At 43.3% G+C, this 112103-nt stretch overlaps 3 protein-coding genes across 3 annotated transcripts; all 3 read left to right on the top strand.

The window, feature by feature from the left end:
- Positions 1–5408: 5408 nt before the first annotated feature.
- On the top strand, positions 5409–26787 carry muc2.1 (mucin 2.1). The gene is made up of 41 exons (XM_029251929.1): positions 5409–5686; positions 5875–5989; positions 6230–6320; positions 6582–6715; positions 6809–7025; positions 7294–7419; positions 7642–7756; positions 7899–8037; positions 8148–8261; positions 8431–8497; positions 8668–8805; positions 8981–9145; positions 9463–9557; positions 9645–9771; positions 9894–10149; positions 10299–10351; positions 10484–10584; positions 10710–10861; positions 10958–11096; positions 11289–11399; positions 11507–11686; positions 11866–12105; positions 12379–12535; positions 13925–14069; positions 20643–20830; positions 20928–21175; positions 21931–22114; positions 22446–22653; positions 22857–23032; positions 23609–23675; positions 23852–23952; positions 24248–24279; positions 24369–24546; positions 24758–24862; positions 24985–25025; positions 25125–25247; positions 25439–25537; positions 25627–25755; positions 25911–25950; positions 26253–26376; positions 26583–26787. The coding sequence occupies exons 1-41, from the start codon at positions 5409–5411 to the stop codon at positions 26785–26787; spliced, it is 5703 nt and encodes a 1900-aa protein (XP_029107762.1).
- An 11930-nt stretch (positions 26788–38717) lies between these two features.
- LOC108942165 (mucin-5AC-like) lies at positions 38718–77695 on the top strand. The gene is made up of 49 exons (XM_029251928.1): positions 38718–38744; positions 38816–38903; positions 39380–39448; positions 40257–40518; positions 40756–40870; positions 42796–42886; positions 42998–43101; positions 43267–43480; positions 43649–43774; positions 43992–44109; positions 44227–44365; positions 46198–46308; positions 46506–46575; positions 46747–46884; positions 47002–47166; positions 47300–47394; positions 47751–47877; positions 47976–48231; positions 48350–48402; positions 48521–48621; positions 48855–49006; positions 49130–49268; positions 49383–49487; positions 49577–49756; positions 49894–50133; positions 50340–50496; positions 50606–50734; positions 52202–52349; positions 53093–53136; positions 53252–53386; positions 53589–53604; positions 53801–53893; positions 69830–69954; positions 70016–70188; positions 71377–71545; positions 72223–72470; positions 72965–73148; positions 73434–73611; positions 73781–73959; positions 74056–74125; positions 74218–74348; positions 74581–74615; positions 74908–75076; positions 75212–75307; positions 75458–75498; positions 75751–75876; positions 76137–76235; positions 76384–76512; positions 77531–77695. Exons 1-49 carry the CDS (start codon positions 38718–38720, stop codon positions 77693–77695), a joined length of 6324 nt encoding a protein of 2107 aa, XP_029107761.1.
- A 2620-nt stretch (positions 77696–80315) lies between these two features.
- On the top strand, positions 80316–110267 carry LOC108942167 (mucin-5AC-like). The gene is made up of 47 exons (XM_029251926.1): positions 80316–80518; positions 80679–80732; positions 80836–81097; positions 81496–81610; positions 82175–82265; positions 82365–82468; positions 82646–82859; positions 83028–83153; positions 83372–83489; positions 83607–83751; positions 87973–88083; positions 88958–89027; positions 89220–89357; positions 89479–89643; positions 89786–89880; positions 90176–90302; positions 90403–90658; positions 90924–90980; positions 91336–91429; positions 91680–91831; positions 91955–92093; positions 92208–92312; positions 92402–92581; positions 92719–92958; positions 93165–93321; positions 93426–93554; positions 94467–94617; positions 94717–94760; positions 94866–94989; positions 95849–97073; positions 97637–97859; positions 100479–100722; positions 100849–100934; positions 101149–101426; positions 101546–101717; positions 102108–102352; positions 102779–102962; positions 103310–103529; positions 103984–104162; positions 104396–104465; positions 104696–104826; positions 105020–105051; positions 105129–105251; positions 108939–109067; positions 109381–109420; positions 109840–109960; positions 110096–110267. The coding sequence occupies exons 1-47, from the start codon at positions 80362–80364 to the stop codon at positions 110265–110267; spliced, it is 7794 nt and encodes a 2597-aa protein (XP_029107759.1). The 5' UTR covers positions 80316–80361.
- The last annotated feature ends 1836 nt before the right edge of the window (positions 110268–112103 follow it).

Here is a 112103-nt window from a genome sequence, read left to right as displayed (position 1 = left end):
GCTTCCATTTTACCACAAGTATTGCAGGGAAACATTTTGTTTTCTTCTTCGCTCCCTCCCTCGAGCCTCGACCGTCGTGACGTTTCATGTATTTCTGGGACTCGGCACGGGACTCATAAAAAAGACACTAACAGCCCCAAACCAGCAGGCGTGTGATCTAGTCGGTGAGGCGAGGCTCTGGGTGTCCTAGGGAATCCTCCCTTTACCAACAGAGCTGGAGAGCAAACGGGAGGGGTGCGGAGGAGGCCGGAGAGCAGCTGTCTCCTGGGTGAGCCTCAGGTCAATGCCAAGGCCCTGACGAACACCTCTGTTTGTTCATATAACAGGGCATCGTCATGGAAACGGCACTCGCAGCATCACACTAACAGGGTCCACTATCTAACTGTGCTCATTTTCCATAAAATCACCAGAGAAGCCAACACCTGGGAGGTGATGCCTTTCCAGAACAATCTAGAATACGCACATAACCACCTTTATAGTATTTACAAGTATTTTGAAAGACGGCTATGAATTCATCCTTTCTCCACTGCGAGTGTCGGGGCTCTTTGTTATTATGAAGTTTTTTTTTTCTATTAAAATGGATCCTCCGGCAAGGATAGTGTCAGCGATGAGGTAGAAAGGGACCGACTGTGTCGACTACATGCGTACTGTAGGCGTCTAGTCTGTTTACTCAGTTTATCTGAGAACACACATCAAGCCCTGCCTCTGTTTGCTTAGCATGTGCTGAGTGTATGCAGGAATGTAGCCCAACACAGTACGGTAAATAGCGCAGTAAATAGTATTTACGCCACCAGTGCTGCTCACGGTGTGGCATCGCCAACGCCAGTCGCCCCGGTTGGGTTTCATACCTGAGCTGGTGAACAGCTGCCGATGGTAGAACCGGTAAATGAGTTAATTTTTGTAGCACCTGACAGCATAATACTTATGAATACGAATGCGGTTCCGGTGCTTTGGCATTTTAAAACGACAGCATCAAGAACAAAATAAGGATGCTGGAGGAAACGGTCACGTTATCGGAGAAGCGGGCGGAATGGCCAAATCGCACGTGCATGGAAGCAAAAGGTAGAATAAAATCTGCGTGTAGAAAAACAAATTCTTTATTCTCTTTCGTTCCCACGCAGAAGCTTCTAGAACAGCTCACTGATCACTCGTTAATTATGTGAGAAATTTCTTGGTTCCTAGGAAGGGAGTCAAAATGGGCGCTGCCAGGATGCCAGGTGCTTGGGCGGGTGACCGAGGCTGACGCAGGGGACAGGTGGCCAGCAGGACGGGTAGCGTCCACACACGGATTCCGACCGAGCCGCATCCCTCTCCGCCTCCTCTCTGGCGCCTGCGCACACACCGGCGGATGCTCAGCGGTCCGAGTAAAACGGTTCACGCACAGCACAGCAACTCCTTTTGCGCAGAAGTACCTATAACATACTGCTGAATATGTTACGTGTATTCGTCGGTCAACTGCCATGAGTGTTATGAGTAATATGAATACACGCTGACTCTTCCTTCAGGATGGAGCGCTCCGTATATAGGTGTCGTATGCAGATTATTGCTCTATCGCTGCCTTATCAAATGTCACTAATGAGCCAGCGAGATGGACGTTCTTACCCCAGTGCATCTTCACAGAATATTCCGGAACATCTCACTTGTGTTTTAAATGCGAAGCCGTTCCCCGGGCACTTTGACTCATTTATTTCGGTAATGTGCCACGGCACAAGTTCGCTGTACGAAACATCCTTAATATAAATCTACTTTTGTGTTAAACCACAACCCAAATTCTGCTTTTGATCAAGATATGGTTGATTGCGCTTACACATTCGACGAGGAAATGTCTTTTGTTACTATGATATACAGCTGAAATCCCCTCTGTAAATACACGTTTGACTCAAGCACGGAGCTTTCTTCCTCTCGAAAAGTTAACATTTCCTTCTGCATCCTAATTCCAATGATTCATAATAATCATGATTTATCCTAATTCAGTTTCCACAAGTTTAACTCACTCATTTTGCCTACCTCCTCGGCTAAGAGCCTGGGAATAATGACTGACTCAAGTCTGTGTTTCTCTCAACGCATCGAAGCCGCAACCCGGACCTGCTGATACATCCTGCATAACATCTGCAGGATCCGCCCTTATTCACACACACACTTTCTGAACTGCTTGTCCCATATGAGGTCGCAGGGAACTGGAACCTAACCCCGCAACTCAGGGCGTAAGGCCGGAGGGGGAGGGGACACACCCAGGACGGGACGCCAGTCCGCCGCAAGGCACCCCAAGCGGGACTCGAACCCCAGACCCACCGGAGAGCAGGACTGTGGTCCAACCCACTGCGCCACCGCTGCCCTTATTCAGTTCAGCTCAATTTATTTTTAAAGAGCGCTTTTCTCTCACGGTGGCACCCGATCTTACAGCAGACTCTACGCAACTCCTGGTTCAGGCCATGGTGATACTACGGCAACTCTCTCCTTTCTGGCCTTCCAGCCTCTGCCATCAGACCTCGAGAGCTGTTGCAGAATGCTGCTGCACGAGTTCTATTTGGCCTGCCGAAGCGCTCCTACGTACCTCCCCTCCTCGTCTCTCTGCGCTGGCTTCTTATACCTGCCCGGACCAAATTTAATACCCTGCTTATGACCTACAAAACCATCAATGGAAGTACAACACCTGATCATCCACTACACCCCATTCAGACTGCTACGCTCCTCCACCTCCGGCCGCTTGCTGGACCCATGCACGAAAGCTTCAAAAGCAAAAGCACAAAGGTTCTCGGTTCTGGCTCCGATGTGGTGGAATGACCTCCCCTGCTCACTCAGAACTGCTGAATCTCTGTCTACAGTTAAAAAGGGTCTTAGAACTCACCTCTTATGGACTCATGTCTCCCATGATCTCTTAAGTTCATGCAATGTGTAATAATGGATAAACTGATAAATTTATTTATAATGGATAAATTAATAATAATGGCTAATAATGGATAAATGTGCTGTATATGCAGCTAATTATATGATGTATACTGGTTCATATAGCGGAATGTGATAAATTAACTACTCTAGAATCACGCGTCTGCATTCAGATCTCTTCTCCTGATGATGTAATGCACTCAGTATTTTTCTCTGATATGTTCGTCGCTTTGGAGAGAAGCATCTGCTAAATGAATGAATGTACATGTAAATATAATTTACTCTGGAAGATTAAATAATGTTTTTGAACTTTCTTAGTACTACAGGACCACCTTTACTTGCGTTTAGATGTGTTTGTTTATTCTTAACATAATGATTCTGTCCCTTTGCTGCTGTGACCCAGTTACTTTCTGTTTTCAAATAGAAAATAAAAAACTATGCAAGTTTTGGGATGAGCAGCAGGACTTACAAGCTGTTAAAGCACGACACGCAGACCTACTATAGGAAACATTGGAGCTTATTCACGCAATGCTCCTTCCAGTCCGCTTTCTTTTTCTAGAAACTACACGGAGTCAAGTGCAGGACAAACGTGCAGCCAACATCCAAAGAGTTCAGAATCTAGAGTGAAGATGCACCATCCTTTTTTTTTTTTTCCTGACTCTCTCAGCAATCGCCTTTAATCGGAGGCTTCCAGTCGGGTAACATTTGCACAAGTTTAATTGCCCAATACTTTGCTGCTTTCTTAAATAACAGTAAATTTAAGTTTAGCCAATTACACTGTAACTATGTTCTGTTTGGATCCGTGCTCATTTCTCCACATACCACTATCTTTGTGTTCTTGACAGATGTTATTCAATTCCGTATCCGGAGAATTTTTTTAAAATGTTTCTTTGACACTTTGAAATTATACTTCTGTCAAGGGAGGCAGTCACTGGACACTAATGCAGATTATGCGAACAATCATCCATCCATCCATCCATCCATCCATCCATCCATCCATCCATCCATCCATCCATCAGGTTATAAATTTTTACCATGCAGCCAAGGCCTTGACCATAAAACATGATAACCATATGGCTTGTCCGCAAAAAGTCAATGACTCCTTTCTTCATCTTCTCATTATCGCAGATTAAATAACCATTAATTATCTCTGTTTATTCAAGCCTCTGCTGTGTGTGGTGTTTATATTACCTCCTATCATTTTTATGAATCATTCAGCAACTGAAATGCCATAACCTCTTTATAGGTGTATAAAGACCAAACCTTCTGTTACCAAGATTTATGTTTTACAACAACAGCTTGATGTTCGGTTCTTCGTTGTACAGAAGGTCTTCCTAGACTCATATGTTTTTGTGGTCAAGCCTCCTCCTGCTTCAGTGAGTACACACCTGCACAGGTGATTCGCACCTCTTAAAGATGTAGTTTGTAGTGTCCCATAGCTCCCACACTGAGAATATAGGACTCGTATCCTGTTTACACCACTGTTCCAGGTTCAAGTGCGTGACAGGTGTCCCATGTACTACCCGGCCCTGTTGTAGAGCTACTGGGACCTTCTGGGTTTCTATGTGAGAACATGTCCCTGAAAAAGTTCAGAAGCTCAAGGTCAAGGTGTTTCACTCATTAATATATAAAGTGGAATGACTGGCAAATGATGCCCAATAAGATCACCATTAACATTTCCCATTAGTTGGTATCACCATTTTGATTTGCTCCAAGCCACTATGACATTCCATCCGTAACAGATGTTTTAATTCCATGTCACATACAGAGCCTCACAATACAGCAGCGTGTGCATCATGCTGAGTGACCCCAGACCACCATGGCAGGTTCATGGAGAGGAGAGAAGGAAGGAGTGCCTCACCTGAAGCACAGCCAGCCATCACCCATGAGCGCCAGGGTGGAGGCAGTGTGTGCACCCTTCCCACAGCTCCGCTTTGCCGTCTGTTTGCTGAGACTCAATAAAGTGACCTCGCTCAATAAGGACATCGTAATTAGGCGTGAGCCGGAACTGGATGCGATGCATATAAAGGGACCCTTCGACCAAACCTGGACATTTCCTGCCCTGCCACTTCAAGCCCGCACCTGTCTACCATGGAGGGGACAGCAATGTGGATCTGCACCTGGGCTCTCCTGCTTGTCTTGGGAATCCCGATGGAAGCCATGAGCGGTAAGAGCAGTAATACTCACCAGGTTTATGGGCACACACACTGGATTCAGCCAGAAGGAGAACACTGTCAGGCAAATGTCACATCGTGTTGTCCGATGGCATGATTTCAAGACCTTGACGAAGGATAATCAGGTCCACGAGTTTCCCCTGGAGACGCCAAAGTTAAAACTCGGGTTAAGGTAGAGGTCGTATAAACTAATAATGCGTAAATGACAATGATCAACATGTTGAAATCTAGTTGAGGTTTGCAAAGTTGGTACTTTGAACTCAATAAAATTCACACCTAATGCAGTCATTCTGCTTTCCTCTCCTGTGCTGCCTCTGTGTTGTTTTCTCCCCAACTTAACAAGAACAAATGGCATTTTTTACAGCACCTGATCACAACCACATCAACAGCATCTGCAGTACATGGGGAAAAGACCACTTCAAGACCTTCGATGGGGATGTATACCAGTACCCAGGAATGTGCGAGTACAACCTGGCCTCGGACTGTCACGAGTCCTTCCTGGAGTTTTCCGTGCACATGAAGAGGGCCCCTGTGGACGGTCACCCGACTGTCAGCAGAGTGGTGGTCACCATCAAGGACCTGATCATCACGCTCACCAAGAACCTGGTCACGGTCAATGGAGAAAAGTAGGCGGAAATGAGTACTTCTGAAAAATACTGGTCATGAACAAAGTGAAAATCTGTTTTCTGTATGCTTTGAGAAAAATGGTGTGAATTAAATATGTGATTAACTTTTTTGTCAGATGTGTGTATTGCGAGTAAAACTCCTGGAGGTTCGGATTCTGGAGGCTCACGGCTGTGACTGGTTCTTTTAGGGTCGTGATGCCATACTATGGCTCTGGAGTCTTTCTGGAGCGGAACCCGACCTACACGAGACTCAGCGCCAAACTGGGGCTCACTGTCATGTGGAACGAAGAAGATGCCATAATGGTGAGCTCCTCTCTTCGTACCACTTCAGCTGAAAGTGTATTTGTACTCATACCTTGTTGTAGCAAAGGCTCTTCACTGAAATCTGGCTTTATTACATATAAATTATCTTGCAATGAAACACCATGCACCTCCCATTGTTGAGAAGGCTGCTTTGAACTTCTGCTGGTTCCATCGAGGAAACCAGACTGATAAACTGCGATACATTAGCGACATGCAGCCCTCCTGTTCTTTCTCCTGCAGGTGGAACTGGAGTCCAAATACGCGAATCGCACCTGCGGCCTGTGTGGGGACTTCAACGGCATTCCGGTGTATGACGAGTTCGTCCAGGGAGGTGAGTGGTTACTTTTCACCATTTGTGGTTGGAGTCAAGAATAACAAAAAGTACATGCGTGGAAGTGCAGTCAGGACACCAGACACACCTAGACACTGAATTCATATTTATTTTACTACACTAATTCTGGTCAAATACCTTTACTCAGGGATTCGATAGCAGGCACCTTCAACTTTCCAGTACGTGCTCTTCAACACCAGGCTACCTCTGTGGTTCCTAGTGTGGCGGTTCAGCTGCTTTCCTCATCCCACCTCTCTGCAGATCGACACATCAGTGCCATTGAGTTTGGCAACCAGCAGAAGGTGCACCTGTCCACAGAATACTGCGAGAATCCATCTGAGGAGGAGGAGGAGGAGCAGGAGGAAGGGAGCATCACTGATGCCTGTGCCAGCTTTGTCAGTAACACATCTGCTTGGCGTCACCTTGCTTTGTCTGGACCGCTGCACTTATTGCTAACGGTCAACTGCTCTCTGCCTCTTCCTCACAAGGTGGAGCGCTGTGCCCAGCTCTTCCATTCAGACTCCTGGAGCTCCTGTGCAGCAACCTTGAACCCGGAGCCCTACATTCAGGCCTGTGCCCAGGACATGTGCAGCTGTGGAGACAACCTGGATGACTTCTGTCTGTGCAGCACCCTTGCCGAGTACTCGCGACAGTGCTCCCATGCTGGGGGCGCTCCTCCAAACTGGCGGACACCCTCATTCTGCGGTACGACCCTCCTTTGTGACCACACTCCTGGATTCCCTCCATCTTCCTGGCCTTTACAGTTTGATGTTGTAATACGCATGCTATTTCTGAGGCTCTTAGAGTTTTAGGTCTTAGGGGCATCCTTCCTTGTCTTTTTTGAGGTTCTTTAGATAACTCAAAGGGGCCTGTGACTTAGACACCAGTGACATTTGTCTGACTGCTTTGTCGATTCATCGTATTGAATACCGCCAATGGACGGAGGACTTTGTGTTTGCTTGTGTCTCCGCAGTGAAGACATGTCCTTACAACATGGTGTACTCTGAAAGCGGCTCGCCCTGTCTCAACACCTGCACTCACAGAGACACCAGCTCGCGGTGCGAGGAGCACACCATGGACGGCTGTTTCTGCCCTGAAGGTCAGTGCTCACTAACCATCCCTGCTAATAAGTGCAGCCATATTAAGCGTTTCCAGAGGAGCACAACATTCCCATCAATGAACCATGTACGTTTAACTAGCTGATGCTTTTCTCCAAAGGGACTTACTGTACCACGTGAAACTCTAGAAGTAATTTTACTGGTTGATGAACTACTTAACTCTGCCCGGGCTGCGAGACTCATACTCGTGCCGGTTGCTGCAGGAACGGTGCTGGATGACATTTCGGAGAGAGGCTGTATCCCGCAGGACCAGTGTCAGTGTTTCCATGGCAGGGCCTATGACTCTGGAGAGGTGCTGCGCCTAGAGCGTGAAGAATGGTACGCAGCACGCCCTTCTCCCCCTCACGTGGAGTTCAGAGAGTTGTCTTCTCCTAAAGCAGCTTTTCCGTGGCTCCTCCTCACTTTCACATTCTTCTGCACCTGTGGTTTGGTTTACGTGCGACTGCCTTGTGTCTTCCAGCGCGTGTCACCATGGGATGTGGTCCTGTGAGAGTCTGAGCATACCAGGCATGTGTGCCATTGAAGAAGGTTCACACATCACCACCTACGATGGGAAAGCCTACACCTTCCACGGAGATTGCTACTACGTCTTTTCCAAGGTGCCCGGCTCATTGTGTAAAACCGTGTCTTTCTCTTTTCAAAGGGGGGTCTTCCATTTGTAGTGACTCATGATCATCGAGGTGTCCCATGTGTCCTCCTCTGTTTGCAGGATTGTGACAGTTCAAAGTTTACCGTGCTGGGCCGGCTGGTGCCCTGTGGCATCCAAGAGACAGACACCTGTCTCAAGTCTGTTGTGGTGCTGCTCAACAATGATAAGAGTAATGTGAGTACTGTTTCCTGAAAGGTGTCGCCCCATAAAGCCAGTGGGATGCATCGGCTGTACGATGGTGTCATTGACAGCCAAAGTCACCGCCCCTCCATACTGTGCGCTGTGGGCCTACAGCTTTCTCTCAAGGAGCTCTGAAAAGATCTCTCTCGCTCTCTCATGCTAGGCTCTGGTCTTCAAATCTGACGGTAAAGTGAGCCACAATGCGGAGATCAGTCTGCCTTACAGCACAGGTGAGAGTTTAAACATACAAACACATAAATGACACTAATAAATACAGTATAATGTGCTTTATATCTTCAGAACCTCATATGATTGGTAAAAAAAAAACAGTAAAAGGTAGCATAAATACACACGTACATCAGTTTAATTCACATGAGGTTTTTTTCCCTCTTGCTTCTAGCTGACCTGACAGTCTTCAGGCCTTCCTCCTTCCACATCCTGATGCAGACCAACTTTGGGTTACAGCTGCAGGTGCAACTTGTTCCTGTCATGCAGCTTTATGTGACAACGGACCAGGCCTACCAGGGAAAGATGTGTGGTGAGTCACTGCAGTGAATACCAGAGCAAGCTGACAACTTCTAGCTCGCAGAATAAAGGTAGTCGTTTGACCAGGGTTTGAATTCATGTACCAGCACCGTACAGTCTTCCTGCATGAAACCAAGAATTCATTTTACTGGAAGCAGGATAAGGCAGCAGGATTACTTGTTGTGTAGGCCTATGTGGGAACTTCAATATGGCCCTGCACGATGACCTGAAGACCCCTCAAGGTCTTGTGGAAGGCACGGCCTCGTCCTTCGCCAACTCCTGGAAGGCCCAGGGCAGCTGTCCCGACAAGACAGATCGGCTGGATGACCCCTGTTCCCTCAGCATGGAGAACGGTGAGCTCTCTGCTCTTACTGGTGCTCCTCAAAGCCACTTACATTTACATTACATTCCATTACACTTGTGGATGTTGGTATTTTCTACTTACACCACCCTGTGCAATAATCTGGACAACCTATCCACCACATGGAATCCAGCAAATACCTTGACTGCTGGGACAAGTGATCAGAGCCCAGTCAGTGCCAAGATTTGTCATGACAAAGGGACAAGCATTAAGAGGAATGCTCTGTGGTGTAAAAGAATGAAGTTGTGGCTAGCAGGAGTCAACTGAGATGGATTAGAGCTAAAGGATAATCTCTTTTTTCCTTCTCAGAGAACTACGCCGAGCACTGGTGCTCGTTGCTCAGGAACAAGGACAGCAAGTTCGCGGCATGCCATGCTATGGTAGACCCCGAAAGCTACTACAAGGTATGTGCACTTTCTCCATATCCAGTGAGGTCCATTGTGACAACAGCCAGGGTGGGTGCCTGCTTCTGAAACCGGCTCTGTGCGCAGAGGTGCAAGTACTCCAGCTGTAACTGTGAGAGAAGCCAGGACTGCCTGTGTGCAGTGTTCTCCTCCTACGTGCGGGCGTGCACAGCCAAGAACATCACCCTTCAGGACTGGAGGACCAACATCTGTGGTAAGAACAGCTGATCCTTCCCAGAGTTCTTCTTGTAGCTACTTGTGCGTCTTTCTGTCCCTGCTCAGCATGGCTCAACTTGTATTCAAAGCTCCTAATTTTTCAATTGTTATGGTGGACAGACACGTACACAGAGAGCTGCCCAGCATCCCAGACCTTCTCCGATTACCTGCAAGGGTGCCAGCGCACCTGCCGCTCCCTGAGCTCTGAGCGCCAGAGCTGCTCCACGGATTTCCTTCCGGTAGATGGCTGCTCCTGCCCGGAGGGCCTCTATCAGGACCACACAGGCCACTGTGTACAAATGGCCAAGTGTCCCTGCTATCACAATGGTGAACATGTCAAACCTGGAAAGTCCATCAACATAAAAGATGAACACTGGTTAGTAATATAGCTGGTGCAAACGAACCTCTCACATTAATATCGCTTTGGTCTACTTACACACTCAAAATTCAGGGATTCAGGCAGCAACCACCAAAAATTTATGTTGCAAAAGGTACAGATTCCTGATTGATGTTCCGTGTTTTTAGCGTGTGCACCAATGGAAGACTGCACTGCCATTCTTGGAAGCCTGGTGTAGGAGGTAAGTAGAGTGGTGGTATTCGTGGGAAGGGAGACATAGTGGTGCTTCCTGTGTGTATGGAAACAAAAATTTCAGGATTTTTACATAGGTTGCTCTGCTTACAATGGTTGACATATGGTTTCTGCATTACAGCCTGTCCAGAGCCAAAGGTGTTCTTCAACTGCTCCACAGCCAGCCCAGCTGAGATGGGCCTAGCGTGCGCAAGGAGCTGCAGGAACCTGGGCTTAGAATGTGTAAGTATCCCCGAGATTGGGCGAAGAAGGTGCATTAAAGAAATTACTTCTGCCATTGCCTTTCCAGGTATGTGCTGGACTAGTGAAGGAAGTTGTCTGATGTCAGGCGTGTTTTATTCCCATAGTTCTCCGATGAGTGTGAGTCAGGTTGTCTTTGCCCCAGTGGTTTTCTGAATGATGGAAATGGACAGTGTGTCAGGGAGGAGGACTGCCCATGCTCCCATGATGGAAAGATCTATGCCTCTGGCACAAGCCTTTCGTCCAAGTGCAACTTGTGGTAGGCGCTCAAGATCAGCAGAGAACTTGTAGCTCTAGATGCACCTGAGATGACACCCACTGGTGCCCTCAAGTGATTGCTTGTGTGTTTCTCCAGCATTTGCAAGAGGGGGAAATGGGACTGCACTGAGAACAAGTGTCCAGCAACCTGTACCATCTACGGCAGCGGCCACCACAGCACCTTTGATGAAATGAACTTTGGCTTCCGTGGCCAATGCGGCTATGTGGCTGTCCAGGTGAACACGAACGTGCCGTGACAAAGCAAAATAAACCATCGCGTTTGCACCTTTTTTCACTCCTACATGTAAAACCCTACTAAACAAAATACAAAACACACCCAAATACTTACACGCATACATCTTGAGATATAAATTTTTCTCAATTACCTTCATTTCAAAATAGTTTAAATGTTCCCCTCTGTTTCATAGGACAAGTGTGGAAATAAGACAGGCAAAGGCAGTTTCGGCATCATCACAGAGAACATTCCATGTGGAACTACTGGAACAACCTGCTCAAAATCAGTCAGGATTTTCCTTGGGGTAAGAGTTACCCGAACACCATTTCATTTCCTCCACCGTGGTAGCAACATATTTTAATAAGAGTAGACGGTACCTTGCAGTAAAGGTCTGGAGTTTTGCCCTCACAGAGAACAGAAGTGAAGCTGGCAGAGGGCACCTATGAGGAAATCGCCCTCAAGGAAGGCCCAGTTGTCGAGTACAAAATCAGGACTGCTGGGTTGTACTTGGTGGTGGAGTCCAGCGTGGGGCTCACAGTGCTGTGGGACCGCAAAACTACTGTGCGCATTATCCTGCAGCCAGAGCATATGGTTAGTGGGAGCACCTTTTACTACACAACACTATATTTCGTCCATTGACAGCTTTTTATTCGGTACGGTCACACCTTGCACGGCTACTCTCAACTGAACAGCAAATCTAGCATGACTGCTCAGCAGACCAGACTTCTGTGTTGAACCAGGGTAAATCTAAGATTCTGATGTGATCACAGGGAGAAGTGTGTGGACTTTGTGGAGACTACGATGGGGACGGCGTGAATGACTTCAAGACCCAGAGCCTGCTGCCCGTTAGCAGTCAGCTGGAATTTGCCAACAGCTGGAAGGTTTCTTCGACCTGTCCCGACGCAGGAGCTGACCTTGAGCCCTGCAGCCTGAAACCCCACAGACACAACTGGGCCAAGCTCCAGTGCAGCATCATCAAGGGCGAGACCTTCAAGGAATGCCATGCGAAGGTACAGAGCACATCCATGTAGAGAGTGAGAACTGAATGGCGTTTACCAAATCCAGCTGAAGATCCAAAATGAGAAAAAAGTAAGAATTCATGGAAAACCCAAGGATAACAATCCCACATTTTTACCAAAGTCTCTGTCTAGGGAGCATTTTTATCCCAAGTTTAAGCAGCAGGAAGGGAACTACACGGCACAGACGGAGCAGTTTCTCAGTGGACTCCTCGGAATGCAGGGGGTTCGAGACCGCTAGTCTTTGACAGTTTCTTCTGCATACAGGTGGATCCGCAGCCGTACTACGACAACTGCGTGACGGACTCCTGCGCCTGTGACACAGGGGGCGACTGCGAGTGCTTCTGTACGGCCGTGGCCTTCTACGCACAGGCCTGCAACGAGGCCGGCGTCTGTGTGGCCTGGAGGACCCCAGACATTTGTCGTGAGTGGATGTTCAGTTTTACTCAAACTCATTAAGAGTTTATTAGTTTTCAAAGTGTTACAAAGTGGGGGGCGCAGTGGGTTGGACCGGGTCCTGCTTTCTGGTGGGTCTGGGGTTCGAGTCCCACTGGGGGTGCCTTGCGGCGGACTGGCGTCCCGCCCTGGGTGTGTCCCCTCCCCCTCCGGCCTTACGCCCTGTGTTGCCGGGTTGGCTCCGGTTCCCCGTGACCCCGTATGGGACAAGCGGTTCTGAAAGTGTGTGTGTGTGTGTGTGTGTGTGTGTGTTACAAAGTTAATTAAGATACTATTTAAAATAAGTGTTAATGCGACTTTACTGTTAGTTGGCTGAACGCACATCAGTGTAGCCAGATTGCTTTTTTCAAAAATTGTTATAAGAAATGTGGCCCAGAGGTGTTTATGTTGGGATGCCCAAATTCAAGTATGAAGAGTCTGTGTGCAGTTTGAATCTTCTTCCCATTGCTTGCGTAGGGTTCCTCCCACAGGCGAAAGACACGTGCAGAAGTAGGCAATGGTCAGCCTTATCAGGACCATGCCTTACAGTGAAAACCATGCTAGTGGTTGCTATGAGTTGAATTTAGCCTGGTGGCACTTCACTTAATGGAAATAACCACGTCTCTCCTACAATGATTTTGTCAGTTTTTCCAGCTTTTCTGCAGATTCTGGCCACGAATTTACAGAATTTATACATATATATTAAATTATGGGGGGGTGCGGTGGCGCAGCGGGCTTGGCCGGGTCCCGCTCTCCGGTGGGTCTAGGGTTCGAGTCCCGCTTGGGGTGCCTTGCGGCGGACTGGCGTCCCATCCGTGGTGTGTCTCCTTCCCCTCCAGTCCTGCACCCTGTGTTGCCGGGTTAGGCTCCGGTTTGCTGCGACCCCGCTTGGGACGAGTGGTTTCTGACAATGTGTGTGTGTGTGTGTGTATTAAATTATGCCAGTTATCTTTGAAAAATGTCTGTTTTTTTCAGACCTACTCCAACATGTGACTAGACAAAATTCAGTGTAAATATTTACTCTTTTCCAAAGCTACTGTGAGACGTGCAAATTACAAACTGTTACAAACGAGTACTTTCTGTCGCTCGCAGCTGTTTTCTGTGACTACTACAACAAACCCGAAGAGTGCAAGTGGCATTACAGCCCCTGCCACAAGCCCTGCTATAAGACCTGCTACAACCCAGATGGCATCTGCACCAACCCCATTCCCAATCTTGAGGGTACGTGATCAGCACACCTGGGCACCTGGTCTCACTTTGTCTGTCCCACTGTACATAGAACATAACTCACATTTTACCATTAAATTACTGAACGAGCTAGAATCCGTCTGCTGTCTGGAATGAGAGTAAAATAAAAGCGCCTGTGATGCTTCGCCAGGCTGTTTCCCGGTGTGTCCGCCCGACAAGCCGATATTTGATAACAACACCAACACTTGTGTGGTGGACTGTCCTGGGTGCTACATCAACGGGACAAACTATCAACCTGGGGCCGAGGTCTCCACGGGGGAGAAGTGCACATCATGGTGAGATGCTCACAGAGGTCAAGGAAATATTTTTTGTAATATTTTTTAATTCACACATTTTGGAGTATTAAAAATCCTCTGGCTAACCATCAATGTCTATTCCAACACTGATGAATGAAATGTTTTTGATTGCGTTTCTTTAGCATCGCAGTGCTGTTAAGGAAATGTGCTAGGACAGCATGGTGTCTGCTTTGCAGTCATTTGTAATAATTAATCTTAATTTTATTGTAGTTTATGTCATGGAAATGGAAGTGTCATTTGCAGCCCAAAACCTGGTAATATTTCTATATTTTCCATACCATCAATAACTTTATACATGTGCCAAGTATTAAAAATATTTTTCTGATTTATATATATGTTTTACTCACAGGCTGCTGTGTCTACAATGGCACGGAATACAAGGAAAACGATGTTATTTACGATGTTTCTGACAACATGGGGATGTGCTACAAAGCCATTTGCAAAAACGGAAGTGTGGAACATAGCAATCAAAGCTGTTCAACAACAAGCCCAAGTCCTTCTTCACCTTCCACAACAACACCGACAACCACAACCACAACAACCACAACTACAGAACCACCAACACCATCAACAACCACAACTACAGAACCACCAACACCATCAACAACCACAACTACAGAACCACCAACACCATCAACAACCACAACCACCACAGAACCACCAACACCATCAACAACCACAACCACCACAACAACCACAACTACAGAACCACCAACACCATCAACCACTACAACCACCACAACAACAGAAGCACCAACACCATCAACAACCACAACCACCACAGAACCACCAACACCATCAACAACCACAACTACAGAACCACCAACACCATCAACAACAACCACAACCACAACTACAGAACCACCAACACCATCAACAACCACAACCACCACAACAACCACAACTACAGAACCACCAACACCATCAACAACCACAACCACCACAGAACCACCAACACCATCAACAACCACAACTACAGAACCACCAACACCATCAACAACCACAACCACCACAACAACCACAACTACAGAACCACCAACACCATCAACAACCACAACCACCACAGAACCACCAACACCATCAACAACCACAACTACAGAACCACCAATACCATCAACAACCACAACCACCACAGAACCACCAACACCACCAACAACCACAACTACAGCACCACCAACACCATCAACAACCACAATCACCACTACAACCACAACTACAGAACCACCAACACCATCATCCACGACAACCACAACCCCATTCCCAACAACACAGTGCATTCCAGAATGCGAGTGGTCAGACTGGTATGATGAAGATAAGCCTTCGAGTAAAAAGGGTGACTGGGAGACATATGAAAATATCACAGCAAGTGGGAAACATATTTGTGTGAATCCAGAGGACATTGACTGCAGGTCAACAGATGAGCCAAACATGAGTTTAGAGGAGTTTGTGAGCATTACGGGGCAGAAGGTTCACTGTAATGTCTCCTTTGGATTAATATGCAAGAAAGAAGAGCAAACTGAAAGACCATATAAATGTTTAAACTACAAGATTAGCGTTCTGTGCTGCACGTGTCTCCAAACAACCACAACTACAGAACCACCAACACCATCAACAACCATAACCACCACTCCAACCACGACTACAGAATCACCAACACCATCAACAACCACAACTACAGAACCACCAACACCATCAACAACCACAACCACCACAACAACCACAACTACAGAACCACCAACACCATCAACAACCACAACTACAGAACCATCAACACTATCAACAACCACAACCACCACAACAACCACAACTACAGAACCACCAACACCATCAACAAGCTCAACAACCACAGAACCACCAACACCATCAAACACTACAACCACCACTCCAACTACGACTACAGAATCACCAACACCATCAACAACCACAACTACAGAACCATCAACACCATCAACAACCACAACCACCACAACCACAACTACAAAACCACCATCAACAACCACAACTACAGAACCACCAACACCATCAACAACCACAACCACCACAACTACAGAATCACCAGCACCATCAACAACAACCACAACCACCACTCCAACCACAACTACAGAACCACCAACACCATCAACAACAACCACAACTACAACTACAGAACTACCAACACCATCAACCACTACAACCACCACAACAACCACAACTACAGAACCACCAACACCATCAACCACAACAACTACAGAACCACCAACACCATCAACCACTACAACCACCACTCCAACCACGACTACAGAATCACCAACACCATCAACAACCACAACTACAGAACCATCAACACCATCAACAACCACAACAACCACAACTACAGAACCACCAACACCATCAACCACTACAACCACCACTCCAACCACGACTACAGAATCACCAACACCATCAACACCCACAACTACAGAACCATCAACACCATCAACAACCACAACCACCACAACAACCACAACTACAGAACCACCAACACCATCAACCACCACAACTACAGAACCACCAACACCATCAACAACCACAACTACAGAACCACCAACACCATCAACAACCACAACAACAGAACCACCAACACCATCAACCACTACAACCACCACTCCAACCACGACTACAGAATCACCAACACCACCAACACCATCAACCACCACAACCACAACTACAGAACCACCAACACCATCAACCACTACAACCACCACTCCAACCACGACTACAGAATCACCAACACCATCAACAACCACAACTACAGAACCATCAACACCATCAACATCAACCACAACAACAGAACCACCAACACCATCAACAACCACAACCACCACAACAACCACAACTACAGAACCACCAACACCATCAACCACTACAACCACCACTCCAACCACGACTACAGAATCACCAACACCATCAACAACCACAACTACAGAACCATCAACAACCACAACCACCACAACTACAGAATCACCAACACCATCAACCACTACAACCACAACTACAGAACCATCAACACCATCAACAACCACAACCACCACAACTACAGAATCACCAGCACCATCAACAACAACCACAACCACCACTCCAACCACAATTACAGAACCACCAACACCCTCAACAACCACAACAACCACAACTACAGAACTACCAACACCATCAACCACTACAACCACCACAACTACAGAATCACCAACACCATCAACCACTACAACCACAACTACAGAACCATCAACACCATCAACAACCACAACCACCACAACTACAGAATCACCAGCACCATCAACAACAACCACAACCACCACTCCAACCACAATTACAGAACCACCAACACCATCAACAACCACAACAACCACAACTACAGAACCACCAACACCATCAACCACAACAACTACAGAACCACCAACACCATCAACAACCACAACTACAGAACCACCAACACCATCAACAACCACAACCACCACAACAACCACAACTACAGAACCACCAACACCATCAACCACTACAACCACCACTCCAACCACGACTACAGAATCACCAACACCATCAACAACCACAACTACAGAACCATCAACACCATCAACAACCACAACCACCACAACAACCACAACTACAGAACTACCAACACCATCAACAACCACAACCACCACAACAACCACAACTACAGAACCACCAACACCATCAACCACAACAACTACAGAACCACCAACACCATCAACCACCACAACTACAGAATCACCAACACCATCAACAACCACAACTACAGAACCATCAACACCATCAACAACCACAACAACCACAACTACAGAACCATCAACACCATCAACAACCACAACTACAGAACCACCAACACCATCAACAACCACAACAACCACAACTACAGAACCATCAACACCATCAACAACCACAACTACAGAACCACCAACACCATCAACAACCACAACCACCACAACAACCACAACTACAGAACCACCAACACCATCAACAACCACAACTACAACTACAGAACCACCAACACCATCAACAACCACAACCACCACAACAACCACAACTAGCACAGAACCTCCAACACCATCAACCACAACTACAGAATCACCAACACCATCAACAACAACCACAACCACCACAACAACCACAACTACAGAAACACCAACACCATCAACAACCACAACTACAACTACAGAACCTCCAACACCATCAACCACAACTACAGAAACACCAACACCATCAACAACAACCACAACTACAACTTCAGAACCACCAACACTATCAACTACCACAACAAGCACAGAACCACCAACACCATCAACATCAACCACAACTACAGAAGCACCAACACCATCAACAACCACAACAAGCACAGAACCTCCAACACCGTCAACCACAACTACAGAACCACCAACACCATCAACATCAACCACAACTACAAAACCACCAACACCATCAACAACCACAACCACCACTCCAACCACAACTACAAAACCACCAACACCATCAACAACAACCACAACCACCACTGCAACCACAACTACAGAACCACCAACACCATCAACTACCACAACAAGCACAGAACCTCCAACACCGTCAACAACAACCACAACCACAACCACAACTACAGAACAACCAACACCATCAACAACCACAACCACCACTGCAACCACAACTACAGAACCACCAACACCATCAACATCAACCACAACTACAAAACCACCAACACCATCAACAACCACAACCACCACTCCAACCACAACTACAAAACCACCAACACCATCAACAACCACAACAAGCACAGAATCACCAACACCATCAACAACAACCACAACCACCACTACAACCACAACTACAGAACAACCAACACCATCAACAACCACAACCACTACTACAACCACAACTACAGAACCACCAACACCGTCAACAACCACAACCACAACTACAGAACCACCATCACCATCAACAACCACCATAGTAACACCCATGGAAGTAATAACTGGATCCACGCCCACAATCCCCCCAACAGGAGAGAATGTGGTAGAGACCTCTCCTACAAGCTCTACTACTCCATCATGTTTCTGTGAATTTTCAGGAAAACACTACAAACCTGGTATGTTTACAATTCTTGTGTCTTTTTAAATACAACTTTCACACAACATTACCACATTAAAATTAATCAGAGGTAATAATGATAACTCACATATAAACACAGATTATTCAGAGACTATTCATAAACCACTAAAAGTAGTTTTCACATAGTTTTATAGTCTTCCCTGTTTGTTCAAGCACACAGCCAGTTTACATTATGCTGCATGACTATATAAGCGTGCTTGTGTTTGTATATATGAACACACTTCCACTTTGATCAGTAGATAGATCTGCTTCATGAAGTTTGCTTTCTGCTGCTTTCTTTTTTATTTGAAATAAGTGAAAGGTTTGTTTCCTTTTCCAGGGGACACAATACTGAATATGACAGATATCGGGGCAGGGATGTGCCTGACTATAAAGTGTTCTGGTACGTGTAAAATTGACAATAGTACAACACTCTGTTACTCGACCACGACTCCAATGATCCCAACCACAACTCCAATGATCCCAACCACGACTCTGACCCCAGCACCCGATTGCCCTGAGTGGAACAAAATGGTGAGTTGTCTGACCTTACACCTGAATGAATGGAAACACTGAAAACAGAGGTTCCCCTGCAAATGGTTTTGTTACTCCTGAGGTGTTAAATAATCGTATTTGAATATGCAGCTTTAAATAAAAATATTTCTGCATTAATATGAGAATAAATTGGCCTGAGTATAAGAAAACTATTGGAGGTGTACCAAAGCAACTTTTCAGATAGTAGGTCATTCTTGATAATAAACAAAAACTGAATGAGTTAGTTACACCTTTACTGTACTGTTTAACCTACAGTATATGTGTAACAATCAACCCTTTAATTGTTTTAAGTGTATCTAACATGAGGGGAGGGCGCAGTGGCGCAGTGGGTTGGACCAGGTCTTGCTCTCCGGTGGGTCTGGGGTTCAAGTCCCCCTTGGGGTGCCTTGTGAAGGACTGGTGTCCCGTCCTGGGTGTGTCCTCTCCCCCTCCAGCCTTATGCCCTGTGTTGCCGGATTAGGCTCCGGCTCCTCGTGACCCCGTATGGGACAAGCAGTTCAGACACCGTGTATCTAACATGTATGTAACAAATTGGTTATAACATCAGCACCTGGATTGAAAACCAGTAAGGTTTTCAATGAGCAGTAAAAAATCACGCACAACCAATTCCTTCCCCGAAAAAGTAACATGTAGGCACCAATGTTAAAAATTATTTTCTGATTCTTGATATTCTTGAGACATACTGATGACTCAATAACACAGCAGCTAGAGCTAGTGCTTCGCAGCTTCTGGGCTTCTGCACCTACTCTCCACGTTTGTGTGGGTTTCCTCCCACAGTCCAAAGATGTGTTTCAGGTGCACTGGAGACTTTAAATCGCTTGCAGTGTAGGACTGTGTACTACTTCGCTCTGCAACACTAAAGAAATTGTTCTTTTCGTGATTTCCTCCTAAATTTCAGAAAAATGAGACGTTCTTAATCTGCAACTGCACGCTGGCCAGGTGCATTGAGAACAACACGATTGAAATAATCCCGTACGAATGCCCCCCCCTAGAGGAAATCACTTGTGCCAATAAGAAGAAGCCAGTTTTGGTGTACGACGAACACTACTGCTGTCAGCATTATGCGTGCGACTGTGAGTAGTACAAGCTACACGAGTGGCCGAGGCACCATTTCAACAGGCTTCAGTGGTGGTTTAGGCAGCAGTTCAAGGTCTTGCTGTTCCTCTGCAGGCTACTGTGAAGGCTGGGGCGATCCTCACTACATCACCTTCGACGGGCTCTTCTATAGCTTCCAAGGGAACTGCACATATGTGCTGATGGAGGAAAAAACACCCAAGTACCATGTGAAAATTTACGTAGATAATGTCAACTGTGACCCAGAGGAGGAAGTCTCCTGCCCAAGATCCATCATTGTGTCCTACGGCATACAGGTCATCACACTCAAGAACCACAATCTCATTGGCGCTGCCAAGATGGAGGTCAGTTCCGTCAGCAGTATTCTTCATTGTTCTAATCTTGAGGTCAAAGGCTTGGAGTCCTTGGTCTCCCTTAGATAAATGTCTTCACCTCCATCAGTCAGAGTGATACTATGAAAATATCAACAAATCAATATTTAGTTCAAAAGTCTGAACGATAACTAATTACCAGATTTGTCATAGGTAAAGTTACATCTTATAATGTTGGGAAAAGGCTTCCACAGAGTTACTTTTAACAACCAAACCTGAGCTGTATAAGTTTAGCAGTGTGACTTATTAAAATGAGAGAAATAATGTAGCCTTTTCTTTTGGCTCTTGGCAAAATACACATCCTTGTATGATACTGTACTGCACCTTTTCAAAATCAGAGACTTCATTTGGTGTATTCTGATACTTGGTGTATCTGCTAGGTTGTCACTATCTGTTAGGCTGTTAGGTTGCTGAGATCTATTCATAAATCTTTTGCATTTTCATAACGTACAAGTTACACCAGGACTATCCTGGAAAACAGCGTTCTCTCTGACCAGATGTCACGTGATCCACCAGCGTTGACCAAACCCACTGAACTCTCTGAGCTCACAGTGGTTTGCAGAAAGCTGGAAGATTGACTGTACCTGGCCACCCATGGCCATCAGCTGAACGGTCCCATGCAGCGTTAAAAAGACTCCACAATAAAGTGACACAAGGTTTTGCACTGTTGTTCGAAAAGAAAAAAGGTAATAAGATTACCACAGTAACATTGTTTTTGCTTCTTCCAGGCTATTGTGGACAGTGTGCCTGTTAAACTGCCCTACACCCACAAAGGAGTGAAGGTCCTGCATACGGGCCTCAGTCTGGTCCTGGAGATCCCCTCTGTGCAAGTGGTGGTGACATTTGGTGTCACTGGCTTTAGCATCAACCTGCCTTTCAGGTTCTTTGGAAATAACACACAGGGACAGTGTGGTAAGCAGCTTGCAGATACACAGATCTTCTGAGTATGGTGTTTAGCAAGGTATTTCTAATCAGGGAGTACTTCTTAGCATAAGCAGGAGCCTGTGTTAAACTTTATGCTCTTTACTTCCTGGGATGCTTTGAGCCACCAATCCCATAAATATACCAGCAGTTGCTAGAAGGTTATCGTTTGTTTTCACATTTTTTACATCTATTTGTGTAACTGAAATCATCTCATGCAGAGACCTTTGGGTATTTTAACCTGAAAGGAAAATCTAGAGCAAAGGCTTTATCTTTGAGGCACGGGAAGGCAGCAGGCTGAGTATATGGGTCCTTCTTACAGGCACATGCAACAACAACCAGGCGGACGACTGCATGCTTCCCAGTGGCCAGCTGGTGGAGAGCTGTGCCGTGATGGGAGACTACTGGCCCGTCTCCGACTTCCACAGGCCCGACTGCACTGTACCTCCCACTGTTCCCAGCCTTCCAGTCCCTGAAGTCACATCCAAACCATGCACCTCTGACTCCATCTGTGAAATGCTGAAGAGCAGGTAGGCAGCCCTGTGGCACTCCTCGATTCGAAAATCCTGCAACTAGATGGCTTGCTCTCACACCGTCTTATTATTTCAAAGTCTATGAGCACCTAAATGCTCAAACCTCCTCTTGGGGAAATGACCAGATGACTCACGTAGAGGTAAGGAAGCCACACCCTGACTCGTGATTCACTCCTGGACCTTTAATTTTGCATCTGCAGCGTGTTTGCCAAGTGCCACGACCTGATCTCCCCTGAAAACTTCCACAAGGGCTGTGTGTTTGACAGCTGCCACATGTCCAACCCCACAGTGGAGTGCACCAGCCTCCAGAGCTACGCTGCTGCCTGTGCCCAAGTTGGGGTCTGTGTCTACTGGAGGAACTACACCACCAACTGCGGTAGGCAAGCCTCTCTGACAAGAGCAACACATTGCTGGACGCCCCACAGACCTCTGAAAAGTCACTCTATAGCATATAAATCATGTTACAAAACTCCAGAGGCTGTTATGAATATTGATGAAAGTGAACTGATTAGGCACATCAGAGTGTTTTGAATAAAAGGGCGTGATGTTGAGCACTGCACACTCTTGAAGGGGACTACATTTACATAATGCAAAGGCTGGACATCAAGTCACTTAAGCAGTAGATGCTCTTCCTCAATCCTATACATTCCAGTCTGAGTAAATGTGATTCACTATGAGCTGTGAGCTACTATATTAGTTATGAGCGCTGCACTATGTCATCCTGCCCAGTACTTAGGGGTAGCTACTAAGAGCGTGGTCCCTGTCCCGAACCCTAATCCGGTGGTACTCCTGTTTTCTTCACATGAGCAGGGTACTGAAGTATAGTTTAATTAGGCAGAGTTGGAGGCGTCTAAACGAAACGATTATGAACACGAGCACTTCGAAAGCAGTGCCTTGGTGTCCACTCAAGTTGAAGATAAATTCTCAGTGGAGGTCCTGCTTTCTTTTTCAGCTGCAAATTGCCCGGTGGGCAAGGTCTACAACCCATGTGGACCTGTGGAGCAACCAACATGCAACGAGTATGTCTTTGTAAAGATGAGCATGGCTAAAAAGTATTTTACAGCCATTCTTGCAGTTTGTATTAACTCACAGGTGAAACATTTTCATGAACTTGCTAGTATCTGAATGTTGGTGAATAAAGTATTCATTCACATTATTAGCACTAATGGCCCTTTTGGGATCTATTTCCCATTAGGCCTGACGAGCCTGTTTCCAACATTGTGACGGAAGGCTGCTTCTGTCCTGACGGCATGAAGCTCTTCAGCAAGGAGTCTGACATCTGTGTGGAGAAGTGTGGTGTGTGGCCTGAGACTACTGCTTCAACTCAATATCCTGTAGGAATAACAAGTCACCCATAGGCTTGGGAGGCAGAATTTAACTCAGGTCCTACACACAAGGAGATGAGAATATTTATTGAGAACGTGATGGTCAAGAGAGAATTAGATTAATGATCTTATTTTGGAGACATATTAAGTATTAAATGTAATTGGAGATGGAATTTATTTGTAGAGAGTGATAAAATTGCAGCTTCCTGAAGGGGCAGATGATTTTGTTCTCAGCAATGTACTAACCCACATTACTTTCTCCGTAGGATGCCTGGACCCAGACGGCGTGTCTCGAGAGGTGTGTTTGCATCGCTCTCATGCCCTTCATCTCACTGTCTTGGGGAATGTTGGGACAGTATGTTTAAAGACTGCAATTGATCTTTGCAGTTTGACGAGGTGTTTGAGTACAACTGCCAGGACTGCATGTGCGAGAAATCCACCAAGACGGTGAAATGCCGGCCCAAAGAGTGTCCCGCCCCAACCCTGACCAGCTGCAGCGAGCCAGGCTTCATCCTGATCAATGAGACTAACCCCTCAGACCCCTGCTGCCATATCCTCATTTGCCGTAAGACCCACTGACTCTGTGGGATGACTGACAGCAATGAACGTTTCATTATAACATCCATCCACTTAGAAAATCCAAATAACCAAAGGCCTAGATGACGATTTATGAGTAAATAAGTGACAGTTAACGTTTTAGTGTGTCTCACCTGTTTAGTTCTGTTCTTCACTGGACAGGGTGCCAAAGAGTCTGACTTTTCCTGGTTCTGCTCCAGGTTGTGATGGCAGCACTTGCCCTGAAAAGGACATCACCTGTGCTGCCGGTTACACGCCACAGGTCTCCGTGCCCTCTGGGAAGTGTTGTGCTGAGCACACATGCGGTATTACCCTCACCTTTTTCTCCCTTGCTGAGCCTGCCTCCTTGTTGTTTTGTTTTCATTGTCTGCTGCTGACTTCCTCTCTCTGGATCAAGGATGAATTTCTGTTTTTCTTCTGTACTCAGTGCCAAAGCAAGTCTGCGTGTACAAGGAAACAGAATATCAGGTAATCATGGGTTATCACACCTTTATGCTGCAATAAGGAAGCTGTCCTGTGGTGGTGAAACAAAGCTGTGGCACTAACTAACTCCATGTTCCTGGCCAGCCCGACGCCACAGTGATCATGGCTGGCTGTCAGAACTGCACTTGCACTACAATAGTGGACCCCAAAAGCAAGCTCTACAAGATCGAATGTGTCCCGCTAATCTGCAATGATAATTGTGGCCTGGTAAGCATGGGATTGTGGAACTTGAAAGCTCATTACCTGGTGAATGGCAAGGACAATTTCTGAAAGATACCCCACTAGTGAACTACAGTTATGTTCTTCCAGTTATCTTGTGAGAGAAGTCAGAGATGGACGTGCATATTGAGCGTAGACATACTTTCTGTTAAAACAGCTGTCATGTCCCCCCCATCCAGGGCTACAAGTACGTAGAAGTAAGCGAAGACGAGTGCTGTGGCAGGTGCATTCAAACCCACTGCATCATTGACGTCAACGGCACAACACATCAGCTGAAGGTAGGAGCATCTTCACCACCTTGGGTCAGGGATCACCTGAACGCACAGTGAAATTCATTTGTGTGCCCCCCCCCGATCCCACCCCCCAGCATGGAGAGACCTGGTCACCTTCAAGCAACAAGTGCCAGGTGTACGGCTGCATGAGCATCGCTGGCACCTTCGTCAGCACCATCTCCACCATCCAGTGTCCACCATTCTATGAGGACAACTGCAGACCGGTGAGCATGAGCACGTTTAACACTGGGACCCTACACACACTGCCTTGAGCTCAAGGGGCTGACACAGTGTAGTGCGTATGAAATTTTTTGTCAGATTTGTCATCATCCAGTTTGTTATGATCCAGTGACTTTCACTGTGTTTCTGCTCTCTTCAGGGCACAATACAAACGGCTGCTGACGGCTGCTGCAAAGTTTGTAAGTAACACATCCACGAAGGATGTTGAGAAGCTGGCCTGCATCCTGTCTTTTTGATGCCTGTCGTAACACAGGAACCTTGCAATCTTCAGTCTATTCCAATTTCATTCTTCCGCATCATGCAGCTAATGACAAAGAGAAAAAGAAAAAGAATTGTCGTGACATTTCCAGCTTGTTACGGGTGACGGTAACCACTCCACAACGCTTGGGTTTTGTTTTCCTGTGTGGGAGGAGCTTGTTAAAGCTGGTAGCAGTGGCCCCTCTCATCGGCACACCCCTCACAACACTGTCTCCTCTCACAGGTGTGGAGAAGGAGAGGGCATGCAAGGTGGAGAGCCAAACGCTCTATATCGTCCACGAAAAGTGCCAGTCTGCCACCCAGGTGGAAATGACCTACTGCCAGGGAGCATGTAACACCTTCACCAGGTGAGTGCTCACACAAACCGCACACACACAGAAACAGACACAGGCAGATGTAGACAAGGAGGGTCCCTTTTCACGGCTCACAACACTTTATTTTTAGTTTTGCTAAGCTCACGTAACGATGACGTGACAATCATAAGTCACGATACAATGATCACGTCTGCAGTAGAAGTGTGGGACTCCGGTCACCCCGTTACTGCCCCCTGCAGGTACTCCAGTGAAGTGTCTGCCATGATGCATACGTGCACCTGCTGCCAGGAGTCTCGCACCAGCAACCGCACCGTCAACCTGCAGTGTCTCAACGGTGACATGGTGCCATATACATATATCCATGTGGAGGAGTGCAGTTGCAACCCCACTCACTGCCTGGATGTGGGCGCAGTACAGCTCTTGCCCCTGATTGACCAGGAGTGATGGATCCTCCCTGGATCCCGGTGTGAAGAAAACTCTACCTTCTCATTTTAGCTACCGCTGCTGCTATCTAATATTATTGTGTATGCTGTGCATTTAGAAACCGAAGAATAATGAGCACCTGAATTTTGCTTACGCTATTAAAGATGCACCTTCAAAACATCACTGTCTGACTTTTTTTAAAACGTGTGTATAAGATGTGTGTGTGTGTGCATCCTTCACCCTGCCACAAGATGGCATCAGCAAAACCTGCTGCATTTCATTCACGCACACACCTGGCCACCTACCTGTCCACCTGTCTACACGGCTCTGAAAAAGACGAAGACAAAGAGCCCGCCAGGGACAAGGGAGTGAAATAGCATATTAATACAGGGCTCACAGAGATGAAGTTCTCCCGAAAGATTTCCATAAACATCAAGTGTTAAGGAACTGGTGCTGAACTTATTCCTTTTTGTTCCACAAACCCACAGTTAATGAAACAGGAAAGTTAAGGTGATGACCCTTAGAGCTCCGTGTTAGAAGAAGTCTAACTACCTAATTAAGTCTATCTATATGGTCACTCAGGTCATGCCAGGCTTCATGGAGCATTAACTACTAGAAGGACCACGAGGAATACACTTGGTTTCCCAACAGATATCGTTCTCTGACTACATCTGCGCAGTAACACACCGCTGTTACACACAGGCACAGGTGTGGAACACACTCTTCCCGCGTCACAATGACCTCGATGGGTGTATCGGCTCTGCCTTGTTTGCTCAGCACTGGCTCCACATTCCTAAAGTGACAGCCAAGAGGCAACACCTCGTCTACACACAGGATGCGGGCTCTTCTGTGCCTCCGGGCTACACTTCAGAAGACCCCTGTAGGCCCATGAAATAGACCTGATCCAGATACGGAAACGCAAACGTCTCCTGCAGGACAGCTGGCTTGATTTGTCCTGGAGGAAAATGCCACGGCATCAGACAGACACGATATTGCACAATGTTTTTTTTCTTGTCACGTACAGGTTTACGATACGCACAGCAGCGGCGCGGTGACGAACTCCCGAAGCTCCTCGTCTTCACGCTGCGTCTCCTCCTTTTGCAACACACCGGGAGGACATTATGACCGTCTGGTCCGTTCCTCACGGAAATTTTACCGGCTATAAAGTGGTACGCACAAGAGCAATACATTTCCAAAAAACCAAATAGAAAAGATTTGTTTATTTTACAGTCATCTGTGGGCAAATATGGACTGTGCTATCGGAGACTTTTTTCTTTAAACTTCCTTAAAGCCAAGTCTTTTACCGAAAAAAATCTACCCTCCAGTAAATTAATATTTAATCCACCCGACCTCAGCTCACCTCTCAGAGCACCCATACACACGCACACACACACACACACACACAATAGGCAGGGAATACTAGGTGTACTGAGTGCGGTAGGTTAAAAGACACATCTGAGGAATTGTATGTCCAGTTAGTCAGAAGATGTATGACCCCGAGATGCTACAAACCTCTTCACATACCTCGGTCTGTCATAATGCACAAAGATCCCTGATGTATCCCACTGTTGGGTTCTTACAGTAAATGAAAAAGAAAGAAAAAGTGAAATAAAATGAGGCAGGAGAGATACTGTCTGCACTGAGCGGACCAGGTCACTCCAGCTTTATCATTAATGGTAAAACAATCAGTACTGAACGGCACCGATTAGATACCCTCCATATGGAATCTGAACGAGCTGAAGTGCGCGTTCAATACGTGATCTTTCAGAAGCTCGAGTGAAAGGTTCCTATAGTGGGACCTGGGTGGTGCAAACTCTACTCTGTACTTTAGATAAACAAGGAAATAATTAAGTTACCAGCAGTTTAAAGATGTGTTTAGGTGAAAGGGGCATTAAAAGGTAGCATTAAGTCAAACGCAGTGGGTTTTACAGAAACAGGGCAATAGGGATAAGTAACTGTTAACTAGATAGACTTCAAACCAATTCCAGAAGGGTCCTGCTGGGATCTTTAATTAAAAGGAATTAATTAATTAATTAATTAATTAATTACACATCTCACTGTATATTTGAGAGTACTGAACATTTCAAATATTGGTATGTTCAGATATTGTATAATTAAAATAAGTTTAGACAACGAAGCTGTGGATAAAACTTAAAAACATCCAGTATTCAAGATTATATAACCAAATATTTGCTTGTTGACAGTGTGCACATAATGCAGAACTCTGAAGTATGTTCAGGAGTTTTCTGTAACAACTGAGTCAATACCACAGCACTGGTGGGTTTTACATTCAGTATTTGGATTATTGTTCAAATATTTACGGTTACTAAAAAAAGGATAAGTCACAGTTTCTGTAATGACATTAAACATATTCAGGGGCATATGTCAAAGCCTGATAAACTCTATGCTGTGTGAAATTACACGGTAATAGATGGGTTTTAGAAATTACGGCGCACCGGGTGCCCAAATAGTGCCTGAAATAGGTTATTATGCAAAACAAGAGTTTGGGAGACGGGATCAACTGCAGAATATAGTTACTAAATAAAATACTAATTCTATTCAAAAAGGTGTAGAAATTAAAACTTCCTTTGAATGAACTTTTTAAACTCTAGTTATGGGACAGTGGCACAGTGAGTAGCGCTGCTGTCTCACAGCACCTGGGTAGTGCGAAAGCCTGTGGGTTCGATCCCTGCTCAGTCTGTGTGGAGTTTGCATTTTTTCCCTGTGTCTGCATGGGTTTCCTCTGGGTGCTCCTGTTTCCTCCCACAGTCCAAAGACATCCTGTTCTGCTTCACCCATAGTGTGTGAGTGACAGAGAGAGAGTGTGTTCCACTGATGTATGGATGAGTGACCCAGTGTAAGTAGTGTATCTAGCAGTGTAAGTCACCTTGGTAAATAAGGTGTGTGGGCTCATAGTAGCGCTACATAGAGTTCATTGGAAGATGCTTTGGAGAAAAGTGTCTGATAGATATTTAAATAAATGTTATTGACAGGGACAGCAGGTGGCATAGTGGTTAGAGCGTTGACCTTATAATTGAAACTTTTGCATTCAAAACCTATTCCTGCTGTAGTACCTTCGATCAAAGCCCTTACCCTGAATCGGAACAGTGAAACTTACTCTGCTCTGTGAATGGGTAAATCGCTAAAAGTAGCTTAGTATACAAACTTCACCCAGAAATATTTTCTAGGAAAATGTCTGATAAATGAATGAACAATAGCATTAATGTTCATATGGCGGACAAACACAGTTTTTCTTTTGCCTGAGAGATAGCAGACTCGGTGAGACCGTTGTCACCTGATGTCACTGGATGCCACTTGTTCACAGATGGTGAGAATTTAATCTCTCACTTCAGGTCAAGCTGTCCTCAGGAAGCCGAGCAAGCGACTCTCACTCGACGGCTATTGAACCATTGATGTGTTTTTCAGGTAAGTAGATCGACTGTGGTTTTGGATTAAAGGATACCTCCTTCACAGATACTGAAACAAACCTGTTCAAAGCATTATGTGTTTCTTTATCATTGTTCATATTTACTTTAGAGGTTGTGTTCCAAATATTTGCTCAAGTAAGGGCAAGATTAATATCTCATTGTTCACGCCCAGACTTGACAAGTGAACCAATGCAGTTGCAATTACAAAAAGGCCTGTGATAGCTCTGCGGCTGCAGCTCCGCGATCCTGAAGTTGAGCTCCACTCCTCTCCGGCGCTGCGCGGCACATCGGCACACACGCTCTGCGTGACGGATGTGCCGAAAACCATTCCTGACCTTTTGCCAGATGCTTAGCACTTTGCTGAAGTTCACATTTCTTGCACTAAAGAGCTAACATTTCACTTTAAAAATTTCTTCATAGTACTTACACAGGTTTTCTAATAAAAAAATACATGTGCACTCATCTATTATTTGTTCTTTTTTTTTACTGGTCTATTATTTGTAATCTATTTATGTGGCTCTTTCCAATATGATGTAATGCAACGTAAAGGCATGTCTGTATCTTACCATACCTCTTAAAAGGGCCTGAAATGTAAGTTCATCAATCATCAAATGTCCTTGGCCCACACGCTGTCATCAGGAGTAATGAAGCAGCCTGTCTCTGGCTCTGTGTGCCTACAACAGATGCCAGAATCATGGCTGGAGCTCAACAACCAAACTACCAGAAGAGTAGTCATTAATGGGCTGCCTTTATTAATCATGTGGTAGCTACATTATTGTAGTTAATTTAAAAATTACCGTCAAGTGATTGCTAATGGGGGGGGAGGTGCGGTGGTGCAGCGGGTTGGACCGAGTCCTGCTCTCCGGTGGGTCTGGGGCTCGAGTCCCGCTTGGGATGCCTTGCGACAGACTGGCGTCCTGTCCTGGGTGTGTTCCCTCCCCCTCCGGCCTTCCGCCCTGTGTTGCCAGGTTAGGCTCTGGCTCCCCGTGACCCCGAATGGGACAAGCGGTTCAGAAAGTGTGTGTGTGTGTGTGTGTGTGTGTGTGTGTGTGTGTGCGTGTGTGATTGCTAACTTTTGTGCTACCCTTTAACGCCATTCTAATATATGCATGCTGACAAAGGCACTCACCCTGCAGAAAAGCCTAAAAAAAGAGAAAAAGAGGGGAAAACAACAATAACAATAATAATAATAGTAATAATGCTACGGTGCTGAGGGGAACATAAATAGCTCCGTGTAAATAGTTATTATTGGTGTTCACGTCTGTACATAATGTAGTGTTCTGTTATAATTGGTTGTCTTATCGTTTACGTGCAGTTCGCCACAACGGGAATTCTGGGGAGTTTTAGAGGTGGTCCCTCGACCGTCGGGCGCAGCAGGGGGCCTGGGAGTGACGTAGGGGGACTCTACTCGGTACTGTCTGTGGTATCTTCATTAAGACTATCAAAAAGACATTGCTGCATTTGAGCGGGTGGACCATACTTTTATGTTTAACATTTTGGACAGGTTGGGATTGGGCCCCATCTTTCTCGGGTGGGTCTGAACACTTTATAATGAGGTTGGTAGCCGGGTTATTATTAACGGCTTTCTTGGGGAGTGGTTGCCCCAGACGAGTGGGGTCAGACAGGGGTGTCCACTGTCTCCCCTCCTCTACGTTTTGTACGTGGAGCCGTTGGTGGCGGCAATTCGGGCCCACCCGGGAATAGATGGGTTGCTCATTCCAGGAGGCGGGGGCAGGACCGTTAAGTTGGCCCAGTATGCAGATGATACAGTCCTGTTTGCATGTTCCGACCGCTCACTCGCCCAGGCGCTGCACCTGACTCAAACGTTCGGTAGGGCCTTGGGTTCGGCGCTCAACCTCGGGAAGACAGAGGTGGAGTACTTTGGATTCTGGAGAGTGCGAAAAGACACCTTTGGTGGTCTCTCGCTTTGTAGTGGTCCCCTCAGAGTGCTGGGTGTGAGTTTTCTTTCTAAAGGAGCAGCCCGGGTCAACTGGGAGGAGCGTCTTGCAATAGCTAGGCGGAAGATGTGGCTGTGGAAGGCAAGGTCTCTGTCCTTCCTGGGCAAAACGCTGATCTTGAAAGTTGACGTCCTCCCGACCTTACTTTATTTGGCTCATGTCTACCCCATGCCTCGCAATTTAAGGAAAGGGTTTGTGAAAGACGTGTTTGACTTGGTATGGGGTGGGAAGCATGAGTTTGTGAGGAGGGAGGTGACGTACCTAGGGAAGGACAGGGGTGGAAGGGGGGTCCCTGATTTCCCCCTAAAATTTGATTGCCTCTTTTTTGCGCAGCACTGTTTCCGTCTGGCAGCTCCCCTGGAATACCCACACCAACATTTTATTCGCCTCTGGCTGTCTTTCCCGTTGCGGCATTTGGTGAGTTTGTGGTCTAATGCTAGACCAAAGGCCGAGTCTCTGCCAGATCACTATAAACAGATGGTGAAATGGAGTAAGATCATTCCAACAGACACTGACGCAAATACCATCCTCAAGCACAAAGTGTTATCCTTGTTGGAGAGGAGGGGAACATGAGTGATGTTAGGCCTTGGGGAAGACATTTGGGCCCGAATTCAGCCAAAGGGGCTTGACAGTAGGCTGCGGGATTTAAACTGGCAGTGCCTACATGAAAGACTACTCGTAATGGAGAAACTTAACAGGTACGGGTTGACCGGACGTCCCGACTGCCCGCGACCCCAGTGTTTGGGCGCGGAAACGATTAAACACGTTTTTTGGGATTGCGGTTATGCCGGGACAGTCTGGTCATTGGTTGAGCCCTTGTGCGGAGAGTTAGACGGCGAGATGGTATTGACTTTTGATAATATCATGAAGGGACTGTCCCCCAAGGTAAACAAAGCAACCTCCGGTAGGATTCGGTTGATTGTGAGTTTGACAAAGAAAGACTTGTGGAATGCATGTATTAACCTTGTCCGAAAGGGGTTAAAAATCGGAGCTTTTGGTGCCTTTTTGAAAATCCAAGCTGAACTGAAGTTCAGAATAAAGCGGGATCTAATTGCCTGGGGCTACCACGAGGCAAAGGACAGATGGAAAGGCCTCGTGGATAAATGTGTCTGAAGCTCTGAGGATGGACGTCTGCTTTATGGAACTGCATTCTTTTAAAACATATTGTACTTTCTTGTATCTTACCCCTTTGTATGTTTATTTTCTTTTATATTTATTTGTGTGGCTTTTATTTGTACAGTATTTTATTCACAGATTTTAGTAGTTTTGTGTTGTTGGGTTTGTGCACTTTTAACTAACTTATTCTTTTAACTTGTGTGGGTTTTATTTGTATAGCGTTTTATTTACAGATTTTAATGGCCTTGTTTTATCAGGTTATTCTGTGCACTTTGAGCCTTTTATATTGATGACTACTCATGTGTATGTCTGTTTTGTATTTATTTGTCTGTTTTTAGGGGTATGATCAAGTTTTATACTGTAATTTAGAAGTATTTTATGTGTTTTGAAGGATGTATGTATATGACATGATGACTTCAGTTGAGCTGCTATTGGGAGACAGTCCTTTTGTGGGTATGTTGGTGTGGGGAAGACATGGGTCAGTTATATTTTTTGAAGCCAGGAAGAGGATTGTTATGGGAAAGACTCTGTCTTGACAATGTATTTTATGTAATGGCTGTTTAGTAATTTTGTTGACCAACTGCAGGAAAATGGTTTTGGGTTCATTTGATTGTGGATTTTTTGATGTTTGTTTTCGGTTGTGTATTTTATTGATAACTTTATTAAATAAAGTTTATTAAAAAAAAAGACATTGTTATGGGAAAGAGCCTTTGTTATTGTCTTGACAATGCATTTTATGTAATGGCTTTTTAGTAAGCTTTGTTGACCAACTATAGGAAATGTGGTTTTGGATTTATTTGGTTGTAAAACTGTTGATGTTTGTTTTAATTGTGTATTGTATTAATAACAGGGGGTGCGGTGGCGCAGTGGGTTGGACCGCAGTCCTGCTCTCCGGTGGGTCTGGGGTTCGAGTCCCGCTTGAGGTGCCTTGCGACGGACTGGCGTCCCGTCCTGGGTGTGTCCTCTTCCCCCTCCGGCCTTGCGCCCTGTGTTGCCGGGTAGGCTCCGGTTTCCCGTGACCCTGTGAGGGACCAGCGGTTCTGAAAATGTGTGTGTGTGTGTGTGTGTGTGTGTGTGTGTGTGTGTGTGTGTGTGTGTGTGTGTGTGTGTGTGTGTGTATTAATAACTTTATTAAATAAAGTTGTATGGTGTTAATAAAGACTCAGTTTCTTTCACCCTAACTCCAGAGCCTTGTTCTAGTAGCTCCATGGGGGGGTTGCTACTGTAGCGTCCGGACAGGAGTCCGACACGGACGCGCGTTGCTGTTACGGACGAGAAGTAAAATGACCCCATGTGCAGAGTGATATTAGAAGTGCACCACGTAAACTGTAAAGCACTCAGTGGAGGTGAAACAAGAAACGCAAGTCAAGGAAACACATACTGTGTTTGCACTAAAGCGAACACACACACACTTTCTGAACCGCTTGTCCCATACGGGGTCGCGGGGAACCGGAGCCTAAACCAGCAACTGAGGGCATAAGGCTGGAGGGGGAGGGGACACACCCAAGACAGGACGCCAGTCTGTTGCAAGGCACCCCAAGTGGGACTTGAACCCCAGGCCCACTGGAAAGCAGGACCTGGGCCAACCCACTGCACCCCTGCACCCCCTCCTAAAGCAAACAGTGAAACACTAATCTGTGAAAAAGAATTGAACCCAGAGACGTGAGAAAATACCGGACTAGAACACTGGACCAGGACTGGAGGACAGGAGGCAGGAGCTGACAGGACGGGCACTCGGGACTGGAACATAAACCCCTATAGAACAAGCTGAGGAAACAAGAGACTACTGATCGCAAGGAAAGTACAAGGGAAACCGCTGATCAAGAATGCGCAATTGGTCCTCCGCCATTCATTCCTTTTATACCTCCACAGACTATGAGATCGTGAACAGATACGTGGGTGTTGACTGGCGGCATTGAGTGGCGCCTCTTCTGGCCAGGAGGGGTATTATCCCCGTGGGTCGTGACAGCTACAATAATAATAACCAGAAGTCAAAATGTAGCTGTCAAAGTCCAGTGGTTTGTATCACTACCAAGGCAATAGCCTCTTCCTTCCACTGAGAAACATCTGAATATGAACAGATTTCTATGACCAGTCAGCCATATAAGACACAGCTGGTGGGCTATGTGTGCCCTCCATGAGCAACGTTCTTATTTTGAATTGTACCAGTAAAAATTGTTCAGCTGCATATAAATGGATAAATAATTGTGATGACACTTTGGAGAGGAGTATTCACTAAATGCATGAGTAATAAACCCACTCCCACTCAAAAAAAACCACGCTAGTTTAAGTTGCTCTTCTCCTACTGAGCAGGTAACTTGCAAAACATTGATGGTCATGCTTTCTTAATCCCTGTGGAGAAATTAACCCAGGCTGCCGCTGTGACAACATCTTCAGATTGTGGGGGGAAACCTGAGTGAATAGAGGGAAAACATGCAAACTCTACACAGACTGAGCCAGATTGAAATCCACAGCCGAATCCACATCCCAGGAACTGTGAGAGGCACCAGTGCTACTTGCTGCTCCACAGTGCTCCAAATAATGTTAACACAGGAACGGCTGATTTGAAAAAGTGTTACACTGTATTACAGAATGCATTAATCTAAAAGTCATATATTCTGACGCTGCTCAATTAAATTCTAATACACTTTCAATCAATCTCCAGTAAACTTAGAAAAAAGTACGTGAATTTAGGTCACTACGATAAGCCCAATCTATAGTCTAATAAATGTAAGAAATAAATATATGTTTAAGATTTTCTGTCTGGCAGTTGTCCATGACCCATATATAACATTTGATGACATCTGAAGTAAAATGTTAATAAAAAGTAGACATGGTCACAATTAACCCAGACACCATACAGTGACACACACGCAGAGAACCACATCCATCCCTGCAGAAAACAACATTTAAACTGAATACTGGACACAACTAACATTCATAATGTGGTATTTTGTAAATCAAAGACTTCCTGTTTAAAAAAATCAACAAAATTGCTTACTGCCATTTCATACATGACACTATATTGGTGCAGCGGGATGAGCGGAGCCTTCCTATCATTCCTCCCCATCTAGTGTTTCGTTATTTGAATTAAGATCTGTTGTCATGTGCTACGCTAACGACTTTAGTGCTGATGATTGCTGGTGCGCTGGGGTGGGTTATTATGTATGACTGTTGACATTATTTGGTTTTCCACTGTCTCTACGTGTACTTTTGCATTTCATGTACCCCTACGGTTCTCGCTGGCATGTGTTGGCGCTCCCTGCAGTCTACCTTAGACTGCTATGAATGAATCTTCCTTGATTTGTCTCCTGTCACAACATATTACATAGTGTTTATATTACATTTCTGGGGAGTACAATATAGAAATAGAAGCCATCTCTGTGAACAGAACAGATTAAAAAAAAAACTGATCAAACTATACAAAAAAGGGGAGATTATTCATTAATTCAGCTCGTGCTGCTAGTATGAAAAATGTGTGACACAACACAGCGTCTCCTGCACACACTTATCTCATTCACTAGTTGGGACGTTACAACACACACCTGAATAAACAACATCTCACACACCAGTCATCTAGGTTCTGAGATAAATCTGCACACACCTGCACACAAGTCTCCTACAGTGGTCAACTTGGATGCTCCGGCTGTCTCCCTCCCACCTGTTCATACTTTGCAATCATGCTTGTCACTGTAGATGTTTGACAGTTATGAACTTCAATTACAAAACGACCTTTTGACAAGACTGAATGATTAACAAGACTGACCGACTCACTCGCTACTGTTAACTGGTTGTCCAAGTCAGAGTCAAGGTGGTCCAGAGCCATACCCAGATGTACAGTGAGCAAGGCTAGTGAGGGTACTCCATTGCAGGGCAGCCAAACACAATCACTCACTACAGGCAATACAAAGTCACAGATTCAGCTGAAAAAAAAAATGTGGAGTGTGGGAGGAAACCAGAGCAAACCCTTGCAAGCACAGGGAGAACATGCAAACTCCACACAGGCCACGGAGGACTCAAACCTACACCTGGACAGCCGAGGTGCTGTGAATCAGCAGGGCTACCCTCCACATCACCGTGCCACCAAACAAGACATGCTGTATTTTTACATTTTTATTATATTTATGTTGAATTATATACTGCACAATTTCCCATATCCAGTTCCTTTAATCTCATGCAACTACAGCATGTTAATTTGTGGACAGACAGTCCTGATGAAACTGGTTGAACTTCCCTTCTTAGGCTTCTAGTGAGAGCTAAAAAACCGGCTGGACTGGGAATGAAGAGCCCAGATTCACAGTTTACATGTTCATATCACCACCAGAGGTACAAATCCGTTCAACAGCTACCTTTGAAACCACAGACTGTATAATATCTACTACTCACTGATATTTAAAAAAGCACATAAAGTGATAACATTATATAAATACCAGCAATAGTGCATTTAAAGCACTCTTTCAACATTTTGGCAGAAATACATAATGGATTTTTGATTTTCTCCAATGTATAGCTAGTAACGGGATCAACCAAAGCCTGGCAGTTCAAGGGCTGTTTTACATGAAATATTAATTCACAATCAGTCAGAAGTAAATATTTTGACTGACGAGGATCTGATGAACCTGCAGCAGCGCTTTTACACATTAATCTTGATAAAAGCAGGATCCAGTTCCTGAAGGTGGTATCGAAGCGCTGAATCACCGGGACCATTTCGTGGAGCAGCGCAATGACAGGGTCCAGGTGCGACGTATGACGTGAATGCAAGTGCTCATGAAAATAGAATTACTATATATGGGGGGTTATCAGCACCCACCTACTGCTGTGATTCACGATCCAGTCTGTGACACACGAACAGGGCTGGTCAGTCACGCCTTTACATAGCAGACCGGCCTTCCACCTCATAATTTGGATGCATATATTTAGCTTCTCACTGTTTGCCTGCATGGGATGGTATTTTGATGTGCCTTAACTCAAATGAAAAATGACCATTAAGTTGTTCATAATGATAATACAACAACATTCATTTCAGTGGAGAGAAGATACATAAACAAATAAAATGCCATGTGAGACGTTCTGGTAATTTCTCAAGTACCTGACACGGGGAACAAAAGGTGACGTGTGAATATGGGGTTGGTGAAAACATGTGCGCAAACACCTTGCAGCCACAAAGATTTGTCCATCACAACAATTGCCTTGCCATTTTGAAAAGCTGGTATGTGTATTATAATGAAGTAAATAGAGGTTTTGTTCCTTTTTAATCATGCACATTTTCAATACCTTTTTTGGCTGTCTACTCTGATAAGTGCGATGAAAAGTATGGCCCAGAAATAAAACTGGCAATTAATCTTTCTGTAAATACACACCTGGCTTGACTTGAGGGAGCTGCAGTGTGACTCAAAACCGATTAGTTAATTAACTAAACATTTGAGAGCGGAAGACAAACTGCCTTGACATGGCACACAACCATGGCTCTGTACAGGTGAGAAGCTGGAGAGCAAGAAGCCCACAGATGACATGCTAAATCCAACATGTTTTCAATGTGTTTTACAGTGGAAGGACGTGCAACCGCCCAAAAAAGGTTGCGGTGAGGTGGGTGATGAGGGAGAGAAGCGGGTGAGGAACTGGGGCCTCAACCCAGGTGGACACTGAAACGTCACCGTGCTTGATAAGCAGCCAAGTTCGGCCCCCAAGCCCCACCTTTCCTCCAGCTCCTGGAGCACCTTGGACGTTCCTTGGGACGAGTGGTATAAAACCCAGTCCTCAGGTGGGACACTTCACAAAGCACCTGTGTGGAACTTGTCTGCAAGTCCACAGGTCACCATGGGGACACAAACGGAGATACCCACTTGGCTGGTTATATGGCTGGCCCTGTCTTTTGGCTTAGTGTCTTCACGAAAAGGTAAGGACACTATACTTGGACAAATGTAAGTGAGAAATAAGAAGACTGCATAATTCTGACAGCAACCTGATAGCAGAATAATACTGAAATGCAAATCCTGTGATGCAGATGACACTACTGGTGGCAAAAAAGGCTGCATAGCTTCCACGACCTAAAACTGAAGTACTTTATCATTGAAAATCTGAAAATCACACTGTGATTCTCCCATATTTCAGGAAACCCCGCAAATGCTGCTGAACAGGTTAACATCATCCATACAATGACCAAGATACCCATGATTGCAGGTAAGCAATTGCAGTGTATGTTTACAGCACACATTACGAAAAGCAACACTTGCTGTGTATTTTGATGTTATATAACTTATCCAATTACATTAAATGGCCCTTTTAAATTTTTATGAAGGAAAAACTCTTTGCAGGATATTTCTGCAGTATTTTGTGCCTTCCACGACAAATGAAACATTTGAATTTGATTTCTAATTAATCATTTCTGATGGAGTGAAGTTTGCTTTCATTCAACCTTAAAAAAATGAAACATAAAAACAGAGTACTATTTGATAAGTAGTATAATATTTTCAATCCTTTACCCACCTTTCCTACCTTAACTTAGCAGAAAGGAATACGCATAACGTAAATAGTACAAAATAATTTTGAATCTTGAATTAAAGCTTTCAATTTTATTCCCAGTAATGAAATCATCCACATTTATGTATCAGTTTCTGAAAACTGATAGTGTTCTTCACAGCTGAACTGTGAAGCCTGTTCAGATACTGACATAGATAAAGATGTTATAAATAGCTGTAAACTGACTTAAAAGTCTTTTTTATCAAAAATGGTGGTGGGGTGGTATTTTCTCTCTTGCCTTTCAGTTGGGAGTTTTTTTATTCCTTTCCTCAAGGGCCAATTGGTTGATTTACAGCTTTAATAATTACACACTTATTGCAATAATTTAATGTACAGCCAACCATTTATTTGTATTATGGCTCTGATTCTTTGTTCAGCCCTCTATGTCACTGTGTGAGAAGAGCACACTGTAAAATAATAAATTGAACTGAACGGAATGGAAAACTCACAAGTGTCTCTTTCGTTCCAGGAGTGAGACCTGCACACAACGGTCAGGTCTGCAGCACGTGGGGGAACTACCACTTCAAGACATTCGACGGCGACGTCTTCCAGCTTCCTTCCAGCTGCAACTACATCCTGACATCACTCTGCAAGAGCACTTACGAGGACTTTAACATCCAGATGAGACGCCAGGTGGTGGGAGACCAGCCCACCATCAGTAAGATCACCATGAAGCTGGACGGCACTGTGGTGGAGCTCTCCAAGGGCTCCGTCAACGTCGACGGGAAGACGTGAGTTGCCTGAGTGACACTGAGTATTGAAAACTTGGCTCCAGTTGTCATTTTAATAAATTATTCTTACGTGACTGCAAAGGTACAGTCTGGCAACTGTAGAACACACTGTAGTGTACATATACATGCAATGCAAAAGCTTTTAATGATAAAGTTCTGTAGTTTTGTGAAAATTTGACTGGTTACAGTCCATTAGTCTGAAGCTTTTGGCCTCCATGTGACCTCCACGTTTCTCAGGGTCACACTGCCCTACAACCATAATGGAGTTCTCATTGAGAAGACCCCCTCCTACATTAAAGTCACAGCCAAGCTGGGACTTACTGCCATATGGAACGAGGAGGATTCCCTTATGGTATGGAAACACATTTTTTTCCATCAATGTGGCTCAGCTGGGTTGTTTTTGATATGCTTCTTCTCCTTTGGTGCTCCTGTTTCCATTTAAAATGGTCCATAATGTTTGAACCAAGAGAAATCGGTATTGTCTTTCAGCATTATTACTCTCATAATTAGACATTTTACTTCAGTTTATTCTTTGATAACAGAGATTCTGGTTATCGTCAACAAACGAAGAAATTTAATTTGAATTTCAGACTTACATTACTATAGGTATTTATTAAAATACTGTTGCTGAAATGTGACTACACACTTTTCCCGTGATCACAGGTTTGTTGCACATGGTCTAAGCGTTCAACTGGGGCCGTCACTTAGAATTATAATTACCACAGAAACATTGTCAGCATTAAATATTTAAAGGAAGTCCAGACTAACAAATAAGGGCTGTATTTTTGATTTTTGAACTTCATTGATCCAATACAGGAAGACTGCCTCGATATCTCTTTATGTAGTCCAAATTTCTACAAACTAGCAGCTATTTTGCAAATTATTTGTGTTTATATAAGTCCATACACATATACTTTCAAATTTCATAACCTCTGTAATGGAGGGTGCAGTGGCACAGTGAGTTGGATGGGGTCCTGCTCTCTGGTGGGTCTGGGGTTCAAGCCCCACTTGGGGTGCCTTGTGACAGACTGGTGCCCTGTCCTGGGTGTGTCCCCTCCCCCTCCGGTGTTGACAGGTTAGGCTCTGGCTACCCGCAACCCTATATGGTACAAGCGGTTCAGACAATGCGTGTGTGTGTAATGTTTCAAATGAAATGTTTTGCTGAATAAAAACTTTGTCGCATTGCCATGACAGGACCTTTTGAATGATTGTTATTGCCTACAGTAGGTGGTTTAAGCATAAGTCCCTATTTAAACATTATGTGAATGACAAAGATTTAGCAAAATACATATTTGGCCAAATGATTTTCATATATCATTCAGAAATGCTATTGTGAGCATACTGTCATAGTGCCACACTTACTGTATGGTGAATATAAATTTTCTTTCCATGTATCAAACAAACTGCACAAACAAAAGACGATACCAACGCTTTCGGACGTTCGCTTTTACTGTGTATCTATTTCCGTGAATGCCCATTCATAGGAAAAAAACAGAATACTATATTAAGTTGCTCTGGAAAGTTTTATGATTAATGTTACTGAGATAACTTGCTGCGACTTGTGTGGTCAAAAGTTGTTATACTGCAACAGCAAGAAAAAATGAACATGGACCACGTTACAGATAACGATACAAGTGAGGGATTAGTTCCATTTTCATGATGTGCCACGTAACCCCAAATTCACCAAACAAACAGCAAGCACCGTATATAAATAGTTCTAGATTTACTCCTTTGTTATATTTTATGAGGCCTGAAGAGTTTTCTTCTCAAATCTATGGTTTCCCTCACTTTTCCTGTCCTGAGTGTTTTTACTCATGACTTAATAACCACAGCCATAACTATATGTAACATATATTTAGTCATTCATGAACACGAGAATAATTCTTCAGAAAAATTCTTAATCACATTGTAAATTGATGATGTTCTTGTTACTGTTTTGAAAACTTCAACATATAAGACTCACAAGTAAATTATGATTACATCCTCTTGAGACCTGGCTATTCATTTTTTTTCACAGTGGAGGTCATATGTTTGTATGTTTATCTTCCAGACTGTACATGGTACAATGTGAAATCCCAATACACCTTACAGAGAACATAATGTGCTTTTAAATTATACATGTTTCAAGGTGGGGCTTGAATAACTTCCTTGAAATCTGAGAAATAAATTCAAAAACCTCTCTTTTGCTGGGGTTCAGGAGACATGGAGTACTTCTCTAAGGACTGTGAAGAGTATATCTGTCAGTCAGAATATTCAATGGTTCTTGCTGTCCTGCAGGTGGAGATGGACAACAAATACAGGAACCAGACATGTGGGCTCTGTGGAGACTTCAATGGTGTCCAGATCTATGATGAGTTCATCAGGAAAGGTACGTTGCTATCAGCTGAAGAAATTCAAAGCCTCTGTATTTATTTTTTTTTAAAAAAAGCAGTCGTTCAAGATAATAACCAGAATTAAAATGTTCTGCCCTTTCAAATAGGCACAGTGATTTCTGAGTTTGACTATGCCAACTTCTGGAAGATGGACGATCCAAATGAAAGCTGCAGTGAACAGAGACTGTCTTCTGCTGACTGCCCTGACGTGGTAATCCTTTACTGTACATTTATATTTTGAAGTTACACCACTCTCTAGGCTAATCTAAAGCACTGGCTAACTACATTGTTTCAGAAGATTCAAATTTCCCACGAAAAGGACTTTGACATGGTGACCATGTTATTGTAAACTAACAGTAAAAACAACTTTTTTCAGACATCAGTTTGTGAGCACCTGCTCTCCAGTCCCGCCTTCAGCAGCTGTAAAGGCCTGATCCCCACTGACTCCTTCATCAAGGCCTGTGTGGCAGACATGTGCCAGTGTGATAGCAACAGCACCTCCTGTCTGTGCAACACCATGTCAGAATATTCCCGCCAGTGTGTGCACGCTGGGGGGACACCTCGGCAGTGGAGAACAGCCCAGTTCTGCGGTACACATTCCAGCATGTTCAGTACAATCTGATCCAGCCTCCTGACTTGAGATGTAGATATATCGATAAAGATGTTCTTTGACACAGCTTTAGACACTGAGTGAACACAGGCTGAAGCTCGTAGATCAGTTTTAAGATATCCAATTGCGGTCTTTCTACATCTCACAGCCAAGTCGTGTCCCTTCAACATGGAATATCAGGAATGTGGCATTCCTTGCCTCGACACGTGTTCCAACCCAGAGAGAGGCCAGCTGTGCGAAGACCACTGCACTGACGGCTGTTTCTGCCCACCTGGTACAACACTTGCTCTTGAGCTTAAAAAAAAAACTTTTATGATATGATGAGGTATAAAATGAATGATGAGATGAAGTATCTTGTGTGATACTGTGGCTCATTAAATCGGAAATGCAGGAAAGAAGCTAAAATCTCTTGATAGTTACATGCAATTCATTTAATGCCAAAATGGAAGTGTACATGACAAAGCTGTAAATTGATCGCATCTTTCTGTTAGGCACCGTTGTCGATGACATCAGTCACAGTGGCTGTATCCCAGTGCAGAAATGTCCTTGCAGTCACAACGGAAAGGCATACAGTCCTGGAGAGTCTTACACAAGCCACTGCAGAAAATGGTGAGCTAGATCTTCCATTCCTTTAACAGATCATGGACCATTTTTTAGAATTGGTCTCATACAGATTTGTCCGTAATGTGAATATACTTCAGTTGCCAAACTGCTTATGTCCAACAGCACCTGCTCTGGAGGCCAGTGGAGCTGCCAGGATGAAGACTGTCCTCAAACCTGTTCTGTGGAAGGAGGCTCACACATCACCACATACGATGGAAAGAGATACAACTTCCACGGAGACTGTTCCTACGTCCTCTCCAAGGTCTGTGCTACAAACATCATTCATGTAGAGCTTCACAAAGATTTACACAAACCATTTCAGTGACATAAACAATTACATATCAGTTCCTTTTTAAGAAGTCACTTTATAAAGAGTCACTTTGCTTGGATTTCTGGCACAGACTACTAGAGACCATGCACTCAGAGGTTGCTGAAGTTTTCTCTTTTACTGCTGACTTGTGAAATATTGTTCATCTTTCCATCGTCAAGAACTAAATCCTGGATTTCAACTCTGCATCCCCCACATACAATTCTTCCAGTTCCCTTTGTGTGAACTCTTTTCCACATTCAAAGTTTAACTATAAATGCTTTTGGCTTCGGGGGGCATGGTGGTGTGGTGGGCTCAGCCGGGGCCCACTGTGTGGCGGGGTGGGGTTTGAACCCTACTTGTGGTGCTTTGCAACGGAGTGGTGCCCCATCCTGGGTGTGTCCCCATCCTTTCGACCTTGCGCCCTGTGTTGCCGGGTAAGGCCCCGGCTTGTTGTGATCCCACTCGGGACAAGTGATTGTTGACGGTGGGTGGGTGCTTCTGGCTTTTTAGCTGCTTCAGCAATGAAAATAACAAATTAGGTAAATTAAATCATCGCAACTTTGAAACAATAGTCAATTTTCTTAAACTGAGTTACAATTAAATGCTGACAAAAAATCTCAAATCTACTTGTTTTTTCCATCAGCATTTTTGTTGTTTATTTGAATCACTCTTTATTCCATTACTATTTCATTATTTAGAACTGGCACATCTTTATGTATTTTTTGTCCACATTTGTTTCTTTACTTGTTCTCACCTAATGTCAAATTCGAAAGAGTGTTGATACAGCTAAGACCACAACTGGCCCATCTTGCATATTTTTTTTAATTCAAGGGCTGCTACATTTTATTTTCTTTTGTCTTCAGCTTATTTTAAGGCTTTTATGACATGGCAAGTTATTGGCAAACATTTATTCCTCTTCTATCAGAACAGCAAACAGAGCAACGAAAAGCAACAGTAACGAATACATTCACATTTTGATATTTTGATCACGTCTTACCAACAGCTTATTGCAAACTGCCATCTCTTTTTAGGTAAAAAGTATTTCCTCTGATTTTTATCAAATACATTTCCATTTTTAGCTTTGTATTTTTGGGCTTATCTTATCCACCTTTATATTTGCTTCATGCTTCTGACTTATCCTTATATGACAACTCTTTAAGGACATTGCTTGTGTTTCCCTCACTGTTCTCCCATTCAATTGTACAGATTCATCATGATTTCCTTTCCCATTCCAGGCAACTACACATATGTGCCAGGATTGTGTTTGCTTTACAGAATTCAACACTACCATAGCATTATGTACTCCTGGGATGCTCTTATTGCTTCTTTCACAGCTCATTTACTACTTGGTCTTCAAATATCTTTAATCTGATCTTTTTTTAAAAAACTTTTGCTCCATGTTCAGTGTCTGATACACCATTTTTTTTCTTTATTCACACATGTTGTGCATTTATTTTAATTCTATGTCATTCATCAGAGAAATCTTGTCTTACACTGAATCTTTGCTTCTGACCACCAGGTCAGACACTTCTCTTAATCACCTTGTGACTGACAACCTTAACTGTGTGAAAAAGGGCACATGATAATCAAACATAACAGATTCCACAGCTCAAGGCCATACTCCCAAACCACACTTTGTAAAATGTACCAGTTTAGACATTTCTTGTTCAGAAGATTAGGTTTGATTTGTGAAACCTGCCCCAACTATCTGAATGCTGTGTCTCTGTTCATATTTCAATTTAGACCACCAGGTCTTGGTACTTGATATGATTCTTTCCCCTTAGCAATGCAACGACACAGATTTCACAATCCTGGGGGACCTTGTCAAGTGTGGCCTTTCAGACACAGAGACCTGCCTAAAGGGCGTTACACTGGCCATCTCTGGGGGTGCCACTGTAAGTAGCTTCTGTAAATCTGGAAAAACCTTGAAAACTTACTGAATAAGTACAATATTGTGCTCTGGGTTGATCATTAATGCAATTCATCCATTTTAAATGGATGTTTCATTTCTATAGCTGTACAATTCAAAACTTCAAAATGAAATGTTTCATTATCTATTTAAATATCTGTCTTCGGCATCTTTTTGTCACAGGTGATAAACATTTTACCCAGTGGAAATGTATTTGTCAATGGAATCTTCTCTCAGCTTCCTCTATTGACTGGTGAGCTTCCTTAGCATGAATACAGTGGACTTGGGATATTCTGGCGACTCCTTGGAATGAACATTACCATTGTATTATGACCTTCAATCAGCCAAAATACAGCTACAACTTTTAATGCAACAACATAGAATCTTGTCCTGTCACTGAGAAGAGACTCTTTGTGCTCTGCAGTGGGGACAGTCATCTTCATGCCATCTACTTTCTACATCATGGTCCAGACCCCTTTTGGATTGCAAGTAGAGGTGCAGCTGATCCCTGTGATGCAAGTGTATATCACAGCAGGGTTAACGTACCGAGGGAAGACGTGTGGTATGTTCAGCAGACTTCATAATGATCTGTTTCAGGCTTTGTAGTATGACTTTCAGTTATCACATGGTGTCTCTTCATTTGGCCCAGTTATAATTAGTAATACATTTCTGTTTTTAGGCCTCTGTGGAAATTTCAACAATATTCAAGCTGATGACTTCAAGGCCATCAGTGGAGTGGTTGAAGGAACACCAGCAGCTTTTGCGAACACATGGAAAGCTCGAGCTAAATGCCCAGACATGAGCAGCAGCTTTGAAAATCCCTGCAGTCTCAGTGTAGAAAATGGTAATTTCAAGCTGGACTTTTGTAACTCCAGTTCTCATACATGCTCTGTTTTTGCTTAAATATAAACCATTATATTAAGCAAGAAATGACTGACTTTTTCCACTCTCGCTCTCTCCTCTTCTCCATTTTAAAGAGAAATATGCTGTGCATTGGTGCTCTCTGCTGTCGGACCCCAAGGGAGTCTTTAGCCCCTGCCACACTATGGTCAGCCCAGACATCTACAAAATGGTGAGTCGCAAACATCTTACTCAATAAAAATGAACATTTACAAAATATAGCTCTGTGTTTAAGGAAGGAAATATTTTACCAGCAACTGAAAATCAGAGCCTTCAGTACATAAATGTAAGGATAAGGACTGACTGGTTACTAAACAATCTTTGAAATTACCATAGGAGATATGTTACTGAATTTTTATAAAAAGGTTTTAAATCTTATCTTGCCCCTTATTACTATTTTTTCATTTTAATTGATTTTTAGTGCCTTTTGAAGTTATTGTCATCCAGCAAATGTATATGCTTACAGTTACAGGAATAACATAGCCATACAGTACACTTGTTCTAAGACGAAGCTGCTGTTTCCTACAGACCTGCATGTATGACAGCTGTAACTGTGAGAAGAGTGAGGACTGCATGTGTGCTGCCATATCCTCCTATGTTCATGCCTGTGCTGCTCGGGGCGTCCACCTGTCTGGCTGGAGAGACACTATGTGTGGTAAATGATACAGTGGAACTAAATGCCCATGAGAAGGGTATTACAGTATGTTCTGGTTTTGCCTCTTCTGTGCCTGAAAGTAATTTTTTTCTGCTCAGGAAAGTACTCCTCCAGCTGCCCCAGCACTATGGTGTATGATTACAATATACAGAGCAGTAATCAGACATGCCGCTGCTACAGCAGCCCCAACAACATCTGCATGCTGAGCTTTCAGCCAGTGGATGGATGCACCTGTGCCAAGGAAACCTATCTTAATGATGAAGGGAAATGTGTTCCCCCTACAAACTGTCCCTGTTATTTCAAGGGTTCAGTGGTACCTCCTGGTGAGGTCATCAGCAAAGATGGGGTCATGTGGTAAGTGCCCTCTGTCTGACATTCATTGAACATTTTTATAAAAGGTCTCCCCAGTGCTTGAACAGAAGATCTTAGTATAGTCCAATATGTCATACATCCACATTATCTCTTCTTACAGCACCTGTAAGCAAGGGAAGCTGAGCTGCATTGGCCAAACAGATCTCCAGACGTGTAAGTGTCAACTGCTCCATCACCACAATTATGCCTTTAGTCACAGGTGCATATTGATGTTTTGCTGAAGAAAATTATACTACCCTGCACACTTATATTAAATTTCTTCTGTTTACAGCCTGCATTGCACCAATGGTTTTCTTTGACTGCTCTAGTTCTGGTCCCGGAGCCAAGGGCTCTGAGTGCCAGAAAAGCTGTCAGACCCTGGACATGGAATGTGTAAGTCCTAATTAGTCTTAACTGATCTAAACCAGAGAAAATCAAGCAGGCCTTATTTTCTACAATGTCCTAACAAATGCCTGCCTTGCATTGCTTAATCTCTTCAAGGTATATTACATGAGTTTCTCTGACTTATCTGTTCACTGTATGTCAGTACGGAAGAAAAAGCTTCATGTTCATTGACTGTTTGCAGGCTGTTTAATCCTTGTCTATTATTTCACTGACTGAAACAGGTCAGCACAGAGTGTGTTTCGGGCTGTGTGTGCCCCTCTGGACTAGTGTCTGATGGGAAAGGGGGCTGCATACAAGAGGATCTCTGTCCCTGTGTTCACAATGGAGCTGAATACCAACCTGGAGACAAAATCCAAATTGACTGCAACACCTGGTATGGAAAAAAGGAAAAAAATGCTCTGTATAACACTGAATGAACTGAAACATTCTGTAAACAAATGACAAGCCAATCGTTTTGCAATTTATTGCTGAAATTTGTGTTCACAATCTATTTCAGCACTTGTAAGAACAGAAAATGGGACTGTACAGATAACGTATGCCACGGCACCTGTGCCATTTATGGCGATGGCCATTACATTACTTTTGATGGAAAAAGGTTCACCTTCAACGGGGGCTGTGAATACACGCTTACTCAGGTAGGCTTCAAATTAAGCTCTACTCATCAAAGTTCAATGCACACCCAAACCAACTTAAACACTTGATCTTTTTGACATTTCTTAACATAAACATCAAATGTTTTACTCACGCAGGACTACTGCAGCAATAACAACGGCACCTTCCGAGTCATCACCGAGAACATCCCATGCGGCACCACTGGTACAACTTGCTCTAAGGCCATCAAGCTCTTCCTAGGGGTGAGGATGAATGATTTTCTCACATTCTATTTCAGAAAAAGTGCTGAGACCAAACATAGTTAATGACCATTTGTTGTTTTTCCTTGCAGAACAATGAGCTCATACTGACAGATGGAAACTACCAAGTTATCCAGAGAGATAATAGTGTAGAAGTGCCCTACCAAATCCGTGTCATGGGAATTTACCTGGTTATTGAAGCCAGCAATGGCCTCATCCTCATGTGGGACAAGAAGACCAGCATGTTCATCAAACTAAGTCCAACATTTAAGGTGAACAGAAAACCTGTTTTAACCTTACCAGCAACATAACTCTGCAGTTTTTATATGATTTTACCAAAGTTAAATCAAGCTGCTTCTCAAGTCTAGTCTTGCTGGATGGCTTATAATAACTCCTTCTTGCTTAACAGGGCCAAGTCTGTGGTCTGTGTGGAAATTACGATGGCAATGAAAACAACGACTTCACTACAAGAAGCCAAGCAGTGGTTGTTGATGCTGTGGAATTTGGAAACAGCTGGAAAGTCTCTCCAACTTGCCCTGATGTTGGAATTTTGAAAGACCCCTGCACTTTCAACCCATACAGACAGTCTTGGTCCCAGAAACAGTGCAGCATCATTCAGAGCGTCGTGTTCAAAGATTGTCACTCTCAGGTAAGATGGTGATAGCAAAGAGACATATATGAGACACAAGAGGACAGGGTACATTTCAGTGATCCATTTTCAGTCCATTTTATTACATCTTCTAGTCACTGAGATGCAGCAACGTCACAAAAGTGAACTTCTACCATCAAAATGCTCCCTGTGTAAGTATTTTGATGGTAGAGAACAATCATGTAGAATCTCCCCTTCCTCTTAAGGTGGACCCTACCCCATACTACGATGCCTGTGTGAGAGACTCTTGTGCGTGTGACAGCGGAGGAGACTGCGAGTGTTTCTGCACAGCTGTGGCTGCATATGCAAAGGGCTGCAATGAGGCTGGGGTCTGCGTGGCCTGGAGAAGTCCAGAAATCTGCCGTGAGTTGAAAAGGAAATGAGTATAAAACTAGGGTAGATAAAGAAAGCAGAACAACACAAAATAATTCATGAGAAAAAGTAGCTGACTGATCTTTGTTCCCCCCACCAGCTCTATTCTGTGACTACTATAACCCTCCTGATGAATGTGAGTGGCACTACAAGCCTTGTGGTGCTCCCTGTATGAAGACCTGCAGGAACCCCTCAGGAATATGCTCCATTCTGATTCCACCACTGGAAGGTAGGAGATTTGAGGTCCTCAACTAATGAAAACAGATGTGACTGAAAGTGTATTCGTTACTCAGTATGTTTTCTTAATCCAAAGTCACTTTTATCACTACATTACAATCAGTAAAATCTTAATACTACCACAGCCCCCTCAATTTTTTCATGGATTGGGTTATGTAAATACCTCAAAGTTACAATGAATTCTTAAAAAATGTTGTAAAATCATCAGCAGTCATCCTATGCAGAGACAGTGTTCCTAGAAACATCTAGCATCTAATACTGTGGCGCCCTCCTTAGGATTCCCCCAGAAAACAAAACTGTATATAGCTGAAGTGTTCATTTGCATAGTATGCTGGTGTTACATGTTTAGTGCATAGTAAAGGATGTTTGCTGTGTAAATAATTATTTTTAAGTGTTGCTGTTTGTTGATCTGACTTATTTCATTTATCTTTACTATGAGTACCATAAAGGGGAAGCCATGCATCAGTGATGCTATAAGAAATACGTTCATGCTCTGAAATTCTCTCTTGGGGTATTGACTTTGATTGAATGAAAAGAGTTCCTTGTGCTCAAAGCACAGCTTCTTGCTCAATGCCAACTGATTCATCACATAAACATGTTAATATTCATCAATATCTAGCAACTTTCAGTTTTACACTACTAGCTGAGTAGAATCTGTAGAATTCTCAGATACACTCTTATAAACAAAATCATGCATGCAAGACTTTTAGTACCTTGATTAACTTTGAGTAGCATTTAAATTAAAACTATTTTTACTGTTAATTACAGAAAATAAAAACTCCTATTCAATTCCAGCTATTAACTGATTTACCCCATAAACATGCACAACATTCACACACACACACACACACACACACACACATTTTCAGAACCGCTTGTCCCATACGGGGTCGCAGGGAACCGGAGCCTACCCGGGAACACAGGGCGTAAGGCCGGAGGGGACACACCCAGGACAGGACGCCAGTCCATCACAAAGCACCCCAAACGGGACTCAAACCCCAGACCCATCGGAGAGCAGGACTGTGGTCCAACCCACTGCGCCACTGCACCCCCTGCACAACATTCATTCTGTTACTAATCACCAACACAGACACAAGAACACCAGCCATAAGCTACAAACACTGTGGAAGGGAGCTGAATTAAGGCAAGCCCATTCTCCTGATCTGTTAGGGTTAATTTTATTGCAAACTAATGGCTGGATGTGGAAACACAAGTTGTGTTTACGTTGGAGCAGAATTCTTTGAAAACAGACAAGTGAAAAATACCATTAAAAACAGTAATAATGAAAACAGAAAATGTTTGTATCTTTGAAAATTTGTTAGTTGACTTTTGCTAACACAAGGATCTAGTGTGCTCAAAACTTGTTATTCGCTTTCAGTTATTGCCGAAAATAGTTATAGTGAACCGAGTTATGAACTACTCTTATACTAAAAAAACTGGAACACTTTCTTATCTTAAGGCTGCTACCCAAAATGTCCATCTGAGCAGCCCTACCTTGACGAGGACACGATGTCATGTGTGGAGAGAGACAAATGTGGATGCTATGATGGAGGAAAGCATTACAGCAATGGAGAATCCATTCCATCCAAACAGAACTGTGAGACCTGGTGAGTATTTTACACCTCATTTATTTAATGACATTTGCTGCACATCTTTCCTGGATTAGCAAGAACTAAAGGTTATGACTCCTAGAGATGTACAGTACAGTGAAGTAAAGCAGGATTGATCCAAGTATATGCAGCACATAGCAAGTCAAAAGGGGGGGTAGGGTTGAAAACAATATTATATTTAAAATAGTATTACTTTTTTGTGTTTATTCCAGAACTCATTTGTACACTGAGAAAAGAAATGTTTTATTTTATCAGATAATCTGGTTTCTAATAAATTCTTAATTTGTGGCCTTGGATCGATGCACATAATCCTTCCAAACTCAAGAGCTGTAGACCTTTAGTTTTATCCAGAACCAGGGAATATGCATCTGCAAACAGACAGAAATTCAAATCTGAAATAACACACACACACACACACACACACACACACATTGTCTGAACCACTTGTCCCAGTTGGGGGTCGCAGGGAGCCAGAGCCTAACCCTGCAGCACAGGGAGTAGGGCCAGAGGGGGAGGGGACACACCCAGGACAGGACACCAGTCTGTCATAAGGCACCCCAAGCGGGACTTGAGCCCCAGACCCACTGGAGAGCAGGACCCAGTCCGACCCAGTCCAACCCACTGTGCCACCACACCCCCCCAACACAAAACAGCACATTTCATAATTAAAAAAGCATGAAATACATCTGATTTACACAAATGGAGAAAAACTAAATATTTTTTATTCTCTTTTTGCAAAGTTACTGTAAGTCACTGGGGAAACACTGCAGCTACGATGTTAAAGGTTAGTACCTGTACTTTCCATGCAGAATAAGACACTGAGTAAATCTACCAAAAAATTAATTTGTTGTTAATGGTTTGTCTTTGGTTTTCTTTCTATTTCTTGCTGACATTTGCAGCTTGTTACTGCTATTACGATGGAAAGAAGTATTCATATGGGTCATCCATTTACAACACCACTGATGGAATTGGAAGCTGTATTTCTGCCACATGCGGGGCAAATGGGACCATTAACAGAAAAATTGATCACAACTGTTTCCCCACAACTGTTTCTACAACCCATACGACAACACCTACTACATCAACGACATCATCAACAACCATTTTAACTTTCTCAACACCATCAACAACTGAGAGCCCATGCACACATCCATGCGAATGGACCCCATGGTATGATACCACATTTCCAACGCTCGGAACTCCTGGAGGTGACTCAGAAACCATTGACCATATCAGGGCTGAAGGCTACAACGTATGCAAAAGCCCTCAAAAAATTCAGTGCCGAGCGGAAAAGTACCCGGAAAAAAATATAAGTGAAGTGGGTCAGGTAGTACAATGTGATGTTGCACATGGCCTGACATGTAAGAATGAGAATCAGAAAGGCCCTTTTCCACTCTGTTATAATTACCAAGTACGGTTTTTCTGCTGTGATGAATCTTGTATAACAGAGAAACCAAAGACTACGCCGACCACTCCGTCACCAACTACAATGACTGTAACAACGGAGACATCTCCAACAACAATCCCAATCTGCCATGTTTGTGAGTGGTCACAATGGATCAGTGTTGACTATCCAGAGTATGGCCCAAACGGAGGTGACAATGAATCAATTTCAAATATAATACATCATGGAATCAAGATTTGTGAAAGACCAGAAGAAGTGAAATGCCAAGCAGTGCGATACCCTGGAGTTCCACTGTCTGAGTTAGGCCAAAAAGTAGAATGCAACACAAAGGTGGGATTAATTTGTGAGAACAAATATCAAGGGATACCACCCATATGTTTCAATTATGAGATTAAAATCAAATGTTGCAAAACTACACATTGTAACATCACCACGACAACAAAAGTTCACACAACAACAACAACTTCAGGGACAGGAACTACACCAACGACAACCCCATCAACGACAACACCAACAACAATAGGAACTTCTCCAACTACAAAATGCGTACATGGAAAAATGTGCGTATGGTCCCCATGGATAGATGTGGGTCAGCCAACATCTGGCCCTGATGGTGGAGACAACGAATCCATCAAGAAGATTATTGACTCTGGGGTCAACATTTGCAGCAATCCAGTAGCTATTCAATGCAGAGCTAAAGAGTACCCAATGCTTACGCTGTCAGAGTTGGGACAGGATGTGGAGTGCAGCACATCTGTAGGACTAATTTGCCTGAACAAAAACCAGCCATTTGAGCAAAGCTGCTTTGACTATGAGATTAGAGTGGAATGCTGCAGTCCATCTAAAGCATGTCCAACAACACCAATGACAACCACTCCGTCAACAACCACCTCAACAACCCTAACAACCCCAACCACCACATCAACAACAACAACAACAACAACGACAACCCCATCAACGACAACACCAACAACAATAGTAACTTCTCCAACTACAAAATGCGTACATGGAAAAATGTGCGTATGGTCCCCATGGATAGATGTGGGTCAGCCAACATCTGGTCCAAAAGGTGGAGACAACGAATCCATCAAGAAGATTATTGACTCTGGGGTCAACATTTGCAGCAATCCAGTAGCTATTCAATGCAGAGCTAAAGAATTCCCAGCAATTCCTCTCTCAGAGTTGGGACAGGATGTGGTGTGCAGCCCTTCAATTGGATTAATTTGCCTGAATAAAAATCAAGGTCTTCAGCAACAGTGTTTAGACTATGAGATTAGAGTGGAGTGCTGCAGTCCATCTAAAGCATGTCCAACAACACCAATGACAACCACTCCGTCAACAACCACCTCAACAACCCTAACAACCCCAACCACCACATCAACAACAACAACAACAACAACGACAACCCCATCAACGACAACACCAACAACAATAGTAACTTCTCCAACTACAAAATGTGTACATGGAAAAATGTGCGTATGGTCCCCATGGATAGATGTGGGTCAGCCAACATCTGGCCCTGATGGTGGAGACAACGAATCCATCAAGAAGATTATTGACTCTGGGGTCAACATTTGCAGCAATCCAGTAGCTATTCAATGCAGAGCTAAAGAGTACCCAATGCTTACGCTGTCAGAGTTGGGACAGGATGTGGAGTGCAGCACATCTGTAGGACTAATTTGCCTGAACAAAAACCAGCCATTTGAGCAAAGCTGCTTTGACTATGAGATTAGAGTGGAATGCTGCAGTCCATCTAAAGCATGTCCAACAACACCAATGACAACCACTCCGTCAACAACCACCTCAACAACCCTAACAACCCCAACCACCACATCAACAACAACAACAACGACAACCCCATCAACGACAACACCAACAACAATAGTAACTTCTCCAACTACAAAATGCGTACATGGAAAAATGTGCGTATGGTCCCCATGGATAGATGTGGGTCAGCCAACATCTGGCCCTGATGGTGGAGACAACGAATCCATCAAGAAGATTATTGACTCTGGGGTCAACATTTGCAGCAATCCAGTAGCTATTCAATGCAGAGCTAAAGAGTACCCAATGCTTACGCTGTCAGAGTTGGGACAGGATGTGGAGTGCAGCACATCTGTAGGACTAATTTGCCTGAACAAAAACCAGCCATTTGAGCAAAGCTGCTTTGACTATGAGATTAGAGTGGAATGCTGCAGTCCATCTAAAGCATGTCCAACAACACCAATGACAACCACTCCGTCAACAACCACCTCAACAACCCTAACAACCCCAACCACCACATCAACAACAACAACAACGACAACCCCATCAACGACAACACCAACAACAATAGTAACTTCTCCAACTACAAAATGTGTACATGGAAAAATGTGCGTATGGTCCCCATGGATAGATGTGGGTCAGCCAACATCTGGCCCTGATGGTGGAGACAACGAATCCATCAAGAAGATTATTGACTCTGGGGTCAACATTTGCAGCAATCCAGTAGCTATTCAATGCAGAGCTAAAGAGTACCCAATGCTTACGCTGTCAGAGTTGGGACAGGATGTGGAGTGCAGCACATCTGTAGGACTAATTTGCCTGAACAAAAACCAGCCATTTGAGCAAAGCTGCTTTGACTATGAGATTAGAGTGGAATGCTGCAGTCCATCTAAAGCATGTCCAACAACACCAATGACAACCACTCCGTCAACAACCACCTCAACAACCCTAACAACCCCAACCACCACCTCAACAACCCTAACAACCCCAACCACCACATCAACAACAACAACAACGACAACCCCATCAACGACAACACCAACAACAATAGTAACTTCTCCAACTACAAAATGCGTACATGGAAAAATGTGCGTATGGTCCCCATGGATAGATGTGGGTCAGCCAACATCCGGCCCTGATGGTGGAGACAACGAATCCATCAAGAAGATTATTGACTCTGGGGTCAACATTTGCAGCAATCCAGTAGCTATTCAATGCAGAGCTAAAGAGTACCCAATGCTTACGCTGTCAGAGTTGGGACAGGATGTGGAGTGCAGCACATCTGTAGGACTAATTTGCCTGAACAAAAACCAGCCATTTGAGCAAAGCTGCTTTGACTATGAGATTAGAGTGGAATGCTGCAGTCCATCTAAAGCATGTCCAACAACACCAATGACAACCACTCCGTCAACAACCACCTCAACAACCCTAACAACCCCAACCACCACCTCAACAACCCTAACAACCCCAACCACCACATCAACAACAACAACAACGACAACCCCATCAACGACAACACCAACAACACTAGTAACTTCTCCAACTACAAAATGTATACATGGAAACATGTGCGTATGGTCCCCATGGATAGATGTGGGTCAGCCAACATCTGGCCCTGATGGTGGAGACAACGAATCCATCAAGAAGATTATTGACTCTGGGGTCAACATTTGCAGCAATCCAGTAGCTATTCAATGCAGAGCTAAAGAGTACCCAATGCTTACGCTGTCAGAGTTGGGACAGGATGTGGAGTGCAGCACATCTGTAGGACTAATTTGCCTGAACAAAAACCAGCCATTTGAGCAAAGCTGCTTTGACTATGAGATTAGAGTGGAATGCTGCAGTCCATCTAAAGCATGTCCAACAACACCAATGACAACCACTCCGTCAACAACCACCTCAACAACCCTAACAACCCCAACCACCACATCAACAACAACAACAACAACGACAACCCCATCAACGACAACACCAACAACACTAGTAACTTCTCCAACTACAAAATGTATACATGGAAACATGTGCGTATGGTCCCCATGGATAGATGTGGGTCAGCCAACATCTGGCCCTGATGGTGGAGACAACGAATCCATCAAGAAGATTATTGACTCTGGGGTCAACATTTGCAGCAATCCAGTAGCTATTCAATGCAGAGCTAAAGAGTACCCAATGCTTACGCTGTCAGAGTTGGGACAGGATGTGGAGTGCAGCACATCTGTAGGACTAATTTGCCTGAACAAAAACCAGCCATTTGAGCAAAGCTGCTTTGACTATGAGATTAGAGTGGAATGCTGCAGTCCATCTAAAGCATGTCCAACAACACCAATGACAACCACTCCGTCAACAACCACCTCAACAACCCTAACAACCCCAACCACCACATCAACAACAACAACAACGACAACCCCATCAACGACAACACCAACAACAATAGGAACTTCTCCAACTACAAAATGTGTACATGGAAAAATGTGCGTATGGTCCCCATGGATAGATGTGGGTCAGCCAACATCTGGCCCTGATGGTGGAGACAACGAATCCATCAAGAAGATTATTGACTCTGGGGTCAACATTTGCAGCAATCCAGTAGCTATTCAATGCAGAGCTAAAGAGTACCCAATGCTTACGCTGTCAGAGTTGGGACAGGATGTGGAGTGCAGCACATCTGTAGGACTAATTTGCCTGAACAAAAACCAGCCATTTGAGCAAAGCTGCTTTGACTATGAGATTAGAGTGGAATGCTGCAGTCCATCTAAAGCATGTCCAACAACACCAATGACAACCACTCCGTCAACAACCACCTCAACAACCCTAACAACCCCAACCACCACATCAACAACCCTAACAACCCCAACCACCACATCAACAACAACAACAACAACAACGACAACCCCATCAACGACAACACCAACAACACTAGTAACTTCTCCAACTACAAAATGTATACATGGAAACATGTGCGTATGGTCCCCATGGATAGATGTGGGTCAGCCAACATCTGGTCCAAAAGGTGGAGACAACGAATCCATCAAGAAGATTATTGACTCTGGGGTCAACATTTGCAGCAATCCAGTAGCTATTCAATGCAGAGCTAAAGAATTCCCAGCAATTCCTCTCTCAGAGTTGGGACAGGATGTGGTGTGCAGCCCTTCAATTGGATTAATTTGCCTGAATAAAAATCAAGGTCTTCAGCAACAGTGTTTAGACTATGAGATTAGAGTGGAGTGCTGCAGTCCATCTAAAGCATGTCCAACAACACCAATGACAACCACTCCGTCAACAACCACCTCAACAACCCTAACAACCCCAACCACCACATCAACAACAACAACAACAACGACAACCCCATCAACGACAACACCAACAACACTAGTAACTTCTCCAACTACAAAATGTATACATGGAAACATGTGCGTATGGTCCCCATGGATAGATGTGGGTCAGCCAACATCTGGCCCTGATGGTGGAGACAGCGAATCCATCAAGAAGATTATTGACTCTGGGGTCAACATTTGCAGCAATCCAGTAGCTATTCAATGCAGAGCTAAAGAGTACCCAATGCTTACGCTGTCAGAGTTGGGACAGGATGTGGAGTGCAGCACATCTGTAGGACTAATTTGCCTGAACAAAAACCAGCCATTTGAGCAAAGCTGCTTTGACTATGAGATTAGAGTGGAATGCTGCAGTCCATCTAAAGCATGTCCAACAACACCAATGACAACCACTCCGTCAACAACCACCTCAACAACCCTAACAACCCCAACCACCACATCAACAACAACAACAACGACAACCCCATCAACGACAACACCAACAACAATAGGAACTTCTCCAACTACAAAATGTGTACATGGAAAAATGTGCGTATGGTCCCCATGGATAGATGTGGGTCAGCCAACATCTGGCCCTGATGGTGGAGACAACGAATCCATCAAGAAGATTATTGACTCTGGGGTCAACATTTGCAGCAATCCAGTAGCTATTCAATGCAGAGCTAAAGAGTACCCAATGCTTACGCTGTCAGAGTTGGGACAGGATGTGGAGTGCAGCACATCTGTAGGACTAATTTGCCTGAACAAAAACCAGCCATTTGAGCAAAGCTGCTTTGACTATGAGATTAGAGTGGAATGCTGCAGTCCATCTAAAGCATGTCCAACAACACCAATGACAACCACTCCGTCAACAACCACCTCAACAACCCTAACAACCCCAACCACCACCTCAACAACCCTAACAACCCCAACCACCACATCAACAACAACAACAACAACAACGACAACCCCATCAACGACAACACCAACAACACTAGTAACTTCTCCAACTACAAAATGTATACATGGAAACATGTGCGTATGGTCCCCATGGATAGATGTGGGTCAGCCAACATCTGGCCCTGATGGTGGAGACAACGAATCCATCAAGAAGATTATTGACTCTGGGGTCAACATTTGCAGCAATCCAGTAGCTATTCAATGCAGAGCTAAAGAGTACCCAATGCTTACGCTGTCAGAGTTGGGACAGGATGTGGAGTGCAGCACATCTGTAGGACTAATTTGCCTGAACAAAAACCAGCCATTTGAGCAAAGCTGCTTTGACTATGAGATTAGAGTGGAATGCTGCAGTCCATCTAAAGCATGTCCAACAACACCAATGACAACCACTCCGTCAACAACCACCTCAACAACCCTAACAACCCCAACCACCACATCAACAACAACAACAACGACAACCCCATCAACGACAACACCAACAACAATAGTAACTTCTCCAACTACAAAATGTGTACATGGAAAAATGTGCGTATGGTCCCCATGGATAGATGTGGGTCAGCCAACATCTGGCCCTGATGGTGGAGACAATGAATCCATCAAGAAGATTATTGACTCTGGGGTCAACATTTGCAGCAATCCAGTAGCTATTCAATGCAGAGCTAAAGAGTACCCAATGCTTACGCTGTCAGAGTTGGGACAGGATGTGGAGTGCAGCACATCTGTAGGACTAATTTGCCTGAACAAAAACCAGCCATTTGAGCAAAGCTGCTTTGACTATGAGATTAGAGTGGAATGCTGCAGTCCATCTAAAGCATGTCCAACAACACCAATGACAACCACTCCGTCAACAACCACCTCAACAACCCTAACAACCCCAACCACCACATCAACAACAACAACAACGACAACCCCATCAACGACAACACCAACAACAATAGTAACTTCTCCAACTACAAAATGTGTACATGGAAAAATGTGCGTATGGTCCCCATGGATAGATGTGGGTCAGCCAACATCTGGCCCTGATGGTGGAGACAACGAATCCATCAAGAAGATTATTGACTCTGGGGTCAACATTTGCAGCAATCCAGTAGCTATTCAATGCAGAGCTAAAGAGTACCCAATGCTTACGCTGTCAGAGTTGGGACAGGATGTGGAGTGCAGCACATCTGTAGGACTAATTTGCCTGAACAAAAACCAGCCATTTGAGCAAAGCTGCTTTGACTATGAGATTAGAGTGGAATGCTGCAGTCCATCTAAAGCATGTCCAACAACACCAATGACAACCACTCCGTCAACAACCACCTCAACAACCCTAACAACCCCAACCACCACATCAACAACCCTAACAACCCCAACCACCACATCAACAACAACAACAACAACGACAACCCCATCAACGACAACACCAACAACACTAGTAACTTCTCCAACTACAAAATGTATACATGGAAAAATGTGCGTATGGTCCCCATGGATAGATGTGGGTCAGCCAACATCTGGTCCAAAAGGTGGAGACAACGAATCCATCAAGAAGATTATTGACTCTGGGGTCAACATTTGCAGCAATCCAGTAGCTATTCAATGCAGAGCTAAAGAATTCCCAGCAATTCCTCTCTCAGAGTTGGGACAGGATGTGGTGTGCAGCCCTTCAATTGGATTAATTTGCCTGAATAAAAATCAAGGTCTTCAGCAACAGTGTTTAGACTATGAGATTAGAGTGGAGTGCTGCAGTCCATCTAAAGCATGTCCAACAACACCAATGACAACCACTCCGTCAACAACCACCTCAACAACCCTAACAACCCCAACCACCACATCAACAACAACAACAACAACAACGACAACCCCATCAACGACAACACCAACAACACTAGTAACTTCTCCAACTACAAAATGTATACATGGAAACATGTGCGTATGGTCCCCATGGATAGATGTGGGTCAGCCAACATCTGGCCCTGATGGTGGAGACAACGAATCCATCAAGAAGATTATTGACTCTGGGGTCAACATTTGCAGCAATCCAGTAGCTATTCAATGCAGAGCTAAAGAGTACCCAATGCTTACGCGGTCAGAGTTGGGACAGGATGTGGAGTGCAGCACATCTGTAGGACTAATTTGCCTGAACAAAAACCAGCCATTTGAGCAAAGCTGCTTTGACTATGAGATTAGAGTGGAATGCTGCAGTCCACCTAAAGCATGTCCAACAACACCAATGACAACCACTCCGTCAACAACCACCTCAACAACCCTAACAACCCCAACCACCACATCAACAACAACAACAACGACAACCCCATCAACGACAACACCAACAACAATAGGAACTTCTCCAACTACAAAATGTGTACATGGAAAAATGTGCGTATGGTCCCCATGGATAGATGTGGGTCAGCCAACATCTGGCCCTGATGGTGGAGACAACGAATCCATCAAGAAGATTATTGACTCTGGGGTCAACATTTGCAGCAATCCAGTAGCTATTCAATGCAGAGCTAAAGAGTACCCAATGCTTACGCTGTCAGAGTTGGGACAGGATGTGGAGTGCAGCACATCTGTAGGACTAATTTGCCTGAACAAAAACCAGCCATTTGAGCAAAGCTGCTTTGACTATGAGATTAGAGTGGAATGCTGCAGTCCATCTAAAGCATGTCCAACAACACCAATGACAACCACTCCGTCAACAACCACCTCAACAACCCTAACAACCCCAACCACCACCTCAACAACCCTAACAACCCCAACCACCACATCAACAACAACAACAACAACAACGACAACCCCATCAACGACAACACCAACAACACTAGTAACTTCTCCAACTACAAAATGTATACATGGAAAAATGTGCGTATGGTCCCCATGGATAGATGTGGGTCAGCCAACATCTGGCCCTGATGGTGGAGACAACGAATCCATCAAGAAGATTATTGACTCTGGGGTCAACATTTGCAGCAATCCAGTAGCTATTCAATGCAGAGCTAAAGAGTACCCAATGCTTACGCTGTCAGAGTTGGGACAGGATGTGGAGTGCAGCACATCTGTAGGACTAATTTGCCTGAACAAAAACCAGCCATTTGAGCAAAGCTGCTTTGACTATGAGATTAGAGTGGAATGCTGCAGTCCATCTAAAGCATGTCCAACAACACCAATGACAACCACTCCGTCAACAACCACCTCAACAACCCTAACAACCCCAACCACCACATCAACAACAACAACAACGACAACCCCATCAACGACAACACCAACAACAATAGTAACTTCTCCAACTACAAAATGTGTACATGGAAAAATGTGCGTATGGTCCCCATGGATAGATGTGGGTCAGCCAACATCTGGCCCTGATGGTGGAGACAATGAATCCATCAAGAAGATTATTGACTCTGGGGTCAACATTTGCAGCAATCCAGTAGCTATTCAATGCAGAGCTAAAGAGTACCCAATGCTTACGCTGTCAGAGTTGGGACAGGATGTGGAGTGCAGCACATCTGTAGGACTAATTTGCCTGAACAAAAACCAGCCATTTGAGCAAAGCTGCTTTGACTATGAGATTAGAGTGGAATGCTGCAGTCCATCTAAAGCATGTCCAACAACACCAATGACAACCACTCCGTCAACAACCACCTCAACAACCCTAACAACCCCAACCACCACATCAACAACAACAACAACGACAACCCCATCAACGACAACACCAACAACAATAGTAACTTCTCCAACTACAAAATGTGTACATGGAAAAATGTGCGTATGGTCCCCATGGATAGATGTGGGTCAGCCAACATCTGGCCCTGATGGTGGAGACAACGAATCCATCAAGAAGATTATTGACTCTGGGGTCAACATTTGCAGCAATCCAGTAGCTATTCAATGCAGAGCTAAAGAGTACCCAATGCTTACGCTGTCAGAGTTGGGACAGGATGTGGAGTGCAGCACATCTGTAGGACTAATTTGCCTGAACAAAAACCAGCCATTTGAGCAAAGCTGCTTTGACTATGAGATTAGAGTGGAATGCTGCAGTCCATCTAAAGCATGTCCAACAACACCAATGACAACCACTCCGTCAACAACCACCTCAACAACCCTAACAACCCCAACCACCACATCAACAACCCTAACAACCCCAACCACCACATCAACAACAACAACAACAACGACAACCCCATCAACGACAACACCAACAACACTAGTAACTTCTCCAACTACAAAATGTATACATGGAAAAATGTGCGTATGGTCCCCATGGATAGATGTGGGTCAGCCAACATCTGGTCCAAAAGGTGGAGACAACGAATCCATCAAGAAGATTATTGACTCTGGGGTCAACATTTGCAGCAATCCAGTAGCTATTCAATGCAGAGCTAAAGAATTCCCAGCAATTCCTCTCTCAGAGTTGGGACAGGATGTGGTGTGCAGCCCTTCAATTGGATTAATTTGCCTGAATAAAAATCAAGGTCTTCAGCAACAGTGTTTAGACTATGAGATTAGAGTGGAGTGCTGCAGTCCATCTAAAGCATGTCCAACAACACCAATGACAACCACTCCGTCAACAACCACCTCAACAACCCTAACAACCCCAACCACCACATCAACAACAACAACAACAACAACGACAACCCCATCAACGACAACACCAACAACACTAGTAACTTCTCCAACTACAAAATGTATACATGGAAACATGTGCGTATGGTCCCCATGGATAGATGTGGGTCAGCCAACATCTGGCCCTGATGGTGGAGACAACGAATCCATCAAGAAGATTATTGACTCTGGGGTCAACATTTGCAGCAATCCAGTAGCTATTCAATGCAGAGCTAAAGAGTACCCAATGCTTACGCTGTCAGAGTTGGGACAGGATGTGGAGTGCAGCACATCTGTAGGACTAATTTGCCTGAACAAAAACCAGCCATTTGAGCAAAGCTGCTTTGACTATGAGATTAGAGTGGAATGCTGCAGTCCATCTAAAGCATGTCCAACAACACCAATGACAACCACTCCGTCAACAACCACCTCAACAACCCTAACAACCCCAACCACCACATCAACAACAACAACAACGACAACCCCATCAACGACAACACCAACAACAATAGTAACTTCTCCAACTACAAAATGCGTACATGGAAAAATGTGCGTATGGTCCCCATGGATAGATGTGGGTCAGCCAACATCTGGCCCTGATGGTGGAGACAACGAATCCATCAAGAAGATTATTGACTCTGGGGTCAACATTTGCAGCAATCCAGTAGCTATTCAATGCAGAGCTAAAGAGTACCCAATGCTTACGCTGTCAGAGTTGGGACAGGATGTGGAGTGCAGCACATCTGTAGGACTAATTTGCCTGAACAAAAACCAGCCATTTGAGCAAAGCTGCTTTGACTATGAGATTAGAGTGGAATGCTGCAGTCCATCTAAAGCATGTCCAACAACACCAATGACAACCACTCCGTCAACAACCACCTCAACAACCCTAACAACCCCAACCACCACCTCAACAACCCTAACAACCCCAACCACCACATCAACAACAACAACAACGACAACCCCATCAACGACAACACCAACAACACTAGTAACTTCTCCAACTACAAAATGTATACATGGAAACATGTGCGTATGGTCCCCATGGATAGATGTGGGTCAGCCAACATCTGGTCCAAAAGGTGGAGACAACGAATCCATCAAGAAGATTATTGACTCTGGGGTCAACATTTGCAGCAATCCAGTAGCTATTCAATGCAGAGCTAAAGAATTCCCAGCAATTCCTCTCTCAGAGTTGGGACAGGATGTGGTGTGCAGCCCTTCAATTGGATTAATTTGCCTGAATAAAAATCAAGGTCTTCAGCAACAGTGTTTAGACTATGAGATTAGAGTGGAGTGCTGCAGTCCATCTAAAGCATGTCCAACAACACCAATGACAACCACTCCGTCAACAACCACCTCAACAACCCTAACAACCCCAACCACCACATCAACAACAACAACAACAACGACAACCCCATCAACGACAACACCAACAACACTAGTAACTTCTCCAACTACAAAATGTATACATGGAAACATGTGCGTATGGTCCCCATGGATAGATGTGGGTCAGCCAACATCTGGCCCTGATGGTGGAGACAACGAATCCATCAAGAAGATTATTGACTCTGGGGTCAACATTTGCAGCAATCCAGTAGCTATTCAATGCAGAGCTAAAGAGTACCCAATGCTTACGCTGTCAGAGTTGGGACAGGATGTGGAGTGCAGCACATCTGTAGGACTAATTTGCCTGAACAAAAACCAGCCATTTGAGCAAAGCTGCTTTGACTATGAGATTAGAGTGGAATGCTGCAGTCCATCTAAAGCATGTCCAACAACACCAATGACAACCACTCCGTCAACAACCACCTCAACAACCCTAACAACCCCAACCACCACATCAACAACAACAACAACGACAACCCCATCAACGACAACACCAACAACAATAGTAACTTCTCCAACTACAAAATGCGTACATGGAAAAATGTGCGTATGGTCCCCATGGATAGATGTGGGTCAGCCAACATCTGGCCCTGATGGTGGAGACAACGAATCCATCAAGAAGATTATTGACTCTGGGGTCAACATTTGCAGCAATCCAGTAGCTATTCAATGCAGAGCTAAAGAGTACCCAATGCTTACGCTGTCAGAGTTGGGACAGGATGTGGAGTGCAGCACATCTGTAGGACTAATTTGCCTGAACAAAAACCAGCCATTTGAGCAAAGCTGCTTTGACTATGAGATTAGAGTGGAATGCTGCAGTCCATCTAAAGCATGTCCAACAACACCAATGACAACCACTCCGTCAACAACCACCTCAACAACCCTAACAACCCCAACCACCACATCAACAACCCTAACAACCCCAACCACCACATCAACAACAACAACAACAACGACAACCCCATCAACGACAACACCAACAACACTAGTAACTTCTCCAACTACAAAATGTATACATGGAAAAATGTGCGTATGGTCCCCATGGATAGATGTGGGTCAGCCAACATCTGGTCCAAAAGGTGGAGACAACGAATCCATCAAGAAGATTATTGACTCTGGGGTCAACATTTGCAGCAATCCAGTAGCTATTCAATGCAGAGCTAAAGAATTCCCAGCAATTCCTCTCTCAGAGTTGGGACAGGATGTGGTGTGCAGCCCTTCAATTGGATTAATTTGCCTGAATAAAAATCAAGGTCTTCAGCAACAGTGTTTAGACTATGAGATTAGAGTGGAGTGCTGCAGTCCATCTAAAGCATGTCCAACAACACCAATGACAACCACTCCGTCAACAACCACCTCAACAACCCTAACAACCCCAACCACCACATCAACAACAACAACAACAACAACGACAACCCCATCAACGACAACACCAACAACAATAGTAACTTCTCCAACTACAAAATGTGTACATGGAAAAATGTGCGTATGGTCCCCATGGATAGATGTGGGTCAGCCAACATCTGGCCCTGATGGTGGAGACAACGAATCCATCAAGAAGATTATTGACTCTGGGGTCAACATTTGCAGCAATCCAGTAGCTATTCAATGCAGAGCTAAAGAGTACCCAATGCTTACGCTGTCAGAGTTGGGACAGGATGTGGAGTGCAGCACATCTGTAGGACTAATTTGCCTGAACAAAAACCAGCCATTTGAGCAAAGCTGCTTTGACTATGAGATTAGAGTGGAATGCTGCAGTCCATCTAAAGCATGTCCAACAACACCAATGACAACCACTCCGTCAACAACCACCTCAACAACCCTAACAACCCCAACCACCACATCAACAACAACAACAACGACAACCCCATCAACGACAACACCAACAACAATAGTAACTTCTCCAACTACAAAATGCGTACATGGAAAAATGTGCGTATGGTCCCCATGGATAGATGTGGGTCAGCCAACATCTGGCCCTGATGGTGGAGACAACGAATCCATCAAGAAGATTATTGACTCTGGGGTCAACATTTGCAGCAATCCAGTAGCTATTCAATGCAGAGCTAAAGAGTACCCAATGCTTACGCTGTCAGAGTTGGGACAGGATGTGGAGTGCAGCACATCTGTAGGACTAATTTGCCTGAACAAAAACCAGCCATTTGAGCAAAGCTGCTTTGACTATGAGATTAGAGTGGAATGCTGCAGTCCATCTAAAGCATGTCCAACAACACCAATGACAACCACTCCGTCAACAACCACCTCAACAACCCTAACAACCCCAACCACCACATCAACAACAACAACAACAACAACGACAACCCCATCAACGACAACACCAACAACAATAGTAACTTCTCCAACTACAAAATGTGTACATGGAAAAATGTGCGTATGGTCCCCATGGATAGATGTGGGTCAGCCAACATCTGGCCCTGATGGTGGAGACAACGAATCCATCAAGAAGATTATTGACTCTGGGGTCAACATTTGCAGCAATCCAGTAGCTATTCAATGCAGAGCTAAAGAGTACCCAATGCTTACGCTGTCAGAGTTGGGACAGGATGTGGAGTGCAGCACATCTGTAGGACTAATTTGCCTGAACAAAAACCAGCCATTTGAGCAAAGCTGCTTTGACTATGAGATTAGAGTGGAATGCTGCAGTCCATCTAAAGCATGTCCAACAACACCAATGACAACCACTCCGTCAACAACCACCTCAACAACCCTAACAACCCCAACCACCACCTCAACAACCCTAACAACCCCAACCACCACATCAACAACAACAACAACAACAACGACAACCCCATCAACGACAACACCAACAACAATAGTAACTTCTCCAACTACAAAATGCGTACATGGAAAAATGTGCGTATGGTCCCCATGGATAGATGTGGGTCAGCCAACATCTGGTCCAAAAGGTGGAGACAACGAATCCATCAAGAAGATTATTGACTCTGGGGTCAACATTTGCAGCAATCCAGTAGCTATTCAATGCAGAGCTAAAGAGTACCCAATGCTTACGCTGTCAGAGTTGGGACAGGATGTGGAGTGCAGCACATCTGTAGGACTAATTTGCCTGAACAAAAACCAGCCATTTGAGCAAAGCTGCTTTGACTATGAGATTAGAGTGGAATGCTGCAGTCCATCTAAAGCATGTCCAACAACACCAATGACAACCACTCCGTCAACAACCACCTCAACAACCCTAACAACCCCAACCACCACATCAACAACAACAACAACGACAACCCCATCAACGACAACACCAACAACAATAGTAACTTCTCCAACTACAAAATGTGTACATGGAAAAATGTGCGTATGGTCCCCATGGATAGATGTGGGTCAGCCAACATCTGGCCCTGATGGTGGAGACAACGAATCCATCAAGAAGATTATTGACTCTGGGGTCAACATTTGCAGCAATCCAGTAGCTATTCAATGCAGAGCTAAAGAGTACCCAATGCTTACGCTGTCAGAGTTGGGACAGGATGTGGAGTGCAGCACATCTGTAGGACTAATTTGCCTGAACAAAAACCAGCCATTTGAGCAAAGCTGCTTTGACTATGAGATTAGAGTGGAATGCTGCAGTCCATCTAAAGCATGTCCAACAACACCAATGACAACCATTCCGTCAACAACCACCTCAACAACCCTAACAACCCCAACCACCACATCAACAACAACAACGACAACCCCATCAACGACAACACCAACAACACTAGTAACTTCTCCAACTACAAAATGTATACATGGAAAAATGTGCGTATGGTCCCCATGGATAGATGTGGGTCAGCCAACATCTGGTCCAAAAGGTGGAGACAACGAATCCATCAAGAAGATTATTGACTCTGGGGTCAACATTTGCAGCAATCCAGTAGCTATTCAATGCAGAGCTAAAGAATTCCCAGCAATTCCTCTCTCAGAGTTGGGACAGGATGTGGTGTGCAGCCCTTCAATTGGATTAATTTGCCTGAATAAAAATCAAGGTCTTCAGCAACAGTGTTTAGACTATGAGATTAGAGTGGAGTGCTGCAGTCCATCTAAAGCATGTCCAACAACACCAATGACAACCACTCCGTCAACAACCACCTCAACAACCCTAACAACCCCAACCACCACATCAACAACAACAACAACAACAACCCCATCAACGACAACACCAACAACAATAGTAACTTCTCCAACTACAAAATGCGTACATGGAAAAATGTGCGTATGGTCCCCATGGATAGATGTGGGTCAGCCAACATCTGGCCCTGATGGTGGAGACAACGAATCCATCAAGAAGATTATTGACTCTGGGGTCAACATTTGCAGCAATCCAGTAGCTATTCAATGCAGAGCTAAAGAGTACCCAATGCTTACGCTGTCAGAGTTGGGACAGGATGTGGAGTGCAGCACATCTGTAGGACTAATTTGCCTGAACAAAAACCAGCCATTTGAGCAAAGCTGCTTTGACTATGAGATTAGAGTGGAATGCTGCAGTCCATCTAAAGCATGTCCAACAACACCAATGACAACCATTCCGTCAACAACCACCTCAACAACCCTAACAACCCCAACCACCACATCAACAACAACAACGACAACCCCATCAACGACAACACCAACAACACTAGTAACTTCTCCAACTACAAAATGTATACATGGAAACATGTGCGTATGGTCCCCATGGATAGATGTGGGTCAGCCAACATCTGGTCCAAAAGGTGGAGACAACGAATCCATCAAGAAGATTATTGACTCTGGGGTCAACATTTGCAGCAATCCAGTAGCTATTCAATGCAGAGCTAAAGAATTCCCAGCAATTCCTCTCTCAGAGTTGGGACAGGATGTGGTGTGCAGCCCTTCAATTGGATTAATTTGCCTGAATAAAAATCAAGGTCTTCAGCAACAGTGTTTAGACTATGAGATTAGAGTGGAGTGCTGCAGTCCATCTCCAGCATGCTCAACAACACCAACTACAATCACCACAAGAAGTTCGACATTTTCTGTTAAAACAGGAACAACAGTGACAAGCACCTTCACTTCAGCGCATTCAATAAAATGTTGTGATGTCAATGGCACATCACATGAACCTGGTAAGTTGAATTCTATATTCTATTTTATTTTCAAATGTTTCAAGTACTTTTCTTGCTTCTATTTGAAGAAAACCACATACTGATATTAATCATTTTAATTTCTCTCTCTTTACTTCCAACAGGTACAATAATATACAATGTTACTGATCATGGAGGGTGGTGCTTCAGTGCTGTCTGTCTTAAGAACTGCACAATAGAGAAACACTTTGGGCTCTGCAGCACTCCAGCTCCTCCATCGCCGTCTCCAACCACGGTCATTTGCCCATCCACAACCACACAGTCTCCCACCAGCTTGTCCACAAATACCGTATCTACCTCGAAGCCATCAAACTGTTTCTACTACACCCCACCACTAAAGGTAACCCTAAATTAATTAATAACATGTTGAATAAGCAACCTTCTTGGAAATGAGGATTATTCAGTTCTACATTATTTAAATGTACAGTGTATTACAAATATATATACAGTAACTGCCTGTACAAGGATTGTTAACAGTATCTCTGTTTTGCCAGAATGGTGAATCCAAGCTTGAGGGCTGCCAGAATGTTACATGCATTGATGGGTCTGTTGTTGTGAGACCACTGCAATGTCCACCTGTGATAAAACCTGTCTGTCAGAACACCTACAGTCCAGTTAAGGTCTATGATGAGTCTGGATGTTGCTTCAAATATGAATGCCAGTGTAAGTTGAAGTCACTGTATCACTGACTGGCTTATGAAACAAAGATATACAAAACCCTTTTGACAGAAAACTTTAAATTGTGACTAAAGCAATTATTCACACACTTAAATTTTGAGTAGTCTTCTCACTTACACAGTGAAAAAATATACAATATCTAACCAGACAGTAATCAAACAGGTAATAACCAGATTCTCATTACTGGCTTCAAGCAAATGCTCTTCTGTTTCATATTGTAAGTTTTATATTACAAGAAAAACAGTGATCAAAATAAACAGAAATATTTATTTGCCTATACGGAGTAGACTTTACTGTTTTATATTACTAAATGTAAGTTTCCATTATTTAAGCAGTTTCATGACAGAGCAGTAGAGCAGTACTATTATTGAAATAATAAAACACTTAAACAGAATGAATGTTTGGTTTGACAAACATGGATGTTTCAGATAAGTAAATAGTATAGTTTGATGTTTATTTAACAGTATATTTAAGAGCTTAATAATATTTCATAGCTATAAAACCGGCAATTTTTTTTAAATGACATGCTTTGCCCACCTTTGCCAAATTTTAAGAATTCATCTCAAAACCTCCAGTGTTCTCCAGACCATCTATTTTCTCTTTCTCTTGAGGAACACAATTAAGAATGTAAGGAAACATAACTAATTCTCTTGTCACCACAGGCATCTGCTCTGGATGGGGAGACCCCCATTACATCACCTTTGATGGCACGTACTACAGCTTCCAAGGAAACTGTTCATATGTTCTGGTCAAGGAGATTGACCCGAGATACAAATTCAGTGTTGTCATTGAGAACTACTACTGTGATTCCCCCAATGGGCTTTCCTGTCCTAAATCTCTAACTGTTTTCTACAAATCCTACGAGATCTTCATGACACAGAAGGAAATCAATGGAATATTTGAAAACTTGGTACTTGATTGTTTTAATTTACTTATTTCTGCTTAAATAATAGTAAAAGACCAGTACAACTTAAACGACATTTTAAACACTGTCACATTCAATATTTGATGTATCATGTACACTCTGCAAGTAATCCTAAAGGCTCAATTAATTTTCAAAAATTACTTAAAGAATCAGAGGGGGTGTGGTGGCGCAGTGGGTTGGACTGCAGTCCTGCTCTCCGGTGGGTCTGCGGTTCGAATCCTGCTTGGGGTGCCTTGCGGCGGACTGGCGTCCCGTCCTGGGTGTGTCCCCTTCCCCCTCCAGCCTTACGCCCTGAGTTGCCGGGTTAGGCTCCGGTTCCCCGTGACCCCGTATGGGACAAGCGGTTCTGAAAATGTGTGTGTGTGTGTGTGTGTGTGTGTGTGTGTGTACTTAAAGAATTAATTTACTAATGAACTAATTTTGCTTTTATTTGGAATAAATCATGAGCTGTTAAATTGGTACATTTTTTAATGTTTCAGATTTATGTCAATCACAAACTCGTCACCCCGGCCTACGAAAACAACGACTTCAGAATCACTGAAAATGGAATTGAAACCGTGGTATATATACCGGCAATTAGTGCATGGGTGAAGTTCAAAGGCATGATGTTTAGCATCCAGCTGCCATTCTCAAAGTTCTACAACAACACGGAGGGACAGTGTGGTAAGTTTGATGTTTCTATTCCCACCCACTTCTGACCAGCACTGTTCTTCATATTCAATTCAATTAATTTTTTATAGCACGCTCTTCTCACGCAGTGACACAGAGCACTTGAACACAGGCTTTTATATTATTATGCTTTTATACTGCTACAGCATTTATCGGAAATATCAGTCAGTGTTGACTTCCATAGGGTAGTCATCAAAAACATGAAGATGAAGTCCAAACTTGGTATAATGAATGGAAATATGAATTCTGTCTAACAAGTTATTCCCCAACACCTGTAAGGAACATGTGACAACAACCGCAAGGATGACTGCCGCCTGCCAAACGGGACGATTGAGTCCTCCTGTGGTGACATGGCACGCCACTGGCCTTTCAACGACACACACTGTTTGCCACCGGCACCCACACCACCAGCACCACCAGGCTGTGACCCAGCAATCTGTAAAGTGCTTCATAGCCGGTAAAGCTTATTCCGTGAACAACCCATGTAGCTCTTCTTAAAAATTGTTTTATGAAATGTACCTGATTTTGACCACTTATTCTATACTAGTACATCTTGCTTTTTAGAAGGAAATTATTAGAAAATTCTGCAATTTTTGTGTTTAATTTTAAAATTTCCTTTCCTTCAGGGTCTTTGAAAAATGCCACGATGTCATCTCTGTTGAGCCATTTTACGAGGGTTGCAAGTTTGACTCATGTCACATGATAAACACCTCCATTGGATGCAGCAGTTTGCAGATCTATGCCGCAGCTTGCGCAGCTGAAGGAATATGTATTGACTGGAGGAGTTATACAGATGGAAAATGCGGTGAGAATATTGCTCAATATGCCTGTGCAGCAAAGATTGATGCTTTGTTCAGGCATCTGTTGATGTAATGAAAATTAATTGCATTTCTTACCTCAGACTACAAATGTGAATCCCCGAGAGTGTACGAGCCCTGTGGTCCACTGATAGAACCAACCTGCAACTCCAGGTTAGATATGCTGTTTGTCCCTTACTTGCCCTAGTATGACATTTTGTTTTGTACGATCTCATGTTCTCATTTAATTTTAATTATCATTACAGATACAATACAAAGTTCCTGGCAGTCAACAACGAGTTCAGCGTGATGGATACTCTGCGTGAGGAGGGGTGCTATTGCCCTCCGGGTACCACTCTTTCCAGTCCTAGCTCAAATGTTTGTCTGCACAGTTGTGGTGAGTACTGCGATTCTGTTTCCCCATGACTGAGGCACATTCAGACAACAATTTGGCCACAAACAGATCTAAGCTAACATTTGGCTAATAGTGAGCAGGAATGTTAGGTCTAGACTGGTCTGTATTGATATAACAAGCTACATACACACAGTGAAAGTACACACTTGTAACCAGTTTTGTCTTGTAACCAGCTAAACTAACTGTTTTTTTTTCTTTCTGTTTGAACCAACAGATGTCTGCCACTTGCCCAATAATAAATGGGAAGAGGTAACTAGAATCAATCAAGAATATTACTTTTCTTGTGTTTCATACCACTGTCAATCAGTTCATGTCTCCATTCCAGAAGATGATATATTTGGTCATTTTATAAATTCTTCACTTATTGAGATAAAATCCCAAAGATGTTACAGTTTGTAATAGACTAAACCAGCAGGCGTTGACTTCAGTGCTTTAACAGTTACATCACATAGCATTTATAAAATCTCTGCAAGATGTACTGAAGCACTGATTACTGCTGCTTGCACTTTGTGGGTTTTTCACCTCTTCTTTTTTCTGCCAGGCTGGTTCCACCTGGGTCAGTGATTGCCAAGAATGCGTGTGTCTCTCAGAAACTTTGACAGTCGTCTGCAATCCGCTGACCTGCCCCACTGCAGCCCCGGTCATCTGCACCAAGGAGGGACAGGTGAAGGTCAATGAGACAGTTGGCTGCTGCCAGACTACGAAATGCGGTAGGTAACACTCAGCAGGAGCATTTTCTCTGTTGTAGAAAAAAAAACCTTATATGCAATGCTGATTCCAGCAGTGGATCAATAAAATACATTCTTTCTTTTTTAACTGTTCACTGTTGTCATCTCTCCCAACAGAATGCAATCCAAATCTCTGCCCAGATATTCTACCCTGCCCTGTTGGATTCCAAACAGAAACAACAATGGGACCTTGTTGTCCTATTTATCATTGCAGTGAGTTCCTCAAAATATGGTATAAAAATCTATAAATCATGTACAAATGTATTTTCGTCTCAGACTTCACTCACTCTCTCATTGGTCATCGAAACCATCGTAAGAGTGCTAGCAGTATTACTCCTCTAACAACGCTGCCTTTATTCACAGTACCAAAAGAAGTTTGTGTTTTCAACAACTCGGAATACCAGGTGAGACCACAGTTTTCAGAAAAGCATCAACCTTGCAGGGAGAGGCCAACTCCATGAGATTAAAAAACATCCTTCCTGTGTCTTTGAGTTTCTTTGCTATTTTTTATTAGAATGTGAAACAATACTTATGATACTTTGATCAATGAGTACAGTCGAAAAAGGCTCTCTGAGTGAGGAATGGGAATGGTATTGAATGGGTTCATGTAGTCACCACTTAAAGCATGTGCCTGTCCATTTTGTTCCTTCCAAAAGCTGGGAACAGTTGTGCCTGAGGGGACATGTGAGCTGTGCATCTGTGACTCCACGCTAAAGGATCCAAACACCGATCTGCACATCATTGTCTGTAAACCAGTTTCCTGTGACATGCAATGCCCACTGGTAAGGGGCTTTGGAGAGATACTTCGTTGCTTTTATTTTCTGACATCACTGTGGCAGGATGAAAACAGTACAAAAAATAGTCCACTTTATCATAGAAAAGTATTTTACAAATATCAGCTTTTTGTTTTAAACTTACAGATGAAGTGGCAACCTGAAAGTGAGAAATCAGCTATTACAGAGGATAGCCTAAATGAGAAATTCTATCTGGAAAGAAATTCAGAAGAAAGTTGCATATGAGTGTCATTTCCTTTCCTCTGCAGGGTTATGAGTACCAGCCAGTTCCTGGGCAGTGCTGTGGAACGTGTGTACAGATTGCATGCATCATTGTGCTGCCAGATAAGACCATGCAAAGTATACAGGTGAAAGAACCACACCATTGAAAATCTCACTTAATAATAATGACATGTTTTATAAGATAGTTAAAGCAGGTAAAAATGGTACCACTACTGGGGAAGTAACATGAAACAGCCACTCATACGTTTATGTATGTCCCCTTCCATTTTGCAGCCTGGTACAGTCTGGACGCCCCCTAATAATAAGTGTGTGAAATACGAGTGCGTGCAGATCGAGCACCAGTTCATCTCCATGGAGGCTACTATTTTGTGCCCCGAATTCAATGCCAAGGATTGCGTTCCTGTGAGTCCGAATGACATGTGCATGGCAGTCCGAGCAAACACCAGAACATCCACAACTCAGTGTCTTTAAACATCAGCAACTGCCACTTGTACCTGAAATACTAATCTGTTATTTTCCTGTTTTTTTTTTTCCTGCTTATTCCACTCAAATAGGGTACTATAGTGCTTGCTCCAGATGGCTGCTGTCACACATGTAAGCATTGAAAAAGTGTTTTTGTCTCTAAGAACTGAACAGTTCAGTGTGTTACATTCTGTGGATTATACACTGCCTTATATGCTGCTGAGGAAGACTAATTGTTTCCTTCTCACCAGGTATTCCGCAATGGAAACCATGTAACGTAGCAACAACATTCACATACATCAATGTCGGCGACTGCCATTCCACAGAAGCAGTGCCCGTAACATCATGTGGAGGCTCCTGTGGAACCTCCTCCATGTAAGTACAATACGTTTGGTTCCACCCACTTTGAATCCAAACACTCCTTCCCTAACGACTTAAATTCAAACCAGTTGGATTCCTGCTACACCACAGTTCTCAGATTCAGTTTCAAAGTTATATTTACACAGATACACCTGTGCTTCATTTAAGATAAATACTAGCTCAAGGAAGCCATGACAAGCACGTGTATAAAACTTGCAGACAGTGGCATTGCTAGATTCTATGATAATACAGTACCAGTATGGGGGGTGCAGTGGTGCAGTGGGTTTGGCCTGTGCCTGCTCTCTGGCGGGTCTGGGGTTTGAGTCCTGCTTGGGTGCCTTGCAATGGACTGGCGTCCCGTCCTGGGTGTGTCCCCGCCCCCTCCAGTCTTGCGCTCTGTGTTGCCGGGTTGGGCCTCGACTCACCGCGAACCCGCTCGGGACGAGTGGTTTCAGTCAATGTGTGTGTGTGTGTGTGTGTGTGTGTGTGTATACTGTGCCAGTGTTCTGCCATATTGTGCCAACCTCTCTGTCATTTTTATTGCTTCAGGTACTCCCTGGAAGCCCAACTGTTTCAACATTCCTGCTCCTGCTGTCAGGAGAAAGCCACCAGTAAGAAGGAAGTGTCAATGGTCTGCACAGATGGGAGAAAGTTCAATCACTCCTACATCTACATTGAAGAGTGTAGCTGTCTTCAGACTGAGTGTGCGCCCAGTGAAGTATCTTCAGGCAACAAGTCTCTAGAATCCCCTGGGAAACAGTGAATGAGCTAAAGCAATGACAGAAACATGTTTATTTGAATTTATTCTCTATTTATGATTGTTTTTGGTTACTGATTTTTTTTTTTTTTTTACTTTCATCAGCCTGTTTACTTAATCTTTCATTATATTAACAGTGATTGTGACTTTTTGTTTCTTTCATCTTGTTACTTTGAATGTCAAAAAAGCATTAAACTCACCAATAAACTATGAATGCATATAACGCTGACTATTTATTTCTTCTGATAAAAAGTAAAATAAACGACAAAACTACAAAATAACCTACTTAGTGAAATTTGTTTTATAGGTTTTATGTTTCTTTGGAGAAAAGCATTTGCCAAATTAAAACATGTAAACGTGAGATTACCTACACACTACTGAAAGAGTAATTAGAATACAGACATCAGTATCAATGATTTTCATTTTACTTTTAAAATTGTCACTTATATCCAGATCTTCTTCTAAGACCATGTCATGAATGTAAAAAATATAATAAGAGTGGAATGAACCACTGTGCAAGCTTAGCAAAAAATCTCCAGCAGTCTTCTCAGTACCCTGAGAACCATTTTATCTTAAGACTTACTACAAGATTATGATATTATCCTCTGAGTTGTCTGAGTATACATACAAGAGCAAACCATGAAACTCACATACATTTAAAACTGGTGACAGAAGTGTCATTATTCAGTTATCACCACGAGAACATTAAGCACACAGGAGCTTAAAATCTGAAAGCATCTCAATTCTTAAATCATCATGGTGAGTTTGTATATTTGTTGGGAGTGTTTCTTGTTCCTGCATTGCCTGTACAAAGGGATTATACATCCAAGCAACCAATGCCACCTGTCCTAGGTGCTGAAATTAGTAAACAGTCTTTCTATTTGGACAGGGTATTAAGAGAGCAGGAGATGGACACTGGGTCAGGAAGCATAATATGTAGACAGAAACCGCTCTCTACCTCTGCCCATAAACCTAACAAAAAATCAGGATGCAGTTCCTGGATTAGCAAAGAACTTCTCTCCTGACAATAATGGTAAAAATTTCCAGTGAAATAGTGCCTCACCTTGAGTCATTGATATAAGTTATTGTGCATCTAATTCAAGAAAAATATTGAAAAATATTGCACAGTATCAAAGACTACATCAGAACAACATTTACTCAGTATTACTCATACAAGACCTTGAAAAAATAACCCTCAGTAAAATTACTTTAAGGTATGTGAACAATTTTCTAGTTCCCTGTTCCATTATAACTTATTAACATTGCAAGCTTCCTCAAAGGAAAGCTCGACAAACAAAAAAAAAGAAAAAAAAAAAAGATTTCTTGAGTCACGGCTTTTGAAATCTTAAAACAAACAGATCGCATTAAACAAAACAGTGTCAAACTACATCCTCACGAAATGTATGATCCTGAGCTCCGCCTCAGACCCTCCTCAGAGACCGCTGGTATAAAACTGTCAGTAAAGGTGCACTTCTCAACTCTGGAGCCTGCCACCAGCCAGACGGCATCATGGGGATGGCTAGCAGAGTACCTGTAGGGGTGCTGATGTGGACCATGCTGTGTGCTTCGTTCCTCACCTTGGAAACAGGTGAGTGCTCTTCCGTTCAAAGCTAAAGTACTGTAACACAATGGTGAAGGCTATTTACTACATACAATAACCTACATAATATAATGTTATTTTTTAAATTCAGAAAACTGGAATTTTCAACAACTGCAACAATATAAATACAATACTGTTTAGATTATCAAAGAAGTTAAAAATTAAACTGCTGATCTTCTTCAGTAAAGTAATTTTTTTTTTAAATTCAATACTGATTTTTAAGTACTAATGTTAGCTTAACATCAGATGTGCTACACTATAAACATCGGGTGGCATAGTGGTCAAAGACCTTAAAGGTTTTTGAAGTGGTTAAAAACCTTGACTTTTTGGTGTTTGGTCAAGGCTGTTAATGTGTATTGTTTGAAATAGGAAACACTTTATATATAGGTATCTTGTAAAACTGCAAAATACATATCTTCTTGTGCAATTTCAACTAAGAAACTGATATTGAAATATTGTGCTATTGAAGAGTAATCAATTGTCACTTCTCAGAAAACAGGCTAAGAATATTTGCATGTTGTTATCTACAGCATTTATGGATGGTCCAAAACAGAAGCAAAGAGATGACCATACTGGATCAGGAGAAATGATTCATGGCCCAAAGGAGAGCCAACACCATGACCATAGTGACTCGAGAGAAATGATAGGTGGCCCAAAGCAGAACCAACACCATGACCGTAGTGACTCGAGAGAAATGATAGGTGGCCCAAAGCAGAACCAACACCATGACCGTAGTGACTCGAGAGAAATGATAGGTGGCCCAAAGCAGAACCAACACCATGACCGTAGTGACTCGAGAGAAGTGATAGGTGGCCCAAAGCAGAACCAACACCATGACCGTAGTGACTCGAGAGAAGTGATAGGTGGCCCAAAGGAGAACCAACACCATGACCGTAGTGACTCGAGAGAAATGATAGGTGGCCCAAAGCAGATCCAACACCATGACCGTAGTGACTCGAGAGAAATGATAGGTGGCCCAAAGCAGAACCAACACCATGACCGTAGTGACTCGAGAGAAGTGATAGGTGGCCCAAAGCAGAACCAACACCATGACCGTAGTGACTCGAGAGAAATGATAGGTGGCCCAAAGCAGAACCAACACCATGACCGTAGTGACTCGAGAGAAGTGATAGGTGGCCCAAAGCAGAACCAACCCCATGACCACAGTGACTCGAGAGAAATGATACATGGTCCACAGCAGAACAAAAACAATGACCATTCTGGCTCAGGTGAGTATGAAATTTGAAAGTAATACTGAAAAACACTAACAACTTAAAAACTAAAAAAGAAAAACCTAATTTGTAAAAAATTTCCAGCGAAACACATATTCAAGTGTGTACTACTGCACCATGTACTGAAAATGTGCTAAATTTTTTCTTCATAATTCAGACAGAAACCCAGCGGTGACAATTGTCCCTTCAATGAACCCTGTAACTGTATCAGGTGAGGGGTACAAAGTACTTTTTCAGATGGTACTGACACAATGATGAAATAGTAATTTTGAAAGAATTTACTGAATTAATGCTACTGATTTTCTGAACTGCAGCTGTGAGGCCAGCACACAACGGTCAGGTCTGCAGCACGTGGGGGGACTACCACTTCAAGACATTCGATGGTGACGTTTTTCAGCTTCCTTCCAGCTGCAATTACATTCTGACATCACACTGCAAGGGCACCTTTGAGGACTTTAACATCCAGATGAGGCGCCAGGTGGTGGAAGACCAGCCCACCATCAGTAAAATCACCATGAAGCTGGACGGCACGGTGGTGGTACTCTCCAAAGAATCCATCAAAGTCAATGAGGAGACGTGAGTTCTTATTTGAGAAGATCACATTAGTCTTGACTTTTTCAAATATACATTTCTTTACTGTGATAACTTATGCCAGAGCCAAGCAAATGTACTGCAACACCCTGTAAAGATTTTCTATTGCTATAAATTGAGCATCAAATCATACATTCTGTGAACACTGCAGTGCTTAACCTCTAAGTGCCAAGCTTTATAAGTAATAAGAAAGCAGACCTTATAGTTAATCACATACTTACATTTATGTTAAGAAAAGATACATGTACTTATGCTACTTAATGGTCATACCATGTTGTGACAAACACCAAATGTGGTATGGCTTCTTCACCCAGAAACATACATCACAGTTTTGCCATAGCAGTGGTGTATCCATCTCGCTAATTTAATTCTGTTCTCTACAGGGCTCTGCTGCCATTCAGTAAGAATGGAGTTCTCATTGAAAGGAGTGTTTCATATGTGACGATCACAGCTAAGCTGGGGCTGACTTTCAGATGGAACAAAGAAGACTCCCTTCTGGTGAGGCACTCTTACACAACCTGGTAGAACCTGGGAGAAATGAGCAAGTCAAACTTTCTACATCTAAATAATTTGCACTAACACTGGTGCCTGTAACAAAATGCAGTGAATGTAAGTAGCCTGAATTACAGACTTCAAGTACCTGCTGACTTTGCCCAACGTTTCTCCTTATATATACTGTATCTCAAAGTGAAATACTTGGAAAGAGCCAATTGTTACCAGTATGAAAATACTAAATATATACATTTATTCATTTAACTGACACATTTCTCCAAACCAACTTAAAGTACTTGGAATTGGTTAACCATTTATACACACAGGTAATTTTTCTACCCAATAGAGAAATTTCAAGATTAGTAACATGCTGAGGGTATTACAGCTAGAGAGGATGCTCAAACCTACAACCTTTGAATACAAAGGCAGCAGCTCTAACCTCCATGCTAACAGCCAGCCCTTTAAGAAAAGCAAGATAACTTTGAAACAGATAAAAGATAACATTTTAGAAAGATCACTATAAGATTGCATTTCCTGTTTATAAGTTGCCCTGAACTTGCTGTCATACAGGTGGAGATTGACACCAAATATAGGAACCAGACCTGTGGGCTCTGTGGAGACTTCAATGGGGTCCAGCTCTATGATGAGTTCATTAAAGATGGTAAATTACTGTCACACAGGTTCATCAACCTGTATAGGTGAAGAAAAAAAAGCTTCCTCTGAACTGTGAATAAAAATTTACTGTCTAAATCTTCAACAGACACGCATTTAACTCCAAGCAATTTTGGAAATTTCTGGAAGATGGATGCGCCCACAGAAATCTGTGAAGAATTCACAAAGCCAACTAAGAACTGTGATGATTTGGTAATTAGATTTAACAATGATATGTGGACAAGCAACTAAAATATTTTCCTTGGACACTTTGTTTTATACATTTTAAAATTTTACTCCATTTGCTATATGCATATAAACATAAGTACATACTGTACATATACCAGTTCACTTGTTCCCCACCAATATCACCACATCCTTGCACTTCAGACATCCAAGTGTGAAGAGCTGCTCTCCAGTCCCGCCTTCAGCAACTGTAAAGACTTGGTCCCCACTGACTCCTTCATCAAGGCCTGTGTGGCAGACATGTGCCAGTGTGATAGCAACAGCACCTCCTGTCTGTGCAACACCATGTCAGAATATTCCCGCCAGTGTGTGCACGCTGGGGGGACACCTCGGCAGTGGAGAACGGCCCAGTTCTGCGGTACACATTCCAGCATGTTCAGTACAATCTGATCCAGCCTCCTGACTTGAGATGTAGATATATCGATAAAGATGTTCTTTGACACAGCTTTAGACACTGAGTGAACACAGGCTGAAGCTCGTAGATCAGTTTTAAGATATCCAGTTGTGGTCTTTCTACATCTCACAGCCAAGTCGTGTCCCTTCAACATGGAGTATCAGGAATGTGGCATTCCTTGCCTCGACACGTGTTCCAACCCAGAGAGAGGCCAGCTGTGCGAAGACCACTGCACTGACGGCTGCTTCTGCCCACCTGGTACAACACTTGCTCTTGAGCTTAAAAAAAAAACTTTTATGATATGATGAGGTATAAAATGAATGATGAGATGAAGTATCTTGTGTGATACTATGGCTCATTAAATCGGAAATGCAGGAAAGAAGATAAAATCTCTTGATAGTTACATGCAATTCATTTAATGCCAAAAATGGAAGTGTACATGACAAAGCTGTAAATTGATCGCATCTTTCTGTTAGGCACCGTTGTCGATGACATCAGTCACAGTGGCTGTATCCCAGTGCAGAAATGTCCTTGCAGTCACAACGGAAAGGCATACAGTCCCGGAGAGTCTTACACAAGCCACTGTAGAGAATGGTGAGCTAGATCTTCCATTCCTTTAACAGATCATGGACCATTTTTTAGAATTGGTCTCATACAGATTTGTCCGTAATGTGAATATACTTCAGTTGCCAAACTGCTTATGTCCAACAGCACCTGCTCTGGAGGCCAGTGGAGCTGCCAGGATGAAGACTGTCCTCAAACCTGTTCTGTGGAAGGAGGCTCACACATCACCACATACGATGGAAAGAGATACAGCTTCCACGGAGACTGTTCCTACGTCCTCTCCAAGGTCTGTGCTACAAACATCATTCATGTAGAGCTTCACAAAAGTTACATAAACCAGTCATTGACAGAGTGACATATCTATTCTTCTCTAAAAAGTAGTTTGTTGCACTTATTTGTGTGTGGTACACAGACAGACAACTCATAGATGATACATTCAGCTGTTCAGCAGTTATAGAAGTAATTTGTCCTTTTACTATTGGCCTGCTGTGAAATATTCCATTCTTTAAATCTTCAAGTGCTAAACTCTGAATTCTAACTGAGTTAAGTTCCTAAAAATTCAAGTTCAAGTTGTTTTTTCTTTTGTCATTCCTCTACATATCTTGTATACAGTGAAACAAAATGTCATTTCTCCGGAGACCATGGTGCAACAAAACAGAGTACAAGTAAATAAATATAGAGGACAGGACATGGATGCGGACATGGGCTGTGAACTGTCTCCAGTTTGTAGTGTATGGAGTCATGCTGGGTTAGCTGTTTGACTGTGCCAGGTGAATGTTGGGAGGCAGCAGGGTGTTGAGTAATCTGACTGCCTCAGGGAAGAAACTGTTGCAGAGTCTGCTGGTGGTGGTGCGGATTCTCCTGTACCTCCCGCCAGATGGCAACAGGGTGAAGAGCCAATGACGGGGTGAAAGCGGTCGTCCACAATGCTGGTGGCTTTGAGGATGCAGAGGTTTTTGTATGAAGTGTCAATGGTGGGTAGAGGGACTCCGATGATCTTTTCAGCTGTTCTTACAACTCGCTGTAGGGTCTTGTACTCAGAGACTGTGCAGTTCCCATACTACATGGTGAGACAGCTGGGCAGGATGCTCTCTATCGTCCCTCTGTATAAGGTGGTGAGGATAGAAGGGGGAATTTGGCTCTCTTCAGCCTCCGTAAGAAGTGAATATGCTGCTAGGCCTTCTTGGGTAGGCAGGTGGTGTTGAGAATCCAGGAGAGGTGCTCCGTCATGTACACCAAGAAACTTGGAGCTTTTGACTCTCTCCACAGTTGTTCCATTGATGTGTGATTGTGAGTTGTCTACTCGGGTCCTCCTGAAGTCAACAATCAACTCTTTAGTCTTATCAACATTAAGAGACAGATTGTTGTCTTTACATCATTCTGCGAGCTGGTTCACCTCCTCTATGTATGCTGACTCATCATTGTTGCCGATGAGGCCCACAGCTGTAGTGTTGTCAGCAAACTTGATGATATGATTTGAACTGTACTTTGCAGCACAGTCATGAGTCAGCAGGGTAAACAGCAGTGGACTGAGCACACAGCCCTGGGGAGCACTGGTATTCAGTGTGGTGGTGCTGGAGGTGGAGTTTCCGATCCTGATGGACTGGTGTGTCCCAGTCAAAAACTTCAGGATCCAGTTGCAGAGGGAGGTGGTCAGACCCAGCAGGCTCAGCTTTGTTATAAATTTCTGAGGGATGATTGTATTGAAGGGGGTGCGGTGGCGCCGTGGGTTGGACCGCAGTCCTGCTGTCCGGTGGGTCTGGGGTTCGAGTCCCACTTGGGGTGCCTTGCGGCGGACTGGCGTCCCGTCCTGGGTGTGTCCCCTTACGCCCTGTGTTGCCGGGTAGGCTCCGGTTCCCCGTGACCCCGTAAGGGACAAGCGGTTCTGAAAATGTGTGTGTGTGTGTGTGATTGTATTGAATGCTGAACTTAAGTCAATGAACAGCATCCTTACATAGTTGTCCTTTTTGTCCAGATGAGTCAGAGAAAGGTGGATGGTAGCAGATATGACATCTTCTGTTGAACGGTTGGGATGGTAGGCATACCGGAATGAGTTCAGCGTGGTGGGAAGACTGCTCTTTATGTGTTCCATGACAAGCCCTGCTCGAAGCACTTCATGATGATAGGTGTGAGTGCAACAGGTCGGTAGTCATTCAGATAGGACACAAACGGATGATGGTGGTCATCTTGAAGCACACAGAGACAACTGCCTGGCTCAGGGAAATGTTGAAGATGTCTGTGAAGACATCTCCAAGCTGAACAGCACATTCCCTGAGTACCCGGCCAGGTATTTCATCAGGACCTGCAGCTTTCTGTGGGTTAACTCTGGACAGAGTCTTCCTGACATCTACTACAGACAGACAAAGTACCTGGTTGGTGGGAGTTGGGGTGGTCTTACCTGCTGGCATGTTGTTCTGTGCTTCAAACCTTGCGTAGAAATCACTCACCGCGTCTGGGAGCGAGGCGTCACCATCACAGACAAGTGATGTAGCTTTGTAGTCTGTGATGGCCAGAATGCCTTGCCACATGTGCTTTGTGTCCATGGAATTTACAAAATGACAGTGGATTCTTCCTGTGTAGTTATTGCTTCGCCTCTCTGACAGCCCGTGACAGATTGGCCCTTGCTATGAGGTAGGCTGCCTTGTCACCAGACCTGAAGGCAGTGTCTCGGGTTTTCAGGAGTGAGCGCACCTCAGCAGTCATCCACGGTTTCCGATTTGCATGTGTGGTAGTGGTCTTGAAGGAAATCACATCATCTATGCATAAGCTGATGTAGCCAGTCACTGATTCTGTGTATTTCTCTAAATCTGTGGTGTTATGGTATGTAGCAGCCTCTCTGAACATATTCCAGTCTGTGTGTTCAAAGCAGTCCTGAAGTGCTGAGATGGCTTCCTCAGACCAGGTTCTCACCTGTTTCAAGACTGGTTTGGAACGTTTCAGGAGTGGTCTGTATGCTGGGATTAATGTAAAAGTGATGTAGTCCAAGTAACTAAGGTTGGAGTGGGCTGCAACCTTGTAAGCACCAAGAATGTTTGTGTAAATAAGGTCTAAAGTGTTTGTACCACGGAGTGCAAGCTCAAGATGCTGGTGGAATTTTGGCAGCACCGATTTCAGATTTGTGTGGTTAAAGTCCCCAGCGACAATTAAAAAAATCTGCGCTTCCGCTGCCTTGCACACTGTTTCCGGCGCCCTCAATCCTGGCCCGCAACATCAGGCGATCCCATGGCCCTAGGGCCTGGTACGTGTAGCAGCCCGAGGTCGCGTAACTCAGTGAAAGTAGAAAGTGAAAGTGAAACTGGAAGAGCCTCCTTTCCATATTCATCACACACACACACACACACACACACAATGCATACAACCCCTTGTCCCAAGCAGGGTTGTGGCGAGCCAGCAACACAGGGCGCAAGGATAAAGGGGGAGGGGACGCACCCCGAACGGGTTTCCATATTCATATTAATTTTAAATATATCTTTGCTTAGCTGATGCTTTCATGTGCATGTGTACAAAAAAACCTATTTGCACTTGTTCTCACATAACTTCATCATCAAAATGAAGGAATATAACAGCATAATATAAATAGGAGCAGATCCACCCCATGTTGCACATTTTCATATCCAAGGGCTACTAGAATTTTTTTCTTCTATGTCCATTTTTCTTCAACTTTTCAATATTTACGTGTAGCTTACTGCAAACAGAAAAACATTTCTTCTTAATCTATCAGGATCCATAGAACTGTTATTTTTTACTTATTATAGCTTTGTCTGAGGTTTTTACAGACCTTAAACTGTTAAGTGCACAGACACATGTTATTTAGCTCTTGCTGACTGTGACATGGTAAATGCATCTTTCAAGTTACAAAAAAATTGAGTTATAGATTTCCAGTCTAAATTGGACTTCTAAGATATTATCAAAGTGTATGCCAGTATGGGGGGTGCGGTAGCGCAGTGGGTTGGACCGGGTCCTGCTTTCTGGTGGGTCTGGGGTTTGAGTCCCGCTTGGGGTGCCTTGCAGCAGACTGGCGCCCTGTCCTGGGTGTGTCCCCTCCCTCTCCGGCCTTACGGCCTGAGTTGCCGGGTACGCTGCGACCTCGTATGGGACAAGCAGTTCAGAAAGTGTGTGTGTGTGTATGCGTGTATGCCAGTATTTTGTTGCATTGTGGACTGTATTATCACATGATAGAATATGACTGTATTCCCAGGACACTCTTTTTATTACTTATATACAGCCAAGTGTTTATCGCATTTTCCGGCTTAACTGCTTCACAAGTGGCCTCCTTCAGTTTATTCATTTCAGATCTTACCAGTCTGTAATTTGACCTTTATAAAAATTGTTTGCATCTTGTTCATTGTCTGCTACACCACTTTTTATGTTTTTCCACACACCAAATACATACAGCCTTACTCGTTTGATTTGTGAAACATGCTCCAAGTATCTCGCTGCTATGTCCCTACATGTACAGAACATGTAGTTTGGATGCCAAGTCTCCATATTTGATGTGACTCTTTCTCCTCAGCAATCCAATGGCACAGATTTCACAGTCCTGGGGGACCTTGTCAAGTGTGGCCTGTCGGACACTGAAACCTGCCTCAAGAGTGTAACGCTGGCCATCTCTGGGGATACCACTGTAAGCACATTTATCACTACACTTATTCATTTAGTACATGGTTTTCTCCAAAGCGACATACAACAAAGAGTAAATAAAGTGCATTTCGCACTACAAAAAAGCTTTAGAAGTACATGTGAAGGAAGGAACAGTTTGTCTGACGCTCTCATTTTTGCTGGCATACATTACATTAGTAGCTGACTGTAGTCCTGTGTATGACAGAAAATACAAGGTGGCTGTGACAAATGTGACATGCAAGTTTATAGAACTACTTGGACATCAGGAGAAAAATGAGTCTGAAAATGTGGTTTTTGAGACCCTTCTTGAAGGCTGAAAGGTATTCAGCAGCTGTGTGGGACAGAGGTAGTTCATTCTACCACATCAGAGCCAAAACTGAGAACTGACAGGCTTTCAGGTTTGGGCCCCTTATAAGTGGGTCCACCAAGTAGCCAGAGGCTGAGGGAGGTAATACTCTTCCTGGGGTGCAGGGAGTCATCAAGTCTTGTAGGTATCAGGATGCAGATCCTTTGACTGTTTTGTAGGCCACTAACAGCAGTAGTGAACTTGATATGGGCAGCTACAGAATGCCAGTGGAAGGAAACAAGGAAAGGAGATACAAAGGAATGTTGTGGCAGGTTGAAACACTATATTTCCTGCAGCAGTCAGGACAGTAACTTCTGCAAACCTTAAAAAACCTGAAAAGTAAAAAAAAAAAACTTACCGAATAAAGACATTACGTGCTGTACTCTGGAATGATCATTAAGGGAATTAATCCCTATATGCTGGTTATGTTTAGCAACATTTTTGTAGTACACAATTTAAAACTTACAGTTTATATAAACTAAATATAAAGGTGCTGATTAATTTTGTCTATCATTATCTGTCTTTACCACAGGTAATAAAAATTCTAGACACTGGAAAGGTATTTGTCAATGGAATCCTCTCTCAGCTTCCTCTTGTGACTGGTGAGCTTCCTCAGCACAAACACAGTAGAACTGGGATATTCTGGCCATTCCTTGAAATTAATATTATCACTAAAATTACAACTCATTAAAAGCTGTAGCTGTGTTATGACTGACTGAAGGTCATAACACAGCTACAACTGTTAATGCAAGAAAATCTTGTCCGTCACTCAAGTGACTTTTTGTATTCCACAGATGGGGCAGCCATCTTCATGCCATCTACCTTCTACATCATGGTCCATACCCGTTTTGGACTGCAGGTACAGGTGCAGCTGACCCCTGTGATGCAAGTGTACATAACAGCAGTGCCAAACCACAAGGGGAAGACAACTGGTATATTCTTCAGACTTACTTAATATTAATCTGCTTCAGACGAAATAGCATGACTTTTAATTGTCAAAAAGTGATTCCTCATTTGGCCCACTAATAATTAGCTCTAACTTCTTATTTTAAGGCCTCTGTGGAAATTTCAACAATGTCCAAGCTGATGACTTCAAGGCTGAGAGTGGAATGATCGAGGGAACAGCAGCAGGTTTTGCTAACACATGGAAATATAAAGCTACGTGCCCTGATGTGAGCAGCAGCTTCGAAAACCCCTGCAGTCTCAGTGTGGAGAATGGTACTTTGCAACGGACTTGCACAGATCCATTTCCTAGATGCAACCTGTGAACTTCGTAAAAATAAGCCAGTAATAAGCAAGAAATTAATGATATTTTCAATTTCTTTCCCTCTTTTGCTCTCAATTTGTCTCCATTTTAAAGAGAAATATGCTGGGCATTGGTGCTCTCTGCTGTCGGACCCCAATGGAGTGTTTCGCCCCTGCCACTCTACAGTCAGCCCAGATACCTACATAACGGTGAGACTCAAACGTCACATAGTTCTGTGTTTGGTGAAGCAAATCATTTACCAGCAACTGCACATGAGAGTTCTGATTAGATAAACGTAAGCATAAGGACTGCTTGGTTATTAATAATCTGTGAATTGACCATAACAGGATTGTTGCTGAATGTGAAGTAGCCTTTAATCATTCTAAATGATTTTTAGTGCCTTTTGAAGTTATTGTCATCCAGCAAATGTATATGTTTACAGTTACAGGAATACCATAGCCATACAGTACACTTGTTCTAAGACGAAGCTGCTGTTTCCTACAGACCTGCATGTATGACAGCTGTAACTGTGAGAAGAGTGAGGACTGCATGTGTGCTGCCATATCCTCCTATGTTTATGCCTGTGCTGCTCGGGGCGTCCACCTGTCTGGCTGGAGAGACACTATGTGTGGTAAATGATACAGTGGAACTAAATGCCCATGAGAAGGGTATTACAGTATGTTCTGGTTTTGCTTCTTCTGTTTCCAAGACAGTAATTTTTTTCTGCTCAGGAAAGTACTCCTCCAACTGCCCCAGAACTATGGTCTACAGTTATAACATGACTACCTGTGGCCGTACCTGTCGCTGCCGCACTGAGCCTGACTACACCTGCCAAGTGAGCTTCACACCGGTGGATGGCTGCAGCTGTGCAGAAGGGACCTTCATGAATGAAGGGGTCGAATGTGTTCCCCCTACAAGCTGTCCCTGTTACTTCAAAGGCTCAGTGGTGCCCAACAGACAGATAATAAAGAAGGAAGGAGCCATATGGTAAGAAACTCTTTTAAAAGTTTACTGACCACAGCAAACAGCCAAATCTTTTGAACCTTATTACCAATCATGGAAACCATAACCACTCCACCACCCCGTTGATGCTTACAGGATGTGTTTAACATTTAAGGTTAAAAATTGCAATGACTAGTGCATGCTAACTTGCCACCACACACAACCATGAAACTAGAGCCCAATGAGTCTATAAGTGTTTGATGAGTAAAAGTTGGGCATTCTTCTCAAATTCATCTAACTTCTGTCACAGCACTTGCAATCAAGGGGAACTAAGTTGCATTGGCCAAATCAAGGAACCCGAATGTAAGTTTGCCATTATAAACCTGACACTACAATTTTTTACTATAACTGTAAGAAGCCCTTCAAGACTAAGTGATCCTAGTGTATTTATCTTGGTGACATTCAAAGTCATGTCAAGTGAAAGCAAAGACCCCCACATCATAAAACATGCTGATATTATCATTGTCAAATATACCAACACATTTTATGTTGGTATTGTAATTCATTACAGGTGACATACTGTGTTATAAACCATTTATTCTTAGCAAAAGAAGGGTAAATTTGTCTAATGGGGAGATATCATGGAACAGATAAACTAAGAAAAGCAATGAACAGGTGTATAAAACTATTCAGTAATTCCTATCTCTGCATCTAGCCTGCAGTGAACCAATGGTGTTCTTCAACTGCTCCAGTGCTAGTCCAGGAGCCAAGGGCTCTGAGTGCCAGAAAAGCTGCCAGACGCTGGACATAAACTGTGTAAGTCCAAACCAGCCCTGCTCAGTACTAACGAGTCCAAACCAGAGAGAAGCAAGTAGGCTTTACTGTTAACAATGTCATAACAAATGCACGTGTTACATCACCCAGTTTCTTCAATATATTTCAACATGACATTCTCAGACTTTTCTGTTCATTACATGTCACTGTGGAAAAAAGCTCTGTGTTCAATCATTGTTTGCAGTTTATTTAACCACTTTTCCTTGTCCACTATTTTACTGGAATCCAACAGATCAGCACAGAGTGTGTTTCAGGCTGTGTATGCCCATCTGGGCTTGTGTCTGATGGGAATGGAGGCTGCATAGAGGAAGATCTCTGTCCCTGTGTTCACAACGGCATAACATACCAACCTGGAGAGAAAATCCAAGATTACTGCAACACCTGGTATGCATTTTCAAAAATAACTAAAAGATAATTACCTTTATTAAACTGAATAGTCTAAAGCAACAAACGTCAGGCAAAATTATGTACAGCTGGTCAAATTTAAGTACTGCCTATGTGTTCCAGCACTTGTAAGGACAGAAAATGGGACTGTACAGATAACGTATGCCACGGCACCTGTGCCATTTATGGCGATGGCCATTACATTACTTTTGATGGAAAAAGGTTCACCTTCAACGGGGGCTGTGAATACACGCTTACTCAGGTAGGCTTCAAATTAAACTCTACTCATCAAAGTTCAATGCACACCCAAACCAACTTAAACACTTGATCTTTTTGACATTTCTTAACATAAACATCAAATGTTTTACTCACGCAGGACTACTGCAGCAATAACAACGGCACCTTCCGAGTCATCACCGAGAACATCCCATGCGGCACCACTGGTACAACTTGCTCTAAGGCCATCAAGCTCTTCCTAGGGGTGAGGATGAACGATTTTCTCACATTCTATTTCAGAAAAAGTGCTGAGACCAAACATAGTTAATGACCATTTGTTGTTTTCCCTTGCAGAACAATGAGCTCATATTGACAGATGGAAACTACCAAGTTATCCAGAGAGATAATAGTGTAGAAGTGCCCTACCAAATCCATGTCATGGGAAATTACCTGGTTATTGAAGCCAGCAATGGCCTCATCCTCATGTGGGACAAGAAGACCAGCATGTTCATCAAACTAAGTCCAACATTTAAGGTGAACAGAAAACCTGTTTTAACCTTACCAGCAACATAACTCTGCAGTTTTTATATGATTTTACCAAAGTTAAATCAAGCTGCTTCTCAAGTCTAGTCTTGCTGGATGGCTTATAATAACTCCTTCTTGCTTAACAGGGCCAAGTCTGTGGTCTGTGTGGAAATTACGATGGCAATGAAAACAACGACTTCACTACAAGAAGCCAAGCAGTGGTTGTTGATGCTGTGGAATTTGGAAACAGCTGGAAAGTCTCTCCAACTTGCCCTGATGTTGGAATTTTGAAAGACCCCTGCACTTTCAACCCATACAGACAGTCCTGGTCCCAGAAACAGTGCAGCATCATTCAGAGCGTAGTGTTCAATGATTGTCACTCTCAGGTAAGATGGTGATAGCAAAGAGACATATATGAGACACAAGTGAACAGGGTACATTTCAGTGATCCATTTTCAGTCCATTTTACTACATCTTCTAGTCACTGAGATGCAGCAACGTCACAAAAATGAACTTCTACCATCAAAATGCTCCCTGTGTAAGTATTTTGATGGTAGAGAACAATCATGTAGAATCTCCCCTTCCTCTTAAGGTGGACCCTACCCCATACTATGATGCCTGTGTGAGAGACTCTTGTGCATGTGACAGTGGAGGAGACTGCGAGTGTTTCTGCACAGCTGTGGCTGCATATGCAAAGGCCTGCAATGAGGCTGGGGTCTGTGTGGCCTGGAGGACCCCACAAATCTGCCGTGAGTTGACGAGAAGGAAAATGGGATAGATATGAAACGCAGGTTAAACACAACACGATTCAAGAGAAAAAAGTAACTGACTGACCTTTGTTTCTCAATACCAGCTCTATTCTGTGACTTCTACAACCCTCCTGGTGAATGTGAGTGGCACTACAAGCCATGTGGTGCTCCCTGTATGAAGACCTGCAGAAACCCCATGGGAAAGTGCTCCAGTCGGATTCCAGGCCTGGAAGGTGCAGGAAAATCATTTCTTCATTTATATAAATTTTATTCAAATATACACTTTTGAATATCTTCAGTTTAGAAATGTGGGTGGGTTTGGGGTTTGAGCCCCGCTTGTGGTGCCCTGTGTCCCACCCAGGGTGTGTCCCCTCCCCACTCAGCCCTGCGCCCAGCATTGTCGGGCAGGATCCTGCTCACCGCGACCCCGCTTAGGATGAGCGGTTGTAGACATTGCAATTGCAGTTTAGAAACAAAATAAAAACATCAACCATAAAATCAGTTAATTAGGAAAACCACATAACCTCAGCCAGTGAACTTAGTCCTTCTCTAGTGACTTTGCCATCTTATAGCTCATGGTTTTGACATTTCAGCTGTACTTCAGAGTACACCTGAGCATCTGAGGTTTCACAAAATTAAAAAATGAACACTCTATCGAGTTTCTTACCATGAAATCACAACAGAGGAATAAACATAAGAACAACCATCATGTCTGACCAGAAACAATTTTTCTGACCAAGTAGAAGGATGAGTAGGTCGGCATGGATGTACACTGGGTACCACTGTCCCTTCACACCGCCTAGGCTGTTTGGGTGTAGGATTGAATCCATCTCAGTCTGTGTGAGTTTACATGTTCTTTCTGCATTCATGTCGGTTTACCCTGGGTACTCGGCTTTTTTCTCACAGCCCAATGTCACACAGTGCAGGTGAATTGGCACTCTCGAGTGCTCATTGTATGTAAATGTGTGCGTGTGTGGCTATTCTGCTCTTATGGAATGGTATCTGCTCCAGGGTGCGTACCTGCTCACACTTTTCTTAGTGATTGTGGAATAAGCTCCAGGCCAGTGGCAACCATGCCCAGGACAAATGGTTAATGAAAGTGAGTGAGAGTATGTGGATTAATAAATATGGTCTGAACTATTTAGGTTGCTACCCACAATGCCCACCTGCCAAGCCCTTCATGGATGAGGCCTCAATGAAGTGTGTAGAGAGAGAAAAGTGCGGCTGTTACGACGAAGAAGGAAATCATTATAATAATGAAGACACCGTTCCTTCAACACAGAACTGTCAGAAATGGTATATTATTATCAAAATAATACAAAGTAAACTGTGTTTGATGCTGCAAACATCTTACAGCCCTACAGCTTTTACACTAAACTTTCTTTTTCCTCCAAGCACATGCTCTTCATCAGAGATCAAATGCAACTATGAGGCACAAGGTAAAGAGTACTTACTGTGTGTGAGTTTGAGCTGAATATTATCATGAGAGTTATAACTGAAACAAAGCCTTTTAAAAAAATCTGATTTTTTTTGTGTTTTGGCAGCTTGTTATTGTGTTTATATGGGAAACAAATATCCCTATGGTACCACCATCTACAACACCACAGATGGCGATGGGAGCTGCATCACTGCTGTTTGTGGGATTGATGGCAATATTACACGGGACATGTATCCCTGTGCAACCACAACAGAACCAACCACAAACACAGAACTGAGCAGCACAACACAAATTCCCACAACAAGATCACCGATAACAAAATTTACATTTTCAACACCAGGTAAGTACAAGTACCTACAATAGCAATGAAATAATGAAGCCCAACCTCCATAAGAAGACATTAAATTGAAAAGGATATTAACTGTAATCTGTGCTCAGATATAATAAGACACATTCCCAATTAAATTTAATGTGAAACTGAAGGTTCAGCATGGTTATTCTCAATGAAATTCCAACACTGGCTTTTTACCACTTCTGCATAGCTTCAACAAAAACAGAAATGCCTGCTTCAACACAAATGAAAATAACAAAAGCAACACCTGAGATCGCAGAAAGCACTACCCTGGCTTCAACCTCTATCACTCACACAACAGGGGTCTCAACATCTGCACCATCTACAGTAACTCAGACAACATCCGTGCCGACCGGTCCAACAGAGTTCAGCACAACTTCAGCACAAACATCAACAGAGTCCACAACCGCTTCCACAACTGCAATCGTCGAACCCACTACTTCAGTACCTCCAGGAACACCAGAAATCACGGAAACCACTGCTCCGCCTTCTACCTCTATCACTTTCACAACAGGGGTCTCAACATCTGCACCATCTACTGTTACTGAGACAACACCTGTGCCGACCGGTCCAACAGAGTTCAGCACAACTTCAGCACAAACATCAACAGAGTCCACAACCGCTTCCACAACTGCAATCGTCGAACCCACTACTTCAGTACCTCCAGCAACACCTGAGATCACGGAAAACACTACTCCCGCTGACTGTAACGTTTGTGAGTGGTCTGGCTGGATTAGTAACAGTTATCCCGAGCCTGGAATGGATGGAGGAGACTATGAGACAATAGAAGATATAATGAAATCTGGACCAAAGGATTGCAGTATTATCAGCGAGATTGAATGCAGAGCAAAAGAATACCAAGACATTGCAATCGCAGATTTGGGCCAGGCTGTTCAGTGCAATACTTCAGTCGGCTTAATTTGCAACAATAAGGATCAAGACCCGCCCACGTGTTATAATTATGAGGTAAGAGTGAAATGCTGTCGAAACAAATGTTCTACTGTCAGCAGAACCACCACTATGCCAGTAACATCTCAGGGCCAATCTACCACTGCTGGGACCAAAGCACAATCCACTCCAAGTCCAACACCTACAACCTCTTCCACAACTGCAATCGTCGAACCCACATCTTCAGTACCTCCAGGAACACCAGAAATCACGGAAACCACTGCTCCACCTTCTACCTCTATCACTTTCACAACATCTGCACCATCTACTGTAACTGAGACAACACCCGTGCCGACAGGTCCAACAGAGTTCAGCACAACTTCAGCACAAACATCAACAGAGTCCACAACCTCTTCCACAACTGCAATCGTCGAACCCACATCTTCAGTACCTCCAGGAACACCAGAAATCACGGAAACCACTGCTCCACCTTCTACCTCTATCACTTTCACAACAGGGGTCTCAACATCTGCACCATCTACTGTTACTGAGACAACACCCGTGCCGACAGGTCCAACAGAGTTCAGCACAACTTCAGCACAAACATCAACAGAGTCCACAACCTCTTCCACAACTGCAATCGTCGAACCCACATCTTCAGTACCTCCAGGAACACCAGAAATCACGGAAACCACTGCTCCACCTTCTACCTCTATCACTTTCACAACAGGGGTCTCAACATCTGCACCATCTACTGTTACTGAGACAACACCTGTGCCGACCGGTCCAACAGAGTTCAGCACAACTTCAGCACAAACATCAACAGAGTCCACAACCGCTTCCACAACTGCAATCGTCGAACCCACTACTTCAGTACCTCCAGGAACACCGGAAATCACGGAAACCACTGCTCCGCCTTCTACCTCTATCACTTTCACAACATCTGCACCATCTACTGTAACTGAGACAACACCCGTGCCAACTGGTCCAACAGAGTTCAGCACAACTTCAGCACAAACATCAACAGAGTCCACAACTTCTTCCACAACTGCAATCGTCGAACCCACTACTTCAGTACCTCCAGGAACACCAGAAATCACGGAAACCACTGCTCCACCTTCTACCTCTATCACTTTCACAACAGGGGTCTCAACATCTGCACCATCTACTGTTACTGAGACAACACCCGTGCCGACCGGTCCAACAGAGTTCAGCACAACTTCAGCACAAACATCAACAGAGTCCACAACCGCTTCCACAACTGCAATCGTCGAACCCACTACTTCAGTACCTCCAGCAACACCTGAGATCACGGAAAACACTACTCCCGCTGACTGTAACGTTTGTGAGTGGTCTGGCTGGATTAGTAACAGTTATCCCGAGCCTGGAATGGATGGAGGAGACTATGAGACAATAGAAGATATAATGAAATCTGGACCAAAGGATTGCAGTATTATCAGCGAGATTGAATGCAGAGCAAAAGAATACCAAGACATTGCAATCGCAGATTTGGGCCAGGCTGTTCAGTGCAATACTTCAGTCGGCTTAATTTGCAACAATAAGGATCAAGACCCTCCCACGTGTTTTAATTATGAGGTAAGAGTGAAATGCTGTCGAAACAAATGTTCTACTGTCAGCAGAACCACCACTATGCCAGTAACATCTCAGGGCCAATCTACCACTGCTGGGACCAAAGCACAATCCACTCCAAGTCCAACACCTACAACCTCTTCCACAACTGCAATCGTCGAACCCACATCTTCAGTACCTCCAGGAACACCAGAAATCACGGAAACCACTGCTCCGCCTTCTACCTCTATCACTTTCACAACAGGGGTCTCAACATCTGCACCATCTACTGTAACTGAGACAACACCCGTGCCGACAGGTCCAACAGAGTTCAGCACAACTTCAGCACAAACATCAACAGAGTCCACAACCGCTTCCACAACTGCAATCGTCGAACCCACTACTTCAGTACCTCCGGGAACACCGGAAATCACGGAAACCACTGCTCCGCCTTCTACCTCTATCACTTTCACAACAGGGGTCTCAACATCTGCACCATCTACTGTTACTGAGACAACACCTGTGCCGACCGGTCCAACAGAGTTCAGCACAACTTCAGCACAAACATCAACAGAGTCCACAACCGCTTCCACAACTGCAATCGTCGAACCCACTACTTCAGTACCTCCAGCAACACCTGAGATCACGGAAAACACTACTCCCGCTGACTGTAACGTTTGTGAGTGGTCTGGCTGGATTAGTAACAGTTATCCCGAGCCTGGAATGGATGGAGGAGACTATGAGACAATAGAAGATATAATGAAATCTGGACCAAAGGATTGCAGTATTATCAGCGAGATTGAATGCAGAGCAAAAGAATACCAAGACATTGCAATCGCAGATTTGGGCCAGGCTGTTCAGTGCAATACTTCAGTCGGCTTAATTTGCAACAATAAGGATCAAGACCCGCCCACGTGTTATAATTATGAGGTAAGAGTGAAATGCTGTCGAAACAAATGTTCTACTGTCAGCAGAACCACCACTATGCCAGTAACATCTCAGGGCCAATCTACCACTGCTGGGACCAAAGCACAATCCACTCCAAGTCCAACACCTACAACCTCTTCCACAACTGCAATCGTCGAACCCACATCTTCAGTACCTCCAGGAACACCAGAAATCACGGAAACCACTGCTCCACCTTCTACCTCTATCACTTTCACAACATCTGCACCATCTACTGTAACTGAGACAACACCCGTGCCGACAGGTCCAACAGAGTTCAGCACAACTTCAGCACAAACATCAACAGAGTCCACAACCTCTTCCACAACTGCAATCGTCGAACCCACATCTTCAGTACCTCCAGGAACACCAGAAATCACGGAAACCACTGCTCCACCTTCTACCTCTATCACTTTCACAACAGGGGTCTCAACATCTGCACCATCTACTGTTACTGAGACAACACCTGTGCCGACCGGTCCAACAGAGTTCAGCACAACTTCAGCACAAACATCAACAGAGTCCACAACCGCTTCCACAACTGCAATCGTCGAACCCACTACTTCAGTACCTCCAGGAACACCGGAAATCACGGAAACCACTGCTCCGCCTTCTACCTCTATCACTTTCACAACATCTGCACCATCTACTGTAACTGAGACAACACCCGTGCCAACTGGTCCAACAGAGTTCAGCACAACTTCAGCACAAACATCAACAGAGTCCACAACTTCTTCCACAACTGCAATCGTCGAACCCACTACTTCAGTACCTCCAGGAACACCAGAAATCACGGAAACCACTGCTCCACCTTCTACCTCTATCACTTTCACAACAGGGGTCTCAACATCTGCACCATCTACTGTTACTGAGACAACACCCGTGCCGACCGGTCCAACAGAGTTCAGCACAACTTCAGCACAAACATCAACAGAGTCCACAACCGCTTCCACAACTGCAATCGTCGAACCCACTACTTCAGTACCTCCAGGAACACCAGAAATCACGGAAACCACTGCTCCGCCTTCTACCTCTATCACTTTCACAACATCTGCACCATCTACTGTAACTGAGACAACACCCGTGCCGACCGGTCCAACAGAGTTCAGCACAACTTCAGCACAAACATCAACAGAGTCCACAACTTCTTCCACAACTGCAATCGTCGAACCCAGTACTTCAGTACCTCCAGGAACACCAGAAATCACGGAAACCACTGCTCCACCTTCTACCGCTATCACTTTCACAACAGGGATCTCAACATCTGCACCATCTACTGTTACTGAGACAACACCCGTGCCGACCGGTCCAACAGAGATCAGCACAACTTCAGCACAAACATCAACAGAGTCCACAACCGCTTCCACAACTGCAATCGTCGAACCCACTACTTCAGTACCTCCAGCAACACCTGAGATCACGGAAAACACTTCTCCCGCTGACTGTAACGTTTGTGAGTGGTCTGGCTGGATTAGTAACAGTTATCCCGAGCCTGGAATGGATGGAGGAGACTATGAGACAATAGAAGATATAATGAAATCTGGACCAAAGGATTGCAGTATTATCAGCGAGATTGAATGCAGAGCAAAAGAATACCAAGACATTGCAATCGCAGATTTGGGCCAGGCTGTTCAGTGCAATACTTCAGTCGGCTTAATTTGCAACAATAAGGATCAAGACCCGCCCACGTGTTATAATTATGAGGTAAGAGTGAAATGCTGTCGAAACAAATGTTCTACTGTCAGCAGAACCACCACTATGCCAGTAACATCTCAGGGCCAATCTACCACTGCTGGGACCAAAGCACAATCCACTCCAAGTCCAACACCTACAACCTCTTCCACAACTGCAATCGTCGAACCCACATCTTCAGTACCTCCAGGAACACCAGAAATCACGGAAACCACTGCTCCACCTTCTACCTCTATCACTTTCACAACATCTGCACCATCTACTGTAACTGAGACAACACCCGTGCCGACAGGTCCAACAGAGTTCAGCACAACTTCAGCACAAACATCAACAGAGTCCACAACCTCTTCCACAACTGCAATCGTCGAACCCACATCTTCAGTACCTCCAGGAACACCAGAAATCACGGAAACCACTGCTCCGCCTTCTACCTCTATCACTTTCACAACAGGGATCTCAGCATCTGCACCTTCTACTGTCACAAGTTCATCACCTCCTCTACCAGTAACAACTACCAGTAAAGGAGAGACAACTACAGAATTTTCTGTAGCTACAGGTTCATTACCTACAAGCCCAACCAAAGAAACACATCCTCAAGAGATCAGAACAGAAACTTCCACTTGGTCATCAACATCTTCTTCAGTTTCTACAACCCTTACTTCCTCAAGTTTCCCAGCAACATCAGTGCCAACAACTCCAGCAGTATCCACTTCCAGTCCTACAGAAACAGTACATACCACGAGACTTGTTTCCTCAAGTGTGGCAACATCTCAAGCTGAAACGAGTGCAAAGTGTTCGTGCAAGTATGATAACAAAGATTTTCCACCCGGTAAGTCGAAGTTTAAATTACATGAACAGTTCAAAGGCAAGATTTTATGCAAAAATGTGTATACACTTACTATATATTCATTATGACCAAACATACTTTTTCCCAAATATTCAGGATCACTAATATACAATGAAACTGATGGAGATGGATGGTGTTTCATGGCTTACTGCAGTGCAGAATGTGAAGTAAATAAACAGCCAAGGCCTTGTTATACCTCTCCTTCACCACCTTTGCTTTCATCCACTGAGAAACCAAAGACAATGGAGACTACTATTTTCACTACTAGCATAACAATGCCTGCAAAAACTTCAGAATCCTCAACAGCTACAAGTATAAGCCATAAAACTACAAGTTTTAGCCCAAATTGTGAAAATCTTAGTCCTCCAAGAAAGGTAATAAATGACTGCTATTCTTATTTCACAACATATGATTCTGCTCTTGCCCTTTTTCTACTGTCTGTACTGTCGTAAAGTGTGTACAAAGTCTGTTATTCTAATTCTTACTGTTGTAGAATGGTGAAACATGGAATTCTGGAAACTGCACTATAAAAACTTGTGTCAATGGTTCCACGACATCAAACCCAGTGCCATGTGCACCCGCAAAACCACCTGTATGTGAAAATGGCCGGCCTCCAGTAAAGGTGTATGATGAGTCTGGATGCTGTTTCCAATATCAATGTCAATGTAAGATCTAACAGATTTTCAACACTTTTTCAGATGTTTTGACAGTGTCAAAATAATTTCACTGTGTAAAATTTAAAATCAAATTAACAACTATTATTAAGAAAAACTATATATCTTGTATAAAGTATCTTTACTGTGTACAAAAACTGCTGATTATGAGGCAGCCATTATTAAAAGACAGTTCTCCCTCAACATAAAGAAATTAATGAAGTCATTTCATTACAATTCTTTAGATTATACAAAGGTATTGATCTCAGTTTGGAGTGAAAATATCAAAATGGTGTAGGACTTAAGTAGATTTTTTTTTACATTACTAAGGAAAACACAGGACAATAAATAAACTGAGCTCAACTGAGATAAATTAATTTTAAAATAATTCTGATTTTACAGGTGAATGCTATGGATGGGGTGACCCCCACATTGTGACATTTGATGGAACATACTACAGTTTTCAAGAAAACTGCACCTATGTTTTAGTGAAGGAGATTAATCCAGTGTACAACTTCAAGGTCTTAATTGATAATGTCTACTGTGGTGCTCAGGATGGGGTGTCATGTCCACATTCTTTGATTGTACAATACAATTCTTATGAGGTCATTTTTGTCCAGAGCATTCATGACACCACAACAGTTTTGGTAATTATTTATTTATACTTTTTACTCATGGTTATTTTGTATTTCACTGTATGTTGTATAGACTTCATATTTTTGTCACAATCTGTGCCTTGTCCACCAGTAAATTGATGACAGCTGGCTTATCAGTCAGAGAATTCACATTCCAAATTTACATTCCGCTATCACTGGCAACCGCATGTCATGTTGGACAGCAACATATTCTCAGTGCTGCAAAACCTCAGTCTAAAGAATTAGTTTTCTTGTCCACATGATGTCATGACCTTAAAGCCACCTGCTGCAGGCATTTTTGTCCATGAAACAGAAAACGATGAAAAACTCTGCAGCATGCTGGTGTAAACCGTCATGCGCTGCACTGTGATACATTCAGTCTCGTAATTATGTTAAATCCTGTTTATTTGAAATGACTTGTTTTACAATATGTTGCAGGCATATGTCAACAAAAAGCAGATTTTCCCAGCATACTCCAATGCAGATTTCCTCATTACAAACAGCGGGATTCAGATGACAATGGTAATCCCTAAAATCAATGCTCAAGTAATGTTCAGTGGAATGCTGTTCAAGATAAATTTGCCATATTCCCAATTTCACGGTAACACTGAGGGACATTGTGGTGAGTATAACTGAATATTGGTGGATGGTTCCCTAGCAATGAAATACCAGTGTTCTATATGAAAGCTTTATAGTTGCATCTCAAAATTGTAACATCTTCCACTTGTACTTTTTGCTTGTAATTTTCTAACAAAACATCTTTGTAAAGCTACTCACAAATAAATGTAATAAGTTAATTTGGAAGGGTTAATTTATCAAATTTTTCTTACTGCACAAGTACAGACATGGGCATTTTTATTAGGAGTATACTGTAATCTGTTATCAGCAAATCCTGGGCAAAATCTTCTATTCTGTTTGCTACAGCAGGAAACTTATATGATCTTAACTTTCTGTCCTATTTACGTCTAGGTACTTGTGACAATACACAAAAAAATGACTGTAGGCTTCCTGATGGTAGAATCCATCCTTCGTGTTCTGAAATGGCCAAATATTGGTCTACCCCTGACAAGAACAAACCATACTGTGGGCCTTCACCTACAGTAAAACCTGGTCCACTGACAACTAAAAGTCCAGCCACTACAACCACAGTCATGTGCAAACCAAAAATCTGTGACTTCCTGTATGACAAGTAAGTGAAATATCTGGTTCTGAAAAACTATTTCTGAGAGCTGTAACTTCTCAGCAACATTTTCTGCAGATTATGACTGGAAATTCTGTTGTGAAAGGACATCATATATTTTTTATTTTGTACTCATGAACAAAATTTTATTGATAGATTTTGAGTATCCATCAGACTGGAACTTCACATTTATGCCTTCAGCTGATGCTTTTCTCCAAAGTGACTCACAATGTTAAATTCATAATCATTTGCCCATTCATTCAGATGGGTAATTGTACTAGAGCAATTTTAGGGTAAGTACTTTGCTCAAGGGTGCTATAGTCAGAGGGGGAACTGAATTCATAACCTTTGGATCTAAAGGCAGTAGCACTAACTGCTATACTACTAACTGTCCCCTGTTTTGGGTATGCATAGTTGAAAACTTTCTTCTTAAGGGTTTCAGTGCTAAATTTTCCTCTTACAGAGTCTTTGAAGAGTGTCACAAAACGTTCTCAGCAGAAGCCTTCCATAAAGCCTGCAAATTTGATGTCTGCAACATGCCCAACCCAGATATAGCCTGTCACAGCTTTGAAATGTATGCTATCGTGTGTGCCAGTTCAGGAATGTGTATCGACTGGAGAAAAGCCACGAATGGCACCTGTGGTAGGAATATTCAATAAGATAATTTCAGAAAATTTTTCTGTCTCTTACTTGCTTATCTCTCAGTTGATGAGACCGGACTGTTGTTGATGTGTTGAAAAAAAAACAACAAATATGGTTGCTTGGGTGAAACTAGATCTTATCACTTCACAATGAATCTTTTGCATTCTAGATAAACTGCAAGAAATTTTTCAAAAACTAACCAGACTCCCTTTTTAACTTCCATCATAATGCAGAATACAAATGTCCTGACACTAAGGTTTACCAACCATGTGGCCCTGCTATAGAACCAACCTGCAGCACCAGGTAACTGTAATTTAATTGATGAATCCTCATTAAAAAAAAACAATACTACATCAATATTCAGTTGAAGACATTTTTCCTGTTTGATCGAAATCTTGACATTTTATAAATATGCACTTGTTGCCACTTTCAGATAGGTATTTTTATTATTCTCCTGATTGTAATTATATGGAATCATATGGTTCAACTGTAATTACATAATTCCTAATGCTGGCATTGTTACTAACACACAGATACAACAAAAAGTACCAGAATATTCCTCAGATACAGCAAGTAAGCAGTAATGCAACTAAAGAGGGATGTTTCTGCCCCGAAGGGAAAGTCTTGTTCAATTCATTTTCTGACACCTGCGTCACTTCATGTGGTAAGGCTTACTTTGTCCAATACACCACAGCCAGAAATAGTCTTTATACAGAGGCCAGAAAAGACTGTCACTGCTAATTTGGAAATCTGCACTGCTCACTTTTCCTCCGCAGTAGCACCATAATATCCATCTTCTCAGGTCTATGTGATTGTTTTAATAAACAATCTTATTGGGATTTTTTTTTCCTCTTTAGGCTGCACTGGACCTGATGGCATGCCCAGAATGGTGAGGATTTGTAGTGCATGCAGACTATGGTATCATTTTATTTGATCCAGTTATAAGATGACATGTCTTCCTTACAGCCTGGTGAGACATGGATGAGTGACTGTCTGAAATGCGAATGTGAACCTGACTCCATGAGTGTCCAGTGCTATTCCCCAGAGTGTCCACCCCCTGATAATGTCACTTGTGCCGAGGAGGGGCAGGTGATGGTCACTGAAACTGTGAACTGCTGCCCACAGACAAAATGTGGTAAGTGTAGAGACAGTGAACAAATAAAGGAATATGAGTTTAAATGATCTTCACCACAGCCTAATAAAAAGGTTTGTGCATGTATGTGATTACCCTGTAATCCTATCTTTTTGTAAGAGACATTTGCTATTGATAGAGCAATTGTGTTTGAGTCTTAAGCTCTTATTTTAAATTACATCCTTGTGTCCACTCTCTCTTGCAGAATGTGATGTGAAGCTATGTCCTCCATTAAGCGAAACATGCCCCATAGGATTTAAACCAGTGATCAATGTCACGAAACAGAGCTGTTGTCCTAGCTATACTTGTGGTGAGTTTCTCAAAGCGGTCTCATTATATCTTCCATGTGTCACAGGATGGCACTACATTTTGGGGCACCTTAAGCTTGACAGGCATCAGGCAGCCCTCATCTTGAAAAAGGAGAAACACGTTTGAATTAAATGTTCAAAATGAATGAATGCTCTTTGACAAAATAACACAACTGGACATGGCTCAGCATCATATAGGCAAGAATCAGGATTACTTACTGTTAAGTGTTCCTCAGATATCCATATCTATAATGTTTACCTTACATTGGAGATCATCAGAAACAGTAAACCATTCTTGCATTTCTTCACACCTATTATGTGAAAGACAACTACAGCTACTGATGTAGATGGGAGGCAATGAAGATGTATCGCCTCCAATGTCAAAAGTTCCTTGAATTGTCACCTCGTCCATCTGTGTTTGTGTGTATGAAAATTATAAACAGTCTACTTAAAGGAAAACTAATTTGCTGTTTCAGAAGTTAGTGAGGTGGGTAGCAATTTCATCAATGATCAAGGATGTCATTGAACGTATAGTGAGATTTCTTTTTATATACTTGTTGTATTTTACTCAGTTCTAGCCAAAGTGTTATATATTTAATGATATTAGCAATATGAGTTACTAATCTTGTTATTGACTGAACTAGCTTACAGCCAACTGCTGCTTGTACAAATTAGCAGGCTAATATTATGTGCACTAAGCCTGGCTAAATAGATATCTGAGACTTATTAAGACCAAGCAAAATTAAGAGAGGGAAAAGGCCTGACCTTTATTTTAAAACCTATTTTCATAACATAAGGCATGCATAGATATCCAGTATTTAGCAGCAGCTCCCGAACAACTGTGCACAACCTGAATTTGCAAACCTGGCTGTCAGATAAGGTGATATGTTTACAAGACAACTGAAGAAGAAATGCTAAGCAGCTTGCTTACATTATTTTTGTATAAAAATTAAAATATGGGATTCATTAGAAAAGCAAAAGAGGCACCCATTGAAAAATTTTTGCTTGGCACCATCCATGTTTATGCTAAAATCATGGTAGTTCAGCCTGAAATGAAGTTATTAAATTGAAAGAATATATACATGCAGATAGAAGGTACCTCGTTCAATACTTAGCAATAATTATACAGTTTTCTGGAAGGAGGGTAGAAGTGACTTTTCCCCAAATTCATTTGAACCCATCCCCATGAAGAAAACACAACACAAAAATGGCAGCCAAGGCCATTTCCCTGTTTTGCACAAACTCATCTTGATATTCAATATATTGAACTAAATTTATAATGCAGTTTATCATTCTGTGAGAAAGATATTAACAACTTACACTTGAGTGCCGTTGGTTGCAATAATAATAATATTTTATTTACTTCTTAAGTTTCAGTTTCCCGCTGTAGTACCCTTGATAAACGTACTGACCCTGAATTGCTCTGGTAAAATACACTATTGTATTCATGGGTACATAAATATATGTAACTTGAAGTTGTTTAAAACCTGGAACACTCTTTGGAAAAAGGTATCAGCGGAAATACACACACACACAACGCTGCCACTGCTTGGCCCGAGGCAAGCTGGAGCCTAACCTGGCAATGCAGGGCACAAGGCTGGAGGGGGAGGGAACACACCCTGGACAAGACGCCAGTCCGTCGCAAGGCACCCCAACTGGGACTCGAGCCTCCAACCCACCACAGAGCAGGCCAAGCCCACTGCGCCACTGTGCCCCCCCATAATAATAATAATAATAATAATAATAATAATAATAAAGAAACTTCTTTAGACAGAATGCATGTAATAATGAATTTTCCTGAGGCCATAGAAAACAGATAATTTATTACAGTTGCCTATGGACATTATTATTAAAGCAAAACGTATTAGCATGTCTCCTCATCATCACTTCCCTCAGCACTTTGGTTGTTTCTAACTGTTGGCTTTTCTCTGCAGCGCCTTCAGATGTCTGTGTCTACAATAACATGACGTACCAGGTGATTATTATTAAAAAAAAAAAAAAAACATTCACAAGAGACGATTTTGGAACTAGACTTTTCCTTTAACCATGGGAACAGCTGGTAGTGTCATGATTAGAGCAACTGCCTTTGGACCTAAAGGTCACAGGTTTGTGCCTCACCTCTGGCTGTAGTACCCTTGAGCAAGGTACTTACCCTGAATTGCTCCAGTAAAATTACCCAGCTGTATAAATGGGTAAACAATTGTAACCTTAACATTGTAAGTTGTTTTTGAGAAAAGTGTCAGCTAAATGAAGAAATGTAAATGATATTTAAATGTGTCAAACTTATTTCACTCTCCAGATTGGGGACAGCGTCGTAAAGGGATTATGTGATGACTGTCACTGCACCTCTAGCCTTGATCCCAACACCCAGCTAAAAGCCATAGAGTGCAAACCAATTCAGTGTGACACTAACTGCCAACAGGTAAAATAAAACATTCATTTGTGCATGTAACCACTGATTTCAATAAAATCTGTTCACCCCACATAGAGCGAATCAGTTATTATGGAACATGCTACAAAGTAGTTTAATTGATTATTTTCTTTGAGGCAAGCATAGCCTCTTTCAAGCAAATCCTCATAAAATTCCTTTTCTTTTGGACAGATGTTAATTTCAGACCATACAACAACTCTGGTTGCAGGCTTTTGTTCTACTCTGTCTGCAGCTCAGTCTGTTCTAATGATATAACTAGCATAGTGCTTTGGAACACAACAGAGTATATAGAAAGGGCAGTAAAATAACAACACAGCTGAGCATTAGTGTGGTCTCTCTTCCTCTGCAGGGCTTTGAGTACCAACCAGATCCAGGACAGTGCTGTGGAAAATGTGTACAGACGAGCTGCATAGCTGTGCTCCCGGATAAGACCATACACACTGTCAAGGTGAAAGCCTTATGTGCTGAGGCGTGTTATAAACCTCACAATATTCATCAAAAATGTCAATGTGCAAGTTATTTTTTTTACAGTTCCTATGGAAGTGGTTGAGTAAAGATCATCTTAAGCAAGGCCTTTTAAGAGATGTATTTCAAAAAAATAATATTTATAAGCATGCTGGAGCCCAACCCAGCAATGCAGGGCACAAGGCTGTAGGCAGAGGGGATACACCCAGGGTGGGATGTCAGGCAGTCGCAAGGCACCCCAAGCGGGACCCAAACCCTAGACCCACCAGACAGCAGGCTCTGGCCAAACCTGCTGCGCTGCCACATCTTCCTTGCAATAAAGAATACCTTAAACGAAAATCTTATCTATTTCTTTTGAGGCATATACATTGTATGATTCATAAAAACTAGTCTAGCCTGTGAGTCCAGCACTTTTCATTGACCCTCTTTTAACTTTCCAGTTAAACATGACCTGGTCATCTCCCCAAGACCACTGCGTAAAGTACAACTGTAAGAAAATTGAGGACCAGCCAATAATAGTACAAGAGAAAATTGTTTGCCCTCTATTTGATGCCACAAATTGTATACCTGTGAGTATATACATTTGTACCTATAGGAGATGAAACAAGGAATTAGTGGACAGCCACTTAATAAGCTTGCCAAATAAAAACAATCATGTGGTAAGCAAATGTGGAAAATTTAAATGGAAAATGTTGCTGGTAAATGAATGGTTAATACAATATTTTTATCAGATTGATTAATAAAAATTCATTTAAAAAATAATTAACTGATTTCAGCACTATTTGGATTTTTTAAAACTCATATTTTGATATAAGTATTTGGAAGTTTATTTCAACAGTCAAAACTGTCATGATAAAACTCAACACATATCTTTCCCTTCAGGGCACTGAGAAAAGTGATGCAAATGGCTGTTGCCAAACATGTAAGTAACACTTGCAAAGATGATAGATGGTACGGTTTATGTGAAAAAGCACAAAACCTTCATTAAAAAGCTCTTCAGTTCCTGGGAACAAGAGTGAGTTTGTCTAATAAGTTTCAAATGAATAACTGGTTAATGGCTTAACTCATTTGAAGCGGGATTTTGAAATGGTCTGGTAGATGGCATGGTGAACATTTTCTAATCCTAATCTTTCTCAAGAGAAAATAATGTTTAGGCACTTGGCATAAAGTATTTATAGGAAGGGACTTGTGTAGTACCACCAAACTTCAGCAAGTCATGCAGCTAGAAATGTTTAAAGGGACAACAGCTCTTCTAGTGCATCCTGTCCTATCAGCCCTGAGCTCAGGTTTCTTTTTTGCTTCCTGATACTGGTTAACCTGTGGAAATGACCACTGCTACAGGCACTCCAGCTCAAAACTGCAATGTCCATAAGAACAGCACTTACCTGAGCCGGGATGGTTGTCGATCCATATCACCAGTGGAAATCACTTCCTGCGAAGGTTCCTGTGTCACCTCCTCCATGTGAGTTGTACCAACATGACCAGTTGTAACTTTCCATTAAAACAGGAGTGAGATAAGACATATCAATTATTGGTGCTGTGATGCTGCAGATGCACTCTCTGAATGTCATGTCATCTTGCGTGTTGTTTATCTCAGGTACTCTGCAAAAGCCAGTGCCATGATGCACTCATGTTCCTGTTGTCAGGAGATGTCCACCAGCATGAGAGAGGTGAAGATGAAATGTCCTAATGGGATAACAGTCACACACTCCTATGTCTACATTGAAACGTGTGGTTGCTATGTCAAAGAGTGTGAAAATAAAAACTAAGTCTAATCAGATCATACCTCAGTTTAAGTGCATGGCATATTATTAGACAACATAAAACACTTAATTTTGTTTTACCTATTAGAATGAGCATACAAATCTTGCATGTTTTACTATTCTTTTTTGCATGCGTTTTGGATTAACATCTAATTTCCTGTTAGCTATACTTGATTATACAGCTCTTTATTGTGTTTTGGTCTGAGGCCAGTTTCAGGGTGGTTGTTACTTTACTAATAGTCCAGTATCAGAAATGCAACTAGTACTATGTCACATTACTATGCTCTGTCTCTCCTTACTTTGAATGCATAACCTGTCTGTTTTTATCTATGATCTTTTTAATCATTAAAAAGTAGCATTACAGAACCTACCTGGCCATTAACTGTCTTTATTCAACATTATATTAACTTACCACTCTTGATACAGCAATTCAGCACTAACATTGACTTTTTGCCCATCAGTACATTCCACTAGATATGAAAACTGAGTTTACAGATTGTTATTATACATAAATGTCCAACAGCCAAAATGACTTGATTAAATTTCACTAATGCATTTGTGCCATTTCAGATAAAACAAAAAATTACTTTAACTCTTTAACTATTTAAAACTGATTTTTTTCATAATTAATATATTATTAATGCAGATTTGGCAGTAAGACACAGATTGCTGTTTCTGTCATTTTCAAATGGTAGGCCAATTTGTGACCCATTTTCAGATTCACATGGGAAACCAAACACAGAACCTATGCTGAACATCACCCCCCATTATACCTTCAGAAAACACTACCAAGAACATTCTGAAACATACTGGAAGTCTCACAGAAGACATTTTTACATGAAACATAACTTCTTCAGGCTGCAGTCCTGACCACACCCCCACCTGCCTACTCTACAGTCATATCTGGAGACAACTGATTTAACAAGAACCAGGTGCAGCCAATGATATTTGGTTAAAGAATAACAGTGAAGAAAAATTTGGGAGGTGTGTTTTTGGAATCAGTGTCATTGTGGTGCAGAGGAAAGCACTGCTGCTTCATATGCTTGGGCTGTTTAGGCATGGGTTTCAATCTGGCTGAGTGTGTGAGTAGTTTGCATGTTCCTGTGTTCATGTGAATTTTTCCACAGGGCTCTGGTTTCCTCTCACAGTTCAAAGATGTTGAGAGGTTGAAATTGTCTTACTACATTTTAAGTACTGATTGCAGATTAGAGTTTCTGATGTGGGTTTTAAGAGTATTGGATGTTTAGTTTGGAGAGGTCCAGACTCGTCCATATTATAAGTTTTTTCACACACACCCACAAACACAAACACAAACCGCTTATCCTAAGCGGGGTCGCAGCGAACTGGCAGGGGTGTCGGGTGGCCATGGGTGGCCAGTGCCACCCCTAACTGAAGCTCGGCCACCCCTCTGGCCACCCTTGACAGGTCTTTTTTGCCATTCCAGCTTGTGTGATGCACATAGTGTTCCGTGCGGCGCTATTAGGCTGAAGAGCTTCGAACCACCCGCATGGTGCAAACCTCTGTGTGTAGGAGGGAGGAGTAGGAGCAGGAAAATTCAATTTCGGTACTGTTATTCCAGCGCAACTGAACAACGCAAGGGGATAAGGTGTTCAGGAGAGTAAAATCTGTGTTTTTTTACCTACATTTCATTTCGTGAAAGTTTGCTAAAGTTGAGATACTGTGATGTTTAATCATGAGAAACAATGTTAGCTTACAATTAAATATTGCATAACTTGTTAGCTAAAGTTACTGCAACTGCTAGCTAGCTAATTTTTAAAAATAATCATGTTACTGCACATAAACGTTACCACATCATACACTTACATTATCTGTCACTGTTTT

The sequence above is a fragment of the Scleropages formosus genome, chromosome 5 (genome assembly GCF_900964775.1).
Source record: "Scleropages formosus chromosome 5, fSclFor1.1, whole genome shotgun sequence".
NCBI classification, from domain to species: domain Eukaryota; kingdom Metazoa; phylum Chordata; class Actinopteri; order Osteoglossiformes; family Osteoglossidae; genus Scleropages; species Scleropages formosus.
This window is presented reverse-complemented; position numbering and strand designations above follow the sequence as displayed.

What these genes read in the sequence shown, in the direction of transcription:
- muc2.1 (XM_029251929.1), top strand. Translation starts at nt 5,409, where the DNA reads ATGGCATTTTTTACAGCACCTGATCACAACCACATCAACAGCATCTGC. An exon ending in CAGTCTGCCTTACAGCACAG is followed by an intron (nt 8,498 to 8,667) that starts GTGAGAGTTTAA and finishes TCTTGCTTCTAG; the next exon opens with CTGACCTGACAGTCTTCAGG. An exon ending in TGTGAAATGCTGAAGAGCAG is followed by an intron (nt 22,654 to 22,856) that starts GTAGGCAGCCCT and finishes TTGCATCTGCAG; the next exon opens with CGTGTTTGCCAAGTGCCACG.
- LOC108942165 (XM_029251928.1), top strand. Translation starts at nt 38,718, where the DNA reads ATGGCACACAACCATGGCTCTGTACAG. An exon ending in CAGTCTCAGTGTAGAAAATG is followed by an intron (nt 47,167 to 47,299) that starts GTAATTTCAAGC and finishes TCCATTTTAAAG; the next exon opens with AGAAATATGCTGTGCATTGG. An exon ending in TGTTTGTCTGCACAGTTGTG is followed by an intron (nt 74,349 to 74,580) that starts GTGAGTACTGCG and finishes TTGAACCAACAG; the next exon opens with ATGTCTGCCACTTGCCCAAT.
- LOC108942167 (XM_029251926.1), top strand. Translation starts at nt 80,362, where the DNA reads ATGATAGGTGGCCCAAAGCAGAACCAACACCATGACCGTAGTGACTCG. An exon ending in GTGAATACACGCTTACTCAG is followed by an intron (nt 92,094 to 92,207) that starts GTAGGCTTCAAA and finishes TTACTCACGCAG; the next exon opens with GACTACTGCAGCAATAACAA. An exon ending in GAGGACCCCACAAATCTGCC is followed by an intron (nt 93,322 to 93,425) that starts GTGAGTTGACGA and finishes TCTCAATACCAG; the next exon opens with CTCTATTCTGTGACTTCTAC.